Below are 132030 nucleotides of genomic sequence, written 5' to 3' on the forward strand. Positions count from 1 at the left end.
AATGATTCTCATTGTTTCACCTTTGATACAACATTTGAAGAGAAATAGTGAAGTGTAATAACATCAAAAAAACTAGTTCATCGTAAAGTTTAGAAAAATATAACTGAGTTTACGAAGTTTACCCTGAGTACCGACAAATTTGTGCACACGAAAAGAGATAAAGAAAGTGTGGAACAAACCAAAAACTTGACAATTGGGATTTTCGGATTTTCTCCTCAGCACGCCGTATTTAGGAGTAAGAGCAGATACATTGAGTCAAAATAATGTGATCAAACATACCTATATACAGTTACCATTTTTAAAACAAGCACGTTGAACATCTAACTCGTCGTGTCGGTCTAGTTTGTTCTCGTTCAAATATGCGTGTAATATATTTCCGTTTTGGATCTTTCAAATGAGTGTAGAATCGCATGGAAGGTGGTGCATTTATGGGTGAAGGCGTTTACCCTATCGAATCACCAAACTGGGCCTTGTGAAGGAGTTCATGCGATTCCCTCATTTATTGTTTGTCGATTTTGTATGTCTTCCTTCTCGATTTGTATTTTCCCTCTTTCAACCGTTCGTTTCGTCAACTTGCGATAACTCGCATAAAGATTACTTGAGTAGATCATTGTCAATGTTTTCACACTTTTAGATCATAAAAAAATCACGCGTACCGAGTTGTCGCGGTTATGTGATTTAACGTGAAAATGGAACAATGTCGATCAAATTTTGTGATATCTCAAATCTTGATGGTTTCCTTCATAGTTTGTAATTAAGAAAACAACTACTGAATCAAAAGAAATTGAATCCTCTCATGTCATTTCGTTGAGTTAACTTTTTCTATTTTGACCATGTATTATTTGAATAATTAGACAAGATGCTAGTGATTAACATATATAATATATCTTTCTAATATGATATAAATACTATTACTTTTGAAATTTTATTAAAAATGAAATATCTATATTAAACAATTTGATGATACATTGATCGTGACTTTTCTGTGCCCTAGAAAATCTGACATAACGTAGAAAGGGAGCAAAAGCCAAAACTTATAAATAAAAATTCTTTATTTTTTTTTCAGAAAAGTAGGTGAAGCTTTTATGATTGAACTGATAATTTCGCCAACGTGTACTTTAAGTTAAGAAGGAATTGAACAATGTGTCCCTGTTTTCACCTAAAACATTGCAGACAAACCTACGGAATTTCCACATTGTAGAAGGTCATGTGGTTGCCTATAGATGCTTACATACTTTCTTTGGCCTTTCTAACATTTTTTTATTCGAGCATCACGGATGGGTCTTTTGTAGACGAAACGCGCGTCTGGTTTAAATATAAAATGTCAATCCTGGTATTTATGATGATAGATATGGGACGATGTGGTATGAGTGCCAATGAGACAACTCTCCATCCAAGTCACAATTAATAAATGTAAACCATTATAGGTCAAGGTATGGTCTTCAACATGGAGCCTATGCTCACACCGAACAGCGAGCTATAAAGGGCCCAAAAAAATTACAAGAGTAAAACCATTCAACGGTAAAAATCAACGGTCTTAATCTATATAAAAAACAAGTTTATTTATATCCCATATCACATCTACTTATTTTCATATAATCACCTGAAGTTTATTTGACTCATGTTTACAAATTAGTCCACCTTTAATGATGTAGATATATATTGTTTTTCTATTATTCATATTTTTAGTTACATAGTGTGCTAATACGATATAAAAGGAGTAAGTAAATTACGTGTGGGCTGAGAGCAAAACTCGAATCTCTATATGAAAATAATGTACCCCATATATATCGTATAGGATCACTGGCACACTATGTAACTAATATCATCTTACATCTTATAGATTAATGGGAATATGGTTGGTTAAAGGACTACACTTGGCGCCAATATATATTTGATATATGGTGTATTATGGGGTAAGTAACCATATAGGTTTAGTTACCATATGGGGTTAATAAAGAATTACTTCCCTTTCGAAACAAGAAAGATTCCTTTATAAAAACAACACGGTGTTGAGGGAAAAACTGAAAGGTTTCAACAGAGAAGGAAATTAATGATGAAAGATTGAAATAAACTCATAAAACACATTTAAAGCTAACAAGTTGTATTGCTATCATTTGTTTTTGTATAGGCAAAAGGAACAAGGTTCTTAATACAAGGTATTGAAGACTTAATTCCTTTTATAGAAAACTATTCTTAATACCTCATCTTAAGGTTTATGACCCCTTCTGTAGCCATGCGAATTACAAAATTTCCAAACTGCAATAGTATCAAAACAGCAAAGATTATAAATAACGCAGTCCATTTAGTACATAGTCCAAGGGAAAACTTCGTGCAAAGCATTATTAATAATTATTCCATTGCATGTAATAGAAAAAAGGGGGTTTGTGGCTGATGAAACCAAGATTTTTGTAGAAAAACCACAAACGTTATTACAGAGTTTTTTGTTATAAAATTGTAAACAAAGATTACTCAATTGTTTTTCTGTGATGTGCTTGCGTGTACTGTGTACAAAAAGTCCTAAACAACGTTTAAAGTTCGTAAAACCTCATTAGTGATGCGTAACTAAAGTCGAGCGCACCCTAGAAAGTTTAATGTGAATTGGTCCTTATTTATATTTGTTTTAACCAATGTAGATTTATTAGATTGTTTTGATGAAATAATTGCTAGAACTGCGTGCAATAATCCTAAATCTATTCCGCAACGAATTGCAAAATATGAGAGTACAAGGGAAAAGGTCGTGGATTTTCTATAAAATGTCCTTATGTTTAGCATTGAAACAACACAAGGGTACATAATCCTTGAGATAGTCGGTAAGAAAAATCGTTACTCAGTGTGCTAGTGATCTAATACGATATACGTTGGGTCAGTAAGATAAGTTAACAACCAATACAATGCACTACAAACTGTTCCATGAGAACATGTCTCAAACATTATCTAAACTTAGATCGATCGTATTGTTGTCTCTTTGATATATTCCCCATTTCCATCCTCAATTTTATTAGTTAATTTAGTTTATAGTATCTCAACTTGTTTGGTTTGCATGTGTTTATAACAATGTATTTGGTTTTAACGGAAAAAAATCACTGAGCTATTGAAAAGATATTGCACCGGCCTTATCTATATCACAAACTTGTAAAAACTTTAAATTCTTTTATCGGTACAAGCACATTATTCGTAAATATAAATCAACATGCGAATAGTTATCAAAGGTACCAGGGTTATAATTTGATACGCCAGACGCGCGTTTCGTCTACATAAGACTGAGCAGCGACTGTGATCAAAATTGTTATAAAGCCAAACAAGTACAAAGTTGAAAACACAAAGGACCCGAAATTCCAAAAAAATGTACCAAATACGGCTAAGGTAATCTATGCCTGGGATAAAAAATCCTTCTTTTTTCGAAAAGTTTTGTAAACAGAAATTTTATAAAATGACCATATAATTGATATGCATTTCAACACAGAAGTGCTCTTATACGTTCAGGTATTTCCCCATCCAATCTTTCATAGTAAATTTCTATAATTAAACTTTCATCTGTAATTTTCTAATACTTAATCCACTACTGGAGGAATTGTGCTTGAACCATATGATGACAACATAATCTTTCGATCAGTTTAATTCGGATCTGGAACTGATATTTCAGAAGTCCTTTCTTACTTTATGTGTATCATTATCATTTTGCTTAATTTCTTCTGTTACCTATTCTAACATTTGAGTCGGACTTCTTTTAAATTGAGTCTTGCTGTATGTATTGCTATTCTACAACTTATATCCTAAAAATTTAGAGAGACAAATGTAAGTAAAGTTAATCTTCATGTAACCACTTATAAATACTTTCAAGGACGAGGACAGACTATTAAAAGTCTTAGTACGAACATTTTGTATATATTACACTCACAAAATAAAATATAATAAAATTACAAAAGAAGTACAGATGCTGAAATGTCTAGCCTGCTTTACATATCATTATAACATACCATATACACAATAAAATTGGTCTATTGTATTCATTTAGATAATGTAAACCATAGTAACCAAGAAACATACCTTATTGAAAATAAACATTTATTAAATTAATGATACATAAAATGGGGTTAAGATCAGATGAACTTAACCAGATAGACATTTTCACCTTTCAATCATTCAATACCCCAAATATAGTTGACCAATTTCTTAAAGTATCTGATAAAAGGACAAAACAATGAGTACTTAACATTGACCAATGAAAAAAGGAAATTGAGGTTAAGTTCAGATGAAACTTGCCAGTTGGACATGTACATATTGTCATCATTCAATAAACAAAATCGACTTGAGCACGAAAACTAAACACTGATCACTCATACAATGAGTTCGAGGTCAGAAAAGTCATGTTTGATGGATATGAACCATGAATAAAAGAGGTCAATGACAATCGAGATAAGACGGATGGAAACTTTAAACAAAAGGCATTTAACATCCAGGTCTTCTTCCTTCTGAAATATAAAGCCATACACTAATAGTATTTACCGACGCTGTCATTGGATGTTTCTGTAACTTTCGAAGACAAGCAAATAAGGGTATCATAATATTGATTAGTATACCTTCGATTTTAGAGACTAGTCATTTTACTTATTGAAATGACCTGGACGAAAACATTGGAATTTCTTTAGTTATTTTTTCCAGTGTCATATTGAAGGAAAATAAATTCAAGATACCTTTTCGATAGACCTGAATATGTCAACACTCCGCCCTGAAAATTTTCTTTACATACTTTAAATTCTTTAAAACCCAAAAAATATGTGCATAAAATTCCTTTTAATATTATTATTTTTATTGAAATATTGAGTCAATAACATGAAAAATGGAGTTTTTTGTGACTTCGAAGAACTTTATTTTGATATTCTGCTTATGGTCTCACTGAAATTACCCATTCTTTATTTAACTTCACATGTGTCCCTATCCTTTACCTAAGTTAGAAAAACTCACTTCAGAATTTAATCTGAATTATTAATTCAAATTTTAAAATAATTATTGAAATGCCTCATATGCCTATTTCTGTAAAATATTGAAAGTCGTGAAAATTGTAGTTTGTGAGAGATATTGAAATGAAACCAAATGAAATTCCAATACTTGTTAACATATCAGTCGATAGACTTCTTACCTGGCTGTTGTCATGTTTTTTTTAAACACGCTTCTGATGTTATTTTGATGGGAGATAATTTGCGTTTACAAAACAACATAAAAAAGTAAGAATGAGCCCCACCAAAAACTGGGGTCTCAATAAAAAGTGATTATTCACAGGTGAATAGAAAAGTATGTCACCTCACATTAATCGTTTTCGCAATTACTTGCATTAAATGAAAATTTACCCAATGAGATCAAGATATATTGATAAGCTATGAGTCTTCTGGAAGTCGAATTTGTTTTCAGTTAGCGTTTGGTGGTTATTTTTATTTTTAATAAGCTATCATGAAATTGTTTAATAATGATCATATATCATATCCTCGTACAGATAATACAGTAGTTACGGATTTAACAAGAATTACTGAATATGATTTTAGATACAATGCGATGTCATACAGTGACAGTATAAGTTCGTGAGACGGCAGTTATATACATAAACATGTAATTGTCCTGAGTATTTAGACATTGTTTTCCTTGCCATACACATTTAGATTAGATTCCTGCAAGCTACTTCATCACGACATATTTGCAAAAGTCCCAGTCTGACGTAAATTTTGAATTTCTGAATTCAAATTTTGCCCGCGTAATTATATTATGAGGCAAATAACACTTTCGGGGATCACACCAGTACACAAATATTCTTTCCTTGCTTTTCTTCAGATCAATGTTAAATTGTTGACTCTCTATTTGTTTCTTCGATTTGTTGTAATAAATAACTCCAATTTTGTTTGATGCTTCATACAAATTTTCTAAAATTCCAAGTTTACCACATACTTTAATAACTGATCCAATTGCCAGTTCACTCCATGTTTTTATCCAGTTCTCTTGAAACTGTTCCATGACCTTGCCTGAATGTGGAAAAACAACAAGATTTTCGGATATGTCAACATTGTTTGCTTTTGTTGGAGATTTTAAAACAAAAACGGATGGCTCTTGAATTATCTTACACCAAAAAACAAAGTCGGAAGACTTATTGTAAACAGAATTGAATCGCAATTCTCCTAATCTTGACTTCGCCCTCATAACTGAAATTTCTTTTGGGTAAGTATAGTATCCATCAAAACATTTTCTTTGTAGTTTTGTTTGTTTGACGTTAAATGATTTTGTTTCTACTACAATTTTCCGTGTTGCAAAAATATTTTCTAAGCCATAATGAACAAACGCTATGGTTCCCGTCGCTGACATCGTTTCTTCGTCAGTTTTTACATCGACCACGATTGCTTCGTGAGGCAGTCCCCAATATTTGTATATAAAAGCATCACCGGGTTCAAGATCTGGGAGTGATGTGATGAAAAGATCTTTTGTTTTTAAAACAGTTTTGGAAGCAAAATGGGATGCTCTATTGGTAAATATGCTGTATTTCGTCTCACCTACTTTAGCCTTCGCTCTTTTGATTATATCTTCCCTTCTGAAACTATGGATTGGATGGTGCTTATGAACTTCAATTGTGTCTTTATTCAAGTCAAATTTCATTTCTTCTTCCACTATGGTATAAGCATTTCCATAATGTATTATAGATAATTTCAACTCTGAAAACTTTTCCATATATATCACTTTGATACATATGGCTTTATGTGGTAATTTGTTATACTTGAATTCGATAAGATCACCTCCTTGAATTTCTTCTCTTGTTCTTGCTTGATAAGTGTCGATTTTACAGCTTGATAAAATTTTATCATTTCGATGGTCAGTAAAAACTACACGAGGATTTTCGCTTTCTTCTTTTTTAATAAAGGGCTCTTTGTATTGTATTTCATTCAAAGAACTATACATAATATCATCTTCAATAAATGATCTTTCATTCACCTTAGCCCAAAAGCAAAAATGTGGAGAACGGTTAAATAACGCATTGAACTTAATTTCCCCGATTCTTAATCTGGCACGTCGGATAACTTCATCTGGAGGGAAAACTACATATCCAGAGTAATCATGAACCAATACTTTTTCTACGGTTAGATCTATATCGTAATCTTCTTCTAGTATACGTCTTCGAGAAGTTAGAGAAGGTAAAGCAAAATGAATTACCTTTAGTTTCCCTTTCGTCATATTTCCTAGATTTGTCTTTTTTACTTCCATAGAAGACACAATGCAATCATGTTTCAGTTTCCAATGGTGAACTGTGATAATATCCCCTTCTTGAATTTCTTCAAGGCTTGATATTTCATTTTGTTTGCCTAAAAATGGACCTTTGAACAGACTCCATAGCTTTGGTGCAAGGTACATTGACGAAACGGAAAGAATGATTGAACCAGTAAAAATTAAACCTGAAACCCAATTTATTGTAGATAGAATAAGTAAAAGAAATCCTCCACTATTTGTAATTAAATAAGCACTAAACTCTAACCATAGTTCCCATTTCTTACGAGCGCAACAAGCTTTGCAAATATCACCCTTATCAAAATCTATGGATAGCTTATAATGCTTATAAATAGAGCAAAGAAGGAACCCTAAAATCATTCCTGCTAATGTGAAAAAAGACATATTGGATTTTGCAATTTCAACGACATCTTCCGGGATCAATTTTGCTATATCAAGAACCATTTCTAGACGCCGTAAAGACATAATAAGCCTAGCAATTCTTTTAGATATGCCATTTACTTCATTTGCCCATTTTATTATCTTTGAGTAAAGGTTTTCAACCTGCAGGCTTTTTGATGTGCCAATCAAACACCAGCGTACCATATGCTCGCAATTGTAAGTAAGTACAGAATATTTTTTGTGTTTACTTTCTTTAACTAATTGTTCCGCTCTTTCTATAACTATTTTTGGCGAATGAGTTTGATGTCGATACCTACATCTGTAAATTTCCTCATTATACAAATACTTAATTTCTTCTGTTTCCTGTATTTTTATAGATTTCGAAAAAGGTGTCCAATTGAAATGAATCAATGTAAGTATTGCCTCGGATCCATCATTCAATGGCTTAACACTCTTTACGATCGCATGATGCCTGTACAAAGCAAACTGGCGTTTGGATATGTTGCACTTGAAATTGTCTCCTGCCAAAGATATATGGTCCCCTTTTTTAAAATCATAGGAAGTCTGTACACGTTCGTTTGTACTGCAGTGTGCACAGCTTACATTTGTACCTTTTGCATGTTTTTCGTTCACGTGTGTGCCTTGTATGAATTTATTAATGTCTTGTTGCAGAAATGATTCTGTAGACTGTGTCCTTGGTGTGTCTCTGCTTTGTGGGTGAGAAAACATTGTTGAAATATGTCTATCTGAAATAGAATTAGCTTTGCATATATGATGTAATAATTAACAATTCGTTTTCAATAGTTTTTACATCTTCGTCTTTGTCATAGGTTTACGGTGGATATTACTTGCATTGGCAATCGTACCAAAATCTTATTTATTGGCATCGAGTGTTCCTGATGAAAGTAAATCAAGAAAAGGTCTCATATAATTTTCAAAGTTTATTTTCATTTTCCATCACTGAATGGGTAGATTGCGCTAGACTTTTGTTCCACAGGGATGTCAAAGGATTTATAACACACCTTTCTCCAATTTTTCTTTGATATATAAAGAAATTGACAGGAAACTAAGTTTGCAACTCTCTCAGGCATCGTTGACCATAGATTTATTATGCCTTTTAAGGTCCCTTTTGGTCAAATTGTTCTTTATATGTTTCGATACTCTATTTTATAGCTTTTAGCTTTTTGCATTCCTCGTGATGGTAAATATATAAAATTTGATTTTGACGATTAAAAAATAAATATAGTGATATTTCTATTTTATATTAGATTATTCACAATTTAGTTGGAAAGTTTTTGGTTTTTTTTATGTCATTTTGAAATATATAAATATATATTGCAGATGAAAATGCAGATTACCACAAAAATGCTTTCATAAAAAGTAGATATTTTCAAGTCCAAGAAAGCTAGAAAGTGAATGATTTTTTTAATAAATCTAGGTTTCAATGCTTAATTCAAAACATTTAAAAAATAGTGTGGCGTCAAAATCATTAGTTTTTAACAGATACCCAGCACCAAGACTATAGTAATCAAGTGGAAAGGAAACAACAGTCCTTAAACCACTAACATGTCAGCAATGCATACCCATAACTGAAAAGAATTATAATCAAGTGCTTTGAAATGGAAAATGGTTCCTGCTTCTAAAAGTGGCATCCGTCGGTGTTTCCCCTTTTGATTTGTAAATTAAAAATGGTTTAACAGCGGGAAAAGGAATTCGCCTCTTCATTATTTTACTTGTTTTGACAGTAATAAAACAATTACTTCCATGAAAACGAACTGATATAATGGCATGTGAAACCAGATTGTTACTATTACAGCTTAACTATTATCATTTTTGTCTTTTAATATTTCATGTATACCTATAGCTCCAGGTAAGTTATTTAGCATAAAAGGTCGACCCTTAAATCAAAATGAGTTTTAACCCCAATGGATTATTTGTGTGCATATATGTGACACTAAGAAATGTGTCCATACCTCTTAAACGTGGCAAATTCCCCAAACATGTATTTATGACGTAACTGAAATACCAAACATGTCTATTTTATAAAGGACACCTAAATTATCCTAAATATGTCCTTTTCTTGAACGCCTAAGCATATACAGGACCCTTAGACTCAAAATGCATAAAGAGAATATTCTCGTAAAAGTTGTTTATGATTGTAATTTGTAAAAGTGCTGTTTTTTTTTTTAACTTAGTATAGTGCAAACAACATCTGTATTGATAAACTTTAGATAAAAGTTTTTTTGTTTTTGATTCTATTGGAAATATCACTATTTTCAGCCTATTCAATGACGTCATATCCCGTTGATTTGTTGTTTTGTTTTTTCCCTAGTTTGTTTATGGTCTCATTTTTCACGTTTGCTAGTTTGGCTTTCTTTTTTATTGCTATTGAATATAAGAAGCTGTCAGTGTGGTACAGTTGTCATTAAAACTAGTATTCACGAGAGCCCAAATTATTATAGTAGATGTTAGCAACTGTATAAACTATAAAGGTATTGAGTGTTTGTTATCAAGTTAAAGAAGTTTAAGTTATTGAAATACAACTAGATCTTTCTTACCTCTTCATGGTATTAAACGTCCGAAAGAATTATTATAGTGGTATGAATATTAAGCTTTTATAACATTTCTGGAAACTTTCATAGAAAATTCCCGTTCTATCAATAGAGTTCAACAACGATACTGCGTACATTATTGACCTCGCCCGTTTAGATTAGATTTGTCTTGTATAAACAGTAGGGGTTCAACAATTAAGATAAATATATTAAATGGATGTGAAGTTAACAGCCGGCTCGTTATTCGATATTCGATATTCAATATCCAACCAGCTGCTAACAGTCGGTTCGATATTCAAAATTTAGTCTGAAAATCATAAAAAAAACCTTAATAACATTAAAAGCATGTTTAGAGGACTGATAAGATACGTAGGAAATCGTTTAATGACCTCTTCAAGCTGTCACAAATGCTCGTTGTCCGGGTATAAACCCTTTTCTAAGTTAAATATTTGTCTTTACGTAATATAGATTTTTATCAATAAAATGACTATAAATATGTACTTTTACATATGATATTTCTTAAAACAAAAACAAAAATCTATAACTCTAAAAACTATTAGAAATATAAATAGATTTTACGGAAAGCCCCAAAAATAAATATATAGCGAAAACCTACCCGAGACCGCTTAAATGAGGGCGAGACCCCCCCCCCGGTCTTTCAATGTCCCTAAAATTCGACTAAATGATAGACTCTGTATATATAAAGATTGTATCGAAAGGATTTCCCAGAATAATGTCATCTTCGATATCTACGGAGGGCGTAGATTGTCACTTTTCAGCTAAAAATTGTCAAAATTTCAGGACAAAGGGCACAGGGTAATGGTGAGAGCCCCCTGATCTCTCAATCTTTCTAATATTATGCAGTCATTTAGTTAAAAGGTAGATACAAACGTGACAAGAATGAATTTGGGTACACCGCCTGTCTTTCATGTTTACGGAGCACCCAAAGTGCCAGTAGGATATTCAAAATATATAGCGACAACCTACCTGAGACCGCTTAAATGAGGACGAGACCCCCCCCCCCCTGGTCTTTCAATGTCCATAAAATTATATTAAAACATAGACTCTGTATATATAAAGATTGTATTAGAAGGATTTCCCAGAAAAGTCATCTTCGAAATCTACGGAGGGCTTCGATTGTCACTTTTCATGTGAAGGAACACCAAACTAAGCTACAACACAGAATAAAGAGTAATACCCCAGGGTCTTCCGAGAGGGGGAGGATGAGAGACCCATCGAGCAGGACAAAACGGTAACAACTAGGCTAATCCAAAGGACTTTGACTGGAACAACGGCAGAAACCAAGTGTCATTGTGGTAAGATTTGCAAGAACTTAAAAGGTTTAAAGATACACCAGGCAAGAACTAAGTGTTGATCTAGGAAGCAGCAAAAGGAACGCACAGTTAACACTGATGAGACGACGGAGTACCACAGCCAGGAAGCACACCACAGTGCTGAGGACCTCTTACCATATGAAGCTACTCAGATCAACATTGAAGAGGAGCAAGGAAATTAAAACCAGCAGAAAACAGCGAAAATACCATCAACACTCAGGAAAGAAAAAATACATGGCCACCAACAGATGATAGATGAGAGATCTTTGATGAAGACCTTGACAAGATCTTAGATAACACACTAACTGGAGATGTACAGAGAAAGACATCACCATTGTCAAAAGTTGTATATGCAGTAGGACAAGAACGATTTGGAGGTAGTAACATCAAAACAAGAGAGGGCACTTAGGGTAACACCAAACTTAACCGACGTCAATAGGAAATACAAAAACTCGAAATAAATGATGTCACAAAACAGTATAAAAGAGCAAATGAGGAGGAAAAAGAATGATTGAATGAGTTAAGATCAATTCTGAGGGGAACAAGAAACAATCTACAGAGAGCAGAAAAAATCAGAAAAGCAAGGAGAGAAAGAGGGAAGAGAGCAATGTTTGTTGCTAACCCATACAAGTTTACCAATGCCACCCTGGACGGAACAAAGGCGGGATTAGTAAAAAGCACAAAAGAGGAAGTAGAAAAACATCTATCAGAGACACACAGCGACTAAAGGCAGTGGAAACATCTAGGAAACTGCGAAAGGATAGAAAAGGTACTAAAACCAGAAATACCAATGAATATTAAGGAACCATCATGGAAAGAAGTATAAGATGTAGTGAAGAAAGCCAGGTCTGCATCATCACCAGGACCAAATGGCATCCCGTATAAGGTATATAAGAAGTATCCAAAGATTTTGAAACACTTGTGGAGGCTACTGAAAGGGAAGATACCATCGTGTTGGCAGAAAGCAGAGGGGTGTTTTATTTCAAAAGAAGAAAAATCAGAAGACATCACACAATTTAGAACTATCTCTCTCCTAAATGTAGAAGGAAAGGTATTTTTTTTTCTATCATGGCTAGAAGGATGACATCATATATGACAGATAACAACTATGTAGACACTTCAGTACAGAAGGGCAGAGTACTAGGATTATCAGGATGCATTGAACATACAACAATGATTTCACAACTAATTCAAGAGGCCAAAGTGAACAAGAAAGATCTAACAGTAGTATGGTTAGATTTGGTCAACGCCTATGGTACAATTCTTCACATGCTGATACAGGAGTCACTAGATCATTACCATATTCCAGACCACTTTAAGAGAGTAATAAGAAGTAATATCAGTGGGATTGAGCTACGGTTTACAACAAGCACATTTACAAAAACATGGCAGAAATTACAAAAAGGGATAGTTACTGGATGTACCACCTCAGTGATCTTGTTTGTCATGGGAATGAACATGATAAATAAATCTGGAGAGAGAGAAACTAGAGGCCCAAAAACATCAACTGACATTAGGCAACCACAGAATAGAGGGTTCATGGACGATTTAATCATCATTACAGATAAACATGCGCAGGCTAGATATGTGTTAAAGGCCTTGGAAGAGACAGTAACATGGGCAAGGATGGCATTCAATCCAAAGAAGTCTAGAGCTCTAATAATAAGGAAATAAACTCATCATAGATACCAGGACTAAATTTTGTTTATACGCCAGATGCGCGTTTCGTCTACAAAAGACTCATCAGTGACGCTCGAATCCAAAAAAGTTAAAAAGGCCAATTAACGTACGAAGTTGAAAAAGAAGAGCACACACCAAGTCGAACAGAAGGTGCAAGGAGATGTCATTCCATCAATAATTGACAATCCCATCAAGTGGTTAGGAAAGTGGTATGATGACTCTTTAAGTGACAAGAACATTATCAGAAGATTCGAACAACAGGTTTCAGGGGGAATGAGGAACATCGATAAGACAGGTTTACCAGGGAAATTAAAGGTATGGATATACCAACATGGACTCCTGCCAAGGATATCATGGCCAATTATGCTGTACGAAATCCCATTGACAACAGTTGAGAAGCTTGAAAGAACCATCAACAGACATCTAAGAAAATGGTTAGGTGTCCCTCCAAGTTTTACAACTATAGGACTGTACAGCAGGACCGCAAAGTTGCAGCTACTATTTTAAAACGTCTATAGTGGAAGAATTAAGTCAGTAAGCAAAACTCGCCTTGTAATAACATTGAAAGAATCTAGAGACGAAAAAGTAAGAACAGCAGGTGTCCAAGTAAGAATAGGACGAAAGTGGTCTGCCTCAAAAGCAGTTTCAGAGGCATAGAGTAGATTAAGGCATAAAGACATCGTAGGAACAGTGGCAGTAGGAAGACAGGGCCTTGGAACATCGAAAAGTTACTACTGAAACAATGCTAACACCCAAGAGAGAAGAAATCTAGTTCAAAGAGAGATAAAATCTAGAAAAGAAGACAAGCAAAGGCAGTAGAATTAGGGAGCCAAGGTGCATGGTTGAAATGGAAATTAGAACAACGATCCCTTACATGGTCAGAAATATGGCGATATCCTCAATACCAACTACAGTGTATGGTGTATTACCAACACCTACAACTCTGCAGAGGTAGATACTTTCAGAAACACCAGATTGTCCCTTGTGCGGAAACAGAGGAACACTACAACATGTACTATCAGGATGCAATTTCGCTCTTACACAAGGGAGATATACATGGCGACACAACTAAGTACTTCGGGAACTGGATGATGTGATAGAGAAGCAGGGGAAGGATACAAAACACACTAGAAACAAACCTATCAAGATCCAGTTTGTGAAGGAGGGGGAACTATAGGTCAGAAAAATAAACAGAACACAATGACAGCAGGAATGTTAAATCAGGCGAGAGTCTAGTAGTTAGAAGTAGATCTAGGGAAAAGGCTACAATTTCCGGACATTGTACCAACTAATGGGCAATGGTGAGAGCCCCCTATCGCATAATCTGCCTAATATTAAGCAGACATTTAGTCGTACATACATTACATGGGTCTCACTAATAAGGGACAAGAAGCGACAAGAAGCTATTTAGCGACAAGAAAACATTTTTTTTATTAAATATAAAAAAATATGCATTTAGTCTTTTCTAATGTACGGGCAATTAATTGATAATTTTATTATTATATTGATATATGAAGAAATTAAACATTTATGAGGAAGGGATTGTGTAGTTTTTATTATTATATTGATAGATGAAGAAATTAAACATTTGTGAGGAAGGGATTGTGTAGTTTTTATTCAATATTCAATCAATATGCATAAACATGATAAATATCGTTAATTGAGGCAATACACTATATAAAATGATGAAAAAGATCACATTTTAATTATGTTTTCCTCTTGCTTGATTTCAGTTCTTTTGTATTTCACAATTTGTGCATGTATTTTGTGGACAATGATGCACACACATAATGCTTTTTGCAAGTTTATTATATATTGTACAAAGATAGTTTTAAAAACAAATTATAAGATAAATATATTATTGTTCTAAAACACATGTAAAAGTAATATCATAATACGACAGGGTAAACCTAATACTTGCTGTTATACATAATAAAATATCATGTAAATAAATGTAGCAACTGAATTAGATCTATGTTTCATTTTTTTTTTCTATCAAAATTAACTTTCTTGTCATTAAAATTGTTTTCTTTTGCATATTCTTTTAATATTTATTTAGAATAAATAATTTTAATAAAAAAAAATTGTTTTGTTGCTAAATAGTTTCTTGTCGCTTCTTGTCGCTAATTAGTGAGACCCCATGGTGTCCCCATGCATGGTCCTGTACAATTAAATGAGGTAAAATCATTTATTCTCGATCATAGTCATCAAGTACAATTAACCAAAAAACAATATGATTAATATAAATTACTGGCTTTATTTTTTATTATAAATATGTACAATGTATTCAATGTGCATGTAATTATTTAACTATTTCGTTTAAAGCATCTACAACAGAAGGGCCTTCATATTCTTCAGGATCACACCAGAAATCACTTGGCTGACTAATTGGTGTGAACCATATTAGGGGTTTTCCAAGGTGTTTGATTTCTTCATTTTGTCCTTTAATTTCTTCATAATACTGACATATTCTGGCACCTGAAGCATGATCATATGATGGTGCAAGAATGTCTAAAAATGCAACAGGGCCATTTACTGCTACAAGTTCGTGATATGTCCCATGATTAGGTGTAACAACACAGCAATTGTCGTCTGAACTGAAAATGGATTCTTCCTCAAGAATAACTGGTTTAATTGACTGTCTCAGGTAAGGTCTGATTTTACTGGCAATGTTTTCAGGTGGGTTACCTACGAAATTTTGAGGATCACTGAACGATTTCATTCGAGCACTTCCATGAATAACTTTACAAAATCCATACATCCCTGGATGATCGTGAAGTGGTATCTTACAACCATCGCGGATAATAAATATTGCCATTGTCATTACTGGATCTTCGTAAATGTCAATATAAGAAACTGGGGTCTCAGATTCTAATGAGATCTTCGACATGTCAAAATTGACATCTTTGTCTTTAATAGTATTCATCATCGACGTGAGAAGTCCGACATTCTGACTGCTTAACAGTACATCAGAATTACCACATATCCTTGAAAATAAACGATAAGCAGTTTGTGCAACCTTCTGAATATTTGATACCATTTTTATCAGGTAGACGCTTCTAGTCTGATTAAACTGTAAATCAATAAACGGGTATAACCCTATCAAATTCCGGAATATGATGGAATTATCATCATGCGTATGTAATAACAATGATACATATGTGAACAAGAAGTAATGATCTTTTATGAATAAACAAATTTAAAACACTTATTTTAAATTCAGTGTTGTCCGAATTTCGCACGAAGACCAAAGCTATTATAATGTAATAACATGTGTTTTATCAGTGACACCTTTAACAATGAGCTATTTGCCTCCATGTCGAAAAAAATCACGCATATATTGGCATTCAAGCTATTTTTCACCTAGTCAATTCAAATATGTAATGAAAAAAAATATACCTTCATTTGCTACTTTTAGAAATAATATAGGTCAAAATTGTAGGCATTTGCGGTTTCTCAGTTTAACATTTCTTTCCTTTGGAAAGATATTCAGTAACCTTTTTTGTTTCAAAAGATAAGCACATTCGTATATTGTAAAAGCATCTGGATTATCTTCTCTACATAAGTGTAATTTGAATTTGTGTAACAATTTTTTGATAATTATTCATTTTTATCACATCGTCATATAAAATAATTTAAGTCAACAATCGGATTTTTTTTTGCTGTATATTTATCTAATTAAAAGAAGTTCATTGGTTTTTTTTTCATAAATTTGGCACAAATATAATTTTCGTACATAATCAAGCCAAATGTCATTTTTAAAAAGAGTGGTAAATGACCTCGTTTTCAGGTTAAATCGGTCTGAATGATAAAAATCAGTCGAAAATGCATCGTTTCTCGATATGTACCCATTTACTGGTTTTAAGGGGGTATCATTTAATGACTATATATAAACAGTTACGCCGAGAAACTTTACAATATTTACATTATGCAGTACTTACTTTCCGACCTCTGGGTTTTTACATAGCGGGCACTTAGGTGCAGGACATTTTTAAGTCCCCCCTTTTTTCCCCTAAAATCCGTTATTTTTTGTTTTGTTTTCTATTAATTTAATTTTTCGCGCTTTTCTGTATAATATGAACATAAATATATTACAAATAACTTGTATTTGCCATTTACTATCAATTCCAAGTTTACTATCCACAGCGGTCACTGATATCTCTCTATATAAAAAGTAAACCTTTGGCAAAACCGAACCGTTCAGATGAAAATTCAAAACGGAAAGTCACTTAAATCAAATAGCAAAATCAATAGCTTAAACACATCAAACTCCATTTTCTACCAAAAAAAAATGCCTGAACAAAGTAAGGAATATGATATATGTACGTTATCCATTCGTTTGATGGAGTATTAAACATTGTTTTATAGCTAGATAAACCTCTCACTTCGGTATGACAGTCGAATACAATTCCATTATATTGACAACGATACAGTACAATAATACTCCCATGGGAGGCCTGTGTGTACTCTAAAGGAAGAGGAAGAAGAAGAAACAAAACAAAACAAACGGACAAACATGATAGATAAAACTATGGGTACAGCAGTCAACATTGTGTCATAATCTTAATCACTATAAAAAACAAACAAATAAGCCAACATAGAAAAAAAAAGTATATAGACAAAGCACATTAGCAAACACGAAAGACATTGAAGAATATAGAATTCACCATAGCACAATAACCATGCAGGTACCACAATGAGTCGACGACGCAATTTGTGCTAGACATATCAGTTTCAGCAAAAACAAAACGGAACTGAGAGACAAATAAAGCTACTAATAATATATCAGGGTGACAGCAGTGGATAATTTTTATTTGTAAATCCTATTTGACATTTACTTATGATATATATCTCTAGTCTACAGTTATAGTGTGTGGTAACAATTTGTGAGGGAATTCGATCTTTGCTATATACCACTGCTTATTTCAACGCATTTTATTACTATAACACTATACTGATCAGAATTATTTTTTTGGCAGTGTTTCAAGAAATGATTTTACTTTGTAGTCACGTATTATTTATTATTATAATGTTCACTTTTGAAGCCTAAACGTTCTCAGATTGCCATAAATACACTTTAAATTATAGCAAACTTTTGGATGGCAAATTCTTATTCCGACCTGTTATTGCAAAAAAAAAAAATGAACGTAAACTATTTGACAATTGTTCCCAATTGTTCTCCAATTAATAAATAAGTCATATTTCAAACAGAAATGCCGAAATACATTTTAGACACGGATACGCCAGATAGAATTATTGTTTTAATTATCTTAACAAGGATTTGTATAATATACTAATACTTTATCTTAACAAAAAGAAAAACATCAATTACTAAAAGCAAACTAAAATAATCATTCAAATAAGTCAAAATATGATCTGCTTATTTTGGAAACATCAAAAGTGAATACGACCGCTTTAAAGTTGATTTCGCTACCTCACAAAATCTTGTTAGACACTAGAAATCAATTACACCCCGTAATTCAAGTATAACTATCACCTGCTTTGTTTTTTACTTTACTCTTTAGAGATCATATGAGCGTTTACTTTGCACCAGGCAAAGGAAACATCCTTCTCATCGTAAGTTTGGTCATTCGGATTATGTTCAGTCGTTTATGTAGCATTCAATTCTATGATAAAAACCAGAGAAACTCCGATTAACTTCCTTCTTTCATAAACACATGTAACACGTCCCCTGCATGATAACTCCCAATCTGTTGATGAGTGTTGTTATTTTGAAATTTTTACATACTGTTAGAAATAAAGTTGTAAACTGTGATTTAAGATATATAATGAGAAAACAATGAGCTGGTAAGTTTGTTATTATCCAAATATAAAATAATACATGTAATATGAGGCAGGCATTACCTGTAAATGGGGACGAAGTCTGTGTGAATTATTTTTTTGTAACTTAAATATTTGTTTAAAAAAAAAGAAACGGAAATACTGTAACGTTTCCGATTTTGGTTCTGTTGTTAGGGATTTAGTTGTGACGTTATTTAAATTATGACGTCATATGCAATGTAAACAAAGAAACGCTATCATCAGGTAACGTTTTTTCATATAAAGGAATTATTAAAAATGAAATTGGTATTGCGCGTTCCTTCCTATTTTATTCTAGACTGATAAATATATATTTTACTCAAAGTTTCATACAAACGAGACCGGAAAAAGGAAGTACATTGTACATTTCTGCGCAGGTCTGGGATTTCAAAACACGACCAAAAAAAATTGAACGTTTTTGAGTTCATTAGTACAAAGAAAAATTCGGGAAATTTTCCCGTATTTTTTTTTTTATTGAATTTTCTACTGTTATTGGGGACTCCGTCCCCATATTATGTCTAATGGATTATCATACACTGTCCAAGCCACACCAGAGGGCCCAGGCAGCCTGCAGGAACTGTCTTGTGCCTAGTCCAAATAATTTATAAAAGACAACTTTCGAGTTCGATGCATTTGCGTCAAAAACTTTGGTTTTAGTGGATATCATTCTGGGGTTAAGGGGCATTGTCAATTCCGTTCCAATGTTGTCGTTGAGTAAATGGTGATTAACAGTGGCGGATCCAGAACTTTTCCTAAGGGGGGGGGGCCGCTGACTGACCTAAGGGGGGGGGGCATGCTCCAGTCATGCTTCAGTTATTCCCTATATAAGCAACCAAATTTTTCCCACGAAAGGATGGCCCGGGCCCCCCATGGATCCGCCAATGATTTAAGTACTTACTGAACAAAAATTATTTCTAGTTTATCCTGCACAATGAAAATCACTAAGACGCTTGATGACCATTATAATAGTGCAGGGATACAGGCGATCCCTAGTCCTATAACATATGACCTCGGGGGGCATTATTTACTATTTCTATTTACTGTTCTGATTTTTTTTTAACTATCAATGTGCCACCCGCATTCAATAAAAATTAAAAATGAAAATATCAGTATAAAAATGTTAAAAATTGAATAAGAATGCAAAGTTATATGTTATAGGACTAAGCCGATCCCCTCTATCTGGTAAATGATGTCATGAAGGCGCGCATAATTGACAATTTTTTTTGGTGAAGGACAAACTCGAAAGTGGTCTATAATGATATCTTGCAAGGCTATTTTGAAAGGTGGTCCAGAATTTTTTTTTAAAATAGCCTAACAAGACGTCATTATTATTTGGACTACAATGTATCTTATACCAAGTCTTATTTTTGGTCTTAGACCATCTACATAATTTGTCACAAATGATCGTCCACATTCCCTTTACTGTTTTGTCACTTTGCAGGCAGCTGTGTTATATATATATATATATATTACTGATATACAAATGTAGGCTAATTAATAGATCCCAAAGTGACTGAAACAGACTTCAGACTGATCTTGATGCAGTAGCAAAATGGGAACAGGGCTAGTTGATGGCTTTTATCCTGACTCGAAAAAAAAGTAAATAAACAAGATGGAGGAAAATAAATCGTTATATATATTTCTGTCGCCAAATTCTTTCGCCAATGACTAATTATAATCGCCACAATTATTATTTTTTCGCAAATTGCGAAAATGGCGACCTTCAGCGGAAACCCTGCCACAGTCCTACATTTGTACATGTGACTTTCAAACAGAAAAACAACCAATAAAACAGAATTCCAACCTTTCCAATCACAAATTATAATCTATCATCTGCTTATATAATTGATAGTGTTACCTTCAACCTTGCAATTTTGTATTACACTTTAAGTACATCTAAAACAGGACTAATCTAATCATCAATGATATAACATCTAAAAGTAACGAGACTCTTAGCCTCCTACAACTAAACATCAAACCATCATATCAATAGTAATGTAAACCATGCAAGTACTAAACGTATGCTCAGTTTGGGACCCTGATACAGCAGAATCAATATACAAATACAAGGTAAAATGGAGCTTAACTCAGTATGTCTTTAATAGTAACCATTGATATGAGTAACTCTGACATGCTGAACACACTCAGTTTAATTTTGTTACCACTATTACCCATTGTAATAATGTATAAGATCTCACTTCATTTAGTCGAAATACCATCAGACACCATTTTTATAGAATCCAGGTCCCTTCACCCTGATTCACGTTCGCCCTAGTACCTGTATCCCTGATACCTGTACATGTCCGCCCAAAATCCATTCGCCCTGATTTTAATTTTTTTTCTAATTGTTGTCTAGTGGCATAATTTTAAGTATTTGAACAAAATATGTTAAAGTTTGATGAAAAATTGACAGAATATTTATATTGCCGCAATCAATTTATCATTTTCCCTTTGATTTGCAGAGTATAATACTGGAATACAATGTATTTATCTTTATTGATATTGGTTAACAAAATAATTGTAATAAGTCAATCACGAATGCATGCAGTATAACTGAGGCTAGTCTCAGAGTATAATAATAAATGAACTTATTGTTTTTATTAATTTCAAGCTGAATATTTTATCAAAACAAAACGCTTGTTTTATTATATTAATCCATCAAAAGACAAGTATCACAATAATCAGTGATCCGAATTATTATGGTCATTTAACAATTATGTATATAATTAATGATCCTAAACAAGCCATAAACCTTTAAATATTTCCATGTTTCCATAAATTTCAAGAATATATGTAACACTCATAAACGTGTCCTTCCCCCCAAACGTGTCCGATTCCCCCAAACGTGTCCACATCGACGTCACTGAACTGCAAAACATATATGGGCGCCCAAACGTGTCCATTTTTCAACTAACCCCTAAACGTGTCCAATCTCCCAAACGTGTCCATATCAAGCGTTATTTGGCTATTGCTATTTCATTTTAAAATGATAATAATTTTACCATTTCATTAAAAATAAAGATAAAGTCGTAAGGTCTTTTTTAAACCGGCAGTACAAGCTGGGTAAAAGTGGGGGCGTCATTTCGTCTATGTCGTATGTAAATTATAAGCAAACATGTTTATATTAACTCTACATATACCTGGTCAAAATGTCCCTTTCTCTGCCCATTAGAACATTTATTTTCTCTCTAAATATGCATGAAACAATTGGACAATACGCAACCAACAGTCTTAAGTTAATTTATACACTAGAAATGTAAAATCATTAAAACTTGTATGTTCTCTCTAAATATGCATGACATACTTGCAACTGGACAATACGCAATCAACAGTTTAAAGTTAATTTATACACTACAACTGTAAAAACATTAAAACATTAAAACTTGTATGTTCTCTCTAAATATGCATGAAATACTTGCAACTCGAAATACGCAATCAACAGTCTAAAGTTAATAGATACAGTACAAATTAAATTTGCAATTAGTAAAAATACATTTTTATTGTGCCATTCTCATTTAGTGTCTGTTTATTTGAAAACAGAAGTCTGTTATATCATCTTATAAAATGTGCCTCGTCTAGGACACTTATCTATTTGTATTACTACTCCTCTTTGCTAGAAACCGCTACTAAAACAGCAGTCCCTTTGTTCATAGCAGGATTGTTTATGTAATCAACAATATCTTCTTTATTGTAATATGTGTAGCTGGTCATATCGTCCAGGGAGTTTTACTAAACAATTCCGCAGAATACATTTGTTCACTATCAAAGTACTGCGTGATACCAGTGTTGACAAATGTAGACTGTCTCCCGGTATGATAATACAGTTGTATAGAACCTATCTAAATTTTTAACATGATGTCATTCAAATAATGCATGAAATATTTGGCACTGGACGTTATGATTAATCGTGTCTAAAGTGATGCTCGAAACCTAAAATTTATTAAAAATAACTGAATAACAGTTTATGATTTGATGAGCTTTTAAAATATCAGAAATGTTGAATAATTGGAAGTAAATAATGCTGAACGATCGCCGTCGGATTGATATAAAAGACATCACCGGAGTTTATAATAAACAAATAATTTACACAGTAAACAATTAATTCAACTACCTTTAATTTTTTGTATGTTCGCTATTAATGAGCATGAAATACTTGCAACTGGACAATAAGCAATTTCAGTCAAAATTTAATTTATATGATACAGATTAAATTTGCCATTATGATAATCATTAACAACCGGCATTGAACAAACTAATGCTAATAAATGGCTACCTCATCAATTGCTTCCCTCTTAATAGAATTGCCGTAAACGTTATCGATTTCATTTAGGACATACATGTATTAACGCTAAAAGACGTGAGACGTTCTGGCGTGTAATAGTGGACACGTTTTGGGGAAAAAACAATTATTGGACACGTTTGGGGGTTCTGAAATTGGACACGTTTGGGGATTATTGAATATTACGGACACGTTTGGGGAGAATAGACACGTTTGGGGGAATCGGACACGTTTGGGGGGAAGGACACATTTGGGAGTGTTACATATATACCATAGAAATATCTGAATAAGTTTATTCAACTTCAATGCCCTGAATATTAATATTTTCTAGAAGGGCGAACAGACTCTATGGGCGAACGAACTCAGGGCGAACGTACCCAGGGCAAACATGTTATTAGGGCGAACAAACCCGATACCATTCTTATACTTGCAAATCTAAAATCCAAAAAATTCTAACAACTCACCTTCTATGTCTTTATCATGTTTATACACATGCATCTAAAGCCAATACATACTGGAAAACAGGCACTATATATTTTTTACTGTTCAATAGAACACATTAACAATTTCTATTTGTTCAGTCTCTCACAACAAATCACACAATATTGAGGCTACATTTAAACAATGTTTAAAAGAATGTCTGTTTCCCCTCCCCAAGGTCTTTCCTTTGTAAACCAGACCAGGACATTGCAGGAAGGCAGGTTCTTTTTTTTAACTGGATGTCATAGCATGGTCACATGAATGGTTTAACTTGCAGTCCAGTCGAGGCCACTTATCATTTGTTTGTGTTCAATTTTTGCTTTCAAGCTCTTCAAATTGGAAAAAAATTATTTGGAATAAAAATAATTTTATTTTTTTGTGGAATATAATTTTATGACCTGGGTGGGGGAGGAGAAACAAAGTTTAACAAACATATTTTTTATTTTGGCCTAACTTACATTGGTTTTTAACAAATTGTGACTTGGATGGAGAGTTGTCTCATTGGCACTCATACCACATTTGCTTATGCATACATTGTACATGTATGTACTCATAAGAATGTATGTTACATAAATTTTGTACCAAAAATTAAAAACCTTGAGGAATTTAAAAAAAATAATATTTCCTTTTTGAGATAAGATTTTTTATGAGATAAAAATGGTTTATATTGTGCAAAATATTGTTGTGGAAAACATCTTAAAGATTATAGTTTCTCATCATTATGAAACACTTCAAAGATAAAAGGCTTGAAATAACATCCAAGTATCTCGATTTATTTGCATGATAACTTTAATTCTCGTGTACATTGTATCTATGAAGCTAAAATAGACATTACTTTACAGTACAGTAAATTTAGGAAAACTAGTAATTTCATATATTTGTTTCCTTTTTTGTGTCCAATCAAAGATCCATGTTGGAGAAAACTAGAACTAATGGAAAATAATTTACAGAATTTTGTTTTTGAATTAAATTCAACAAAATATCATCAAATAACTAGATCAAATAGAATTTCATCAAGTTAATAAATTCAATATTATGACTACTTTTTAGGAATCCATTCAACCGACATACAGCTCCAAAAAAGAGTGTGATATCTAGAACTGTAAGTTGATTTTCGTTTTAAAATTTCAAAGTAAAGTTCTTATTTACTTTACCATGTTTACATAATACTTATATATTCTTTCACATAATGACATAATGACCATTTTAATTATTTATGGAATTTTCTTAACATTTTACTCATGAACTTCAAATCAGATATTCTTGAAATTCGTGTAAACATGCTACACTGTGTGATAAGTTTTCGCTCATCACTCATCAACTCCCTGTTTACAGAATACTTATAGCTGAAAGGTTTATTATTAATAAGTATAAATAAAGGCATTTATTTGTAGTCTAAAGTTAACTTTTTTGCCACAGGTTTGCTCCAGCTACTCCTCTTACCTCTAGCTCAATTTTTTATTTTATAATTTAAAATTTGAGAAACATTTCTATTGTTATTTTCATCTATTTTATTTTATCTTTATTATAGGAAGAAAGAGAACTTGTTAAAGAAATAAAAAAGCTAGATCAGTAAGTCTGAAAAGTATTTGGTCTCAATGCAATTATATCATATAGAAAAAATGAAATAAGCATGATGTGTTATTCTAGTTATTTTTGTTAAAATATAAGTCTGAATTTATACTGTTGTTAAAATATAAATTCTGAAACTATACTGTTGTTAAAATGTAAGTCTGAAACTATACTGTTGTTAAAATATAAGTCTGAAACTATACTGTTGTTAAAATATAAGTCTGAAACTATACTGTTGTTAAAATATAAGTCTCAATTTATACTGTTGTTAAAATATAAGTCTGAAACTATACTGTTGTTAAAACATAAGTCTGAAACTATACTGTTGTTAAAATATAAGTCTGAAACTAAACTGTTGTTAAAATATAAGTCTGAAATTATTTTAGAAAAAGGATGAATGTTTATCTCAAGTACATATGAATGTAACATTAAGGATCTAATAGGCATGTAGTATTTTGGTCAGTTAGTCCATTAATTGGTCTAGATCTGTGTGTTGACTGAACAATCTTTTTAGTCTTTTGTCCAACTTTGTATTTAACATAAGCATGATAAAGGAAAATACAGGAATTTATTCTGCATGAATATTTCCTAAATTATAGATAATTATTCATAAAGAAATCTACATTATCATGTCTATCATTACTGTAAAAATATATATTTAGCGGAATGTATGTTCAGGACTAACAGCAAGTAGAAGCAGGTGATATTTTCCTATACTGCATTCAATTCTAGTTTATTACTGGCCCAAAGTAATCATTTATAGAAATTTTTATTTTTTGTAGACATGGTGAGACCAGTAAAAAGTTACAAAAAGATGCCAAACGATGGGTTGAAGCAAACAATGGTAATAATTCTTTTGGTATACCATGTTTACTGTGGATTCATTATTATTCGTTGGATACCAATTTTCATGGTTTTCGTTGGTACAGGTAAACCACGATTTTAAATGTTCAACGAATCACAAATTTGTTATTGGGTTGCATACAAACTCTGATAAAACTACGAAATCAAAGATCCACAAAATTGCAAGATTTCTTTAATCCACGAAAATCGGTACCCACGAAAATAAATGAATCCACATAAATCATATAAAGATTAGTTTATTCTGTACATATATTATAAAATAAGATGCTGTGGTATTATTTTCAATGAGACACTAACCAACAGAGTCCAAATAATGTGGCTTTAAGGAACTCTAGGTCATCATATGGCCTTCAAACATGAGTAAAACTCATACCTTATAATCTGCTATAAAAGGTCCTTACATACTGTGGATTCATTATTATTCGTTGGATACCAGTTTTCGTGGGTTTCGTGGGTAGAGGTGAACCAGGGTTTCGTGGGTAGAGGTGAACCACGAATTAAAATGTTCAACGAATAACATATTTGCAATAGGCTTTGTATACAGAGATTGGAAAAACCATGACATCAAATATCCACGAAAATGCAAGTTTTCAGCAATCCACGAAAATTGATACCCACGAATATAAATGAATACACAGTAACAAAACGAAAAAAAATGAAACATTTATAAAAAATAAATGGCCTGATTTGTTACATAGCAAGACATTAGAACAGATATAACAGGTCGCAACAGATGACAACTGAATTACAGACTTCTAACATGGCACAGGCACATACAAATGTATAGAATGTGGTACAATGGTGTAACAGTACAAAATTAAAACAAACTGTAAAAATCTGATGAAAATGACTTGACACTGACAAATAGTATGGTCTTACTGATTCTTTCCTTGTATACATTGTATAGGTATAGCTATGAAGGCTATAAATCCAAAAGAAATAATGTATGGAAATGATGAATTGCTGCATGATATACTATTTATAATAGCATAATGGTTGTGAAACTGTTTCAGCTGTTGCAGGGAGTGAACACAAAATAACTCAAGATCTACTGTCATGTCAACTCTGTCAGTCTGAACCAGAGTTCTATAAACAGATAGAAGAATGGAACAAAACAGTAGAAAAACAAGCTCAATCTACAAGAGAGTTGGTTAGTGTTCAAATGCATTATCTGCCTCTAATTGGCACATTCGAAAAATCTAGTTTGAATAATTGCATGTAACCAGGAACATTCTTAATCATATTTCTTTTGACTAGTTATTGGTATTTAAGATCTTTAGGAATACTGAATTTACATAATTTCATTTTGGTCAATTTCAATGGTGGAGAAATAGGCTCAATGTTGATGTGATAAATTAAAGAAAGAGTATAGATCACTTCATATTTTAAGGCCTTATCCAGGCTAGGATTTGGCATAAAACATCTTAGTAATTTGCAAATGCAAATGCATTGATTGGCCCAAAAAAAAGGGGGGGGGGTGTTCCAACTGGATCCGCCAATGTACTTACACAAGATATATAAACTTAAATTCTTCAATGTGTATGCAGGCCTCTACAATAACTTTTTTTTCAACTTGTCCAGTAGGACAAGTACATACCAAAACTTACTTGTTCGAATGAAATTGTAACTTGTCCAAATTTTTTTTTATTAAAAATAACCTTTTCAAATCTGAAGTTGATAAAAGGAACAAAATGAATTTAAACAATAGAACAGAATTTGATTTATTTCTTTTGAAATACTTTTCAAAAATATGAGTCAAGTACAACTGAATTTTTCATTTGGTCCTGTCATTCGGTCCTGTCATTCAGTCCAGTCATTAGTGTAACCCCTTTTTACCTTTTAAAAAGTACCTGACAAAGAACCAGTTAAAAATCATCGATTGCAAGTATACATGTTGAAGAAAAAGGTTTTGCATTTGAATAAACAAGAGACATATAATACATGTATTACCATGATGAGAACAAATTTTAAAACAGTTAATACAAGGTTCTGCAAGTGGGAATTTGTGGGGTTAGACTACCATTGGAAAATTATGTTGGAGAGAGGCAGAATTTTTCCTTACAACAGGCCACATACAGACCACACTTAGTTGTTGCAGGGTTCTTTAAGTTACATAGTGTTGCACTCTTCCTAAACAGGCATTAGATTGATAGTCTTGATTCTGACATTGCAGTCTATGTGTTTGTAGTTAAGAAGCTGATTTAGATTAATTGTGTTGAGATGTGTTCAGGTGAAATTCATAATGAGAAGACTATTACCGGTAAAATTAGATCCACTACATAATATAATAATAAAATTTGGTTTGGCTATAACAAAATATTTTTGATTTCTCATGACTGTGCACATTTCTTTCCAGAATGGAACAGTACAGAAAACAGTTATTGAGCCAGTGAAAAAGTATGATAAATTATGCATTTCATAGAAAATTTATTGCTTATTCAATTGTACAGTAGGTTGATACATGTGAAATCTAATATTTCTCACTGCAAAACATTTATTTTGATGCTTGTCAGATAAATTATTTATGTTTTTTGATAATATAATTGGCTAACCCCCTCTCAGTATAAAGAAAACATTATGTGTACCAATGTTCAAGTACCAGATTTACAAGGCCTGTATAGGCAGTCAATGTCGTTAATCTACACAATTAATGTCTATGGAATTATCTACTATAAAAGTAATTAGATTTATGCTTCAACTTCACTTTGTAACAAACATTTTTTAAAGGTTAAATGGAGTGTACCCAAGTATTGATACTGCAATAAAGAAAAGGGAACAAAGTTTACAGGTAAAAACATTATATAAGCCTAGATTAAAACATTATTTTAGGTATTGCTCCTGGGGGAAAAAATATATGAAATTACAAATATTTATAAATACATCTTTATTCAAAGAGGTAATATGATGGGACCCTTTGCAAAATATTGACTCAACACAGTGGTGGTCTCCAATAAAATCAATTGTTAATTTTAATTTTAGAAGCAAAAAAAAAACCATTAAAACTATTATTTAAAGAGATCTTAATACATTTAATATAATGTTGAATGTTAAATATTGTATACTTGTTGACTGGGTATGAGTTGAATAGTATGTTTATTGTCCCTGAGGTGCAACTATTGCCCTGAGGCATAGCCGAGGGCAATAGTTGTATCCAACGGGGCAATAAACTTACTATTCCACGAATATACAGTCAGTGAGTGTTTTATTATACCAAAAGAGACAACAGACAATAAATTTCAGGACCAAACCACCTATCATAATATAAAAAGCAGAAACACAACCATACTGTTTCGCGTTCATAAATATTCTAAATTCTTAGGCTACGTCCCGCACTGACGTGAATCCTAGATACAATAGGTAAAACGTGACGTTGTAAATCCAGCGGTATTCTCAACCTTATCCAATCCCGTTACTGCATTTGAAATTCTTCAACATATAATGATGCTTGCGGTCAAATAGTTTCAGCGATGTCCAATAGTTGGAAATGCTTGAAATTTGAAAAATAGTGAAAATATTGTGTACTTATTTTATATAGAAAATGATAACTGAGGTATGATAAAAGTAGTTATTCTGTTTATTTCAGGAATATATGAAAAGTCAAGCCAAACTAGAGAAATATCAGGAAAGAGAGAGAACAGGACAGAATATAGTTAAACTCGAAACTGTAAGTGTACTTAGACATATTCATATATCAAGTCAGGATTAAAAAAAGTACATTCAAAAAGGAAAAATAATACTATTTCCCTTAAATTTGTCAGTTTTGTTTTTCACATCATTTCCAGGAGTACATATTATTTTGATGTCTGGAAATTATACATTTACTGATATATTATCATCATGAACATATGATATTTCAATTTCAGTAGACAAGGAATAGTTTTGTGGAATAGACACCAAGTATGCCTTGAACAGATTTGACAAAAATAAAATAATACATAGAATATTTTGGATAGGGTCAAAATTGAAAAGGCCTAAACATGATAACAAAATAAATGTCAGCTCTGTTATGTGTAGGTAGATGAAACTCATAGAAAGTTATAATAAGAAATGAGGCATACTTATATATATAAAAGTAATCAAAATACAATTATATCACATTATTGGTTCATGTATATGATGTTGTCATCTATTCATCAAAAGACTTTGAATTAGTTATTTTCTGCTCTCCTAATCACGCTGCATTAAGGAGTAAGAGAAAAGACTGGTCTGCTAGGAGTCAGAATAATGTGTCGGGGTCAGGTGATATATTTATACTGTTTCCTTGTGAACTAGCATGTTTAAAATCCAACTCAGCGTGTCAGTCTAATACAAAGCAGTGTTAATATTAATATTTTATTTACATGTTCTGGTCCTTATTATTCATATTAATTTGCCAAAGGACGTTAAGCAGCCATCCATCATTATCATCTATTCATTGGCACCTTTGATTTCATAGATCATACACAACATTTATTCTAAATGTTCTATTACATTCCAGAGTAAGAAGTCATTAATATCAGCTAAAGAAGATTTTACAAGTCAAAATAATGCCTTAAAGGAAGATATACCCAAGTTTATAGACATGAGAACGGAATATATACAGCCTTCTCTTGAATCCTTGATTAAATCTCAGGTATGTTTTACTTTACCACTCATACTGCAACATAGTGAAGCTCTGGTTTATAAAATGATCTTTGTTTCCAATAGGGAGCCTTGGTTACCAACTGGTATAAGTAGTTCATCCCAAGATTGTTAGTTTTCCAGTCAATGGACACTCATTCTCTCTGGGCAATCTGGTTTCCTTCACCAACAAAAACTGACCGCCATGATATAGCCTATAGTGATCAAAGTGGTGTTAAACACAGATGATCAACTAATCATCCATTTAATCACACATATTTTTTTTTAATGCATTTTTTAAGCACAATTAAATAAAAATGTTTATGTTTTTTTAAAATTATTTGGGGATGAGGCAATGAATTTGTATGCTCATATCAAATTTTATTTTGTTTCTTTTATATACATTGTACAATCAGTACTGATTAATAGATGGATTTATTATTATATAACATGCAGAAAACCTTGTTACAACTTTCTTTATTTCAGATGTAGACTATTTAAGGTTAACTATATTGCCTTATCATTGCCAATAAAATAGACTATCTGAAGGCAAGCAAATGTTTTGCAAAAGTCTCTTTCTTAAGTAATTCTTGGTCTTAGATCAAATTCCTAAGTGATCAATGAAAAACAGATTTAAATGTTTGCAATGTAAGAATTATAAAGTCACCTTAGCAAGATTGACACCATGCCTCATCGTCATTGTATTTTACAGTGTGCAGTGAACTGAATAATCTGGGTCAAATAATGACCTTATCAAAATCCTTGCCTGATAATTACCCTTTTAAGTGACGACTGGGAAATATGACCATTTCCAAACCTTTGCCTAAGACTGTGATTTAATGAGTTTCTTAACATTTGACAATTTATTTTTTACTTAATTTTTGTTTGAAGGTTGCCTTGAATGCAGAATCTGTCAGATTGTACACAGAACTATCGGAACATATGGGAAGCAAGGAGGATACTTCCATACACCAGACATTAACAGAGATAAAAGCACTGTCAATAACAGTGGACTGATATGTCTCATTCAATGTTTTTGTTTCTCATGTAGATAATTTCACTGGATTGGAATGTATAAGTTGGATGATGATTTCTTTCGTGCAGAATAATTTCTGTTGCTGATTTTTTTATAAGCTTTTTAAAACTAATTACTGTATACATGCATGTTTCTGATTCTTCAGTTTATTTAAAAAATAACAGTAAATTTGCACCACCAACCAGTAATTATAAGGCCTAAAGGTAGATTTTTTTTCGATTATAATGTTGAAAATTTGGTCCAAACAGGTAATTGTAACTGGAACTGTAGACACATATTTTTTTTCAGTTTTTAGAAACAGAAAAAAATATATGATTTATTCTCTGCAACATTTCCCTTTCAAATGCATTAATGAAATACACTATATCATGTATTTGTGTTACCACCTTTTTTTTTAGTTCATAACTTTTCCGGTGTCCAAGTAATAAATTTATGTGTGTGTTTTTATATTTATGAGTGTTTGTATGATAAGATTTTCATTTTATGTCTTCCATTACTGTGCAATATATTGATTGTTTAATGATTATGACTGAAATATTTTAAGTAAATAAATATTTTGATATCTTTGTATGATGATTTGTAAATATATATAAATAGTGTTAAATGAATTTTATTTTTAAAGCAATGTCCTTTGTCTGAAGCGTTCTTCTGGATCTACTTTCATAGGGAATGCTCTATAAACCTTATGAATTACAAAATTGCCAGAGCAGCCAACATCCCCCATTGATAAACTAAATTTTTTATTTCCCATTTATGGGCATTATGTTTTCTGGTCTGTGCGTCCGTTCGTCCGTCTGTCCCATTTCAAGTTAAAGTTTTTGGTCGAGGTAGTTTTTGGTGAAGTTGAAGTCCAATCAACTTGAAACTTAGTACACATGTTCCCTATGACATGGTCTTTCTAATTTTTATGACAAGTTAGAGATTTTACTCCATTTTAACAGTCCACTGAACATAGAAAATGATAGTGCAGATGGGGCATCCATTTACTATGGACACATTCTTGTTTATTTCTCATTTCCACTATGCCTTTTTCAAATAAAAGTATCTTGGTTTGTGCTAATCTTTAAATTCATTTGAGAGTGATCTGTAAATAATTGATAATCAGTTTCATCTCGAAAAGCATCACAATCAGGATTTTGTTCCTGCCAGCCAAATGCAATTTCTGACCATCAAAAGGCTCTGAAAACGTCTGATCTTGGTGATCTGGGGTACAAAAAGATGTGGGATAAGTGTTAATAATTCAGTATTTCCAAATAATGAAGAGCATTGTTTAAATACTTTTTAGTAAAGGTAGTTTAACTTCATTATTATCTTCTTCCATTCAGTCAAATATTTCAATTCATAAGCAAACAAAAATTTAGCACCAATCTTTTGGTGACCACGCAGTCAGCGGTCTTAGGTTCATGAATTGCTTTTCTTTTTTTAAGAAAGTAACTTTGTTTCTATATAAAATGCTATATGACAGTTATCCATATCCAGAATAATGATATTGAACACATCCCGTATCACAGAGAGCTGTCTTACATACATTCATTTCCAAAATCTCTCTTTCCCCTTACCCCCAATAGTTGTCTTTCGTGTATCATTCTTTTCATGTCTTAAACTGGAACTTTGACACTTCTGTCAAACATGTTTTCACATTCTATTTTGTTGCACTTTGTGTTGCTCAATCAATAGTTTTATATTTAGCTTGCAACTTCTGCTAGACAAAGAGCTAACTGACTACTTTTAAAAAGCTTACTATTTCAGAAGGTAGAAGGTTGCTTCATACTTTGCTTTTAGATGCCTCCTGTTACAAAGTTTCAATTTGTCATATGTCCATTGTCCTTGACCGCACTTTCATGGCTCGAGTGACCACTTGAAAGAATAGCTTTTGTAACCTTCAACTATATTTAATATGTTTGTTATTTGTAGGGTTGTAATGTCTGTCAGACAGTTTTTATGCGACCTCAAACTTATTTCAATCATCAGTGAACAAGGTTGAGTATTTCTTGGTCAAGTCCATCTCAGAAAATATAAGCAATAGGTTTACTATATTTGTTGTATGAAATGATTGTAAGTTGTTCATCTAACAGGCGTCATCTGACTTTGACCTCATTTACATGGTTCAGTGGATAAAGTTGTTTTTGTGTTTTGGTCTATTTTTCTGATACTGTATGCAATACTTCAACTATATTTGGTGTATGGAAATATTTAACAATAAACATGCCAGTCTTGCAGAATCTATTTAACCTTGACTTTGTTTTGTGGTTCATTGCTCAATGTAAAGTTTTGGTGTTGTTCTTGATCTAGAAGCAATTGCTCGACTACATTCTGTGTATGCAATTAAGTCCAGGAATGATTGTAAGATGTATGTCTGTCTGGCAGATATCATCTGAATTACCTCATTTTCATGGTTGAATTGTCAATATTAATTTGTCCTGGATAAGTAGTTTCTTTCTAAGATGCTATGTGCAATAGGTTCACTATATTTAGAGTTTGGTATGATTGTGAGGTGTACATGTAGGTCTTGCAGGGTTTAACTGACCTTGACACCATTTTCCTGGTTCATTGTACAATATGAGTTTTCATGGTTAGGTCCGATACTTATATACTATAAGCAATAGGTCATCTATATTTGGTACATGGAATGATTAAAAGGTGTACATATACATCTGGCTTGGTTTATCTGACTTTGAACTCATTTTCTTTGATCATGCTATGTTTATGTGATAATATCAATGGTCAATAAAGTAGGTGAGACATTTTAGTGTTTCCACTCTTGTCTTTATATTGTTGTGTTTGACTGTTTTTAAGATTGTGGCAATACACCAGTTTAAAGTTTACGAGAAGGTTGTCTTCCATTAATGTTTAACCATGCTACATTTGGTGTTCCAAGTCAGGGGACCTGTAACTCAGTAGTTATTGTTTGTTGATTTTAACATCAGGGTCATTTATAGCTTGCTGTGATGAATTGGTTTTGCTCATAGTTGAAGGAGGTACAGTGTCTTATAGTTGCTTACTTCCACATCATTTTGTCTTTGGTGAAGTTGTCTATCTCAATCATACCACATCTTATGGTTATGATGTCTTTTAGTGATTATCCTTTGGCCATTGTGTTGTGTTTTCAATCAATGAAGTTTTGATTGGCCCTTGTGTTGTCTGTTTTCAATTGACAGAGTTTTTGATTGGCCATTGTGTTGTCTGTTTTCAATTGACAGAGTTTTTGATTGGCCATTGTGTCATCTGTTTTCAATTGACAGAGTTTTTGATTGGCCATTGTGTTGTCTGTTATCAATTGAGAGTTTTTGATTGGCCATTGTGTTGTCGGTTTTCAATTGACAGAGTTTTTGATTGGCCATTGTGTTGTCTTTTATCAATTGACAAGGAATTTGATTGTCCTCTTGGTATCTCTGTCTTCTTTTTTTTTTACCAAAAAAGTAAAAGGCATTAATAAAACGCTTTTTTAATGGAAAATAAAGATAAAAAATTGTTACATCTGATCCATCATTGCATCTTACACAGACAATTAGCACCATATATAAAACACAGAAAGGTATAAACAACAAAAATGGAAAATCGTGATGCCTTTTAATTCACATATTTACACAAAATAATGCTGACTAGTACTTTTTAAACAATAAAATTGAAAAGAATAATATTAAACTTTCCTTTCTTGTTTTATGAGGTTTGTTAACTTTCTTTTCAATTTTGATTTTAACATTATAACAAGCTATCCTTCCATTTCATCTATATAAACACATCCAACATACCTCTTTTATTTGTTCGATGTATCCAATAAATTGGCCTTAAATAACAATACTGATTAAGTAGAAAACTATCAGTTATAAAACACCATTTCATACGCCATTTTTGCTCAGAAAAGAAAAATACTAACCATGATTGTTGGACAAGACCCATATAAAAAATGTATATGTAAATCCATAAAACATTTGACACATTGCTATTAGCACTGATAATGTATCTGTGTAAGAAAAATAAGACATCTTGTGTAATGATACCATATCTTGGCAGTGAGGTCAAATAAAAACATCAAATAAAAAACCTTAAAAACAAAACAATAATATCAAATGCAATGGTAATAAGACTTACCAAACATAATATTTACACTCCCCAGGTATATCCATTAAACAGTGCTGGTTTAATATTCACCCTTATAGTCTAAATGCAAACTATTATCACAGTTTCATTGTAAGTAAAATACTGGATTCTATTACCTTAATAAAACTATCTTGATTAATTCTACTTTGTATTTTAAAAAATGAAAAGTATTCAGCTCGAATAGTCTACACAGCAAAATAAAACAATGGTATAGACAAATATATAAAATACCTTAACTTGTTGCTTTTTAAAACTTATTAGTAATCTTGTCAAATCTCTATAACTTATCAAGCTCAAAATTAACAATTTAATATCAAGACCAATCAAAATACAAATTCGTGAATGTTTCAGTTTTCACAAAAAATCAAAACATTATTGAATATTTTTACTAGAATGGTACATGCATTAAATTAAAGTTCATAGGAGATAACTACTATCTACCTTTGAATGTACCTTTTTTTGGCATGATTACAAACAACATTAGAATATTATAGTAACTTGATGTACAGTTATCTCCCATTTGACAATATACAATTATCTCCCTTTAGACATGCCCTTTAACAAAGTAGCATATTTGTTAGAAAAAAAATATTGACACAAACCGTGCAAAATTTAAAAGTCACAATATACCAATGTTTAAATATGTTAAAACTGTAATATTGTTATGTTTGTTTAAGATACATTCATTGAAGCTTCTATTTATAAAATTCTACGCTTTCAATATTCATTTTTGTTTTCTTCAGTTGAATTGTGTAGAATTATTGATTATTAACTTCATCTGGAAGGTGAATCTATATTATCTATTTTAAAATTATCTGGTCTGAAAAATGCTCGACCAATTGATTAGGGTCAAAGTATTATGATCAAAATTTTTTATAAAATGCACATTTTTGGATAAATACATCTTTATAGTAACTAATATATGCTATTAAACATGTTTTAGAGCAAAATCAATGAACAAAAAAAGAAAAATTTGAACAAATTATAACACATTTTTTATTTATCATGTATCACAAATATAAAATTTAACAAATGAAACGTAACACATATTTGCAGGCATGCTAAATAATTCATTTGGAAACAGGAAGTTCATATTACCAACATTTTGAGGAAGCAGCACATTTACTTATATTTTGAGTATTTAGCACATTAACAATTATTTGTAGTAAATAGCACCTAATGTCTTGGGAGTTTTCAGAAATAAGACAAATTTATCATGATCTTTTCAACTCTCAAAACAAATGCAACACACATGTACAATATCAAGGATTTTGATTTTTATTATTCGTCTTTAACCCTTTACATCTAGCATTCACATATGATAATCTGTGCTATCATGAAAGTTCTAGGCAGATTGAAAATTATATCATGTTCTCCGATGTTAATTTTATACATTTTCAGAAAATAAGTTGGTCTATATAGGCAGTTTTCTCTGTTTGACTGACATATTAATTATTTACATATAAATATGATAAACAATATGGTCACAGGTCATGTCATTTTTTCATGATTGTAACATTATCACCATTTCACAATTCCAATGGTTTTTGCTACCAGTTAATGGTTTTCTTTCCTTGGGCTTTCATTTATTCATATACTGTAAGTCATAGGTATATCTTGATTCAATTTAATTCCTGATCATTTTAAGGGTGGTCTATTGTAGGCTCCACGCATTCTAAATCCTTGACGTCTCCCTAAAAAAGAAGTACAAGATCTTTACAATATGTCATTTTACTATAATATATTAGTTAAAGTTCAATTTGTAAAACACATTTACAAAGATATGAAAAAGACAACTGCTGACAAAACTTTGCAAGATAAAACTTTTTTGATATGCATTCCAAAATATTTGTGACACAATAATTGAATTGAAGTTTAAATATAATCTTTCAAAAAAAGTCTGATAAGCCAAAAAGGTATATTTGAGGGACAATTTCTTAATTTGTTGAAACTATATTGGTAGTAAATAAACCTACTAAGAACTTATAGACAGACTGACATACAGACTAGAAAACATAATACTGCCCTACTTTTGTAGGTGGAGCATAAAATGCTAAATAAGTATTACAGTCTCAGGCTGTTGATAAATGTTTTCAACAAAACTCATTTCTCTCAATGCATCAGCACAATTTTAAAATGATTTTTAAAATGAACTATATAGGCCTACCCTGTGCATCTAACTTTTCCAAGCATTTCCTCACATGATCCCACAAGATGTAGATATAATACTTCTGATTTTCATATTCTATCCTTCCACCCAATCCAAACTCTTCTAAGAACAAGCTCAATACCATGTTATTAGCAGCCATTTCTGTTCTTGGCACACGACACAGGTATGGCATTTTGTATGCCACTGGATCACTTATCCACTCTAATTGTACACGAATGAAGAAATGTTTGACCTCCAAAACCTTACCCTCCATCTGAATGTCACACAAATGACGATAAACCCACTCTAAATACGACTCTACTTCTAATTTAATTTCAACATAGGTCATAACAGAAGTAAGATGAATTGTCCGTGGAGCTTCAATACTTTGTATTGGGTATGCTGATTTAGCCTTGCAAATCTTGTAAAGTTCTTTGGCTTCTACGAGATAATTATTTTCCCCACAAGCAGTCAGTAATGCCCTTATCGTCCTCCTGTCTAGATCTCGGGATACATTTGCCTGGGAATGAACTTTAAATGTCCAACAACCAGCGTGAAAATCTCCACATTCTAAAGCTCCTATAATAAGTCTGTTCAGGTCTTCTATGAAATCTGGAAGACAAAAAATATAAATTCTCATGATTTATTAGCAATTCTTTTCTCTCTTCCTCTTCTTATAAACTTTAATGCCATGTTTCGTCCCATTTTGAAGTAGTTATTGGTGAAATCTTTAATTGAAAGTAAACTGCCATGCAAATTATCTTTGTATTTCTATGAAGTATAAATCTGTTTGTTTCATATGAATGACATTGTCTGGTCTTTTAAAACCTTATGTTTGTCTGATTTGAAAATGACAGTTTTATCTAATATGGCATTATTTTATCTTGTGTCTGAGTTGAATATGGCATTATTTTATCTTGTGTCAGAGTTGAAAATGGCATTACTTTCTCTTGTGTTCGAGTTGAAAATGGCTATTTTTTTCTTGTGTCAGAGTTGAATATGACATCACCTTGTTTCACTAGCATTTTTTTATAACGCTTTTTGGAGAAAAGAAAAAAGAACTCCTTAATCTTGTTTATACATAGTACTAAAATAACCTACTTACCAAAATGTTCATTCAACTCTGGATCTGTAAAATATAAAATATCAATTTAATTCTTCTATTTAGTATTTTAAATGTAATTCTTTCAAGTATCAATTTGAACCACTGTTATACAACTGTGGAACATTATCCTACCTTCATGGACATTTTAATCAACTAATCTAAACAAAACAAATACTTCTGTATATTATCTCTGAAAAGTTTGTCTCATTTTGTTCTGCCTATACTATTTCTGTAGATTCAGTTTTTTAGTGGGTACCAATTTTCACAGATTGAGGAAAACTTATGATGTTAAAATTTAACAGGAACCTTTGTGTTGTCCAGTAATCGCTGACAAATAGCCATAAAGTGTAAAGCGTATGCCTCTCTAGTTATCTATATCATAAATAAACAATGTAAACAAGTACTTACTGTTTTCAATGATATCAAAACAACTGCTCAACACTTTTAAGGCTTCTCTTGGTTTAGTGCTCGTCAAGAGCTGGTCAAACAGATCATGTAAAATGGATATTTCTTGCTTCAACTGCTGAAGACCCATCTTGGCCTGTGCCTCCCAACCAAAATCTAAAAATTCAATCCCATTATTATTTTGTACAATTGCTTTATTCATACTTCAGTGAAGGAATTTTGCTCATGTATTGTCAATACTATGCATAAAATAGTATTGTGTTGACCTTAACTTATCAGTTATGCAACAAGCTGTGTTAGATAGAAGTTGACCTAACCAAGTGCACATATACATGTATATGTACAAGCCATAAGCCTTTGATTGATTTTTGAGCATTTAAATATGATATAAAAGATAATTTTTTTTGTCTATTTTGTAGGGTTCTTATAACAACTCAATTTCAATCAGTTGCAGACTTTCCATAGAGATTTTTTTGCAAACCGAAATGGGTTGATATATGTATATTGGTATTCATGTGGGCAAGATCGCTTTCTATCCAACATAGCTCAAATAGTTAAGAGAACAGGTCAACTTTACATAGTCAAAAAATCTATTTGTTATTAAGTACTGAGGAGAAAAAAAATATCCTCTGATAGAATTGTATTTTTAATAGTGTTGTCAAATAGCACAGTTTTGCCTAACCGGTTACTCGGATAATCGTTTGACCGATGAACCGGTTAACCGGTAGTTAAAGTCGATGTTTGAAGGTCTTATTCATAGTGCCCTACAAATGTACATTTTATGATACGATGAATTGAGGTTTGTCCTTTGGCTTTATAAGGCTTGTCGAAGATGGCGTTTAAAAGAGCTTCATATTGAAAAAAAAAAAAAAAACTTTTGATCTTGTCGAATTGAAAATGTTTCGGATACAATGATTCTTTCATTTTTTCTTAATGAAATCATGTCTCAGAGAATAATGTGGAGTGTTTCAGTTTGATATGATTAAGCCTGTTACTCGTATCATCAAATATACATAAAGTTACATACACATTGATTTGCATTTTACAATTTTTGAGTCGCCATTTCATTTAAAGTAATAGTATGACAAATTAAGCCTTGAACGATGGAGGTTGCACATTCAGATGTAGGTATACGCAATATTAGATTAAAAATAAAATAATGAAGTAAATCGTAAATTTTAGTTGGATAACTGATTTAAAGTTAATGTTTTGTTATACTAATTATGTTTACTTAAGATCTTGCCTTGAGCTTTGGATAAACAATAGAAATCAGTATACTATACAATTGATCTGTCAAATAAACTACCTTTACGATAATTTTTAAATAGAACAAAATTATTCAATTATTCAATGATTTCAATATACATTTATATCAAATCTGTTAAAATTGAAAAAAGTCTGGTTAACCGGTTAGTGTTTTTGGTATTCAATATTCGGTCCATCCTACAGTTAACCGTTGACAACACTAATTTTTAAACTGTTTCTGAGCTTAGAGTAAATATTTTTCTGAATTGAAATATCAAGAACTTGATAAACACAGAGTTTTTAATTAACCACATTATGAAAACAATGTTCTGACTCAGGTATAGAGTTTTCATCCATGCATGTTAAAGTACATCAAAGTAAAAAGTGGCGTTAAAAGTGCAAGTGTTAGTAAATTTGTGTCAAGATATCAAACAAAGTGTTAAAATCTCATATAGAAAAGGTGTCTTTGTGATAACAATAGGAACATGTGTAGTATGAAAAACACCTTCAAAGTGGAAAAACTGTGGATTCATATTTTTCCTAGTTATCAATTTTCGTGGATTGAGGCTAACTTTCCTGGTATTGTCAAAGTCTGTATACAACCTCATAGAAAAAATTATAATTTGTTGAACATTTAAAAATTTTTGATTCACATGTTCCCATTAAAATTAGTATCCCAACGAATAATAATGAATCCATAGTCTAAAACTTGAAGTGCAATTTGTTGAAGCACAAACATTAACATTATCCTTCATTTTATTATATACCTTTCTCAGAACCGAACTCCAAATCAAACTTACGAAGATGTATGTTATATGCAGTTCCAAGATCTTTTACTTTCAGACAAATATTAATGGCTGTTATACAAGATAATGGTTTCCCAGATTCTGAATATTGATAAAATGGTACAGAATATTGAATAAGAATTTTCATGATCTTATGTCCATCCATCCACCATTTCTTGTCTTCACAAAAGTACAACAGTCGGTTACCAATATAAGATATTGACCGTCCATCAAACTTGGCCAGAACATCATCATGTGATTCTGAAATATATTGGATCATTTAAATAGAAAATCTTGTTGTTATTGTAAGCAATATTCATTATGTGAATAATGACTGCTTGATGTTTAATGCCAGCACTATTGTGTTATTTTGTAGCGGTCAGTTTTTATTGAGGGAGTACAAAGAGCTCAGAGAGGACCACCTCCCTTTGGTAGGAAAGTGAAACCAGTTTTGTTAAAGTTTCCATAAATTTTTACTACTAATGAGATTGTTTATCCTTTGGAAACTGCAGTGACCCTGTACTTTATTGATGATATGAGAAAAATGTTTAACATAAAGCGGCAAATCAAAGTACAATCCTTAGGATGAGAACACGATAATATGATACAAGTATGACGTAGCATTGTTCTAGTACAACATAAGGAGCTGGATTATTTCCCTTACTTTTGAACCTTATTTGACTGTCAAATTAAATTACCAATTAAAGTGAAATGAGACCTGCTGAATACGTACACACAAGTTATTTACATTTGAGGAAAATTTGTATGCACAGAATCTTCTAAGCACTTCGTCCAAATATCAAAACATATTTTTTGTTTGTTTCTGACTGGGAAATCTTTTCAAAATTAAACACTACAAAGTTATGACCAGTAGGTCACTCTCTAAAAAAGTTTTAAATTGGTATTTAATAAATGGATCAACTTCAAAGACAGTTTGGTTTACAAGTTTTCAAGTTTATTCCTATAACCATAGTTAATAACAATGGTATACAGAGAGCAATATCAAACAAGAATGTGTCCATAGTACACGGATGCCCCACTCGCACTACTATTTTCTGTGTTTAGTGGACCATGAAATTGGGGTAAAAACTCTAATTTGGCATTTAAATTAGAAAGATCATATTACAGGGAACATGTATATTAAGTTTCAGGTTGATTGGACTTCAACTTCATCAAAAACTACCTTTACCAAAAACTTTAACCTGAAATTTGCACTATCATTTTCTATGTTCAATGAGGCATGAAATTGGGGTCAAAACACTAATTTGGCATTAAAATTAGAAAGAACATATCATAGGGCACACGTGTACTGAGTTTCAAGTTTCAAGTTCAACTTCATCAAAAACTACCTTGACCAAAAACTTTAACCTGAAGTGGAAGGAACAGACGGAAGGACAGACGGACGAACGAACGAACGGACGCACAGACCAGAAAACATAATGCCCCTCGACTATCGTAGGTGGGTCACAACAATGGTGAAACTTAAGGTTTACATACAATAAATGCAGCATGAAATAGCTTTACCTTGTTGGTATTGTCTTAATAAGTGAAGCATAAATTTATTGAAAGCTTCCACCAATAGAGCTGAATTTTTCACATTTGTAAGGAACACCACACCATAGGCATCAATGTAGTAGGAGTTATCTAACTCTCCCTGCTGACACAGCTCTACAAAGGTTTCTCCTAATAAGGTCCAATTCTTTGTGTGGTAACAACTCTACAAAAATAAAATATTTTCAATCATACATTTTTCTTCTGACACTATGAATGTTTAAAATTTGTAAATGTGCTTGATTGAAATCTCCCTAAGATAGATTTTGCAGAAAATTTCTGTATTTTGAATGTACCTTGTTCTTTTTAACAGAATGTTCAGTATTTGAAAAGCTAGAGTAATTTCTTCATTATCAAAACACTTTACCATAGGGAAAACATCACACACTACAAATGAAAATTTTTAACACAAATATAAATTCTACATCTGCAAAGAGTGATACAAATTTTAACAGCTGAGTGTGGAGAAACACGGTCTTTTTATGACGCTGTGAATTTTTAAACAAGATGAAGGCACTTTTTTTCACTGATTTACCAAAAAACAATTCATTTAGATCCATCAAATGTTTCCCAGGGTTGGACAGATAAACGGTCAACAGGATGACTATATGATCCGGTATTTGTTTATCTCAAAGATATCATTCAAAATGCCTACTGCTCATCACTACTCCACTGAGCCTGTCTATAACATACAGGTTAAACAACTCCTTTGACCAAGACATTAAAACTACTGGTTAGTCTATTGTTTCCCGTTTTTATCTTTTATAAAAACTATTTTTTACCTGTATTTTATGATATAATGCTTTATAATTGTCAGTTGTTTTGATGCTGTCTTTTAATACTACTTCTCCCTCTTCTATCAGTCTTGAAGTATCAAATGAGTCATCCACTTTTTGTTGGAACTGAAAGAAAACAATTTAGCAATGAATTAATGCCTTATAGACAGTGCTTTGCAAGAGTACTCATATTTATCAGAAATTTATGGTCGATGAGGTGAAAAAATAATCAAACATGCTCACCTACTTTGCTAAGAGAATAAACGGGGTTTTAACTTTTTTGTCCTTTTTCAATACAGTCAAATTTTATAAATTCATTCAAGTTGTAAAAATTCAGTAATGTATTTTACAATGTAAATAAATGACAAGTCACACATATTGTTGCTTCTATAATATTGTATAAGTATAAGAGGCTCTCAAGATCCTGACTAGCTTGCAAAGTTATACCTTCATGGCTGAAGAAAGTATAAGTGTCGGAAAAAATGAATTTTTTTTTTTTCCATATCAGATTTTTTATTAGGAGCAAAGTAATTAATAAAACATACTACATACCTGGTAAAGACCTATCCTGTTGGGGTATCAGTTGATCTGTTACTGAAAGTGAGTCATAAGAATGCCCTCACTCAGTGGTTAAATGGTTGCCGTTTGTTGCAGTACATCATATTTGTTTTTTGTTCATTGGTTTGTACATGAATCATGCTGTTAGTTTTCTCTTTTGAATTATTTTACACTGTTACTTTGGGTCTTTTTATGGCTGACTATGTGGTATGGTGTTTGCTAATTGCTGAAGGCTGTACAGTGACCTAAAGTTGTTAATTTCTGTGTCATTTAGTCTCTGGTTGAGACTTGTCCCATTGGCAATCATACCACATCTTATTTTCAAACACACAGACATGTTTTGACTGCTCAAATGATGATTGAATTTCACAATTGTATTCTTTAATATTTCCTCCTAAATAAAGGTGCAATTGAACACATCCAAGGTGCAAGATATACTGTGTGCCTTCACCAAGTGAGGGCCCTCATGGGGTTTTTGATTATGTGATTACTTGGCCGTTTTTTTAATGATTATTTGATTATTAAGCCAAATATTTCATGATTATTTGATTACCTAGGACTGTATTTTTAGTTTATGATTATTTGATTAATAAAGATAAGCAAATATTTAATGATTATGTGATTATATTGGCAAAAAAATGGTGATTATGTGATTACTAGGACCCCCCATGAGGGGCCTCCCAAGTATTGCTATTTGGACCAGGTGTTGTTTACTGTTTTGTCTTTATTTGAACTTTGGTCTTTTTTTTTTAGTAGTAGGGTGCTGCTGATCAGTGTCTTTTGTCTTAGCAATATTATTTGGTGCACTTTTAGTACATTAATAAATGCATAGAACCTTAAATTATGCATGGCATACACAATGACAAAAAGAAAACAAACATCATTATAAGTTTGGATATTTATTTTGAGTGAAAATAAAATATAAATATATGTTTTAATACTGATATATAATAACAGTTTTAACAGTAAACCTGGAAAACAACCTTAGAATAGATTCCAAAATTTTACAGGAACGACACAATCTGAAGATGCCATTTCTTACATTAGTACATGTATTACAGACGCTACATGTTGCAAAATAAATCTGATCACTTGATAAAAGTGGATAATAACTCAAGTTGTGGGGGAATGACTTTGTTTCCTACACAGAAATTCATTTTTGTTTACATTTTATATTTCTATCTTAAATTTAACCCTTCTTGTAAAGAAAGCTTAACTTTTTGGCAACTATGAGGATTGTCAGATATACTTGATTTCCATCACAGCTTATGTTAACCTAAATGACTGTGCATCACACAGATCTGTGAACAAGCGTTTTATATAAAGTTATCGAGAGGAGGCTTATGCCCTGAAAACCTTTACTTTTGTAGATTTCTTACTTCAGAATGAGTGACCTACAGTTAATCTGTTTTGTGATGCAGGAAAGCATGAGTGATTTTCATTTAACCATTTTGTGATGCAGGAAAGCATGAGTGATTTTCATTTAACCATTTTGTGATGCAGGAAAGCATGAGTGACCTTCATTAAGCTAGAACATAAATTTCTGAAGTGCAACAAGTTTTAATACGTGTGGACTACATTCAACCTGCAAATATTTACCTGCTAAACATTTGAAATATTCAGTGACTGATTGTACAATTCCTTTTCTGTGACCTCAACATTATGTTTCTGTTGAGTTAAATTTCATTGATAGCCTTAATGAGGACAGGTTAGAGTTTCTTCGTAAAATCTACTTTTTTTCCAAAATTCACAAATTGAGCATAAGTATTTTCGTCTTCTTAGTTTTAAGAATAATGGGCACTAACACAAAATTGTGTAGATATGTAATATTTATGCTCAGCTAGAAACAGGATAAAAATGCTAGGCGACTTACATATTTGTGATTGTTTTTTAGCCTTGCACAACGATATGTATAACATTTCACAATAATGTATCAATTATTACAACCAGGTGCTTCGCAGGGCGCAGCTTTATACGACCACAGAGGTCGACACTGAACAGTTGGGGCAAGTATGGACACATCATTCAAGCTTGATACAACTCAGAACTTGGAATGTGATCAAATTTTTGACATAATAAAGGTTTTTGACACAAAATAAATGTGGTCCAAGATTTTACAAATCTATTGCTAAATACTGTGCAATTGAAGATTTCTTGAAACTTTTCAAAAATTGAAATTTAAAAAATTTGAAAAAAATTTATGAATCTCTTTAAAAAATTGTAGTAAACAAAAAAATCTCCCAACCCCAAAACTCATTGAAACCACCTTGGAGCAATAACCCCAAAACTTAATCCCAGCCTTTCCTTTGTAGTATGGAACCTTGTAGTACAATTTCAGAGATATCCATACACTTAAACACAAGTTATTGTCTGGAAACTAGCAACATGCTTCTTTTTGGCCCTTTTTTCCTACATGTTCTGGGCTAATAACCTTAAACTCAATCCCAGCCTCCCCTTTGTTATATGGAACATTGTTGTACAATTTCAGTGAGATCCATACAATTAAACACAAGTTATTGTCTGGAAACTAGAACAAGAGGCTCTCAAGAGCCTGAATCGCTCACCTTCATTTTTTTTGTTTAAATCATTCATCAATGATTATTTTTGCTTTTCAGTGTGTGCTAAAATATGCCATTCAAACATTCTTTGTATCTGTCATATTTTCTTCACAGGCAAAAATAATGCATTTTACCCCTAGCAACATTGGCTATTTTTCTTGAAGTAAAAGGAAATGAAAGAACATTTAAAATTAATAATAATTAGAGTTATCTCTCTTTGCATATTTTAAGTCAGTGTGTAGAAACCAAAAAAATAACTAAACCTATATAAATTAAGTTAATTATCTCCCTTCAAATATTTCAGACCAAGAATATCTTCCTTTATGCACATTCTCTGGTCATGTACTGGATCTGTGTAAAGTTTAATTAATATTGGTACAGTCATTTAGGAGGAGTTGTGCTTATCTCCCTTGAAAAAAATCTTACCAGAAATATCTTACTTCATGCACATCTACAGGTTGTGTACAAAAACTGTGTAAAGTTTCATCAATATTGATTAATCTGTTTAGGAGTAGTTGCGCTTACAGACTTGTTGCCATTTATAGCTATATTTAACTAAGTAAAATCAATTATCTCCCTTAAAATAATTCCGACCAGAAATATTTTCCTTTATGCACATCCTCAGGTTGTGTACTACAACTGTGTGAAGTTTCATTAATATTGGTCCATCCATTAAGGAGGAGTTGCGTTTACGAGACATATGGACAGACTGACGGACGGACAGGGTGATTCCTATATACTTCCCCAAAACTTTGTTTTTTGGGGGGGGTATAAAAAACACAAATTAATACAAGTTACCCTAAGGATTGTTAAGTTTTAAGTTAAAGTGAAATTGGTTCAGTAGTTTAAGAGAAAAAGATTTTTTTAAGTTAGCAAACAATGAAAAATTGTGTAAAATTATCATTAAAGGGCAATAACTCCTTAAGGGGTCAACTGGCATTTTTAGTCATTAAACTAATTTGTAGATCTTACTTTGATAAACATTTTTGTTGTTTACAGTTTATCTCTATCTATAATAATATTCAAGATAATAACCAACAAGAGGCTGTCACAACGACAGCAAACCGGATTTATTAATATTTATTTGTGTCCTGGCAATATCACAAGAACCATTACTGATGAATGGTGAAAGTGAAAATCGTCAATATCAAATTTGACCTCCATTTTGTCATCAGTATCAACATCTTAAAATTTGAAAAGCTTATAATATTAGATTGAATGGTTCATGAGTAAATGCAACAACGTGAATGGAAACGCCATTTCACAATCTTTCAAGAACCATAACTCCTGAACGGTAAAAGTCAAAATCGACATTATTGAACTTGACCTCTAATTTGCCATCAGTAACAACATATAAAAATTTAAAAAGCTTTGGTTGAATGGTTCATGAGAAAATGCAAGGACACGACTGGAAACACCATTTTTCAATCTTTCAAGAACCATAACTCCTGAACGGTAAAAGTCAAAATCGTCATTATTGAACTTGACCTCTATTTTGTCATCAGTAACAACATATTAAAATTTGGGAAGCTTTGGTAAAACAGTTCATGCGTAAATGCACGGACACGACTGGAAACTCCATTTTTCAATCTTTCAAGAACCATAACTCCTAAACGGTAAAAGTCAAAATCGCCATTATTGAACTTGACCTCCATTTTGTCATCAGTAACAACATATTAAAATTTGGGAAGCTTAGGTAGAACAGTTCATGCGTCAATGCACGGACACGACTGGAAACTCCATTTTTCAATCTTTCAAGAACCATAACTCCTAAACGGTAAAAGTCAAAATCGCCATTATTGAACTTGACCTCCATTTTGTCATCAGTAAAAACATATTAAAATTTGGAAAGCTTAGGTAGAACAGTTCATGCGTCAATGCACGGACACGACTGGAAACTCCATTTTTCAATCTTTCAAGAACCATAACTCCTGAACTGTCAGTAGCAACATAGTAAAATTTTAAAAGCTTTGGTTGAACGGTTTATGAGTTAATGCACGGACAACATTTGATTGCCGCCCAGGCGCCCGCCTGCCCGCCGTACATCCCCAAATCAATAACCGACATTTTTGTCACAAAAATCCGGTTAAAAACTGCAAAATTTGCTTAAAATTACCAATTAAGTGGCAACAACCCCACAATGAGTATCGATTTGTCTGAAAATTTCAGGGCTGATAGATCTTGACCTAATAAACACTTAAACTCCTCAACATATTTGCTCTAAATGCTTTAGTTTTTGAAATACAAGCCAAAAACTGCATTTTAACCTATGTTCTATTTTTAGCCATGGCAGCCATGTTTTTTACAAAACACAAACTTTATACAAGATACCCTTAGAATCATTTAGCATAAGTTTACCTGCAATTGGTTCAGTACTTTCAGAGAAGAAGATTTTTTTAAAGTTAACAAATATGATGAACAAATTGTGTAAAATTATCTTTAAAGGCCAATAACTCCTTAAGGGGTCAATTTACAATTTTGGTCATTATATCTTATTTGTAGATCTTCCTTTGCTGAACATTTTTGCTGTTTACAGTTTATCTTTATTTATAATAATATTCAAGATAATGACCAAAAACTGCAAAATTTCCTTAAAATTACCAATTAAGTGGCAGCAACCCAACAATGGGCTGTTTGATTCATCTGAAAATTTCAGGGCTGATAGATCTTGACCTAATGAACATTTTTACCCCTGTCAGATTTGCTCTAAATGCTTTCGTTTTTGAGATATAAGCCAAAAACTGCATTTGACCCTATGTTCTATTTTTAGCAATGGCGACCATGTTTGTTGATAGATCAAAACTTTGGATACAATTTATAAACTAGATACCCTAAGGAACATTCAGTTAAAGTTTGGAAGTATTAGGCCTAGTAGTTTCAGAGGAGAAGATTCTTGAAATAGTTTACGACGACGGACGACGATGGACGCCAAGTGATGGCATAAGCTCACTTCGCCCTTTGGGCCAGGTGAGCTAAAAATGCTAGTTTTTGGCCCCTTTTTTGCTCTTAAATCCTAAACTCTTCGCCCCATAACCCCTAAAATGAATCCTAACCTTCCACTTATGGTTTTAAACATTGTGGTACAATTTTGAGAAATTGAAATACTTATACACAAGTTTTTATCCTGAAACTAGAAAAATACTGTTTTTGGGCCCCTTTTGGGCCCCTAGTTCCTAAACAGTTAGCACCATCATCCCCAAAATCAATCCCAATCTTCCTGTTGTGGTACTGAACCTTCTGATAAAATTTCATAAAGATCTATTCACTTAAACTAAAGTTATTGTCTGGAAATCATTGTGTCTTCAGACGACGCAGATGACATACCATTATACGATCCACAAAATTTTTTTGCAGCCGTATAAAGAATATAAGATTTCACACACCATGCTACAAACACATAAAATAAAGAGTAAACTGACTAGTAAAAAATAAAGCAATTCAGCCATCCCAGGAGGAATGAATAAAAGAGCAAATACTCAATAAAATTATTTTGTATTGTGGCCAATTGACTTATTTGGGTCAAATCAAGCTCATTAATTTACAAACTGTGAATTCATTTTTTTTGTGGATACTCATTTTTTAGTGGATTGAGGAAAAATAAAATTTCCATGGAGAATTTATTTTTGGTTTTGACATGCTCCATACAAGCCTATAGAAAATGTGTATACTTCTTTGAAAATGGTTGAAATTGTCGTTAACTTATACCAGCAACAATTTGTACCCCATTAACTAATGAATCCACAGTAACAGAATGCAGAAGGTCAAGTTTGAGTTGCTGAATTACTTTTCATGTTGAGAGAGTGATATCTTTAAAGGAAACTCTTCCTGGAATGGCAGAATAAGCAAAAATGAACACAACTAATTCATCCAAATAAACCTAAAGTAGATTTTCATCAATCTGTATTTAGAAAATTAAACCATTATGACATGACTCATATATGATGATATTAAATCTACTATTACTTTTATTTGGTATAAACTTAATAACAAGATTTCTTAGTAGAACACAATGGCTTGCAGAAAAAAGCGAAAACATAAGAAATTTAGAAATACTAATAGAACATTGGTCTGCTCACATTTGCATATCTCAAAGATTCCTCTAGTTTCTTCAGGCAACATTGCTGTCTTCGCACTTGGAACAGATGGATTAAACTTTTCCTCAACTGAAATATATATTTGTTTAAAAATTACAGTATGATAAATGACAGTAACTGTTTGCACAGAACTTTAATAAGAGTCTGACATGAAAGAAGATACATGTAGATTAAAATTGACAGATCTGTCACACTTATTACTCCTTTGTGCTTTTAATGGATTTTTCTTTTTTTCAAACTGTATAGGAACCTTATGACAAAATAAATGCAGATATCTTTTGAATTAAACAAATTAGCATATTGTTGTATTGTGCATTCATAAAACAATAACTGCATTTATCATTTTTCTCAGATTTAAAAGCTTCTGAATGAAACTTTTTTTTATCTTTGCCTCATTCTTTTTGCGACAAAAGGTTGAAACAAGATAAGTAAATTAGGATAAATTTAGAATGAACATCATTTTAATTGAAAAATTCATTTAAATTTTTTTTTGTAGTTCTCCTATTCTAAATATACACAAGTAGCAAAGATTCTTGACAATAAATGAATAAATCAAATTTTGAATTAACGTGGTCTCCTTTCATCCATGTCAATCTGAACGTGTCGTTTGTTGATGTGGTTCATACAGGTTTCTTGTTTCTTGCTTTTTATATATAGATTAGACTGTTGGTTTCCCTGTTTGAATGGTTTTTACATTAGTCAGTTTTTTGGGCCCTTTATGGCTTGGATGGAGAGTTGTCTCATTGGCAATCATACCACATCTTCTTATGTCTCTTTATTTGTACTTACATTTTCATCCAACTGTTGAAGTAGGTGTGGTTCACACAACTGTACCCATTTGTCTATATACTGATAATACATATTTATATTCTGCATTGACCTATGTAATAACATGAACTGCAACTCGTGAGCAGCTGTAGGAAAATTTGCTGACTTGGCATAGATCACAACCTGCCACAAATACCTCAAATCTTCCTGACTTGAAAATGACCTGCAGAATATAATTCGAAAGTTGTCAAATTTAAAATTTATTATAAACTTTCAAATAAAACTCTTATTGAACAGGCCAATAATAAAATAAGACCCAGTTTATTCCTCTCCATTTTTATTTAATTAAACCATTGTTTTAAAAGTGGTTTCCCATTTGATTATTTTATTTCAAAAACAAGAATGTGTCCCAAGTACACAGATGCCCTATCCGCACTATCATTTTCTATGTTCAGTGGACTGTGAAAATGGGATAAAATTTCTAATTTGGCATTAAAATTAGAAAGATCATATTATAGAGAACATGTTTACTGAGTTTGAAGTTGATTGGACTTCAACTTCATCAAAAACTACCTCGACCAAAAACTTTAACCTGAAGCGGGACAGACGAACGGACGAACGGTTTATGAGTAATTCATATATATCCATGATAAATCATTGAAATCACAGAAGTGTGCATTTTTCCAAATAAAAATCTTGTCAATCTGAATTTTTACATTATATTTTACCTGAGTAATACACCAATAGAATCTGGTGTTAGTAAATCTCTTTGTGTCTTATTAATCATGTCAAATAGCCTCCATAAATACTCCCAGTAATACTCCACTTTCTTTCCAACTAGGCGAAACAGGACGTCACAAACTCTACAAAATCACAATTCATATCAATAAGTGTAATTCATCAATTAAACAGATTAAATATGTGCAAATTGAATTTGTGAAATTATTAATAAATTTGTTTGTGTAAATGTATCAGATAGCAGCGATTATAATGGAAATCTCTGGCCCTATCCAACAGATGTTATATTTTCCAGTGACAGTCCAAATTTTCTAGCTGTTATTACTGTGAAACTTTCTTGCAGAGCTCACCTATTGTATTAATTACAAAATTTGTCTTGTCCTGGACATGCATGAAATATTATCCTAAAAGAGTTTGTCATCTCCCACTGCATGAATAGGATAAACTGACATTTCTGTTCTCCAGGCTAACTACACAGTAGCTAATCTTTTAGGTTACGCTTGCATAGATAACATAGAATTCTAATTCTATGGTTTTTTTAAAGTTTGCTAGGAAGTCTATTTAAAGCAGCTCAAAGCAGGATAGAAAATTGCAAACAAATATTGAACTCAGAAAATTGCAAACAAATATTGAACTCAGGATAGAAAATTGCAAACCAATATTGAACTCACTCTTTTGTTATCATGTTCTGTGAATTCATCTCATCTAACAAGCTAAAAGCTAACTCCACTTTGTAATTGTCCTCTGCTACTTTCAACAACTTCATCAGTGTATCACTAGGGGTCAGGCCTACTTTGGTATTAATCAAACAGTGGTATACATCAAAAGCCCTGTAAATATATATAAAAAAGATTATCATGTTAATATAGGTGTCAAGTATGGTTGCGTTTTAAGTCAACAGTGAGACAACTTTAATGAAAGTAGAAATATCAAGGACAAAAGATTTTCTACCTCAGGAAAGGGTTACTGTAACTGCATCTGGCAAAATCTTTAAAAATTTCAACCTCAATGTTCTCAAGTTCATATTTTATTAAGCATTTAATAACTTTTTTTATTCAAGCATCACTGATGTCGTTTGTAAACGAAACACATATCTGGAGTACAAAATGTTAAGCCTTGTATGTTAGGATGGATTCATTTAAAACTTTTACCTGTATAAATTATTTTAACTGTATAAATAAAGATTCACAACAAAACTCTGTTTTCCATTTATCAACATTGTTTCACATTTTAGAAATTTGTGCAAAGGGAGACAACACACTGGAAAGTTTCAACAAGTTTTGAAACACAGACATATCCCTGCATGCTGTTCAGAAAAGCTTTCAAAAAACATAGAAACTGCATTTTTTATAATGTTTTTTTTTATCCTCTAGTATTGTTCTAAATGGCAGATTGCTTTCTAGACAAGAGGCTGTCACAACGACAGCAAACCGGATTTATTAATATTTATTTGTGTCCTGGCAATATCACAAGAACCATTACTGATGAATGGTGAAAGTGAAAATTGTCAATATCAAATTTGACCTCCATTTTGTCATCAGTATCAACATCTTAAAATTTGAAAAGCTTAGATTGAATGGTTCATGAGTAAATGCAACAACGAGAATGGAAATGCCATTTCACAATCTTTCAAGAACCATAACTCCTGAACAGTAAAAGTCAAAATCGTCATTATTGAACTTGACCTCTATTTTGTCATCAGTAACAACATATAAAAATTTCAAAAGCTTTGGTTGAATGGTTCATGAGAAAATGCACGGACACGACTGGAAACACCATTTTTCAATCTTTCAAGAACCATAACTCCTGAACGGTAAAAGTCAAAATCGTTATTATTGAACTTGACCTCCATTTTGTCATCAGTAACAACATATTAAAATTTGGGAAGCTTAGGTAGAACAGTTCATACGTAAATGCACGGACACGACTGGAAACTCCATTTTTCAATCTTTCAAGAACCATAACTCCTAAACGGTAAAAGTCAAAATCGCCATTATTGAACTTGACCTCCATTTTGTCATCAGTAACAACATATTAAAATTTGGGAAGCTTAGGTAGAACAGTTCATGCATAAATGCATGGACACGACTGGAAACTCCATTTTTCAATCTTTCAAGAACCATAACTCCAGAACGGTAAAAGTCAAAATCGCCATTTTTAAACTTGACCTTCATTTAATTGTCAGTAACAACATATTAAAATTTTAAAAGCTTTGGTTGAACGGTTCATGAGTTAATGCACGAACAACATTTGATTGCCCCCCGCCCGCCGTACATCCCCAAATCAATAACCGACATCTTTGTCACAAAAATCCGGTTAAAAAGGTCCTATCAAAATATATTAAAAGAAGTATGAATCACTTGATCTGAATCAGAGCATGTTACATACCTTTCTTCATTACCTTCTGTTTGAGGTATTGAAATTTCTTGTGTAAAATTTCAAAGAGATCCATTCACTTATCACTTTAACGAAAGTTATTGTCCGGAAACCAAATGTGTCTTCGGATGACAATAACGAGGACGACATCATAGCATTATACTACACCCCCCCCCCCCCAAAAAAAAAATTCCTTTAGAGTCAATAAGCACCAAGAGATAAAAAGAAAGCTGTACACATTTGCATTTGCCTTATATGCATAATGACCTATTATTCTGATGTAAATCATGAAATTCGACCTTACCTTTTTGCATCATGATTCTGGTATGCTTTATGTATTTCCTTTACACAAGCATTGTAAGTGTCAATCTATAATGAAAACAGACAAAATGATAATATTTAGATTTATTTGCTAAAGACCCCACACCAATGATATATTATCAAAACAAACTTTCATTTTGATTTTTTTATTTGGTGATTTTGTTAAATGTATTTAATTATTTGGCACAAGAAATCATATATATTTATAGCAATTTTTAAATTGACATAATGATCTTTACAGAATTTTTAAATAGATTCCACCCATACATTCTCTTTTGAGAAATAACTGACATTTTCTTTTTCAGCTGAAACATCAAACTACAAAACCAGGAATAATTATGGCTAAGTATTTCAATTTGTCTAAATGGTTAAAGGGAAGATTTCAAAAATAAATGATGATATTGTCTGAGAACATGAATGACCCCGCTCATGCTTTGTAATTTTCCAAGTAAAAAAAGGGGCATAACTCAACAGTAAATAACTCACTGCCAAATTTGAACTCGGTCTGCGTCTTGTGATTAAAGTTTCATAAAATTGGGATAAAAGTACCTGACAGACTGGAACCAAAATGGGACAGACTGACAGAAGGATGGTCAAGAGTAACGCTTAGTGTCCCTATTGCATAGCTACAGAGGGGGCAAAAAATATATGTCCACTAAAGTTGAGTGGACAGTAGATATCACACTAACCCTATAAGCAAGGGTCTGGAAACGGTCATATATGCCAGTCATGACTGATTTAGAAACTCAAAAGTCCTAAATGAATTGTTGGGATTTCGGTCTTTTTTTTTTTTTTTTTTTTAAGAAATAATATCAGTAATTTCGTTGAGATCGTTTTCTCAATCTCCGTTTTGAACTTATTTTTTGTTTTGTTATCCCTTTCCTGTAATAAAACTCCCACTCCAGTATACTGTTATAATCCTGATGGCTCTTCAAATAACTTTTGTTTATATGCCTCAGGGGAATATTGGCTAATGATTGCTAATCTCTTTACCTGTGTTTTTAATTCACACCTGACTTTTGATCACAAGCTCAGAACTAAATTGTAAATAAATTAAAATTCCATAACAACTGTCTTCATTATTTAATTATTTTTCAGCTAAGACAATGTCAATTCTGATTTAAAACTAAATTAAAACTTGATTTAATTTACGTTGAAAAAAAGTATTTTTTCACTACTAACACACATGCTTTTTACTATGTAATACGCATGCTTGAAATTCTCTTCTTCCGCAGATTAGACACTAAATCATAAATTTAAAATGATTTCATGCTAAATAAAGCAGGTGCAACTATTCTCATTAATATTATTACACTATTTAAGGCAACATAATAACTAGAGGCTCTAAAGAGCCTGTGTCGCTCACCTTGGTCTATGTGCATATCAAACAAAGGACACAGATGGATTCATGACAAAATTGTGTTTTGCTGATAGTGATGTGTTTGTAGATCTTACTTTACTGAACATTCTTGGTACTTAGAATTTTCTCTATCTATAATAAACTTGGACCTTTAGATACAGTGAAAAATATTTTGTAAAAATTTACAAAAATTTACCAAATTAGTGAAAATTGTTAAAAATTGAATAAAATGGGCAACAACTCCTTAAGGGGTCAACTGACGATTTTGGTCATGTTGACTTATTTCTAGATCTTATTTAGCTGAACATTATTGCTGTTTACAAGTTATCTCTATCTATAACAATATTCAAGATAATAACCAAAAACAGAAAAATTTCCTTAAAATTACTAATTCAGGGGCAGCAACCCAACAACAGGTTATCCGATTTATCTGAAAATTTCAAGGCAGATAGATCTTGACCTGTTACACAATTTTACCCCTTGTCAGATTTGCTCTAAATGCTTTGGTTTTTGAGTTATAAGCCAAAAACTGCATTTTACCCCTATGTTCTATTTTTAGCCATGGCGGCCATCTTGGATGGTTGGCCGGGTCACCGGACATATTTTTTAAACAAGATACCCCAATGATGATTTTGGCCAAGTTTGGTGTAATTTGGCCAAGTAGTTTCAGAGGAGAAGATGTAAAAGATTACTAAGATTTACGAAAAATGGTTAAAAATTGCATATTAAGGGCAATAACTCCTAAAGGGGTCAACTGACCATTTCGGTCATGTTGACTTATTTGTAAATCTTTTTTTACTGAACATTATTGCTGTTTACAGTTTGTCTCTATCTATAATAATATTCAAGATAATAACCAAAAACAGCAAAATTCCATTAAAATTACTTATTCTGGGGCAGCAACCCAAAACCGGGTTGTCCAATTCATCTGAAAATTTCAGGGCAGGTAGATCTTGACCTGATAAACAAATTAACCTCATGTCAGATTTACTCTAAATGCTTTGGTTTTTGAGTTATAAGCCAAAAACTGCATTTTACCCAAGGTTCTATTTTTAGCCATGGCGGCCATCTTGATTGGATGGCTGGGTCACTGGACACATTTTTCAAACTACATACCCCAAAGATGGTTGTGGCCAAGTTTGGATTGATTTGGCCAAGTAGTTTCAGAGGAGAAGATTTTTGTAAAAGATTACTAAGATTTACGAAAAATGGTTAAAAATTGACTATAAAGGGCAATAACTCCTAAAGGGGTCAACTGACCATTTCGGTCATGTTGACTTATTTGTAAATATTACTTTGCTGAACATTATTGCTGTTTACAGTTTATCTCTATCTATAATAATATTCAAGATAATAACCAAACACAGCAAAATTTCCTTAAAATTACTAATTCAAGGGCAGCAACCCAACAACAGGTTATCCGATTTATCTGAAAATTTCAGGGCAGATAGATCTTAACCTGTTACACAAGTTTAACCCTTGTCAGATTTGCTCTAAATGCTTTGGTTTTTGAGTTATAAGCCAAAAACTGCATTTTACCCCTATGTTCTATTTTTAGCCATGGCGGCCATCTTGGATGGTTGGCCAGGTCACCGGACACATTTTTTAAACTAGATACCCCAATGATGATTTTGGTCAAGTTTGGTGTAATTTGGCCCAGTAGTTTCAGAGAAGAAGATTTTTGTAAAAGTTAACGACGCCGGACGACGACGGACGACGGACGACAGACGACGGACGACAGACGACGGACGACGGACGACGGACGCCAAGTGATGGGAAAAGCTCACTTGGCCCTTTGGGCCAGGTGAGCTAAAAAGCCGATGATTTCCTGTGAATTTGATAAACAAAACTAAGGCCTAAAATAAAATTTCATTTGTTTGGCATTGCCGCCCGACCCACTGAAAAACTTGCCGCCCAAATAATTTTATTTGCGTTTCAGAAATTATTTTTTTTTTATTTAAAAAAAATCGAAATTGTGCCGGAATTTGATCGTATCCGCCGAGTTTGTTCCTGACTTTACTTATTTCAAATCACGATCTTAAAAGCGCTTGCCTTACACTGTATTGGGAGCAAACATTTAAATGACATGGAATAGAAAAAGTCTGCCAAAAGTAATGTCAAAGAGGCCGGCAGGGGAAAGCATCTCCCTATGCTGCAATGCATTGGTTAATGGAGATGGATTTTATAAAAAATCAAATTTTCAGCTATTCTTTGAAAGAAACGTTCTAAGAGACCTTGAAGAGGACTTAAATTCTATCTTTTGTAAAGCAGAAACAGATGATTTCTGCTTAACTTTGTCGCTTCATGAGATAGAAGTTTTTCTCCGGGACATCACAGAACAAACATGCGTGGCTCTTACATTTGTTGAACTTATTAAATATTTGAAATTTATTATTGACAAATTTTCCCTTGAACCAGAGAACAAAGTATCTACTATAGTCAGAACCACAATGATGCATTCAAGATAATTATGGCTGTAAGCACCAAAGCTTAAAGACCAAAATGGTCCCAGATTTACAGGTTTATAGTAGTTTTGTACCAGTAGATGCTAGCCTGGTACAAAACATACATATTTTAAAGACTAGCATCTTCTGTCAATTGAAGTACTTCCCCCTTTTCTTGCCTTTCTTCTTAACATGAAGAAGATAATTCTTAAAACATAAAAGATACTGACAGAAACATATTTATAAATGTATCTAGTGTACTAGTGATGAATAAAATCCCCTCCTTTTCCACAATTCTAAGGGCTCATTAATTTATCTGTATTCATGTAATGCATGTCCAGATTTCTGTTAATCAAACAGGCATTACAACCCATAATTTATTTATCTGCAAAAATTGTCTGTCCTGCAGCATATTTCCATTTTGAATTTATCATACGTTTTAAACTTAGCCCTGAAAAACCTTGCACTTGTATTATCACCATGTCTATTTGTGTCAACCTTCCAAATTTTTAATATTTTGCTATCCTAATTTGGTACAGGTCCTTTATCCTCAAAACTTATCAGGGGCAGTAGGCGTGTTTGTATGGTAGTTCGTCACATCTTGCATGTATGATTACTAGTCTCTAGGTATTGGTTTGAGCCCTAGTTGGGCAGTTGCAAAATTAAGGTTTGATTTTCATGTCATAAGTGATAAGGTTAGTCAGTTTCCTCCCGCAGGTTGGCGTTTTCCTTCAAGTACTACGGTTTAGTACACCACTAAAACTGACTGCCATGAAATTATTCATATGGTGTAGAAAGTGATGTTTATAAAACCAAAGCAAACAATCAAAGTTTTAAATCTTTGTCCATTTGTACAAGGAGCCGTAGTGGTTGAGCCATTTAACTTATAGTAATTTTACCAAACTGTGACCACAACTTCAAGATGTGACATGTACATCAGGCCTCTGTTCAATGGGCAGTCCCACAATAAAACTTCAATTTTCACGTCATACATTTTATATGGTTAATTTGTCAGTTTCCTGCCTCAGTTCTGTGTTTTTTTCTGTGTACTTTGGTTAACTCTGCCAATAAAACTTACTGTCTTACATGAAATTATCCATATGATGTAGAATGTGACATTGACTGTTGACCCCTTTCAAATAAACCACCAGCATGTACACACAACAATGCTGCAATGCTTTATACAACATTGATCTAGATACTTCATGATTTACATGTATAAAGCTTTTAAATGTAAAAAAAAAAAAAAAAAAATCCCTACCTACCTACCCACCTGCTGATAGTGTGGGTCGGCAATGCCAAACAAACAATTTTTTAAGGGTGGCCTAATCCCGGAAATGAGTCCGGAATTGTTCGTTTTAGTATTGTTGCATTACATCCGGTTTGAATTTCAACTTCAGAATCGAAAGAAACTAAGTGATAGATGACCAGTCTGATGACTGGGAAAATTATCTTTTTGAGTCATTAAAATCATTTCAATTTTAAACTGTTAACTTCCCTTAATTAATTGCTCTTCGTCGATTTTAGGAAAATGGAAAGATAAATCATGAAGTAATTGCAATAAAACAGTGAAACAAGTTCGTTGATGCTACGAGTATGATGCAGTATTGAGATTTTGACAAATCTTTTTTTGAAAAGGGTCACCAACTTTTGAAAATGACCGAAATTAAGTGAAAAAATTTCCGGATCCTTGCCTATAAGCCATATGTGTTCAAATATATGTAGATGCAAGGTCTTTTCATTTACTTACTGGTAAAGGCACATGATGTTTGAACTGACACTTCCTGTTGACACAAATACCCCCTCCCAGGAAAACAAAACAATATCCTGACGGGTATACCAAACTCTTTGGTACTCGTTCTGCTGGACTTTTGTCTGCTTCAGGAGATTTCTGTGGGAAAATATGCAAAATGATGTTGATGACTATATATTTTAGACATTATTTTTTTTTTAAAACAGTATTGGATTTTTGTTTCAAAATGAAGCTTCAGATACATGTCTAAATGAGTAGGAGAACAATTCTTTTATAAAGTTATAATTATATACTTTAAGGCAGCTTTCAGAGACAGAGAACATCTGAAACGTCTGATGGCTGCAAGTTATCCATTATAATGTTGATTTTGCATATCATATAGTCTGTTGTTAAGACTGATGTTTCCCTCTAGATAATAATAATAGGTTCATTTTTTAATCGGATAATTGTCTCATTGACATATAACCAACATCTCATTTAAATCATATCCAAAATATTTTTTCTTGAAGGGTAATTCATCCATTTTTCTAGTTTTTCATACTAAATAACTTTATGGATTTTTTTTTTTCTCACAATTTTAACCATGTTGAAATTTTTCACTACATACAGAATGTTTTTTAACTATCAAAAGGATACCTTTGTTTTAACCTTGTAGTTGTACAATCTAGTTGATATTGCTTTCAATTTATTATGTCTGATGTTAGGCCAAAATAAAAATATCTTTGTTTCCCCTCCCCTGACTGAGGTTGTCAGGGAGTGGTAGGTAGGTAGGTAGGTAGGTAGGTAGGTAGGTAGGTAGGTAGGCAAATTATTTTATTTTATTTCTTGATATAATTTTTCTATATTGAATTTGTACAAAATTCAACAGGTAAGGCCCAAGTCAAGAAAAGTGGGGTATTCCCTGTATTCAGTGTACACTCCAGTTTTCTGGTGTTAAAAACAGCATACTATGATGAGTTTATTTATATACAGGGACCTCCTTTTTTCCTATTCATTTTATGGTATGAAATCTACAAAATAGCACATTCTACATGTGATAACAATGTTTAGTGATAGCAAGTGTTTTATTCGTTAAAAATCAAGTCTAATTTGATGCATAACTCACAACAAAACAATTCCTTTGTTCACCAATTCATACCTTGATCATCAATTATGAGATGACAAAAAGATATATTAATCACTTGGGAATTAAAATTCAATGAATAAAAATTTTCAAAAGAAGTGAACATAATTCAATTATGTTCAGTTACACCTGGGTCATGCGCTTTGGTCAATTGATTCCTAAACAAAAGATTTGTATGTTTTTTCGAGTTCTAGAAAAAACAAGGCTTCACTTATTCATGTTTTGTTGTTCCTAGAATACTTTCAGTATTTAAAAATTCAACTGATGCAGTTACAACGTTAAAACATGCCCTTTTGTAAATTTCATGCCATAAATTGAAAAATAAAAACATATTTAAACTGGTTTTTTTTTTTTTCACCCGAAATCAGGGAGGTTCCCTGAAAGCAGGGAGTACACGTATCCCGCATTTCCTGACTTGTGCCCAACCTGTATGAAGACAAAGTAGATTGATTTCAAAGCACGATTCAGAACATTTTTACTCAAAGATTTTATCCTTTAAATAGGAACAGAGGTTAAAGACAAAGCCAATCAAGGTGCACTCAGTGGGTTGAAAGATGCTTCAGATTTTTTATTTTTAAAGATCACCCTTGCACACAACATAAATCGTGGGGCAAGGCATTATGTTTGTTTTCCTTGATTCCGAATCATATAGACACTTCAATGCAAAAATGCCTTGATTTAAAACGCTTGTTGACTACAGCATGAGAAAGGTATCACAAAAAACCAATGCTTGTTGACTACAGCATCGTAAAGATATCACCAAAAACCAACATAGCAAAAAAATAATTTTGGACAAGAATGGCAAATAAAAATTTACAAATCGCGATGATTTTACCGGGTAGGTTGGGGGAGGGGAAACAAACAATATTTTATTTTTGGCCTTACAATGATACCTGTGAAAGAATGTTGTCTATCGCAAATTATTCGACTTTGTTGGTCAAGTCTTAATCCTTTTACAAAAAGATAAAGCAAAATTTTACTCATTGCTTATATAAAAAAAAAAGAGTTTAAGAAATTAAACAATTATATTTTGAACAATTTCTTATTTTATTAGCTTTGATAAATTTGCTACTTGTACCTGTGTGGCAGCAGTTAATAGAGCCAATTCCTTCTCCTGACTGTCACATTTTTCTGTCTGGTTTAGTTCTCTATCTACTTCTGTCATTCTGAAAAAAAAACAAACATTTCAAGTGTAATTCTCTTCATAACTGGTATTTATTAACTAGAGACTGTGTCACTCACCTTAATCTACTGTGGTTTTGGAAATCATGTAAAATAAGGTTATAAATCATAATTAATAATATAGACACCCTAATAATGATAGAGGCCAAGTTTGGTTAATTTGGCCCAGTAATTAAATTAAAAGCAGTTCATTCAATTGCAGTCTAACAATAGCTACTGAAGACCCCTTATTTTTATTTAAAGTATCTCAAGTTGGGACCATTTGAAATTGTTTTTTACAATTTTCCCAGACTTTTATAGTAAACCCCTATGTTCTATTTTTAGCCATGGCGGCCACGTTTACATTTTTTAATTAAGCTACATACACTATTGAAACTAGAGGCTCTAAAGAGCCTGTGTCGCTCAACTTGGTCTATGTGAATATTAAACAATGGACACAGATGGATTCATGACAAAATTGTGTTTTGGTGATGGTGATGTGTTTGTAGATCTTACTTTACTAAACATTCTTGCTGCTTACAATTATCTCTATCTATAACAGTACTTTCTGTGGAAAATGTTATTGAAAATCTTCAAATTTTAAGAAAATTGTTAAAAATTGACTATGAAGGGCAATAACTCCTTAGTGGGTCAATTGACTATTTTGGTCATTCTGACTTATTTTTAGTTCTTACTTTGCTGTACATTATTGCTGTTTACAGTTTATCTCTATCTATAATAATATTCAAGATAATAACAAAAAAACAGCAAAATGTCCTCAAAATTACCAATTCAGGGGCAGCAACCTAACAACCGATTATCCGATTCATCTGAAAATTCCAGGGCAGATAGATCATGACCTGATCAACAATTTTACTTCCTCTCACATTTGCTCTAAATGCTTTGGTTTTTGAGTTATAAGCCAAAAACTGCATTTTACCCCCATGTTCTATTTTTAGCCATGGCGGCCATCTTGGTTTGTTGGCCGAGTTACCGGACACATTTTTTTAACTAGATACCCCAATGATGATTATGGCTAAGTTTGGTTAAATTTGGCCCAGTAGTTTCAGAGGAGAAGATTTTTCTAAAAGATTACTAAGATTTACGAAAAATGGTTAAAAATTGACTATAAAGGGCAATAACTCCTAAAGTGGTCAACTGACCATTTTGGTCATGTTGACTTATTTGTAGATCTTACTTTGCTGAACATTATTGCTGTTTACAGTTTATCTCTATCTATAATAATATTCAAGATAATAACCAAAAACAGCAAAATTTCTTTAAAATTACCATTTCAGGGGTAGCAACCCAACAACGGAATGTCCGATTCATCTGAAAATTTCAGGGCAGATAAATCTTGACCTGATGAACAATTTTACCCCCATGTCAGATTTGCTCTAAATGCTTTGGTTTTTGGGTTATAAGCCAAAAACTGCATTTTACCCCTATGTTCTATTTTTAGCCATGGCGGCCATCTTGGTTGGTTGGGCGGGGCATCGGACACATTTTTTTAACTAGATACCCCAATGATGATTATGGCCAAGTTTGGTTATATTTGGCCCAGTAGTTTCAGAGGAGAAGATTTTTCTAAAAGATTACTAAGATTTACGAAAAAATGGTTAAAAATTGACTATAAAGGGCAATAACTCCTAAAGTAGTCAACTGACCATTTTGGTCATGTTGACTTATTTGTAGATCTTACTTTGCTTAACATTATTGCTGTTTACAGTTTATCTCTATCTATAATAATATTCAAGATAATAACCAACCAGGTGCTCCGCAGGGCGCAGCTTTATACGACCGCAGAGGTCGAACCCTGAACAGTTGGGGCAAGTATGGAAAAAACATTCAAGCGTGATACAGCCTCTGAATTTGGATTGTGATCAAATTTTTGACATTACATGGTTTTTTTTACACAAAACAAATGTCAAGATTTTACAAATCAATTAAAGATTTCTTCTTCAAACTCATTTAAATCTAAAATTAAATAGTTGACACAGCATAGGTTTCTGACACAGAATGAATGTGTGGTCTAATGAACTTAAAATTTTTTTGCCTTTGAGCAATTCACTATGCTGTTGAATATTAATCCTCTAAAAAAATGTTTGAAGAAATTTTCTTTTTATTTATGAAATCTAAAATGAGAAAAATTTAACCCCCAACCCCCATTTTTTTTTTCACATCCTCGTTTCCCTTTTTCCAAAACTGATATCAATTCAAATTTCTAATGGAGTTTGCAACAATAACTACTCTTTTAAATACATCATAAAATATTAAAATGTAAAATAAAGTGCTTGTTATCACTGAATGGTAAAGATTGGTTGGTAGTAAAAGTGAATATACATTGTTTATTGTATAAAACAATAAAAAAAACTTCATCAGCAACATTTAATATTGGCAAATTTCCAATGAAGTTATTTACATAAAGTTATTGGCAAATAAAAATAGAAAATGACATCATAGTCATGTCTGGCAAATGTCCAACATACATTATCTAAAAACATTTTAGATAAGATAAGGAAAAAGAGCTTCATCAGCCACATTTTATATTGGCAAATTTCCAATGAAGTTATTTACATAAAGTTATTGGCAAATAAAAATAGAAAATGACATCATAGTCATGTCTGGCAAATTTCCAACATATATTATCAACTACTATTCTATACAAAGAAAGATAACTCCAATTGAAAATTAATTGCTATTGCACAATATTGTGCAATTAGATATTTCTTGCTATTGTGCAATACTGTGCAATTGAAAATTTCTTGCTATTGCACAATACTTGATATGGAATCCTGATTTGGACCAACTTGAAAACTGGGCCCATAATCAAAAATCAAAGTACATGTTTAGATAAAGCATATCAAATAAGCCCAAGAATTTAATTTTTGTTAAAATCAAACTTAGTTTAATTTTGGACCCTTTGGACCTTAATGTAGACCAATTTGAAAACTGGACCAAAAATTAAGAATCTACATACACAGTTAGATTTGGTATATCAAAGAACCCATTTATTCAATTTTTGATGAAATCAAACAAAGTTTAATTTTGGACCCCCATTTGGACAAACTTGAAAACTAGGCCAATAATTAAAAATCTAAGTACATTTTTAAATTCAGCATATCAAAGAACCCCAAAGATTCAATTTTTGTTAAAATCAAACTAAGTTTAATTTTGGACCCTTTGGACCTTAATGTAGACCAATTTGAAAACGGGACCAAAAATTAAGAATACACATACATAGTTAGATTCGGCATATCAAAGAACCCCAATTATTCAATGTTTGATGAAATCACACAAAGTTCAATTTTGGACCCTTTGGGCCCCTTATTCCTAAACTGTTGGGACCAAAACTCCCAAAATCAAACCCAACCTTCCTTTTATGGTCATAAACATGGTGTTTAAATTTCATAGATTTCTATTTACTTATACTAAAGTTATGGTGCAAAAACCAAGAATAATGCTTATTTGTTAATTCCTAAACTGTTGGAACCAAAACTCCCAAAATCAATCCCAACCGTCCTTTTGTGGTCATAAACCTTGTGTTTAAATTTCATTGATTTCTATTTACTTATACTAAAGTTATTGTGCGAAAACCAAGAATAATGCTTATTTGGGCCCTTTTTTGGCCCTTAATTCCTAAACTGTTGGAACCAAAACTCCCAAAATCAATCCCAACCGTCCTTTTGTGGTCATAAACCTTGTGTCAAAATTTCATAGATTTCTATTCACTTAAACTAAAGTTATAGTGCGAAAACCAAGAAAATGCTTATTTGGGTCCTTTTTGGCCCCTAATTCCTAAAATATTGGGACAATAACTCCCAAACGACGACGCAGACGACGACACCAACGTGATAGCAATATACGACCAAAAAATTAAAATTTTTGCGGTCGTATAAAAACAGCAAAATTTCCTTAAAATTACCATTTCAGGGGCAGCAACCCAACAACGAAATATCCGATTCATCTGAAAATTTCAGGGCAGATAGATCTTGACCTGATGAACAATAATACCCCATGTCAGATTTGCTCTAAATGCTTTGGTTTTTGAGTTATAAGCCAAAAACTGCATTTTACCCCTATGTTCTATTTTTAGCCATGGCAGCCATCTTGGTTGGTTGGCCGGGTCACCGGACACATTTATTAAACTAGATACCCCAATGATGATTGTGGCCAAGTTTGGTTAAATTTGGCCCAGTAGTTTCAGAGGAGAAGATTTTTGTAAAAGTTAACGCAGGACGACGACGACGGACGACGACGGACGCCGGACGCCAAGTGATGAGAAAAGCTCACTTGGCCTTTCGGCCAGGTGAGCTAAAAATGGGCTAAGTTTAATTCTATTTGGCCCAGTAGATTAAGTGGAGAATATTTTTGTAAAAGATTACAAAAATTTAAGAAAAATCATTTAAAATTGACCATTAAGGGATAAATTGATAATTTGGGTCATATTGACACGTAATTTGCTGCACATTGTTGCTGTTTACAGCTTATCTCTATCTACTATAATATCTAAGATATTAATACAAATGAAAACAAGAATGTGTCCATAGTACACAGATGCCCCATCTGCACTATCATTTTCTATGTTCAATGGACCATGAAAATGGCGGAATATCTCTAATTTTGGCATTAAAATTAGAAAGATCATATCATAAGGAACAAGTGTACTAAGTTTCAAGTTGATTGGACTTCAACTTTATCAATCAAAGCACCAAAGGGTGCTATAGGCAGTTAATCAAAACCCATTTAGGCAAACTTGGCCAAGTTCAGATGATTAGTGTAAAGAATTAGTCAAAATATTTATCTCAGGCATTGTTCTCAGCTATTTCTTAAGTATCAAATAACATGAATAATGCTTGTACAGTAATATTTATGTTATGCAATCCTGCCACTTTCAAAAGTTATTTCCAATTTATATTTATAAAGATTTAATTTCTGAGATTATACACATACACTGTCCTATGTTAGGGGAGAGTTTTGTGCCAGTTAAGATGTTTAAGCCGCCACATTCTGTATGCACCTGTCCATAGTGAGGACCCACTAATGTGATGAGTGTTGCTGTATATCATATCAATTTTTCATAATTGTTTTGTACATTTTTTTTTAATTTTAATTTCTTGTGTATACTTCTGATTTTAGTGTATGTCCAAGTCATTGTAAATGCTCTTTTGTTCCAACGTTGGAAAGTTCCGGGTGGAAAGAACTTACTAGCCGAAAAGTTCCAGAGGAACTTATTATTATGTGTTACTTTGTTCTTCCTCTGATTTAAAAGTTCCACCGGACAAAGTGACTAGTTGAAATAGTCTACATTTTCGTTATTATGTAAAGGGGCCAGCAAAAGCAATCCTTTGGGTGTAGGAGTTTCTCCCTGCATTAAAGATCCATTGGTAACCTTCGACTGTTGTCTGCTCTTAGATCAGGTTATTGTCTATATGACACATTCCCCATTTTCATTCTCAATTTTATTAGGCACTGGCTACGGTTACATGGAAATGTAACAACAATAAAAATATTATTGTTACACTGGAGACTAATTGCCGGAATGCAAAGTTGGGCGAGGAACTGATTTATTACGAATGTAACAATAATAACTGAGGCTACGGTTACATTACGCTGAGATTAATAGTAATCTCATGAAAATGTACATGAAAAACAGCAATGTACGCTAGATTTATTAAACTTAAATCTTCTATAGTTGTATTGCTTAATTCTTTCATACATTTTGTATATACTAAACAATACTTGTATAATACTCATTGGCAGATCCAGGGGGGGGGGGGGGTGTTTGCCGATCAATGCATTTGAATGGGAGCATATAGTTGGATCCCCCTTTATCAAATGGCTGGATCCACCCCTGATACTGATAAAAAAATAAATATTATTATTCAACAAATGCTGCATAACTCGAATAGTTTTACGTATTAATGGTTTTATGTTCCTAAAGATACTACTCAAGATTAGGAGTGCCAAAGGCGAAAAATATAGTTCAATGGTTTCACTTTTTTAAAGTATAAAACTGCACAAATTCTCTTATTACTGTCATTATACTTTGAACCAATTTGTTTAGATTGAGAAACGTTAAAACTTGGGATGCGTTTTAAAGGAAACTAAAACAATATCAGGACATAAATTTCATACAGCTATACAATTTGACGCAAATTGATACATCAAAAGCAAAGTTTGCTAACTGTCACTTAAATACTAAGAACTTCTGTATGTACACGTATCAGTGGAGGACGTAATTTCGTTCATCAAAAATGTGTCGGACTTTAAAAAACACTTACTGGATTTGTAGAAATTGTCATTGTAAATAAAAAATTACAGTAAATAAATTGTATGTAATAAATGTATGTATTGTAAATATAAAATAAATGTCTTCAACTTTTATTATTAGTACATATTTCTAGTCACATCGTATATTACTGTTTTTCATGTAACAATAACGCAAATGTATAGCCTCCATAATTATTGTTACATTCGTAATTAAACAGGGTCTGACCCAACCATGCATTCCGGCATTTAGTATCCAATGTAACAATAAATTTCCATGTAACCGTAGCCAGATTAAAGTCTCAAGTTATAACTGAATTAAAATATCTTGATTACGGTTTAACTGTCTTCCATTACTAATACCATAATAAGAACAAAACATTTATTTAAACTTTAAATAACTGTAATAGTAGGAATTAAGAAAAAAACTTGTTTGTAACTTCAACTTTCTCGAGCCTCGTTAGTCGTTACCTTTTTATCGTATCATGCGATTTCTTTTCACATTATTTTCATGGGGAAATCGTTAACCATCATAAAGTTGCTGAAGGAACCGCATAGAATTGATTCAAGAACACTTAACGAGTGTTTAAATGTGAAAATTTTTAAAAAGAAACATTATAACAAAAGAGTCGTATTTTTATTTTTCTGTACCATAAATTGAAAAGTCCTTGTAAATCAAAAACAATTACGGTGTGATATGCGTCACAGATTCGGACTTAATATTTTACAGAATATGCGACTTTGGAAGTTGAATAATGCCGTCCTTTAGAAAACAGTTGTCAAAGTTTTAATCTCAATATTTATTGAAGCACATTGAGCTAAATCAAAGCACGTGTAGCATTATGTTACATTGTAACACCAAAGCGAAACAATCTTTAAATGACCTTGACATCGACCAATCAGAAAACTACAATAACAACAACTTTATTTGACAAGCATATGAAGGAAGTCATTTGCGAGACAACAGAATAATATTAACAAGCGTGCAAATGAGCATACATTTAAGATTACCGAATTTAGATGATTTAAATAATCTCAATCATTTCAAACAAAAAAACGAATAAAATGATTAATAATAAATTACCTATGTATCATCAGAATCCTCCCAATTTAAAAGGTACGTAAATTTCGTCTTCTATGTAATTTGAAATTGCCGCCACTTATATCAGCTGATTAATAGACTACTGACGTATGTAATATGTATCGATGACAAACAATATTCCTACGACTTTTGCCATTTGGGAAATGTAAACGACTCATCTTTATAGATTTTCGGTGATCAAAATATTTCATACAATTGTTCTTTGACATCTTAACCAACAGCACAGGGAATAATAAACTATAGAAGGATTTCTATCGAGCACTACTTCCTATGTGCAACTTCAAAACTTTTGGGAAAATCGACATCCATTTAACATTTTTATGGTAATATTTTTTATATTCCAAAATAAAAAGTATGAAAAAAGTGTCCAATTAGTTATAAATAACATGATAGCCAGCCAGATAATAAAAGTGGCACATATTTCAGCATTTATTGGGTAGAACATAAACCTAGGGTGCTCGCACAAAGCAGCTTAACTGCTTAAAAACTACCTTGATCAAAAACTTTAACCTGAAGCCAGATGAACGAACAAAAAACATAATGCCCATAAATTGGGCATAATAAATGGGGCATAAAAAACTTCAAAATTTTTACTGGATGAACAACCCTTCTTTAGTTTTGCTCTGAATGCTTTAGTTTCAGAGATAGAAGCCAAAGACTGCATTTTACCCCTATGTTTTATTTTTAACCATGACAGCAATGCTTTTTGACAAAACAGAGAATAAAACACAAACTTTATTCTAGATACCTGAAAGATCATTTACCTTAAATTTGGTTGGAAATAATTCACTAGTTAAAGAGGAGAAGATGTTTGAAATAGTGTATGCCTGATGGACTACGACAATGGACAGACGCCAAGTAAAGGCAAAAGCTCACATTTCCTTTGGAAAGATGAGCTTAAAATAGCCAAGGAGTAATCTATAATAGGCATTAGATTCAGACTAGTTTACCATTTGAAAATCATTTTGTTATTTAAATTTAATTATTTCTATTCACCCTTTACTAACATAAAATAATACTAAACACATTTCATAGTAGACCGTTAAATTACAAAATTGATATCATTATTTATAGCTAACAAATATGACAATATGATTCAATTTTACAGGTCAAAGGAGATAACTCTCAAACAATAACTGCAGCAACATTGAAAATGAAAGTTGATCAGCAATCTTAGTATACGTAGTATAGTAAGTAGTATTTTGTTACAAAATCTGACATGGGACTCGGACTTCTAATGAACTGACTTTTACTGTGCGTATTGTTGTGTGTTTGTTTTTTCTGCATTAATTAAAGATATAGGGGAAGGGTTGAGATCTCAAAAAGCATGTTTAACCCCACCTTTTTTTTTCGTCTGTCCCAAGTCAGGAGCCTCTGGTCTTTGTTAGTCTTGTATGATTTTTAATTTTAGTTTCTGGTGTATATTCATGATATTTCGGAGTTATTATGACATCTATTATCACTGAACCAATATACAGTTTTGTTAAGGGGACAGCTGAAGCACACCTCCGGATGTGGGAGTTTCTAGCTGCATTGAAGACCCATTGGTGGCGTTTGGCTGTTGTCTGCTCTCTTGTCGGGTTGTTGTCCCTTTGACTCATTACCCATTGCCATTTTCAATTTTATGTTGCAAAAATATAAAAACTTAGTAGGAAACATTTTTAACCACTTTGTAATAATAGATGTCTTCTTATTACAAGAAGGAGCATATCTCAAGCATTGAACTTGACCTTGTGGTTTTAGTAGGTAGATAAAACTCCTGAAATACACTATACCTTTCCTCCTCTTCCTCCTGTGGTGCTATCAGGAACGAGGCTGTCTCACAATCATAATCAATAATAGATATAGCGTCATCTTCAACATTATAGTCTCTAATGGAACCTGCACTCTCTTTCTGAGTGTTAGTACTAAACATATCTTCTTCTTCTGCTTAAATGAAAGATTTATTGAAATATTTAACAGGTTTTCATGGCTTGTTTAGGTTTCAAAGAAATGTGTAAACACCAATCTCGTTTTTTATGAACAATTTACACCAGTTGACCACGAGGTCATTCGGTGCAAACAAGACTACTGAACAATCGTTTTTTTTTTTAACTGTGACGTAATAACATCAGAACTTTACGAGAAAGTATACAAATTTGAAAGTTGTCTGTCGAAGACAACACCAAGACTGAAAAAGATTATTTTCATCTGACAGCTATTGAGATACTTCAGCTATTTCATTTTATTAACATTTTTTTTTAAATGTGGGGTTCCTGCAGATACTAATTCATTTTATATTTTGTCCCCTTATAGTATAAATGATTATTCTAATGCAATTTGTAAGTAACAATTTTTTTCATTGGCTAAAAGTTGCCGTCAAATCCAGTTGACAAGGCGCAACTAAGGAGGGACCCACCATTTTGAATTAATGAATCAATAAATGTTTGAATACTGCTATATAATCGAAAATAAAACAACACCTACCTCGAATTCGCTGTTTTAATGTTAATTTATCCAAATTTGAATCGTACAAGTAACGTAATAACCTCCAGTTTGCAAGTTTTCATTTGTATGACGTCACGTTTACCAATGACGTCTTTGCGGCAAAATCATTAATAAAGTTTCGCGGATTTTTTTTTTATTGTCAAATTTAGACATTTTATTAAGTTTAATCGCATTATTTCTTTTTGTAATGCATTAGAATCGGAATAACAGTACTGTAGTTAAAGAGTTACCACCGTCAATTGTACACATCGCCAGTAAAACTGCATTTGCGACCGTCAAATCTATAATTGATGGTGGCAACTCTTCAACTACAGTACTGTTATTCCTTAATTTCCATTTGTTAACAATGTCTATTTTGAAGGAATTTAAAATTTTGTGGTTTTGCCTTAAATCTTCTCTTCTTTAAATTTTACATCAATTTTTCCAAATCTTTAGTGTTTAATTACATTATTCTAGTTAACTTTTTTTCTACATTTTAAAGACCTACCTTCTGATTTTTCCTCTCCACTATCATTACTATCCTCATCAGAACTGACTTCACTATCACTGCTTTCACGGTCTTTATCACTGTCACTTTCATCACTCTGGCTCTTATTGTCACTATCACTATCACTCTTAAAGTTTTGATTTTTGCTTTCTCTTTGTTCCCCTCTTTCATCGTCCCTTGTTTCTTTGCTATCATCATCATCATCACTGTTCAAGACTGTGTCAAAATCTCCAGTATTCACCGAACTAATAGGGGACAAATTCCCTTCCAACTCATCAGGTCGGTCTTCGTTCTCTCTTTCTTTATTGACTTTCATCAGGGGAAAATTGCCTTCTAACTCATCAGGTCGGTCTAAGTCATTGTTGATTTCTGTGTTTAAATCTAAAATCTCATCAACCATTGTCTTTCGAATAATATTGGGACATTCATTAGATACTATTTTTTCTGGTTCCAATTCTGACATCAAATTTTCATTCTGTCCTTCACCATACAGACCTAAGGAATCCTGTTCATCTACAGTACCTAAATCCATACCATTGCCATCCTGTTCTGTTTCCATTTCCTCTATACTATTAGCTGTAAAACATTTAAATAATTAATGAAAGTACAAAATGTACTGTTTTTCTGCAATAATCCATTATCATAGTTATAACATAAACAAATTGGTTGAAACATGAAGCTGGAATATACTAAAAAGATGTTATGAATGTCATGCTTCTGACGCCCTTTTCTGTTTTACTTCTATCAGGAACACTCAATTTAAGCCAATCATTTGATAACCAAGGATGATGTTTTGGATTTTAATGAACATAATCTACGAATTACTGGAAAATTATTAAGTCAGGGATTTCATTAGCACAAACGACTTAAAACCTTTAGGGCTGTTCCAAAAATGAGTGTATTGGGGGAGTCAGAAGGCACTTTTTTTTTACCCAACCATGCATAAATTCAAGGTGGATATTTCCTTTAAATGTTTTCTTAAAACAAGCATTCTGTGAGCATTGCATGGCAATACATGGCAATACAATACTTGTTAAAAATTCATTGTAATGGAACAAAATTTTAACTTGATCTACAAATTGTCATGATGTAAACTACATAAAATAACAAACAAACCTACCACAAAATTGTAAAACTTATGGATTCTTTAAATAAACTTTTCTAAAAGGTTCCCAAATCAACACTGTAAGGATATCTCATTGTTGAAGGCATTAGGGTTGTCTTATTTAATTGCTTACATCCACTTTATTTGAACTTGGGGGGGATAGCTGTCTCCTTGGTAATCTTACCACATCTTTTTTTGAAGTATTCACTGAACCATAAAGATGAGGTCAAGGACAATTGTCATATATGACAGACGAAAACTTAATTACATAATACATCTATATAAAAATTATGAAACGTTCAGGTCTTCTTCCTACTGAAATATTAAGCTTTTAAGTAATTAGTTAACGCTGCCACTTGATCACTAACCCTATGTCTGGCTTCTGCGACAGAAGTATCAGAAGAGACATTAAACCATTACAATAAGAATTATTTACCTGTTTTGAAGCTAAGCTGATCTGGTTGTGATTCTTCCAATCTAGCTGACTGTAACAGATCATTAGCAACTGCACTGTCAGACTCTGTATCAAACGGCAATTCTTCTTCAGCTCTGAACTGATGCTCTTTAATAGGTAACCTTGAAAGTTTTGTTCTCTTTCTTGGTGTATTTTCTGATTCAATTGATGGACGCTTTCTCCTAAAAGAATGATCAGTACTGTTTGAATGTTTTGATGAAATTGACCCTTCTCCCGGCCTTTTAGAATTATCGGAAGCAACACTTTCATTATCATCTTGCATATTCATGTCCTCTGACAACAGAGTTCTATTCTCACTCACTATCTTGTTGTCATCCATTTTCTCTACCTCTGAACTTTCTGTCAGCTTGAGTTTTATTGTGATGTTAGCCATGTTAGATGATGAATGTGACAATGAAATACTTCTCGTCTCAGATTTTTTGGAGCACGCCGATATGTCTGATTTTGCTGATACATCATCTAAAACATTTGATTTTGGTAGATTTGCTGACAATGTGTTTTCGTTTGTTTTAGAGCGAGATGACAAATTAGATTTTTCTGACATATCATCAGACAATTTGGATTTTTGTAAGACTTCTGTTGATAAAAACACCATTCCAGAGTTGTCTTTCTTTAATATTGGTTTTACAAGAGATGAAGAATCATTGAATAATCCTTGATGAGGACTTGGTAAATTGTCATTATCTCTCTGTTTATCTATTATAACAGTTCTATATGATTGACTATCAGAAAATACACCAGTATCCTTGGGAGAGGTCAAAGAAATGTCACCATGTAATGACTTTCCAGATGGACAGTCCATTCCTCTCAACATGCTCAGTAAATGTTTCTTCTTACTAACAGGTGTTTTTTCATCAGCAGCTATCAGCACTCTTTGTTTCAGATCAGAAACGGGTCGGTTACCAAATTTAACATTGACAGTCCTGTTGATTGATTCTAATGGGGATTTTATACTCATGTTATGGTCTTTTTCATGCTCATGTCCTGGCTGTTTTCTGAACTTTTTGTCAAATTTTACTGGACAACTACCAAACATAGATTTCATCACTTGTTCTGAGCTCATACTTTTAAAGTTCTTAACGGCTGTATCAGAAGTTTCCAATTCAGTGCTTTTGTCTTGGTCTGAGTTGTTGAAAGCACCAAATCTTTCTGATAAACTTTTCTGTTTCAGTTTTGAAGCTGCTTTATCGTCTAAGGGAGTTGATGTTGCATTAACAGTGAATGAACTCATACTTGAAATATCCTGTAAAGAAGTGTCCGAATCCATTACCTCCCTTGCCACAGACGCTATATCTGAACCATCATTCATATCACTGGCAAAATGGATATCTGATGTCTCACACACGGCTTCCATTTTGTTTTCAGACTTCTTTTTCTTTTTCACAGGACTTTTCTTGCCACTATTCTTTTTATCCTTTGAAGCTAAAACAGTTTCAAATGGTTCAATGTCCTCTATTGTACAAGGTTTGATTGGCAAGCGTTCTTCTTCAGACTCTTTTGCCCTTTTTTTCAGAATTGACTGAGCTATTTTTGAAGTCATGAAATAATTTTCATTTTGACAAATACTTCCACGTTCACTTGCTCTCTTGAAAAACTCTATACCATCACGACTATTGGAATCTTCTTTAGAGGGTGTTCTTTCTAACTTTCTTTTCTTTATCAAGATTTCCTTTGGTTTAGAAATTGCTTTTTCAAAGTCTGTTAGACTTAGACTTTTCTTAGGACTAGATTGTAGACTTTTGACTTGAGGTTTCTTTTCTTTTATCTGACTAGGCTTTGTCGGAACGGTCTCTTTTTTCAAATTTTTATCAGAGTTGTAATCCAATTGACTATTAAAGTTAGTAACATTATCATCTGCTTTACTGTATGCCATTGGGTAATCTATTTCATAAGTCGGAAAATTGACATCAAAATCATTTGTCTGAATGACTTGAGTATTAGTATCACTTTCAGTGTTAGCTTCACTTTCTGCAGTAGGAAGTATAGAATCTCCACATGAAATTTTCCATCGATTCTTTCCCGTTTTTTTAAGCATTAAATTTCCCACATGTAAAATGTCATCCTCTATGTAAATTCTCTCCAAACAAATATCAAATTCCTTAAAGGTATATGGAAATTGTCTTTTCATTTCACTGAAAGTCATTATATGGGACATTGACGTTGGTTCCTCATTGGTGAACTGAAGTGTCCTTCTAGGAGAACCACCCTCAACGTGTTCGTCATACCGATTTTGATCTGGTGTCATCTGTTCTTCTACATTCCCTGTAATTTCCTCATTCTCTTCATCATCTTCTTCACTTGGATAAACTTCCATAGAATTGTTAACATTCTGATAGCTGTTGTCAGTTAATTGTTCATGACCTACTGATTCATTAAAATCACTTTGTACTAATGTTGTATCTGGTTCCAAGTCAGAAACTGGTTCTGCTATGTATTGGATCATGTCAATATAACTAGAATTATTTAATTCCCAGTTATCAATTGTCAGAAATGATGACGGTTCTTCCCCTTCCGTGACTGAAGAATTCTGAACGTCCGATATGTCATCAGAGGCCAATTTTTCAATTAAGTTCTTTTCTTTGGAGATTGTATTATTCAAATTCTGGATTTTTTTCTTCAATTTGCTCACATTGTCAATTTGTTTCGAGGAAAAATTGTGTACCTTGTTTTTTTCACTCCCAGGTTTATGACTTTCCTCTTCATTTGCATGTCGTGTTTTCTTGTGACGAGCAAGACTTTTCTTTAATTTGTAACGTAGACCACAGAGGTCACATACAAATTGTTTTGAAAGGTCGATATCATTATCTAATACTGAATCAGTAATCAAATGACTTAATGGTGGTTTTGAGTAAGATGTATCAGCTTTTGGAAAATGAGCAGCACAATTCCCATTTTCTTTATGATCTAAGAATTTTAATTGGCCGTTAAAGATTTCCTCGCACAGTTCACATACATAATTCTTCCAATTTCTTCCACCTAAACACTGTTTCAAAGCAAGAAAATCTGAAGAAATATCTTTAAGGCCATAATCAAACTCGAAACAATCCTCAGATATTTCATTTACTACAATATCTTCAAAAGCATTTAGATCATTTGAGCCATTTCCATTTTTCTTCATCAAAGCCAACATATCTGGAAATATGTCATCCCACTTAAGAGGTGATGGTGTAACAAATCCATTTTCTTTCTCTGATACGTCAGTTTTTTTCTCCGATAAGTCAATTTTATCATTTACGTAACGAATAATTTTGGGAAATTCAGAAGAAAGCTCTTCTTCTTTATTATCTATTTGCTCTTCAGCTTTTACTACAGGAACAAGTTTTTTGTCGGAGAAAAATGGGTTCTTATTTAATCTGAGTATTTTAAAACTAAGTTTAGACTCATCACAATCAGATGCCTTAGTTACATATTGTGAACTATATTCACAATTTTTAGTTAAAACAGCCGATTCACTAAGTCTTTCAGATTCATACTTCGGGTTTAACTCGTTATCCTTTGTAATCAAATGATCTTCCTGTGGAATGAGATTATTACCCGTTGAAACCACTGATTCATCTTGAGTGTTTAATTCATTATTCTTAGAAATTGATTGTTCTTCTCGTTGAAGGGATTCATCATCCTTTGTAACTGTGCATTCACCTTGAGAAAGAGCCTCATGACCTTCAATAACCACTTGTTCCTTTTGTGTAACAGATTCAATGTCCTTGTTAAAGTGGTTTTCAACAGGTGTCACAAATTCTACATAATTAGTATTGGTACATAGATCTTTGTTGTCATCATTTTCTTGATGTTCCACAGTCTCAGTTGAATGTTCACTGATATCACTGTTGTGATCCACACAATATACTACAGTGTTGTCACTAGGATGTCGTATCTTTTGTGAGGATGCCTCTGCATCGTCTTTTCTAATATTGCTCCTTTCTGGAGACTGTGCTGGTAGTGTTTCATTGACACCAGTAAGAAAGCTTTCAACAGTTCCAAAAGTTGGCATTACGTTCTGATTGCCATCCAGTAATAAATCCAAGTTAGAATTGACAATTAAATTTCTCTTCCTCATAGATAGCATTGTTGGATGCTTCTGCTTAACACGAGATGGTAGATTTCTTAAATGACGTTTTTCTCTTTTAACTGTCTTTGATTTTCCTTTTTTGTTTGGTTTTGAAAATATATCAACCACATCTACTTGTGCATGTTGTGGTTGACAAGATAGTTCTATTTCATCAGGTTCTAACGGAGCTTCCAGCTGATTGTCTTCCTCATCTATCTGGCTTGAGGCTTCACCAATTTCTTCCTCATTCTTATCCTGTTCCAAACTTACTAGTTTGGTCTCTTCACTAACATCCAAGGACACCTGAGGCCTCTCTACACTTTTATTTCCTTTTTTCTTGCTCTGTAAAACAACCTCTACAGATATAGCACTATCAACCTCATCTGTTTTCTCTTCACTAACAAGTATGTCATCTCTTCCATATGACCTTTGCGTCTCTTTCCCTAATTGGTGGAGTTCTTTTCCTTTGTACTCAGCACCATCCTGATCATCTGCATTCTTTTGTCCTTTATTTTCTGATGCAGATGATTGTTCGATTTCAACTTTCAAAACATTTTCTGGTAGATTTTGCATAACACTCTCCTTAATTTCATCTTGTTGAATAACATTATCAAGTTCATTTTGATTTTCTACATTTTTCTGCACTTCACTTTGTTTCTTCTTTGTCCATTTAACTTTTAATGGAATACCAGTTTTAGCGATTTCCCCTTTCCCTTGATTTTCTTTCTTGTCTACAATTTTCTCCAGAGATAAGGATTCAGGACTTGTGAGTTTATCTTCACTTACTCTGTCAGTGTCAACATATTTTCTTTTACGTCCTCTTTTCTTTTTCTCCTTACCACTTCCTTCTTTCAATTTGTTCACTGAATCATTCACAGACAGATCAATTGATTTCCTGGCATCAGAACAGTTCTTAGTACTTGAAATCTCATCTGGTAGTTTTGTTTGACATATGGACTGCTCTTCTCCAATAGACTTCCTCACTAAATGCTGATCAAAGTGAATTTCTGATTGCAAATTCGAACCACTACCACCTTCCTCCAATACATTTTGTCCTTCTTGATTACTTATTTTTTCAGTCAATTCACAGTCCTCATCGTGCTTTTCTGATTTAGATTCCGTAATGATTGCTTGTTTCCTATTTTTAGTTTCTAAGATATCTTTTCTTTTACCAAACATTGTTGAGGTATCATTTTCTTCAACTTGTTCTTCTTCATTTTTTGATAAATCTTTTGATTTGTCTGTTTTTTCAATAGGAATCATATTTTCATTTTGCAACTTTGAACTCTCTTCTTTGGTACCACCAAACCTTCTACTCCTTCTTGAAAGGACTATTTCCCTCAAGTCAGCGATCTGCTGTGCTACAATTGCTGCCTTTTCTTCATCATATTCTTCGTCCTCACTGATTTCTCCCTCCATGCAACTTGCTTTGACATCAAATAATGGATCTAAATTACTACCAGAGGCACACATGCTCTCAGTTTCATAGACTTTAGTATACCGATCTTTCAACAGTGGTATGTTACTAATATTGATAGTCTGTTCAGATTCATTCATTGAAAGTTTTTCTAATATAATTTTTGGTGACCTTCGCTTCGATTTATTGTACAGTTGTCTTGCATCTTCCTGAAAGTAGTCAACTTTCTGTGACACAGTGATTTGTTCTAGTTCTCGTTGTTCATCAACATCTGAATTATCGTGTGTTTGTTTGTCAATGTCTTGGTGCATATGTGTACGTTCAAATCTTCTCGTCAAAGACACTCTAGAAATTTTTGATTTTTTACCAACTGCTTTTAAATTGTCAAGATTTTTATTGTTTGAAGTTTTTGACTGTTCTTGTTGTTCACGTAAAGCCTTAGGGGAATTTATACTAATGCAAGTTTTTCCTAAAAGTTGTACAGGTTCAACTTCAGACCGTTTAGTTCCCAATGGTTCCATAATATGACTCTCTAATCTTGATCGCTTGCTGGTTTTAATTTTTGAGGTGGCAGAGTTTGAAGAATTATCACTCAAACGTTGTTCAGTACATACTGTACTTTTAGTTTTAGGCTCTTTTTCATTTTGATCAATTGGACAAATTTGGTTTTCAGTCTCATTCTCAGTATCAGCCTCTAACAGACCTTTATCTTGAATGATATTGTTTTCTATAGTTTTATCACTTCCATCAAGACCTTTTACTTCAGATTTATTTACAACACTAGATTTATTTGCACTCATTACAGTTCTACACTCACTTCTAGTTTGCAACGTTATCTTAAAATTCACAAAATCATTCTGATTTTTCACGACTTTTTGACTTTTCTCTAATTCTGTCGTTTCTAGATTTTCTTCATTAATTATAATCCTACCTCCTTCACCCGAGGAAGGTAATGTAATCTTTAAACCTTTATACTTATTATCTTTCCTTTCTTGCTGACTTTTCTCAATAAATGGAATCAAGAGTCTTTCATGAAGACTGTCCTTGTGTGTTCCGCTCAATAGCAATGACATGTTTCCCAGAGTTGTTTCCCTTTCTTCCTCATCTATTTTATCCTTGTTGCTATCTATCAAGTTGAAGGCATTATCAGATATTTTATGATTTTTTCCTATTAATTTGGGTAATTCGCCTTTTTTCCGAATTTGATCAGAATCATCGGAACCCTGATCAGAATCATCGGAACTCGTTTGATTTTGCCTTGCAGATTTGTCAGTGACAGGAGGTAACGGGACAAATTTCTTGACCAGGATTTTAACATCCTTTAACATGAAGTTTTCCTTTAAACTATTCTGAGGTGTTCTCTCAGTATGTTCTAGTTTTGTTTCTGACAGTGGTTTTGATTTGCTGTCTAATGATTCAGACAATGTTTCTGTTATGCCTTCCAATGGGTCCTTTGGTGACCTGCTTTCTCCTTTTAGTTCAACCTCGGACAACAGTTTGTTTCTTAGCTCATATTTTGACATGACTGTCAATTGCTTGTGATTTTGTAAGTTTTTTAATTTATCCTTTTTCAGTTTTTTGCTTTTAAGTATGCCTTTCTTAGTATTTGTTTTGACTGACAAAACTTTCTGAACAGATTTCAGTTTCTTAGTTCTCACTTGACTATGAGCTGATGCTTCAGTAGTAGATGTTGAAATTAATCCTGTTGTTTTGTTACACATAACTTCTGTCTCCATGCTTTCATGTTCTTTATCATTACTTTTGTGTGTCTTAAGTTTAAGTATTGATTTCGTAATGACTTTTTGTGGCATTTCTCTCGGTAAAATTTTCTTAAGAGAAAATTTTGTATTAATACATTTACCTTGAACATCATCACATTGCTTTGGATTTTTAGATAACATCACATTAGTATTTGCATGTTGTTTTTCCTGTTCATTTTCTTCAACTTTCGTCCAATTATCTGATAAGTTTTTACCTTCATGCACTGAAATGCAATGTTGGCGTAAGCAAGCTATCAGTAGGTACTGTTTACCACAAAGATTACATTCATAATCTCTATCTTGTCCGAAATGTTTCTTTTCTTTATGTTTGGTCAAGCTATCTTTAGACAGGAACCTTGCACCACATAGCATACATTGAAAAAAATATTTTTTGCTCCGTTTCTTTAATCTGTTTTTTATGCCTGAAATAAAAACAAAAAAGAACAATGATACTTTTTTCAAACCATGTCTTTAGAAGTAGAATTCTCTCTAAACATTGCTTGAAGTTTGAAAGAAAGAGCTTTATCTTTTTTTTTTAATTTTTGATGTTTGGAACTAGACCTTAAAGTTTTAAACTTGACCTATTAGTTTTAATATCAACTAGATATCATTGAGATGGGAGCCATCTCTGTGGGCCCCGCTGTCAATAACGTGGGGTAAATAAGTTGTATGGATAATCTGATATGAAGCATTATTTGAAGTTATTACATAGTCTCATGTGTGATTTTGATCTAAGATTTTAAGTTAAAACTGATAAATATTCTCATCTTACTTTCATAATAGTGATATGACTGCATGATGTGAACTCATTGTTTACAACTCTAAGGTGACTTCTGGATATATGGATTGATGTTTGAACAATATGTTTAAAGGTGCTGCCCAATTGATTTTTGTCACATATTTTTAGAATTATGCCTTCAATATATTATGACCCACCAAGTATAAAGTATGAAATATTAATGGTTCTCGAGAGGTAGAGCGGACACAATTTGTTAAGAACAACGAACGGATGGACAGACCGACAGACTGATCTTAGACCTAGGATGCATACATTATGACACATTCTCTTGTGTTGGTTAATATATATGTTAAGTTGAAAATGTTTGTCAGGTATAAAGTATGAAATAATAACAGCTGTCCTCTCAAAATATAATGTGGATCAAATTTGTTAGCGATGGACAGACCAACAGACAGACAGACCTTTGACCTAGGAAGTGGTACATACATCATGACACACCCTCTGGTGTTGGTTAAAATGGATGTCAAGTATAATATTTGAAATCATAACGGTTCTCAAGATATAGAGCGGACACAATCTTCACCACAGGACACAGGGTTGTCAACTGAAACCAAAGTTTTTTTGACGTTGACCTTTGACCTAGGAAGTTGTACATACATCATGACACGCCCTCTGGTGGTGGTTAAAATGTATGACAAGTATATACTTTGAAATCATAACGATTATCTAGATATGGAGCGGACACAATCTTCACCACAGGACACAGGATTGTCAACTCGAAACCAAAGTTTTTGACCTTGACCTTTGACCTAGGAAGTTGTACATACATCATGACACACCCTCTGGTGGTTGTTAAAATGGATGTCAAGTATAAACTTTGAAATCATAATGGTTATCTAGATATGGAGCGGACACGATCTTCACCACAGGACACGGGGTTGTCAACTGAAACCAGTTTTTGACCTTGACCTTTGACCTAGGAAGTTGTACATACAACATGACACACCCTCTGGTGTTGGTTAATAATCATGTTAAGTATTAAGTATGAAATCATAACGGTTCTCTAGATATGGAGCGGACACGAAAGTGTTACGGACGGACGGACGGACGGACAGACGGACGGACGGACGGACAGACTGATCACTATAGGGCGACCCGCCGTCGGCGGGGCCCTAATCAATCACACAAGTTTTAAGCAATGAGGAAAAAGTAGCTCCCTAAATTACATTTCATGTTTCTAGTACAAGCTACCATAAATTAATTAATTGATTGATTGTTCGTTGTTTATCATTCAGTGGCAATCATTTCATGCATGTTCAGGACAATAATAATGATTGAAGTGTTTCCTTAATTTGGTTTTCTAGCTTAGTCTCTTTATGTATGTTGCGTCCAACATTTTTCTCAGATCATTCTAATGAAGAGTATTCCAGAAACACATCAAAACTATTGGACAGCAAGGTACCATCAACCTAGTTGCTAAAACTTTAACATTGGCATAATTCATATGATACATTAAACTTAATTTCTATTAATAAATTATATAGCTAATTGTACTTGAACTTTATGTGCAATAAGCTCTTTCAAAATTGACCTAAAAATAAATCTGTACCCGGTAGATTTTGACCAGAGACTTATAATTAATTATATATGTTTCTGATGTAGACATACTATTTTGACTTCAGGGAGGAGTGGGGATCTATATATGATGTTTTTCATGTGACACCTGTAAATTTTCAGAATGCAATAGTATCAAAATAGCAAAGATAATGAATAAAAGAGATGGGTCATTTTGTACATATACCAAGGAGAAACTTCGTGGAAAAGGAAATCTGACATTGCTAGCACTGCAAGCACCAATCTTCTATCTATCAAGCACCGATTGCCAAATATGAAAGTAGAAGGGGAAAGTCTGTGGATTTTCTATAAAAGTTTCCATATGTTTAGCACTGAAAAAACACAAAGTTACATAACCCTAATAAGGATATACAAACATTTGCAGTTTCACTTTGTTCCCCAGACCGTATAAATTATTATCAATTTAAATGGAACTTCACAGCTGTTTATCAGATTGAAATTGTTTGCTGGCTATAAATTACCATATACAATGGTCATTAATTTAGGGATTTTCCATATTTTCCCGCCAAAAAGCACATGGCTCACAACAAATGTAAAGATATAAAGTTTACATGTGACCATGATTTGTTTGCAGGATTACTGCTTTTATTTGTTTAATTTGGATATACTGTGGATTCATTTATTTTCGTGGGTACCAATTTTTGTGGAATAAGGAAAACTTACAAGTTCGTGGATATTTAATTTCGTGGTTTTGTCATAGTGTGTATACAATAAAATTGAGAATGGAAATGGGGAATGTGTCATAAAAAACAACAGCAGAGGTGTCACCAAGCCTATATAGGAAATTTGTAATTCGTTGACAATTTGATTACGTGGTTCATCTGTACCCATGAAATACACGAAAATTGGTATCCAACGAAAATAATAATGAATCCACAGTAGATATTCAATTTGTTGTACAGTCAAGCATTTGCATATATAAAATAATTTGATTTGTATACAACTTTTCATTTTCAACTTGAAGAAACTTGGTCATTCCATGCGTGACAATGTAAATTAAAGAACCTTTGTGAACACGCTCACATACCCCACACCTCCACATTGTCACTGGACAAACAAAATCTCACCAAATTCTTAAGTTCAAATAGTAATAACTCTACAAAAGTCAACTGATAAAAATTTTCTTATGGATATGCACATTAACATATTATGTCCTCATGAACTTCAAAGTTTCATGAAATTCTGTTGTGTGTTTTCAGAGGAGTTGGGATGACAAACTGTTGCAATAGTATATTGAGGCAAATAAGTTTAAAAGGGATATAACTCTAAGAAAAAAAAATTGACTCATAATTTCCTGTCCATATGCACATCTAAATAGTATGTCCTTTAAATATTGTCTACAAAGTTTGATGAAATTCTGTTGTGTGGTTTTAGAGGAGTTGCAATGACAAGAAAAGGACTTACGAACTGACATTACGACAGAAGTCAGACGGACTGACAGACAGGTCAACAAGAGTGCACATGCTGAAATGTCTCGCCTTCTTTACTAATCATTGATATTTATATGTTGATAGTCCTAACAAGTGAAACTGCGAGCTACTGCTCACTGATGATACCCCCATCGAAAGTGGATAATTTTAATAGTGTAAAAATATGCAAGTGTTCAGTAAATAGGAAGTTGTTGAGTAATGAATCTGAAAACACATCACACAGTATAGCAGACTTATATAAACCTTGAAACCAAATTTCAGAAATCCTTGTATTGTAGTTCCTGAGAAAAATGTGAAGAAAATTTTCAACTTGGCTATCATGTGTAAAATCATACAAGTGTTAGGTATGCAGGAAGTTGTCAAGTGATGAATCTGAAAATGCATCATACGGTATAGCTGACTTATATAAACCTTGAAATCAAATTTCAGAAATCCTTGTATTGTAGTTCCTGAGAAAAATGTGACGAAAATTTTCAACTTGGCTATCATGTGTAAAATCATACAAGTGTTCGGTAAACAGGAACTGGTCTAGTGATGAATCTGAAAACGCATCACATGGTATAGCTGACTTATATAAACCTTGAAACCAAATTTCAGAAATCCTTGTATTGTAGTTCCTGAGAAAAATGTGACGAAAATTTTCAACTTGGCTATCATGTGTAAAATCATACAAGTGTTCTGTAAACAGGAAGTTGTCAAGTGATGAATCTGAAAACGCATCATACGGTATAGCTGACTTATGTAAAGACTGAAACCAAATTTCAGAAATCCTTGTATTGTAGTTCCTCAGAAAAATGTGACGAAAAATATTCATGGAATGGACGGACTGACGGAGTGATGGACTGACGGACAGACAGAGGTCAAACAGTATACCCCCCTTTTTCAAAGCGGGGGTATAAATATAAAGCTTTAATACACTGTCACATAAACCTAAAGTTAATCAAGAAAACTAAACATTGACCAATGAACCATGAAAATGAGGTAAGCGCATATGAACCATGCCAGGCAGACATGTACAGCTATCAATTCTTCCATACAACAAATATAGTTGACCTATTGCTTATAGTTTAACAAAAACAGACCAAAACACAAAAACTTAACACTGAGCAATGAACCGTGTAAAATGAGGTCAAGGTAAAAAAAAAACTACGAGACTGAGATATGTACATCATAAAGTATTTCCATACACCAAATATAGTTGACTTATTGACTATAGTATTAGAAAAAAAGGCAAAAACTCAAAAAACTTAACTTTGACCACTGAACCATGAAAATGAGGACAAGGTCAGATGACACCTGCCAGTTGGACATGTACACCTTAAAATCTTTCCATAAACCAAATGTACTAGAAATATTGCTTAAAGCATCTGAGATATATGGACTTGACCACCAAAACTTAACCTTGTTCACTGATTCATGAAATGAGGTCGATGTCAAGTGAAAAATGTACGACGGGCATTAGGACCTTGCAAGGTACGCACTTACCAAATATAGTTATCCTATAACTCGTAATAATAAAGAAATTAACATTACAAAATTTTTTAACTTTTTTTAAATAGTTATTGAACCATGAAAATGAGGTCAAGGACATAAGGCATAAAGTATGAAGCATCCAGGTCTTACATCTTCTAAAATATGAAGCTTTTAAGAAGTTGGTTAACCCTGCCTCTGCCTGATCACTATCCCTATGTTGAACTTTCTGCAACTAAAGACTGGAAAAAAATGTGCATTGGCACCGCCCGATCAGCATCCATATTTGTCTTGTATTTTGTCACTATCGTCCAAGGTGAGACAGTAAAACAAAACAAAACAACAACAAAAAAAAAAAAAAAAAAAAAAAACTAAACAAAAATTTCCATTCCAAGATGAGACAGTAAAACATGCAACAAGTTAAAAAAGAAAAAAAAGTAACAGACCTAGCTAGATAATAAAACAAAGTAACAAAATAAAAAAAGTAACAAAAAAAGTTTCAAGGTTCAAATATTCTGAAGACTTGTAAATATAGATCTTTTTTCATGATTAGAGATTATTTTTTATTAATTTCATGAAATTATTAATTCTTCTTTAAAGCCATATGAAACCAGTGTCTTGAAATTCCAAGTTATTCAAATTTTGATCAAATGCACACATACTCAAATTCATCTTGCATGCCTGTTTTTTTTAATATTTATTACACATCCATAAGGTATTATCAACAAATAATATTTCAATCAGTGGTTGTTGATCAAAGCCAATTAACTCAAGAGTTTTTTGCAGAAGTTTACTGGATCATGACATCATTAAACAATAAAACAGAGCAAGTGGAAAACGTGAAAGGTATAAGTATAAAATAGAAAGAGCCTTATTATTTGTTTTTATATTTCCCATGCGCTTCAGATTTGTTAATTCAACTATTCCTTGGCTTAACATTTGTTGCAAAAAATTTGTTCTTCAAGAATCTGGTATGTTTGTTTACATTCTTTCATCATAGTTTTCCCCTCACAACTGCACTGTGTGGTGGCAGAAGCCATAACGAGGGTCACATAGTTATTGTTATAGCATACCGAAAAAAGTATTGGTGAATTAATGTCTGGGAAGTCAATAATTCAATATCTGTACATTTGTGAAGATTTTGATAAAGCACAGGATTTTCGTTTTAAAAATTACATTCACTTCTTTTAGAAAAAAAACCTTAGCCTTTCAAATATATAAAAATATTCAATTATTTTTTAATTTGAAGTTTCATATGACTCTAAATCTGTATTGCAAAAAATTGTTTACATATAATTTGAATCCTTGAATCAACGCTTTGAAAAACATGACTAATAAAGAACTTAATGAGACATGTTTGGCCTGCTTTACAATAGCAAATTGCCGAAAGTATATGATTCCTTTTTATAATATTGGTTTACTTAATAAAATTATAAATGACATTGATTAAGGAAAATAAATTCAGTAACTTCATTGCAGGCCAGACAAACATCTCAGTTTCAGGATTGAAAATTTGTACCTAAATGCATTCGTTTTATATGACGCTCCTTATTGTACCAACATCCTTTCCCAGTAAAAAACTGTTGACAAATAGGGCATTGGCAACTTTTCACAAACTTCTTGTATTTCTTTGGATCTTTTGCTCTGTGTGCCCGTCGGACTGAAATTTATCTTATTTTAAAGTAAAACCAATTGATCTCTCTTAGACGATCAATCAAATCAACTAAATTCTAAATCAGCTTAATATCTAAATACCTCGAGCATTGAATTTCCAATGAATATTAGATAATTGTTTCCATAACATATAGCAGATAATATTTCATATTCAAGATAAATAACCAAAAATATTGTAGTGCAAGATCTATAACTTGCGGTCATACTCCTACTCTTTTCATAATTTTATTCTTTCATTTTTGTTTCTAGTCGGGTAGGAAGAGGGGAGGCCTTTTTAAAAGGTTAAAGGAATGACCCTACTCATATTGTTCCTTTCAGCTCTGGCTTCTACTTATCATTGATAATTTATGAGAATTCTAAAAAGACATTTCATTTTATTGGGATGTTGTCACGTTCGAAAATCCATTTTTGACTTATTCTGTTTACATAAAATATCTTTTTATAAGACCTCTTATAGAATTTTTTTTATGAGAAACAAGTGAAACTGCAAGCTATTACTCATTAATGATACCCACACCCAAATATTTCAGTTAACAGGCAGTTGTTGAGTGATGAGCCTGAAAACCCATCACACGGTATAGCTGACTTATAATAACCCTGAAACCAAATTTCAGAATACTTGTATTTAGTTCCTAAGAAAGATTCGACTAAAATATTCATGGGAGACTGATTTAGGGATGGACTGACGGACAGACAGACAGGTATAACAGTATAACCATATTTTTTGTAAAGCAGTGGATTATTTTTTAAGCAGGGGTATAATTAAGATAAAGGTCCTTGCATACATCACTAGAAAATTAATTTTGGTATTAAACGGCTATTTTGATCTTAATATCATCTGAAAAGTCGGAACAACAAATTATGAAGACATGATCTGTCTTCGTCAAGTGTAGCATAAAATACAGTACTGTTGAGACAATTAGCTTGCAATCAATTCTGTACTTTTCCAAAGATTTTCACATAGTTCAGCATGATGCTTGTGTGAACAGGTAAATAAAAACTATTGAACATAGACCATACAAATCTAATTGGTTGCATGTTAACTGAATAAACAGTACTAATTTTTCTGACATTTATTCTTCAATTAAAATTTTATAAAAATTCCATATGAAATGAAGATTAAGAGCACTTTCATTGCTATTTTCATTTTAACATTATCCGAAAATAAATTACAACCACTTAGAGAATGAAAGCTTCTATCATGCAAATATTTCAGATATCCCATTTGAAGTTTTGTTTTTATCTATTAGTAGGACAGAGATAGATTATTATTGATTTCTGTACATATGCAAGATCATTTGTCTATTTTATGCCCTTATATTTATACCTGAATGAATTTGCCTGTTATGACGGTTTTTACTTTGGCTAGCATAAGGACCAATGAATGTTCTACTACAAAAATCACACTTCAAGAAGTCTGACCCTGGCTCTGAAATATAAAAATATATACCATAAATCAAGAATTTGAATTAAAAATTTATCTTTTTATTGAGCTATTTGTTTTAATGCTTTTCATAATCAATTAACACAAGCAATATACAGAAATGGGAATGAATTTTGGTACGAAAATGAAAAACAAAAAGATTAAAGCAATCATGACTTTTCAGATGATGTTCAGATTGAAATGATTGTGATGTATCCAAAGGACTTTTATTTAGACAAGAGCCTGTATCGTTCACCTAGTAATAATTTTGCTGCAGTATTTGGTTTACCTTTACTGCAATAAGTTATGGTTATCTATATATAGACTATATTTAGAATGGTTATTTATAGATTATATCTAGTATGGTTATTTATAGATCATATTTAGTATGGTTATTTATAGATTATATTTAGTATGGTTATTTATAGATTATATTTAGTATGGTTATTTATAGATTATATTTAGTATGGTTATTTATAGATTATATTTTGTGGCTGATAATTTTTGCTACATAAAGTTTCCACTTCAGTTCCAGTAAAAAAAAGAACCCACCATAACTGGCTAAAATTTTCTTTCAAGGGCAATAACCCCTTGTAAGAAGTTGATTGAATATTGTAGGTCTAACTTTGCTCAACATTTTTGCCATTTAAAGTTTCTCTCCATCAATCTCTATTTGCAGATATTAACTAGCTGTTTTTCAAGTTCTCTATCTATAATCACTGTGTATTATCAGTACAGTGGATAAAGGTACTAACTAAGTGAGGTGTGATCCATTTTTACCTGACACAGTAATACAACCTTTGTTTTGTTTTATCTACATTCAATGTACATTTCTCAATATCTGAAAATCCTGCTGCCAAATAATTTTTGAATTGATTTTTTCCTAGATATAAGACAACTTTTATATTCTACTAAGAATAATAAACTATTACATAAGTCAACTTTCAAATTCGGTACAGTTGTAGAGCCATTTGCATGTTTTATTTGAATGAAAGCTAATTAATACAGGGCAAAAGTAATAGTAACCAATCATAAACCTACCTCTGATAAACCCATTGCATGAAACATTTTGGGTAATATATAAGTGGGAAAATAGAGCTTTTGTGAACGGTGTACATTCACTTAACTATGCACCTTACAGATGGATTTCTGTGATCAGCTATACTTGGTACACAACTCTTCCTTTCAGAATGAAATATCGAAAAGTAACATATATGTATGAAGGATTTCAATGCCAATTATTTGAAGAGCTATACTTATTACGCACACACAATGGCCTTCTATCTGAAAGAGAGTTGCAATGAATATAGAATCATATCGGACGAGACAAGCGCCAACTTCTTTGACAAATATTTGCACTTTATTTTAGTAAGCGCTCTTATTTTGGGAAAATAATGAGACATCTATAATCCTTGTTTTCAAAATTCCAATAGGGAACTTCTTTAATCATCAACCTACGACCAAAACAAAACAACAATTATGTTTAGATTGAAGTACACATTGGTATAAAGTAAACAAAACAAAGATTTTCGTTACCGTGTCATGTCAAAATCGATCACTGGTTGTATTGATGATACACGGTGATAATTATCTTCAAATTAATAACCAAAAATTTTGTAAAGGGGCAATTAATCACAGTAAGGTTGTTTGTTTTGCCTTACTTACTTTAGTTTTCGAGATATAAGCCAAAAACTGCACTTCTTGTTTCAGCCATGAGGGCCATGTTTTATGGACAAAATAAAAAACACAAAATGTATACTAGGTACCCTACCCTATGAATCATTGTCCAAAATTTTAAATTAATCTAAGTGGTTCAGAGAAGATGTTTGAAATAGTTTACACAGTCAAAGGACACCAAGGGATTGCAATAGCTCATATTGATTTAAGGACAGGTGAGCTAATAAGCTATTGGATAATTAAAAATTTCACTTGATGAAAACCAATTTTTCTGTAAAGGTACAACCTTTCCTGAACTGAAGTGCAAAAGTTCAAAAACAACCTACCTGCAGTTGTTCTGAGATGTCCTTGTTTTGACATGCCAACTGCCAGACACTTTTGAAGTCTACAGTAATCGCAAGTATGTCTTGTGTTTCTGTAAATAATGCATTTTTTTTCAAAAAAACACTGAAGACTGTTGCCAAAATTCTTCTTGTTATTCTTCTTATAAAAGAAATCCTGTAAACAAGATAAAATAGGTATTAAAATGATAAGCAATGTACGTACCTTTTGAAGAAAACTGTGGATTCATTAATATTAGTGGGATATCATTTTGTTTAGGAAATTGAGAAGGTACAGGCCTAGGGAACCATGAATTTCAATATTCAACATATTATAATTTTTTTTTATCAGGTTGTATAGTCATATCTGGAATTTGATCAGTGTTTTTTATTGGGTACATGACATGGCAATGCCTGCAATTTTATGTATAATGGTATGGTGATACCATCGTTTTTTCGCAGACATGTGGTTCTCAGACAATTACTTGAAATAGGTGTATTGATTCAATCATTTTCTTGGGTACGAATCGTTTACATTGAGGAAATCATGCATTTTTGTGAATATTTGATTTTGTGGGGTTTTTTTTCCAGATCATTGACTCCACAAGTTCATCAAGTTTATGTTTGCTTATTTAACTGAAGCTTTATAACCATTCAGTTTAAAAGATGTGCTGTTTAATCTAACTTTATCACAATTATAATTAATGCAAATAAGTTTTCCACAGAATTAATTTTGCATAGTTAGCTTACCACACTTCTTTTAAAATTACATATTCTTTGTTAGAAATGTTGGCTAGCTTGAATGTATTTTTTACTTACATTGCAAGAACGACAACTTTCTACACCATAATGTTTCCCTGAAGAAACACCTCCACATACTGTACATACTCCTGGTATTGCTATAATAAAAATATCAATTGGAATACAATTATGGTTAAAATTTAACTCAAGGCTAACAAGATCCTTAATCACACATCTGGAAAAAATGAAATATACAACATTTAAACCTTTTTCAGCAACGGAAGCCAGCTTGTTTGATCCAGATCCACTTTGAGCTGTCGAATAAACAGCAATAGAAATTTTAGTGTTTTTATGACATCTAAATAACTTCCTGTAATATATGTTCTCACAGGAATTCAACATAAAAAGCAATTTTCCCAAATCTTGTCTCACTGATAATTTTTGCTCTTGAAAGATAATAGCCAAAACTGCACAAAAAAGGTAAAAATTGACTTAGGAAATTAACCCCTATATGGAGTTGTTCCACAGTTTTGGTCAAAACAGACTGTGGTAGCTCTTTATGTTCTGTACATTAGTGCCTTTACATGATTTTCTATGTAATGGTCAATATTTACCATTAACCCCATGTTCTATATATACCTAACATTGGTCATGTTGTGGTAGCTCTTGATGTTCTGTACATTAGTGCCTTTACATGATTTTCTATGTAATGGTCAATATTTACCATTAACCCCATGTTCTATATATACCTAACATTGGTCATGTTGATGATCACTAGGGTTCTTTGACCTGACATCTAGTTTCCCCAACAACACTTTGTGATCTAGTTTGGTTCTCATTAACCTAGTAATTTAGGGGAAAGAAGATATTTGTAAAAGATACCCGAAGAAAGAGATATGATTTGCCTTAATGCAATTTTGATAGTAAAATGTTGAAATTAAAATGGCAACTACTTTTAAATATGCAAAACATATGCATTCAGTCAGCAATTTCAATCGATCAGCTCTGTAGTCTCATGGCTGAAGCACCTCCTTCCTTTTCCAAAGGTTGTCAGACTTTAAAGCAATTTGACTTGATGAATACATGTCATAAAATTGAGAATGGAAATGGGGAATGTGCCAAAGAGACAACAACCCGACCATAGAAAAAACAACAGCAGAAGGTCACCAACAGGTCTTCAATGTAGCATGCATGTGTTCTCATTAAAGTTGACATGCTGAGCTGTGGTGATTTGATGATGATAACTGTGGTTATATTACCAGTATTTGAAATCTAACAAACTAATATTTGAAGTTGTAACTATGCTAATTATTGTTTTAAGCGTGTCTACTATTATCTTACGTATTTTTCTTCTTCTGCCCGACTTTGATACTGAATACTCTTGTTTAATAGCTGGACTTTGTTTTATCTCTACTTTCTCATTCATAGAATCATCTACAAGACAATAAAACAAATTGCTCTTTTCCCAAAGACATTGACAAATAAAACAAACAAGAGATTTCAGAATCTTGCAAACAAAAACAAGATTTAGAGCCTGTGTGGCTCACCTTGGCATATGTGCATATATATCAAACAATTTCAAACATTGTACATGAGAATAGACTTCATGACTAAATCCTGAAGTCTGGCACACTCCTGACACTTGTTTTCATTTCTAAAAGCACATTTTTTTTTATCTAATTATTTTATATTTTAAATGTTTTCTTTGATTTTTTAAGAAAAAAGGAGCCAGGCCACAATTAAAAATATTTCAGTTTGCCCAAACACGACCCATGATGACTGGGTGTGGGTAGGTAGGTAGGCAAATTCTTTTTTTTTTTTTTTTTTTTATCCGAATTTGCATGAAAATATTAAAAGATCTTAAAACAGTATATCTTTTTTTTCTCTGTCAAACCTTTGTAGAGACAACCAAAAGCCATAAATTTAAAACCTCTAACGTGACAGTACCCAAATTGCACCTATTTTGACAGTTTTTTCACCTACGTTTTTTTATGATCAAGAAAAAAATGTCCATACTGTGTTTATTTTGTAGCCCTGTCCTTCTTCATTGTATAGGTACACCAATTTAATTTTGAATCCATATAGAGTCATAAAAAAAATGGGTTTGAATCAACCTCCAAACTATCCATGATTCTGTAATGAGGAGTACCCAAATTGCATCCATGCTTAAATTCACATTGTCAAAAGTCTAATAACCGAGCTTTTGTTTAATTTCTTCAAATATTTTGAACAATATGATATAAGTCCATGCTTACTCTTCATATTTTACAAAATGGATACTTATAATATATTGTATTTGCTAATTTTAAAAAGATGACGTTTTGATGACGTCGCATGGTGACGTTTTCGTACATTTTTCTTTTTCAGTAAACAGTCCATCTGTTGATAAATACTGTGAACGTTTTGTGTATATCTAAATATGTTTACCATGTTGAAAGACGTACATAGTATCAAATCATAAAAATACAAATTGTTTAGTCTCTAGGAAATCTTTGAATCCTAGAGATTGCTATTTTTTCTAAATAGGTGCAATTTGGGTACTCTGTGCAATTTGGGTACCCTTACGTTATAAATAAATTAGTCTACTATATGATTTGTATCCTGAGATGTTTATTACCCTGACAATTGCTAACTGTGTGAAAGGGCTGTTGGATTTGTGAAGTGATTTTCAACAGTTCCATCAACACGATGTTTGTGTAAAAAAAATATCAGCTGATTATGTAATGATTAAATTTGTTTGCAGTTTTTAAATCCTATTTCTATTAAAATAGATTAAATGTCCTAAAATATTTATATGAATTATTATCTTCCATCCTTAGTTTGTGTCTTTTTTATGTTTTGAAAACAAATTTATATTTTACATTATCACACAGGTAAACTAATTTGGCTATAAATAGATCAAAGCATGTTCTGTAGAATCTCCAAACTAAAAACGTATTTGTTATAATTTTATTTCTTTAAATAATCAAGTTTAAATTTTTGAAAATAATCATTATTGATAAAATATAATTGCAGAAAGTTAACGTTTTCTGAAGACTTTATTTTTAGGTCATGGTTCTAGAGGCTTCCTCACAAATTGTATAAAAATCCAATATGGCGTCCATAACATGTTTTTACTTTTGCACATGTGAAAAAATATTTCTGACAAAAGTCAGATTTCTCTTGTCAAAAGGGATTTATATTTATATTGCAATAAATTATTCACAAGGAGTTACATTCAGTTAAGATTATATTTCTGATTCTGTGAGTAATTATAAGTTTTATCAAATTCTCCCAAACAGCAACCATACTGACTGTCTAATGAGACACATTAAATTTGAACTATTTGAATAAAAGGGCATCTAATTTACATGACAAAGGAAGATTATAATTAAAGACAACAATTTATCAAGAACTAATTCCTTTTTATTCAGTAAAAACAAAATCTTCTTGCAAGATTGTAAATTCGCAACTTCCAGATCCATTTCCTGTCAGAATAACATTGAAAATATTCGATTGCACATGGTTTTGAACAAATCTACCTGAATATTCTTGTCAGATATTCGATAACACAATGAAATTAACATTGAGCATAAAGGTAAGGGTTTGGTAGTACAAACAACTACAGCGTAAAAAAACTGTGCTACTTCACATGTTTTACTTCTTTACGTTCGTTAAATCAGAAGATAAAAACAGAGAACATCGAATATCGATTAACTGCGTCTCTTATACGCTTTCTTTTAATCTTATTCACAGTTACTTTCAAACGCAAAGACGACAAACATTAAGTTTTGTACGATGACAAAGCGGACCCAAAATAAATCCGGAAAAAAAATTCTTTCAAGACGTCAAAAAAAGAATTTGAGTCGGCGGGTTTATTTTGGGTCGGTCGCGTTTGGGCAAACATACAATCTTTTTATTTTGGCCCCAGATACGGTTACACTGTGACTGTGTTTGCAGATTGGAAGACAGTGTACTTATGTAAATACCTTTGATTGTTTTAAATATGCTCAATTACACATTACATTGAATTACTTTCACAATTATAATTGCTTACAAATTTATCAGTTCACAATTACATTTATAATTACCCCAGGTCTGATTTGTATTGCTCAAAGTTATGTGACTAAATTATCTGAAGGAAATTAGACAAAAACTTGAGTATTGATTTCACCAAAAAAATTGCCAACCCTTATTTTCATTACACAAATAATCAGGAACCTGATGTTCAGTAGTTGTCATTTGTTGATGTGGTTCATATAATTGTGATGTCTTGTTTTTGTCTAGCCTTCGATTTTTGTTGAAAAAGCCAGACATAGGAATCCTACATTCCTTCATCAGCATCAGCAGCGACATCCACAAATATTCACTCTGTGGTTAAAGTTTTTGAAATTCCTGTTTTCCCGTATTAATCTTATAAATGGACTTAGTTTTAGTGCCAGGAAACATTATCAGATTATCTTCACTCTGTGGTTAAAGTTTTTGAAATTCTGATATATTTCTTAAACTATCCTGGATTTGTACCAAACTTGGACAGAAGCTTGTTTGTGATCCTAAGATAGTATCCAGAAGTAAAAATTTAAAAAAAATATTTTAAAAATTAAAAAAATTTCTGAATTTTACTTATAATTGGAATTAGTTTTTTTGCCAGGAAACTTTACATTCACTCTGTGGTTTGAGTTTTTAAAATTCAACTATCCTGGATGTGTACCAAACTTGGACAGAAGCTTGTTTATCATGTTTAAGATCATTAGATTATAATATCCAGCAGTAAATTTGTTAAAAAAAAAATTTCATTTTTTTCCAAATTTTACTTATAAATGAACTTAGTTTTTCTTTCTGCCAGTTAACATTACATTCACTGTACATGCTCTATGGTTAAAGTTCTTAAGAAAAATTCCTTCATTTTTATTGAACCTACATTTAACAGCAAAAGTAGGCAAGACACTGTGTTACAATGTTTTTATATAGATAAGACTGTTGTTTTTCCCGTTTAAATGGTTTAAAGGGGCCCTTAATACATTTTATAACATGCTGTTTGGTGTGAGCCAAGGCTCTGTGTTGAAGACCATGCTTTGACCTATAATGGTTTTTCTTTAACAAATTGTGAGTTGGTTGGATAGTTGTCTCATTGGCACTCATACAACATGTTATATCTATGAACATGATAAAGTTAAAACAGTGAAAAAGAATAAGTCATACATTGTAATTAATATAAAGAAAAGGTGAGCTAATATTAAATACAACTTGATACTCACCTAGATTTGCATCAATTTTATGAGATCTTTTGCAATGCTGTTTGTAGCCCATCCTTGTTGTAAATGACTTGGGACATAATTTACAACTGAATGTCATTTTTGATACAGAAGGAGTCGATACTTCTACTTTTGGTTTGATAGTTTTCTTTTTAGGAGACGTTATATCATCATTTTGTTCAGAAAATTTTTTTTCTGTTTCTTTTTTGCCTGGTGATGTTTTGATATCTTGTTTCCCTGTCTTTTTAGTAATCACTGCCTTTACTGGAGACAAGATATTTTGCTTAGCAGTCTCTTTTTTGCCAGGAGATATTTTTCTATCACCACCTTCGTCCACACAAATTGATATTTTAGAATTTGATATAGCACTATCACTTGCAGGACTGGCATGTGATGTCATTTTATTTCTGGTTGAAGCACTGTTTTCTGTAGTTGGAGTTATTACTTTTGAATTAGCACTAAAATTTCTTGAAACAGAAGGCGTCTCATTTTTTGAGGTAGTACTTTTTGATCGATTACTTTTTTCTCCGGACGGTGTTTTACTTCTAGATCGAACATGTTTGTCACCATCACATTTATCTAATAATTGCTGTGGTCGTCCCCCAGATAAAGAGCGACTTCTTGAATGAACTTTTTTAGTTGATGTTAAAATACACTTTTCATCGAACTGGACTTTACTTGCACTTTTACCAGGTTCAAGTTTAATTTTCAAATGAATATTGTCAACTGGTAAACATTTATTTGTGACCTTTAAACCCTTATCCAACTGTATTTTACTCTTTTGACTAGAACATTTTGTAGGCGATAAACTTCTTGCTCTTGGAGAAGGATTTTTCTTGTCAGACTTTTGCGTCATACTTTCACTTTGTTTCTTTTTTATGTTTGTCACACCAACTTTCTCTTCTTTCTTTATTGAACTTTTAGTACAGCTTACTCCTGGTACAGATCCTTTTTTAGACTTTTTAGTCGACTCCTTTTTTTGACTAGATACTTTTGTTTTAGATTTCGCACACCCAGAATCAGCAGATAGTGAACGTCCATGTATTGAGGATATTTTACATGGTTTTGATGATGGAGATGGTTTTTCTGTTACTTCACCACCTGAAATAATATAATTCAAAAACATATATGTGATAATATTAGGAGTTCATATGACACCATGCCCTTCTCATATTAACCCATTTCCATGTTCAGTGTCAGAACTGTGAAATCTGGGTAAAAATTTGTCTTAAAATTAAAAAAATTTAAATCATAAAAATCATGGGTTCTATATATATATATATGCAAAATATGTATGAAGCAAAGTGAATAATCTGATTTTAATCAGTTTTTAAAATGTTTATGAGTGATTTTAGAGAATCAGTGCACAACAAGTCAACAACAAAAATATTCATCAGAAATTGTAAATAACAAAATTCTGTGCAACTTGGCAGTTATCCTGTATTTAAAAGATATTAATTATATTTTACTGATATTTTTTTCCTGTATTACTGCCTAGCACCTTGAATTTTGAGATGATGCATACTGAAGGTATTGTACAAAATCACAACAAATCATGTGTACGCCAAGATGTATTTCAGAGAAAAGACGGCATAAAGGACAACTAGGTTATGGTTCCACTCTTGTAAGTTCCAAAGGTAGATATTTTAAGTCAATAGTATTATGTATAAAAAGACTGTTCTCATAAAAAGACAGTCAATGTATCCTTTAATTTTGTTATAAAAACTAGAGGCTCTAAAGAGCCTGTATCGCTCACCTGACTCTACTTGAGTTTTAGAAATCATATAAAAAAGGATAAAATTTGGCTACAAAGTAACAACACTTGGCCAGCACCTCATTAGGAAAGAACCATTTATGCTGTTTGGTTTCACTCAATTCAGTGGTTCTCTAGAAGAGGACTTTTGTATGCATTTCCCTTGGGTCCTATGTTAAACTAAGCCAAGACGCCCGCTGGCACCCATCTTGGATGATGGATCCACTACAAAGTAACAACACTTGGTCAACACCTCATAAGGAACATTCATGCCATGTTGGTTTATTCCATTCAGTGGTTCTTTAAAAGAAGTCATTTGTATGCATTTCCCATAGGGACCTATGTTAAACTAAGTCCCCCGAAACGCCCATCTTGGATGATGGATAAGCTACAAAGAAACAACACTTGGTCAGAACCTTATAAGAAACATTCATTATGTAAAAAGTTAACGCCGACGACGGATGACGGATGCCAAGTGTACTGTTGTATTTTTTAGAATACTGAATTGATACATGTGATATGGAATAGATATATCAGCTTGAATGAGAGTTTTTTTTTTGTTACTTTTTTGTCTGAAGAGACAATCCCATTATAAAATATACATGATATAAGTACAGATAAAATCTATGTTCCTATAAAAAGTTATGCTAAGAAATATATATAGACACTCACCATGTTTGATTATATGGTGCCTCTTCATATTATCAGCTCGTGAGAAAGATTTTTCACAATCAGGACAACTGAATGGAGCTACAATTAATGTTAAAATAAAAATTGGACACAACAATGATGATACATGAATGCTATGTTCTCATCATAATCATAAGAATTTATTGGAGAAATATACCATTAACAGTCATTTCACTCGCAAAGTACACTAAGTGGAACAGAAGAATCTGTTTTGATAGCCTATCATTTTGACACATAAACATGTAACTACAAAAATGTAACTTATTTCATAAATGGAATATCAATGAATATATTCAGCAGAGAGACTTTTCCAAATCAAAGTGATCTAAAATAGCTATTGGAAAGATTAGAAAAATTGTGTGTATAATTTTAATTCATATTTTACACTTCCCGTGAACCCTGATCATGATCTAACAAATAGGGTACACATGTTACATGGCAACTCAGTTCAACACGATCTGCTAAGATCTTCCAAAGCACCTGAGAATAGATCACCCCTAGTTTTTGGTGGAGTTTATGTTGCTTAGTCTTTAGTTTTCAATGTTGTTTATTTTGTACTATTATTTGTCTGTTTGTGTTTTTCTTTTTTAGCCATGGCTTTGCCATTTTATTTTCTATCTATGAGTTTGAATGTCCCTCCGGTATCTTTGCCACTCTTATATATTTCTGCAAAAGGATCATAACAACTTTTCTTACCAAAGCTTCAGATCTTTTATTACATAAATAATTTTCACAATTTTATTGATTTATTCTTCTTCAAATATTCCATGTTGCATGTGAAAGGCAATTAGCAAAATTGTGTAACAACAGGAGATTTCAAAATAAGAACCAACTAGAGGCTCTAAAGAGCCTGTGTTGCTCACCTTAGTCTATGTGTGTATCAGACAAAGGACATAGATGGATTCCTGACAAAATTGTGTTTTGGTGATGGTCATGTGTTGGTAGATCTTACTTTACTGAACATTCTTGCTGCTTACAATTATCTGTATCTATAATGAACTTGGCCCAGTAGTTTCAGAGGAAAAACTTTTGTGAAAATTTACAAAAATTTACAAAGTTTATGAAAATTGTTAAAAATTTACTATAAAGGGCAATAACTCCTTAAGGTTCAATTAACCATTTTGGTCATTTGACTTATTTTTAGGTCTTACTTTATTGTACATTATTGCTGTTTACAGTTTATCTCTATCTATAACAATATTCAAGTTATAAACCAAAAACAGCAAAATTTCCTTAAAATTACCAATTCAGGGCCAGCAATCTAACAACGGGTTGTTCAATTCATGTGAAAATTTCAGGGCAGATAGATCTTGACCTAATAAACAATTTTACTCCATGACAGATTTGCTCTAAATGCTTTGGTTTCAGAGATATAAGTAAAAATTTACATTTTACCCCTAAGTTCGATTTTTAGCCATGCCGCTATCTTGGTTGGTTGACACGGTCATCAGACACATTTTTTAAACTAGATAACCTAATGATGATTGTGGCCAAGGCCAAGTTGTTTCAGAGGAGAAGATTTTTGCAAAAGTTTACAGATGACGAACGCCAAATGATGAGAAAAGCTGACTTGGCCCTTTGGGCCAGGTTAGCTAAATGCAGCAAACATAGAAATAAATGAAAGCAGCGCTCACTGGTCTTTTCTGACCGTGATTTTGTAATGAACACATTTTATATTATACTTTCTGTACTGCCTTGCATCAAGTTCATGAAGTTTAAGGCCACAAGAGATTCAATAAAAATCAAATAATAACTGACCTTTACCACACCGCAGTTCATGCTTTTTCAGTTGTTTATAGCTGACAAACATTTCTTGACAATAACTGCAGACCCTTCTTTCAACATTTACGATCACTTGACTGTCTTCCATGCTGGAAATAGGACGTATTTCTGAAAGACACAAGTTTGTTATAGAATCTAGATAACCTAAAAATGATTCAGCTTATATTTGGTTTAATTTGGTTTAGTGCTTTCAGAGGAGAAGATTTTTTAAAAGTTAAAATACATGATAAACAAATTGTTTAAAATGTCCTTAAAGGACATGGGGTCCATTGACCATTTTAGTCAAAACTTTTTTTTTTAAATACATTTTTTGTAGCATATACTACATGTATTTTCTAGCCAGGCCATAACCTTTTTGTAACTACACAAGTTTGTCTGTACTACCTTATTACTTTGATGTATGTGTAAGAAAAAATTTCATGGTGTAAAACAGAAGCCATATACAAAGTTTTAATCGATTCTGAAGGAACAAAAATCTTGATTCTTATTTTTATCTCCTTCAGATGTATTGAATGATACTATTTGTGTAAGGCTTAAATTAAAATATTGTTTGTTTGCAGTTTACCGACCGACCCTTGAAAATCCTCCCGACTGTGAAAATTTTATTGCTTTAAATTTAAAGAAATTTTTTTTAATACTTCTATTGACGCGATCCGGAACTTTGGGTCCTTTCCGGAAATGATTTAAAGTCTGGGTCAATTACGCATTTCAAGTTCGGTTTTTCTTAGCTTCCCGTCAAGCGTTCATGTGACCATTTAATGATAAAGCACATGGAAATTGTTTACAGGTATCCACGAAGTCACGGAGGAGTACTTTACGCTGTCGTCTCGTGTCAATTTTAAGACAAATAACAAACAAAAAAGTTTATTAGTAAACTGTTTATACAGATTCAGGCACATGTAAAGATGTGTGATGATGTCATTGTAGGTGATGCAGCGGATATTAACTTCGATATTTTTTTGGTAGGGGTGTGCCATTTTTGCCTCAAAAACGTACCCATTTTAATATAACATTCACTGAAATTCAGTACCTATAGTTATATAAATATTTAAGAAAGAATGACCTATACTTATATACAATATTTAAAATATGACCCATTGCTTATATAAGCACTAACTCAGCATCACTCATAATTCATAAATATACCACAGGGGCGGATGCAGGAATTTTCGAAAAGGGGGGTGCTAACCCAGGCCCTGGAGGGCAAAGGGGGGGTGCAAAACATATGTCCAGATACAAATGCATTGATCGGCAAAAATAAAGGGGGGGTGCGCACCCGGAACCCCCCCCTGGATCCGCCACTGTACCAGCTAACCTTAAGTTTTTATACGACCGCAAATTTTGAAAAAATTTTCGTCGTATATTGCTATCACATTGGCGTCGGCGTCGTCGTCGTCGTCGTCCGGCGTCCGAATACTTTTAGTTTTCGCACTCTAACTGTAGTAAAAGTGAATAGAAATCTATGAAATTTTAACACAAGGTTTATGACCATAAAAGGAAGGTTGGTATTGATTTTGGGAGTTTTGGTCACAACATTTTAGGAATTAGGGGCCAAAAAGGGCCCAAATAAGCATTTTCTTGGTTTTCGCACCATAACTTTAGTTTAAGTTAATAGAAATCTATGAAATTTTGACACAAGGTTTATGACCACAAAAGAAAGATTGGGATTGATTTTGGGAGTTTTGGTTTCAATAGTTTAGGAATAAGGGGCCAATAAAGGGCCCAAATAAGCATTTTTCTTGGTTTTTGCACAATAACCTTAGGTTAAGTAAATAGAAATCTATGAAATTTAAACACAATGTTTATGACCACAAAAGGAAGGTTGGTATTGATTTTGGGAGTTTTGGACCCAACAGTTTAGGAATTAGGGGCCAAAAAGGGACCCAAATAAGCATTTTTCTTGGTTTTCGCACCATAACGTTAGTATAAGTAAATACAAATCTATGAAATTTAAACACAAGGCTTATGACCATAAAAGGAAGGTTGGTATTGATTTTGGGAGTTTTGGTCCCAACAGTTTAGGAAAAAGGGGCCCAAAGGGTCCAAAATTAAACTTTGTTTGATTTCATCAAAATTGAATAATTGGGGTTCTTTGATATGCCGAATCTAACTGTATATGTAGATTCTCAACTTTTGGTCCCGTTTTCAAATTGGTCTACATTAAGGTCCAAAGGGTCCAAAATTAAACTTTGTTTGATTTCATCAAAAATTGAATCCTTGGGGTTCTTTGATATGCCAAATCTAACTGTGTATGTAGATTCTTCATTTTTGGTCCTGTTTTCAAATTTCAAATTCTACATTAAAGTCCAAAGGGTCCAAAATTAAACTAAGTTTGATTTTAACAAAAATTGAATTCTTGGGCCTCTTTGATATGCTGAATCTAAACATGTACTTAGATTTTTGATTATGGGCCCAGTTTTCAAGTTGGTCCAAATCAGGATCTAAAATTATTATATTAAGTATTGTGCAATAGCAAGTCTTTTCAATTGCACAGTATTGTGCAATGGCAAGAAATATCTAATTGCACAATATTGTGAAATAGCAAATTTTTTTTAATTAGAGTTATCTTTCTTTGTCCAGAATAGTAAGCAAGAAATATCCTATTGCACAATATTGTGCAATAGCAAGAATTTTTTTTAATTGGAGTTATCTTTCTTTGTCCAGAATCAACTTAAATCTTTGTTATATACAATATACAATGTATATACACTTTTTACTACCAACTGATAAATTTAAATAATCTTTACCATTGAGTGATAACAAGCAGTTTTTTTACATCTTAATATTTTATGATGTATTTAAATGAGTAGTTATTGTTGCAAACTCCATTAGAAATTTGAATTGATATCAGTTTTGAAAAAGGGAAACGGGGATGTGAAAAAAAAGGGGGGGGGGGTTAAATTTTTCTCATTTCAGATTTCATAAATAAAAAGAAAATTTCTTCAAACATTTTTTTGAGAGGATTAATATTCAACAGCATAGTGAATTGCTCAAAGGCAAAAAAAAACCTTTTAAGTTCATTAGACCACATTCATTCTGTGTCAGAAACCTATGCTGTGTCAACTATTTAATTTTAGATTTAAAAAGTTTGAAGAAGAAATCTTTAATTGATTTGTAAAATCTTGGCATTTGTTTTGTGTAAAAAAAAACCATGTAATGTCAAAAATTTGATCACAATCCAAATTCAGAGCTGTATCATGCTTGAATGTTTTGTCCATACTTGCCCCAACTGTTCAGGGTTCGACCTCTGCGGTCGTATAAAGCTGCGCCCTGCGGAGCACCTGGTTATATATGAATACAGAATCTGTGGAGCCTGACTTTATGGAACCAATTTCAGTGGTTAAATAATTCGACAGCAGCTTGAAGTATGGCATATTTTCTACAAATCGTTGTGAAGATGACAAAGATGAAACCACTCCTCCGTGACTTAAATCTTCATAGATATCTGTAAACACGCCTGTACGGAGGAAGGGCTCATTTGAAATGTTAATGGATATAGATCATGCCAAATCAATAAGAAGCAACCCTAACTACACAAAGATGTAGAGAAAATGAATGGTTAGCTTGAAAAATAAATATACTCTCTCTATATTAAATCTATCTTCGATTGCAATGAGTATGCTCCTTTAGGATAAGGGGGGCTGCCCCACTCATTGCAATTATTCTCTTTCTTACAATATTAAATATACCCAAACTGTGTGGCCTGTGTGAATTCAATTAAAACATGTCCTTAGGAGCTATGCTGCCAATTTTTTTTTATGCATTAAAAACATTTCAGTACAGACCATTTACTTTTAATGGGGTGCTATGGATTTCGTCCCAAACTTTAGATTTCTTTGGTTTTCATTAAAGCCTGGCAAAAATATAACCTTATCACATATAATTAAATATTGTTAGAAATATGAAAACAGTCGAATGTCTTATAAATACTTTTTTTTCAAGTTGCCTTTTTTTCAATTGAGGAAGATTCAATGGTTATTTTTTTTTATTATTAAAAATACACTCTTTAATACATTGTCTTATAAATCTTTAATATCTACATTTTTCTGATGAAAATACTCTACTCATGAAAACATTCTAGTCAAGAAGCATACATGTCTGAATATATTTCTTTAAAACAGTTCTAGTCATAATGAAATTCCTTGTTTATAAGTGTTCCCGTATTTAATAATTATACCATATTTTATGTTATAAATTGGATAATGACACTATGTTAAAGTTTCAGTTTTGGTTAAAAAGTTTTTATCTGAAAATGCCTGTTCATTTGATGTTGGTTTTCAGCATGTCCAGTGTTTGTTGTTTTAAAATGTTTTTTTTTTCTTCACAAGAAACTTGGTTAAGTGTAACTGCTTGTTTAAACTGTATTTTGGCTGATAAAATAAAATATTTTCCCTACCTACCGACCCTTCAGTCTGAAGGTACAGTCGGAAAACTGCAAACAAACATATTTTTAAGGTTGGCCTAAAATCCCTTGTTGCAGTTGTGGAAGACCACCATAGATGGTTAAGGAGGCTCCAGGGTATAAAAATTTCAGAAAAAAAAATAAACATTTGTTTTTCATTACAAATTTTATTTATTACCTTTAGTAGTTCTTACTTTATCATATGGTACAAAAATCATTTAAAATGTATATATTGAAAGTTTCAAATTATCTCCCTTTGGTGGAAAAATGCCATTTATGGCATTTAAATTGAAATATCTTTTTAAATTTATCAGTGACCTAGCCTATATGTTTTATATAATTTCCAAATGAGCTGTACTTAAAACTATAAACTATTGTAAAACTTGAGTGATTTCTGTAATAAATTTCTTTTTTTTTTCAATATTACATTTTATTTCTCCTATTAGTTCAGAAAAAAAGTACCTTTACAAAAATGTATGCTTCTTTCGAAGGCAGATTGTGAGCGCAATCGAACGGTGACCCCATTTTTTAAAATTTTATTTTTCTATTTATAACTATAAGATAAATATGGAGAAATCTTACATCAAATAAAAAAATTGATTTAGACTCATGGCCGCTTAAATCATTTTTTTAACGCAATTCCTTCCTAGTTATGTGTTTAAGACTATTATTTTTCCACAAGTAAAAAAATTAAACCTAACAGGAGTCTTATCTAGTGAGAAGTTATTATGTTTTAACTTTATACCAATATTATACTTATCCAGCAAAAAGTTATCTTATAATGTTAACGTTTTAAAATATTTCCAAAGGTGACGACACATTTACCCAGCTTCTGGGGGAGGCAAATATATTTGTTGAGATATTTAACTCCCAAACAAATCAGTAACAGATTATGTGAAGTGTTTATTACTGGGCAATTATTTTAAAACACATCAATCCATGCCCCAGCTGGGTTCATTATCTTTAATGATTTATTTTAATAATAGGTTTAAACACTGTTAAATTTAATCATTGAATTGATAAATTTCAACTTTCCAGAGGCAAGTTTTCTACAAAGGTGAACTATAATTTTTCATAATAAGAATCATGCATTTATATACCTACCGATTGTATCTAAAATGGAATAAGCTGCTACAATTTTCATGAATGGACATTAATCTCACCCATTTCAACAATCATTACTAATGACCTTTACATGCAAAATTGTCCTTATATACCTTAAAACATCTAAAACTATATGAAGTCAGACAAATTTATACCTATTGAACAATCCGTGGTACAAGTTTATAACATATAAAAACAAAACATGCAAATGCATTTACAAGCAAAAGTGTGGGAAGTCCCTAGATTAATATCATTAAAGTTAGATGACAGATATCTGCACAGGAACAGGGTTTGGTCTACTATCAACAAAAGTTTTCTAAATTAAGGATGTCTGCTTGTCATGTTTTGGATTTTTTGTCAGATTTTCAGAATCATCTGGTTTTATCCATTTGAATGCCTTAAAAAAATTCACCATGAACCCCCATTTTTCTTTTTATAAATCTTTTACATGTATAATCATAAGTCATTTGTAAAAGTCTTATAAAATTTTATTTATTTTTTAATAGTATTTGAGAACTTTAACTGGTCAATGATAAAGCAGTGAAAAATCAAGAGAGAACATTTTCCCACCAAAATTCCAATGGCTAATATCTCGAAAACAAGCACATTGACCCCTATATTTTTTTTGCTTTTTTTATTCTCAATTTATTCCCCATCATTACATACTAGTTTTATGAAAAGTTATTTATTTTGATACTGAGCAGCGAACATCCTTAAAGTGTTATGTCGCTGCATATACCAGTTAGCACCATTGAAGGTTACATTCCTTCAACTATAAAGTTTAATCGTTTCTGTAATTCTGTAATGATAACATCGAAAAGTTCTGTCAAAGGCTAAGGGTAAGCCCAAGTATAAAACTATAAATCAGACATATTAGTCAGTATAGTTTTTATTTCATAACAGTTGGCAGGCATGTACTAAAAGGTGGAGTGGAGTGTAGGAGTGGAGTCATGGAGTGAAATATACTTATTGAGTTAACATATCCAAGTTAAAAATCATTTATAAATGTTTGTTTTTTTAAATTGCAGCACACAATGATTTTATATTATTTCATTTGACATATATGATTATTCATCAAAGTTGGATAATGTTCTGGGTAGCATTTTATGACAGCTAATTAGATAATGTTGTTTATCAAGTAATTTATTTTACTGTCCTGAATTGTAGTGTATATCTAAAAAGAAGGGGGATGCAAAGGCCCAGTAACCTATGCAGATCAAATTAATTTTGGAGCAGCTACATGTAACAATTTCAAAACTTTTAAATTACACATAGTGCTTTTTGTCCCTTCGGAGGTTTCTAGTGAAAGAAAATGCTCAACTAATAATATTTGCTTTATTTCACTATGGATTAAAACATCTTTGAATTCAAACTGAGGATCCTTTTTTCTTGCAGTCATCATGAAAATATGTGTTTTGTAGAGAAACAGACTGTTTCAAGATTTTAGATCTTTAACTTAAATACATTCTATGATCATATCTTTCTGTTTATCTGTAAATGATTGTCTACAGCTGTATCATTTTCTTTTTATTCCAGCTATGAAAGCAAGATGGAATTGTTATTTAGTTAAATCATTTCTTTGAACTTCAGTGTCTTGTCTTTAAAATTATTTACACCAGAATTTTGTTAACTATGGTAAAATCGCTGAATTAAAGGAATCTATCATTTAACATTGATCTTATTTTATTTGTTTTAATATTGTTTGGAGATATAACTTTAAAAAATGCCCATCACACATCGAAGATGAATTATATTACTATAATGAACATGAATGCAGTTGGATGCTGTTGAAACATTTATTCTATGATTTTTATAGCTACACATGTATACAAAAATATCTTGTAAACTCCATGCATTAACTCTGAGACTCCACTCAAAAACTTCAACACTCCAATACACCTTTTAGTACATGCCCAGTTGGCAGGTATTAATTATCTCTAAGTCTTATCTTATGGAAATAAATAAAATCACTAAAGTAAATACTGTCAAATTTTCAGTCCTAACAATGACAAAGTTTTATGGTAACACTGCATCTGAGGAAATCTTAAGGTGTCAGTTGGGAAAGGTCAGGTGGTCCTCCCTGTGAAATCAATCAAACTGGTATATGTACATGGTCAATGCTAGAGAGATCTGTATTCAAACTTCCAATTAAAAGACGGTGATCACATATCATGTGGGTTATTATAATACTTAACACTGTCTTGAGATCTTTATTCGAGTCATTCAGCAATTATGGAAACCCACAATAAAGAACAGAGCCCATAACTACAATATTTATAATATGTAAGCATAATCATAAACTGTGAGATACAGTTCAATTACTATAATCTGCATAGTGATTTTAGAATATTTTTATGAATGAACAAGAGCCTCTTCACCTCTCAAAATTAATCAAAGAGCTGAATAATCTGAGGGGAAAGACAGCCCTTGTTTTGATTTTTTTTTTTTTTTTTTGGGGGGGGGGGAGGGGGGGTTATCTTTTAATAGTCTTCATAAAAAGAATGAAAAAAGAACAGCTAGAACATGTAGAAAGGTTGACAATATTGAAATCAATTGTTGTTTAATGTAATTTTGTTTCCTTAGTTTAGGATTCAATTTGGTCCATGGAGAGATCTGCATCTTCTAAATCTAAACATTCAATTAAAGTTGATAGTAAATTATCTAAAATTCAACTGAATTCTGTCATTAAAAAACAACTACACTATTTTTTGAAATCTTAAATTTGTACCACTGAACTGCAGGCTATGGTCATTTTCCATTTTTTGTGACAGTACTGTAAGATTTTTAAATTTTTTTCTAAAGAAAGTTAGGACTGAAAAATCTATTCAGTTTTAATTTTCTATTGATAAAGTTCCCAGTTTCAACTCTCATCACAGGGATACAGGTCTTAATAAAAAACAATATAATCCTACATTTTGAAATATTTGTAAATTTCACGAATATATAGGTTTAAACTACAAAATGCAACATTTTTAATTTAATTTTTTTTTTTTAACCATTACAATGATTATGTTGGTACTCAAAATTAAGTTTTAATGGAACACTACTTATCATATACTAAATGTTGCATTTCAAGTGTTCAGATACTTTAACTTTCATTTTAGTGGATAATTACTCATCAATTAAGGTGCTCCTGAATTGGAGGAAGATTCTCAAAACAGAATTATACAGAAACAATGAATAAATTCGTTTCTCTCCTGCCCCAATCTCATGTATCCCCACGATTTTTGTTTATTTTGAAAGTTGTTGACCTACAAATTAAAGTATTGCCTGTTTAAATCATCAACAGCAAACATAATTATGTTTAAATTTAACAAATAGTAATTTTTAATTTGTGCACTATCTCTGAGAATGATTTAAATAACCAGTGAAGGATTATGGATATCCCTGCTTCTGCGTAGTGTGGCATTCCCACAATGACGTCACTATTAAATATAATGTAGGTTGGATATATTTAGAATATCTTGACATACTGATTTTTCCGGATTATAAAAGAAACGTAAATAGTGTAAAGGAGAGCTCAAGATACGATAATTTCGCGAGAAACAGTAGGGAAATGTGTAAAAAAGTGTTTAAACTCAATCTATTCATTTGTGTGTCTGTCTCATTCTCACCAATTTCAGTAAGATTTGTTGGGGGTTTTCCACACTATACAAACAAAATGAATGACGTGAGGGAATGTCACTCTGGTCCACCCCATAGGGGATTGACGGCTTGAAGCCGTCTTTCCCCAAAAAAATCAAATTTAACATTTAACCGTATGTGGTATAATTTAGTCAAATTTTCAACAAGTCCACAACTGACATGCATAATATGATTCAATATTTTGATGAAATGCCTTAAAACAAAATCACAGGTATAAAAATACACCTTTTCACTCAAACTTCCATATTCTTTGATAAGTCAGATGGTTGTCCCCTTAATCATGTTAATTACAAAAATACATGGACAAGAACATGTTGAAACTTCACAAACCAACTGTTGCTTTTCAACAGTTTTAATTTATTTTTTTCATTAGAAATCATATAAAGGATTTTTAGAATGACAAACAAGGAATCAGTTATATACCATCACATGAAAGCCATTGCTTTATCAAAAACTCCTAGAAAAGAGTTTAGGGGAATTGATAACAAGATGGGGACAAGTAATAAGGTTAATAACTTTTTACAAACTCAAAATAATATTATGAATAAGGCCAAAATTAAATAAAATTCTTCACTTCGTGAAACCTTTGTACGACTGCAAAGGTCAAACAATGAACAGATGGGGCAAGTTTGGACACAAATGCAATATCCAATCTTGGTAATGTCTGATTTGTTTTGGATTGTGATCAAATTTTTGACAAAATAAAGGTTTCCGACACAAAATAAATATGGTCAAAGATCTGAAAAATCTATTGTCTAAAACTGTACAATTGAAGATTTCATCATTTGTTCATCTTGAAATTAAAAAAAAAGTGAAATTTCAAAAATTAAAATTCAATAAAATATGAATCCCCTTCAAAAAAATTATAACCTCCTCCCCCCCCCCCCCCCTTATTAAAGTAGTTACTCTCAAACTCAATCTCAGCCTTCCCTTTACGGTATTAGATCCTTGTAGTATAATTTTAGAGAGGTCCATACACTTGAACACAAGTTATCGTCTGGAAAAATGCTTGTTTTGGCTCCTCTAAGGCAATATTCCGGCGTGTTTGGGGCAATTACCCCCGAACTTAATCCCAGCCTTTCCTTTGTGATATGGAACCTTGTGGTACAATTTTGGAGGGATCCATACACACAAATTATTGATGGGAAACAACAGAAATGCAAATTTTTTGCCCCTTTTTGGCCCATAATTCCTACACAAAAAGTTTTCCGACAGACCAGCAATGATGCTGCCAACAACAACATGATACATTTGTAGCTTTATACAAACCAAAAAAATGTTTGTCGTCATATAAAAACAGTTGCATTGGGATTCCTGATGCCCAATCTGAACTACTCAGCAATTTCACAAAAATATCAAAGAAGGCCCAGTTGTTCATACTGATCTGTGTCAATGGCTGAGAAAATTACTGAGGCTTTCTTTTTGTACAGGCAGAGCTCTAGATAAGAATTCACAAATTGGGTTTTTTACCCACCATTTTTTTTTACGTAATTGGGTGATAAAGATTTTTAATTGCATTATCAATTTCAGTTCACCCCCCAAGCAAATCTCAAATTGGGTTTTTAACCACTAAGCTCAGAGGCAGATTTAGGGGGCCCGGGCCCCCTCTTTTTGGGAAAAAATTTGGTTGCTTACATGTATATTGGGAATCATTGAAACGTGACTGGATCAGTCAGTGGGCCCCCACTTCTGAAAATTTCTGGATCCGCCACTGAAGCTCCTTTATGTATTGGGTTTTTTCATCAACACAATATTGAATATTCAGGCATGTTATAATCACATTATATCAACCTTAGATGTTTTTCCATGTAATTAAATATGTGCTAGCTGTTTTATATAGTTTATTCACTGATGAGCAATTGTACATTTTATTTATGTCCCGTTTTAAATGTTCTTCTTGTTTTTTATTTTCTCACAACTTATATAAACTGCAGCTGGTGTCACTAGTTGGACAGTAACTAATTACCTTTCTAAATCCCAAATGATCACCCTACAGTTTAGTCAGGTTAGGCGTGGGCCGGCTAAGTGTTTAGATTTTTATGTGAAATTTAGGCCACACTAATTTAATTTCTTGTTCTACGGATTTTTGGACTCCAAAATTTGGGGCGAGCGAGCGATTTGAAAATTTTAATAAAAAAATATTTAATTTACAAATTTTTGAGGCGACGCTTGAAAAGTAAAGGCGAGCGATTATATTTTTTTTTTGTAAACATAAAATAGTAGGTTTTGACAATATTAAAGCTTGATTTATCACTTGTACTTTGACATTTCTTTAATTTCTGAAGTATTTTTTCCCTGTTCACCAAGAAATAATTAAATCTGGTATATGTATGTGTGACTGACAATGAGACAATTCTCCATCCAAGTCAAAATCAGTTTGGGGACAACCCCTTAATGTTATAAATATCCCTTTTACATATTTTATGAGGGATCAATATAAGTTATAATATATTTGTTTGTACAAAAGGGCTCATATTTTCTCGAAGAACTATATATCTATCTTGTATTAAATGGTCAAAACATGTCCAAGAATTTTGTAATATTCCTGGACTTTAACCATGTTAATACATTTACTTTATCATTTTAATATTATTCAAAAAAAGTGGACCCCTCTTTTAGAAAAACTTGTTTAAAATATGATGTAACTCTCCTCTTTTTGAGTACAAAATTCTAAGTTTTCAAAGGTTTTGTATAGAAGAACTATACAAATCCTTGGTATTTCTATTTTCTTTTCTACATCAGTAAAATGACCCCTTGTCTGAGGGAGGGTTGTTCTCAACCTGAAAACAAACACAGGTCAAAGTACGGCCTTTTACACAGGGCTTTGATACAGACCAAACAGCAGGCTATAAAGGACCCCAAAGTTATTAGCGTACACAATTCGAACGATGTAATTTATATATCATGTATATCCAAACCGGAAAATACCAATGAACAAACGATAAAGTGCTAAACGACAGGCCCCTCAATCAATCAGGACAGGTGCATAAACATGCAGCGGCTATGGATAGTTTTGTTTCGCCAGCATACAATATAATTGCAATTGAAGGCAAATCCTTCAGAAGTTCTTTGTACTTTATTCTAAGGTTCTAACAGTCAACATTTTTTCATAGGGAATATTAGTAAGAGGGAAAGTAACCAATTTTTTGTTCTTTACAGGTATTTCCACTGAACATTATAAATTCATTTCGGAGCACTCTCGCTTTGGATAAATAGGTTTCATGCTGAAACAAATATTCTCACAGATATTTACAAAGTGTGGTGGGGTGCTTTTATGTTTAAAATCGTTATATACAGATTAGACTGTGATTTTAAAAACAAATGTTGATATCTTTTTATAATATTTACAACTAAAAAAACGGTGCGGGAAATGGAAATGATTACATTTCCGGATGCGGGAAGCGGGAAAATAAAAAAAATAAAAAAATTCTGTTTTGAAAAAAATAGGTGCGGGCGGGTCCGTCGAACAAGGATTCAAATTGGTGTGGCCTTAGATACTATTAGAAAGTTTTGCCAGTACTTTCACCTATTTGCCAGACCTACTTTTAAAAAAAAAATAATAAGTAGTTCCCAGATTTGAGATATACCTTTCATTTTTCCAACTGATTTCATTTTTGACGTAACCCCATGTTTATCTTAAGCTTTCTAGCAATGTTCTCGTTAAGGTATGCAAACACGCACGTGCGTTTGATTGATGCTTCATAAAAACACTAGCTGAGTTTTGTTATTATCATAACTTTCCCTAAGCTATCAAGAAGAAAGAAGATGAAAACATGCGGACATTAACTTTCGTTTTAAATTATTGTATGCTATGATAAGTCCCGAGCAATTCGAAAAAAAATGACAACATGACACACGCTAATTGGATAAATGCAGAGAAGATCGAAATGTTTTCGTATTTACGTGTACCTGTTGAGCAATGAAAATTCCAACAGGGACCCATTTCATCTACTTGATGCAGGGCTCTATTTTTAGAACGATAGGACATTTCCAATTATAAATATTCTAAAATAGACCGTAATCAGATAAGGGTAAATAACGCAAACGATAGCGAGTAAAAGCATTAAGAACTCATGGTTTTGGCATATAATTGGGTTTTCCTTTGAATTCATGGGTTATTGAACCCTGCAATGGGCAATTGCATATTGGGTTTTTAGTTATTTTTATTGCGTGATCACGCAAATATGCAGCTTATCTGGAGCTCTGTAATAGTCAGTTATACTGCATAAATAGACTGAATAGAATAAGAAATATCATTTGTTAACAGATACATGTATCAATAAAAATTTAACACATTTCATGTCATTATATTCTCTCTTTGATTTTCAAAGAGAGAATATAAGTAATTGGTTGTGGCAATACAAATATTTTGCAAATTTTTCAACAAACTTAAACAAACCCACTTAAACAAATTCTGTTCAAATGATAAACATTATGCAACTAGACAACGAATAAAAATAAAAAATCAGGGTAAATTGACCTAGGGCAAACATGCACGAGGGCAACCAGGGACTGGGGTGAATGCGAATCAGGGCGAACACGAATCAGGGCAAACGACTTGGGACGATTCAACTTGGTCTTGGGGCCAGATCGACATGACTGGCCAAGTAGTTCCAACAGGTCAGGAATAACCACCAATTGGTGGATTATACCTCAATTGACGTATAATCCACCAATTGACGTATAATGGTATAGACCAATTGGTGTATAATTCTTTGTTTTTCAAAAGAAATTATTCTATCAAAATGGAGCATTGTTTTCTTAAAACCATATCATGGTATGAAAACTTGTCAAACATTCCTAGTTTAGTATAGTGACATAACATATTGCATTTAATCAATAATTGTATTTGCAGTTTCTTCTATTGTTATCTTGTCAATTCTTGATTGGCAAATTTATCTGTAATCATCTGTCAATGGACATCATTACTGTTTGCAGTCATGCGATCATGAGTACAACTCCACAGGTGAATGGAGCTCTTTGTTAATACTTGACTTTCATTATTAAAAGTCAATCATGGTCAATAGTACAAATGTTTCAACAAAAGAATTGCTGTACACATGCATTCTCAAGAGATGCAGCAGGCTTTGACAAAACTGAAACTTTCAGAGGACTCAATAAGGGTCATAAAATAGGTTGCAAGTTGCAAAATCATGCTCCTATCGCACACTAGCATTTTATTACAAAAAAATTGCATTATACGTCAATTGGTCTATACCAATATACCTCAATTGGTGGATTATACGTCAATTGAGGTATAATCCATCAATTGGTGGTTATTCCTGACCTGTCCAACCTGGTGCATATAAATGCAATAGTGCAAATTAAGCGATGTTTGTCAGTTCTCAAGCGTAGGGTTGTTGACTGATTGCGTGAATAATATTTTGCTGCACTTACTGTCAGTGACAGTCACAGTGTCACTTTTTTTATCGTAGTTAGGAAAATTGAGTGCCAGTTGCAGAAGAGCTTCGTCAATTTTACGATATTCCCATGGTCTGAAACTAGTTCGTGCGCTCATTATACCTAAATCATAAATGCATATATTTTCTTCCTTGACGCAGCTTCGTCGTCTTTTCACTGACTTGGATTTGTTTATCGAACATTGTGTCAAAAGTTTACGTTTTCGCCATATGCTAAAGCATGGAACTCTGGGTATTTCCCGCGAAAATAACTGTTTCTTTTTACAATCAGCAATGGGAGTAAACGTAAAACAGAAACCAGGAACCGTTCACTAGTAAAACGTAATCCTAAAAGGATTTGTACTGATTCCGGGATTAGCCTATAGTGCTATTCAAATCCTTTTTTAAATAACGTGTGAATCAATGTTTTGGTAGACTGACACTCTTTCAAAATAAAACTAGACTGTTATATATATAGACCCTATATTGATTTTAAAATAAAAAATAAAGATACACCATGGTCATATCAAGGATTTTTATAGTAAAAATAAAATCATGCTATCATCTAAAATAGGACATATCTATTGGTCCCCAAATATGATACTTTGGTGTAAAATATAAAAGTCAAAGTTTATCACATAAATATTTCCAGGAACATATATATTGATTAGATTAACAAGAGACATATAATACAATTTCTTATGCATTATATTTCTCTGGATATACTGTTTCCAGATAATAGAACTTGAACGAATAAAACACATGATGTATATAGTTGTCTAACTATACTGTGACAAATCCTTGCACAAACTCTCATGACGCCTGATACTTTGTTAGAGTTGGCAAAACTGTTAAACAGGTGGTCTGAGTTGATTTTAAAACAGTACATACAAAAAAAACCAGATAAAACAAATTCAACATAGACTTTTTTTTAATTTTTAACAAAGTTTTATATAACTTAAATTGACGAAGCAATGATAAGTACAAAAAATTTGAATTCACCGTGACAATACATAGTATTATGATCATGATAAAAAGAGTAAAAATACTATTTTTTTGTAAATTGACTGACTGATTTCTTATAATCAAATTAAACAACTTTGACTGGTCTGGTTCAGGTAATTTGTAGAAAATTGTAGCATTGAGATACGTGACCAAAGAGGTAAACACACAAGGTCTTAGTTTAAACGTATTTATTTATAGTGGATTGGGAAACAAGTTATTGTAACTTATATTATTCCCTTTCCACTTTGCGGGTCACGGCAAGTGCTGCCTTGTAGCGGCACTCGTGATTAGCTTGCTCTTTGTCGAACTTCTATACAAGGGTTTCTTTAACGTGCAAGAGGTATGGCTCTCTCTTAACTTGGGTCAGCCATGTATAGTCCCCTTCCGCCGGGCTATCAGCGTTTCCTTTTAAGACCATACTCGCAAATGGTGTCAAGGTTAGGGCCGAAAATTCAGTCCCTAAAATTTTCATCACGGAACGGGAATCAACCAGGAACCTTTGTGTTAGTAGTCCGATGTACTAACCACAAAACCACGGCTCTCTATTTCTTGAAATACAAGAAGTAGTTGGTTCTGTATAACTAAGTTTATTCTTCAGATACCAGAAGGGAAAGTGTTCATGTTTCTTATTAGTTGTCCCAATAAAAGTATGCTCATCTTTTCACCGTGACAACACCTTGTTCTTACAATAGAACAAAATTTACAATAAAAAAAGGTAATCTAGATTCAAAACAAAAGTGAGTTATATGGAGCAAAGACAGCTATGAATAGTTTGATTGGTTGATTTTGGTTAGTTTTACTTGACATAGAGTTCGTGCATTTAGATTACTGAATTAGTTTGATGTTTGCTTAACTTCCAGTGACAAATATTTCATGTATGTTGTGACGAAATCAATTTAAAAATAAATCCAATCATGCTGAGCTAAGACATGTAAAAGATTGACCTGAATGAAAGAAATGAATGTTGACTTTCACTAGAAAAGAGGGTACATTTGACAGACACAGAACAGGCATCCGTTGGACCCTTGAAAGATCGATCTCCCTACACGAGGCATCACATCCAATGGCCCAATATAGAAAGGATAGTCATTTATATATCGCACACAGCCAACAGATTCTCGTATACACTTAGGGTTTTTCTGTCGAATGTGCGAAGTCAATATTTCTATACACTAGTTAGCCCTTAGATTAGAATATTTTTAACAGAATTCACGGGTATTAAAAAATCACCATATTATACTAGGCAGTGTTTATGAAAAGATCACAATATATTTTAAGGCCGTATATATTAACAGATTATCATACAATTCAGTCAGTATATTAACAAATCGCCATATATACATATGGTAGTGCATATCAATAGATAAACATGCAAGGCTATGTATAATGTATATTGACAGCATATCATACAAGGCAGTGTATTATATATATATATATAAACAGATTACCATACACATGATATAATACAGTATATTCAAAACAGATTACCATACAAGGCAGTGTATATTAACAGATTACCATACAATCAGTGTATATTATACCATATAAGACAATGTATATTAACACATTACTCTACAATGCAGTGTATATTAACAGATTACCATACAAGGCAGTGTATAATGTATACTAACAGATTACCATACAAGGCAGTGTATATTAACATATTACCATACAAGGCAGTGTATAATGTATAATAACAGATAACCATACAATGCAGACCTCAATGCAGTGTATATCAACAGAAGGCAATACAATGCAGTGTATAATGTATACTAACAGATTACCATACAAGGCAGTGTATATTAACATATTACCATACAAGGCAGTGTATAATGTATAATAACAGATAACCATACAATGCAGACCTCAATGCAGTGTATATCAACAGAAGGCAATACAATGCAGTGTATAATGTATATTAACAGATAACCATACAATGCAGTGTATATTAACAGAAGGCAATACAATGCAGTGCATAATGTATATTAACAGATAACCATACAAGGCAGTGTATACTAACAGATTACCATAAAAGACAGTGTATGGTTGTGAAACAAAGATAAGTCTATCATCATCTTCACTGCGTAAGGAGATAATTGTGTTTTTACCATCCGATAGATTATAAAAACATTATGATATTCAGTCAAAAGATGTAAATTAACCTATGCATACTTCTGTTAATTGGACATAATTCAGTATATAGAAGTATATTTTACTTGTTAAAACTCTAAACTTTTATGTTGTTGAGTTCATTTATAATCATAAAATTATTTGCTCTGTTATTCAAAATACTTTCAGTGGCTCAGTTTTTACGATAATTTCAGTAATGGTATATCTTATTCTATGTACTATGTCATAAATTCAGGCATTCTGGAAACTGTCTCCTTTCAATATATCAAGGTATTGTGTTAAATCAGGAACATATATAGATATACTGTTCCCAGGTTAAATGCCTCAAAAGAATTAGTCAGTTTATATAAAATGTCTGAATCTTACAGGGTATTTCGAAAATGACTTAACCTTTTTTTTTTATATCATCGTGCTTATAAAAGCATCTGCTTACTTTCACGGTCGTGTGTGTGGTCACGTTAAGTTATAGCGCTTCATTGTGTATTGTTGGAACTTAATTATTGCATGCTTGTTTCGTATTGTATTGATAAGTGATTAAATTCATAAATTCATTTTTAGCCTATATATCTAACACGAACATCTCGTTACTCTTATTGGCAGCGTTTTACAGTGACTTGACTTAGTGTTGCTCTCCACCAATTGCAACTTATTCAAAATTCTGACCAAATTGCAATTTGTTTTATTAAACCAAATTTTTCAACTGGACAGAGTATTGAACAAATTATTTAGTCAAAATGTGATAAAATAAAACATACTTACAATCCTATCTCCTATAAGACTATAACTGAGGGGGAGGACAGGGGTAAGGTAGACAGGGAGAAAGGGTGTAGGAGAAAGGAGAAAGGGGGTGGGAGAAAGGAGAAAGGGGGTAGGAGAAAGGAGAGGAAGTTTGGAGAAAGGAGAAAAAGTTGGAAAAAGGAGAAAAAATAAAATATCTCTCCTTTTAAAAAAATTTCTAATATTTCAAGACAAAATATGTCAAAAGCAGATGTTTTATTTTAATGGGAGAAAGGAGAACGGGGGTAGGAGAAAGGAGAAGAGGGGTGGGAGAAGGGAGAAGGGTAACCCCCTGTCCTCCCCCTCATAACTCCACTTTAATGAAGTTGTGACAAAAGTAGTCTATCAGTTTGTATAGCTATATTATAGTCATTTCCATGCTGAAGGAACTGTTATTATTTTGAATTGCTATAAAAATGTCCAATATATGTTTCATATAGTTTTTCTTTCTAAAAGAATTCTATATTCATAAGAATCAGATATCATTTTAAATAAAACATCATATATTCAGTAAAATATGTGTGAAATGAACAATATGTCATTGATAAGATTCCATGGGGAGATAACCTAAAATATTATTCTTTGAAGACTTTTGAAAGAAAAATGATTATCTCCCCATGGAAACTTCCTACAAACATATTTTACTGAATATGATTTTTTTTAATTCACATAATGTCTGATTCTTATGAATATAGAATACTTTTAGAAAGAAAAACTATATGAAAGCTTAGTTCGGACATTTTTATAGATATTCAAAATAATAACAGTCCCTTCAGCATGGAAATGAGGCTATAATAAACCTATACAAACTGATAGATTGATTGTGTCCCAACATCATTAAAGTGGAGTTAAAGTCTTATGAGATTGTAAGTATGTTTTATTTTTTCACCTTACACTTTCATGACTTGGCTGTAGTTTTCTACAGCAGTTAGTTCAAATTTCTGACCAGTTGAACAATTTTATTTTGTAAAACAAATTGCAGTTTGGTCAGAATTTTGAATAAGTTGCAATTGCTGGAGAGCAACACTAACAGTCAAGTCACTGTAAGAGTGATAAACTTGTAACGTAACAAACTGTTTGAGCTGGCTAGATATATATGACAGTGCTAATTTGTGTTTTATTTCTGCTCAAATCTATCCACCACCCACCCACTGGCTTCATTTTCCATATTTTAAAACATATTTCGTACGGTAGTTAGTTTCTGTTTTAAACCATTTTCCGTTTGCTTTCGAAGTTAAAGTTCTTTTGCACTTTACTGTGAGGAATGATATGGCACATAATTTTAACATGAAACGTCACGAAATGACGGTTTCACTAAAATTGTAGTCTAATGCGAAAATGGTTTTTATTGGATTAGTAAAGGAATTTCGCTACACTCCTTTTCATATTCCGTTGTATTGTTTCATGTTTTTTTTCAATACAATTAATAAAGATTGAAATGATTTAAGATATTTTGTTTTTTAAATTTTCTTTTAAAAGTAATCATTAACCATGGTACACAAAAAAGAGGTATACATTACAAAGTACTGAGCTATCATTGGATGCACACATTATGTTAGGTGTGAATCACTTCAAATTCTTTGTTTTATCTAATTGACCATCTTTACAGTTATTTACAAAGCTAGTTTTCGAAAATATTAATCATTTTTTCGTCATTATTAAAATACCGTTTTTCTATTTCCATTTCATGAAAGTAACATAAAAATTTGCAAATCATCTAAGCAAACAATTGATACTCTTACAGATTTCATAAAATGATGATGAAGAACAACGCTGTTAAGACACTTTCGTTCGGACGTCCCGTTCTTTAATTTCAAATGTTGCAATACTGACCGTTTGGAATATCCGCTTTCGTAGGAAGTCACAGATTTCTATTTGCATTCAATTTGGACCATGGATATTTTCAGGAGAATGAAAGTAAGACTGCATGGTACAAATGACCAAAGCTTTATTTTCAATAAATAATGGAAATTGCCAGATTTGTCATATTCATGGAAAATCTAAGCTGTATTGCTTTAAAAGGAGATCTCTTTAGTAAGGTACGCAATAATTATATTATATACTTCGAGAAAATCTAATCATGATTTATAGAGGTTTGTTTAATTCTGGGGCGAAAATTAGTTATATTTGCTCAAAATTTAGTTTACTGTCCGATGGGATTATTTCCAGATATATTCCTTATAATAAGTGTATTTACTATGGGCATGACTACTACAAATTCGAACCTCTTTTAACGCAAAATAGAAAAAGTGCAAACAAAGTACTGTTTTATAGCCAATCATTTCATTTTCTAATGTTTACCGAATTCAACTTCTGCATATTTTTTTTTATCCACTTAGTGATCTCTGGACACATTTCTTCGATATTTTTTTAAATGTTAATCACATTTTTTTCAATCTTTTTGGCGGATATTTATTCCCTTTCCTATAGAAGTTTTATTTGTGTAAATGCAATATTTTCTGTTGCTCTTTTTTTGAAAGATTTTGAATTTCAGGTTACAAATTTTGCATTTACTGAAAGAGCACTGATACATGGGGTAACCAAAATATAGTCTACGAATGAATAAAGTCCGAGATTGAAAAAGAAGTAAAATGACAGGGATGGGGGATGTTGAAAAAAATCAAAAAGAGAAAAACTTATCCAAAATAAAAAGGTACTAAGAAAGCAGTATGAAACAAGAATGTGTCCTCAGTACACGAATGCCCCACTCGCACTATCATTTTCTATGCTCAGTGGACCGTGAAATTGGGGTAAAATCTCTAATTTGGCATTAAAATTAGAAAGATCATATCATAGGGAACATGTGTACCAAGTTTGAAGTCGATTGGACTTCAACTTCATCAAAAACTACCTCGACCAAAAACTTTAACCTGAAACGGGACAGACGGACGAACGAACGAACGGACGAACGAACGAACGAACGGACGCACAGACCAGAAAACATAATGCCCCTCTACTATCGTAGGTGGGGCATAAAAAATCACCAAATGTTGCTAACTTCTCGTCTCTCTCTCCATTGTCTTCATTGATATATATTGTTAACCAATTTGTTAAGTAATTGCACATATAGGCGTTTTTAACGGTGTCGTATAAAACATGCAGGCGCGGATTCTTATAATGTAGAAACAGAAAGACAACATGAGGTACTAGTATGTTATTAAGTTCTTTGAGTTTCCTGCTGTATCTAAACTTGTTCCTTGGTTTTTGGCTACGTGTTTTCAATCATATCGGTATCATCTGAAGTTTCATGTTTATAGAAATTTGCGTGTTATCCCTAAGTGTTTTTACGTCCAGTAATATTTGTTTTATAATCGAGCCATTTTCTTCCGGTCGTTTGAGGTAAGGAGCGTCCCAAAATAATTTATCAATTGTATATTTATATCACATCATGCATGTATATAAATTATTTATCTATTTATCTTTTACTTATTCCATTGTAGTTGTAGTAGTGTTTATAATTTACTGTGATTCGTTTTCTTATGGAAACTTCTGCCATCAATCTCGACAACATATCAGGCTGGGAACAAATTTTTGTGAATGGACTTGCCAAATCGAAAGAGATCAGTATATCGAAGATAGTTTGAAACAAAATTTACACCAATTAGTATCAGAAACAGAGAGTGAAAAAAGAAACATTTTATCTGTAAGTACTGTAAGATTTAAGGTATTAATAACAAAAGATCGCATGTTCAAGAGGTATCACAAAAAGAACTATTTTAGATATATGCTTGTAAATATACTCCAAAAATGCAAAAGTTTAACTATCTTCCAAAAGAGCAAATATTAATAAAATAAAAACCCCAGCAAATATTAATGAAATAAAACCCTGAACAATTGCACACTTTCAGTGTATGTACAAACAGCCACCAAAGTGAAAAATCACTAGCGTTCAAACTGTAGGAGGCGTTATCTGGAAACGCGTTGCACCTCTTATACAAGTAAATACTCTAAAAATGACAAAGATCAACTGTCTCCAAAAAAAGCAAAAATCAATAAAATTCTTAAACCCTAACAACATGCACATCTTCAATATATGTACAAACAACCAGCAAAGTGGAAACTTCCTAACATTTAAACTGTAGGAGAAGTTATCTTGAATAACTATATTATCACAATTGGACGGACGGAGGAACGGAAAGACAGACCGAGGACGGCCGGGCAGATGGGGATAAAATGATATGCGGCCACTCCAACTTTAAGCTGCAGGGGCATAAAAATTGTAAACAAATTCCGTGGAATGATTTAAAAAGAAACCATGAAATATCTGTCACCAAAGTCTACTTTATAAAATAAAACTCATAAGATAGGAAACAACTGAAGCAGTTCCAGACTTGAATATGTGTCGGACCAAACTATTAGTTTAAGCACTCGATCTCGGTGTATATATGTATGAGGAATTGACAACACACATTTATCGATATAGGAAGATATGGTATGAGTGCCAATGAGACAACTCTCCATCCATTAACAATTTAAAAAAGTAAAACCATTATAGGTCAAGGTACGGCCTTCCGTGAACACGGAACTTTTGCTCACACCGAACAGCAAGTTATAAAGGGCCCCAATATATCCATTGGAGGAACCGAAAAATTCCAAACAGTTTTACATGACATCGAGCCCAAAAACAATACTCTTATGGTTGGATAATAATAATTTTGAAATAAGTATTTTGTAAAAAGATGTTTTTAAAGCAAAGAACTGACTGTTCGAATTCATATTTTGTCAGTTCTGAACGGCCTAAATCATGAAAATCTGACCTGCAGTTTTTGTCTTCTCAACAAAAAAAAATTTTATTGATTAAAGGGTTTTCTACACTTTGAAGTTAAATGAAAAGATGCTGGATATGTCTGAAGGCTGTAACACTAAACTATCTTATAATTTTTTTCGCAGGTTTTAGGTGGAGATTTGTCTCCAGTTTCCAATTTTAAAAAAGAAGATATGCCAACTGTTCCAAGAAATCACACTCAACGCTCATCACTAGTAAGTAGAATAAACAGAAATTGTAGCTAGTGTGTGGTTTCGTTTCTGACAATTTTGCTCTAAATATTAAAAAATCATATGGCAACAACCTCAATAACATGATCTTGTTTGTTCACATAAGTTTATTTATATGCCAGTATTCAATTATATTTGTCTGTTTGTTAAATTAGCCATAAACCCTATATCTATTGGAACCGGATCGGTACAAAAAGAATAGATAAAAAAAACGTCGTGTAAGGATAAACACAGCATAAACAAGTACCAGAACTGCTGTAAATAATACAACATTACTGTCCGAATAAAAATATGTTTAAGAAGATTTAAAGATTTAGACTTGCAACTGATATAAACTAGCAAATTAGATGCATTTAAAGGAATTTAGAATTGCGACTTTTACAAAAAAGAATTTAAAGATTTTAGACTAAAATTATAATAATGAGATATAGGAAGATGTGGTGTGAGTGCCAATGAGACAACTCTCCATCCAAATAACAATTTAAAAAAAGGGTAAACCATTATAGGTCAATGTACGGCCTTGAACACGGAGCCTTGGTTCACACCGAACAACAAGCTATAAAGGGCCCCAAAATTACTAGTGTAAAACCATTCAAACGGGAATACCAACGGTCTAATCTATATAAAATAGAGAAACGAGAAATACGTATAAATTACATAAACAAACGACAACTACTGTACATCAGATTCCTGACTTAGGAAAGGTGTAAACTTTGCAGCGGGATTAAACGTTTTAATGGATCCAAACCTTCTCCCTTTTTCTGAAACAATAGCATAATATCACAACATAGAAAAACACACGGTAAAATATCATTTGGCAGGCTTAACTCAATCAAAAAACGTACAATTAATACACTATAAACGAATACATTTGATCTGCGATATCTGAATGCAACTGCACGGTTAATGAAATATTAGGGACAAACATTCAAGGCAAAAAAGCAAACAAACAAGTTCAAACAAAGCCATGGCAAGTCACCACTGCGAAATATTTAACCCTTCGAAAATATTCACTTTAGAATAAAAACGGTTTGAAAAAATTACAGGTAAATCTTGAAGTTTATACAAATGAAGTACGAAGAATATATTCCAAATAATCAAAGCTGGTATATAGACAAGATCCATATAAATATATAATAACAAAAAAGCATTATGAACAGTATCAACAGGTCGAATTAACAAGAAAATACGATTTGAGAGTACTCGCAGTTACTGACAGCTAGTCAAAAGCCAAAAACAATTACAGTGACTTGACTGTAAGTGTTGCTATCCAGCAATTGCAACTCATTCAAAATTCTGACCAAACTGCAATTTGTATTATTAAACCAAATTGTTCAACTGGTCAGATTATTGAACAAATGGTTCAGCCATAATGTAAAAGTGCAAGTTGATATAAAATAAAACATACTTACAATTTTTTAAGACTTTAACTCCACTATTATGTTGTTGTGACAAAATTAGTCTATCAGTTTGTATAGGTATATTATAGTCAATTCCATGCTGAAGGAACTGAATATAGAATACTTTCACAAAGAAAAACTATATGAAAGCTTAGTTTGGACATTTTTATAGCAATTCAAAATAATAACAGTTCCTTAGCATGGAAATGACTATAATATACCTATGCAAACTGTTAGACTGATTTTGACACAACATCATTAAAGTGGAGTTAAAGTCTTATAGGATTGTAAGTATGTTTTATTCTATCACCTTGCACTTTCCCTACTTGACTGTGGTTTTCTACAGCAGTTAGTTCAAATTTCTGACCAGTTGAACAATTTGGTTTTATGAAACTGATTGCAATTTTGTCCGAATTTTGAATAAGTTGCAATTGGTGAATAGCAACACTAACAGTCAAATCATTGTAATAATAAAAAAAATCATGCATCAGAGACTAAAATCTACTAAAACACATCCCAGAGATTTAGTCTTTTAACGTCATGAACAGTCAGAGAAGACATAACTTGTGCAATGCCAAAATAAATGTATCGACAGGTAGTAGGATAGTGAGGAGCGACTTCTATAGTGATAACAAATAACGTGTCTGTGTCTCTATATATCCCGCCTCAAAAGAAGATACAATTTAGTTATGTTTTAATTTGCTAATGACAGAATCGATATCAGTGCCAATGTAAACTATATTCAGAGATCTAATTACAATATTGGTACGATAACCTTTACTTATAAGTTTGTTGAAAGGTTCGATGCACATAGTGATTTCCTCGCTTTTAGTACAATATTACCATAAAATTTAGGATGTGAAATACCATTTTTTAATAAGTTTTCTACAGGTATAGCCAAATTTACTAATCAAATCATTGTATCTATGAAAGAATTTAGTAAAAGTTTGAAGTAATTTATGGTATCGAAATCCCTGACACAGCAATTTTCCAGTGATGCATTGATTACGTTCGTTAAAATCTATAACATCCGAACACACACGGGAAAACCGAACGAATTGGGATATATAAACACCGTATGATGGAGCCAAAGGCACATCGCCGTCTAAAAAAGGAAAATTAACAATAGGAAATGAAAAATCGTCTCTTTTGTCGTAAATTTTAGTATGAAGTTTCCCGTTCGAAATTGAAATGTCTAAATCTAGAAAAGGACAACTGCTGCTGTTTATGTTAGATTTAGTTAAAGTAAGTTCTTTTGGGTAAATTTCTGAAGTATACTAGTATTTAGAGAACTCTGGATTATTCAACGAAAAATGATTCATTTTTACTCTACAGGTATCAAATTGGACGATAGCATACAATAAACTGACAGAAATAGCTCTTTATCGACAGTTTGGAACAACTTATTATGCAGAGCAAAACGATTTACATGTGAATTGGGATAATAATGAAGCGAAGACATTGCTATGTATAATGAAGCATCAAGCAAGTAATTTTGGACACAGTATACCCAACTACATTTGCAATAAAAGAATTACCCTGTCAAGGCATCCAATTAACAAAGCAGAATTTGCAAAATGGATGTATGTTATATTGGAAGATAACAAGAAGGATTTTTGTGAAATTCATAAACTAGTTCTGCCTCACGATAGTCATCTGATTTCTCGATGCTAGTCAACAATTTTAAATTATTTTAATTCTGATCTCATTTCAAATATTCGAACACATTCATTTAGTGCATACGTAGATCAATAGCTTGTAGAAAGGAGGAATATATGTTGACTTTTGGGAAAGAGAAGTGGGTTCCCAAACTTTATTTTCGCATAATTGTGCATGATTAAAAAGTATCGATGGGGAAGACTTTAAACATTTTTGAACATTTGGGATGGACGACAATAAATTTAGATGCTATGGTAACTTTTATTTTAATGGAAAGTAGAAATAATTAGTTTGGGAAAGGAGGATACATGTATGTTTGTTTAAAATCGCATACTTTGATTTCATATATACTTATCTATTCATTTATTATATTTTTTGTTTTTGTTTAACTATATGATTATCTAAAATATTCATGCTCTACAATAAAATATTTCAAAATACATATGTAAAGTGAAGTTGTAAAACATACATATATTTTTCTCGTTTGAATTGTTAAAATACATTGTCATTTTGGGGTCTTTTATAGCTGACTATGCGGGCTTTGATTATTGTCGAAGGCCGTACGGTGACGTATAGTGTCATTTTGGTCTCTTGTGGAGAGTTGTCTCATTGGTAATAATACACATCTTCTTTTTTATATATATAGTAGTGCCTTTTTGCATAATCATCCGATATTGAATAAGTGTTAGTCTCTTCGTATAAAACATAGGAAAGCTATAAACCTTTAGCATCAGTAATTCCTGGTTATAAGAGAAATGGAAACTATAATGTATATATGTTTTCATGACATAGTTGATGGTATAAATATTCTATCAAGTCCAAGAAGTAGTTGTTTAAGTTGTTTTGTAGTGACCAATAACCTATACTTTCAACAATCCGCTAGTTGCAAGGAGCATTCGACTCCGATCTTTCCGTAACGAATTATTACATGGCATTCCGGCGATACTCGGCAGACTACTACTGTGTTATAGTAGTCTCAGCCAGGAATTACTGATGCTAAAGGTTTATAACTTTCCTATGTTTTATACGAAGAGACTATCCAAATATTTTTTGTACCCTACTTTGTAATGTTTTTCACTGAAAAATTACCTTTGAGGGGTATCTTCCGGAATTTGCCGAGTATCGCCGGAATGCCATGTAATAACGTTACGGAAAGATCGGAGTCGAATGCTCCTTGCAACTAGCGGATTGTTGATAGTATAGGTTATTGGTCACTACAAAACAACTTAAACAACTACTTCTTGGACTTGATAGAATATTTATACCATCAACTATGTCATGAAAACATATATACATTTTAGTCTCCATTTCTCGTATAACCAGGCACTGAGACTACTACTGTGTTATAGTAGTCTCAGCCAGGAATTACTGATGCTAATGGTTTATAGCTTTCCTATGTTTTATATTATTGTCCACTTGTATTTTTGTCCTTCTGATGAGTTAAGCCTTTTTCAACTGATTTTCATAGTTCGTTCTTATGTTGTACTGTTATACCACTGTCCCAGGTTAGGGGGAGGGTTGGGATCCCGCTAACATGTTTAACCCCGCCACATTATTTATGTATGTGCCTGTCCCAAGTCAGGAGCCTGTATTTCAGTGGTTGTCGTTTGTTTATGTGTTACATATTTGTTTTTCGTTCATTTTTTTTTACATAAATAAGGCCGTTAGTTTTCTCGTTTGAATTGTTTTACATTGTCTTATCGGGGCCTTTTATAGCTGACTATGCGGTATGGGCTTTGCTCATTGTTGAAGGCCGTACGGTGACCTATAGTTGTTAGTTTCTGTGTCATTTTGGTCTTTTGTGGATAGTTGTCTCATTGGCAATCATACCACATCTTCTTTTTATATGTGATAATAATCGAAGCATGTGATAAATTTTTCATATCAGCCCACTAAACACTATTTCGGAAAAATATGGAATTTACGTTAATTTAATGCTACTATCATACTGTAAAAATCATATGTTATTTTCTCTAAGTATATGATAAATGTACTTATCATATACTTAGACTAAATAACATATGATTTTTACCGTATGATAATAGCATTAAATTAAAGTATTTTCCATATTTTCCGAATTGGTGCTTAGCGGGCTGATATGAAAAGTTTATCACATGCTTCGATTGTTATCACATGCCTTTCCGTAACGTTATCACATGGCATTCCGGTGATACTCGGCAAATTCCGGAAAATACACCTCAATGCTACGTTTTCAGTGAAAAACATTACAAAGTAGTGTACAAAACAATTATTTGAAAAGTGGAAAATATATTGTGTAAAATGATTAAATTAAATTAAAAAAAAAAAAAATATTAAATAAATGCAGATTTTAAGTTTTTCTGAAACATAATTTAGAAAGTTACTTTAAAAAAGTTGACTTTTCCAAACAATGTTCATTATGTATGCTGTTGAATTATTTTTTGTCGATTCGTCAATATTTAAATGATTTTTTTTCCTCAGTTGAGGCATATGATAGAAAGATTTCATATTGAATGTATCAAATTTTGGGTCCAACGTCCGTGAACTTTTTACTCTTTCAACTTCTTTTCGGGAACCACGTAGAA

General features: G+C 32.4%; 3 protein-coding genes and 2 long non-coding RNA genes across 12 annotated transcripts; 2 read left to right on the forward strand and 3 right to left on the reverse strand.

Moving 5' to 3' along the window:
• Positions 1-5418: 5418 nt before the first annotated feature.
• Positions 5419-10419, reverse strand: LOC143073298 (uncharacterized). Its single transcript, XR_012977473.1, has 2 exons — positions 10203-10419; positions 5419-8390 (listed from the first exon to the last, which is right to left on the reverse strand). It is a non-coding gene; the product is annotated as an uncharacterized LOC143073298 (long non-coding RNA).
• A 5028-nt stretch (positions 10420-15447) lies between these two features.
• LOC143073299 (2-aminoethanethiol dioxygenase-like) lies at positions 15448-16265 on the reverse strand. The gene has a single exon (XM_076248720.1). The coding sequence runs from the start codon at positions 16248-16250 to the stop codon at positions 15513-15515; it is 738 nt and encodes a 245-aa protein (XP_076104835.1). The 5' UTR covers positions 16251-16265; the 3' UTR covers positions 15448-15512.
• A 2618-nt stretch (positions 16266-18883) lies between these two features.
• LOC143073301 (bridging integrator 3-like) lies at positions 18884-32430 on the forward strand. The gene is made up of 10 exons (XM_076248729.1): positions 18884-19018; positions 24840-24891; positions 25321-25361; positions 26144-26205; positions 27239-27375; positions 28582-28622; positions 28953-29013; positions 29809-29889; positions 30703-30837; positions 31716-32430. The coding sequence occupies exons 1-10, from the start codon at positions 19011-19013 to the stop codon at positions 31839-31841; spliced, it is 744 nt and encodes a 247-aa protein (XP_076104844.1). The 5' UTR covers positions 18884-19010; the 3' UTR covers positions 31842-32430.
• Positions 32431-35289: 2859 nt separating this feature from the next.
• LOC143073300 (uncharacterized) lies at positions 35290-117767 on the reverse strand. Of its 8 annotated transcripts, none has more exons than XM_076248726.1 (26): positions 117625-117767; positions 102927-103058; positions 101151-101228; positions 98729-99826; positions 94833-94925; positions 93570-93649; positions 92757-92928; positions 90658-90759; positions 89176-89316; positions 75119-82804; positions 73578-74153; positions 72379-72532; positions 63149-63236; positions 60945-61085; positions 55374-55438; positions 53365-53523; positions 52684-52818; positions 51977-52178; positions 51170-51256; positions 43984-44103; positions 43175-43367; positions 41633-41911; positions 39624-39776; positions 39216-39239; positions 38123-38722; positions 35290-37649 (listed from the first exon to the last, which is right to left on the reverse strand). In XM_076248726.1, the coding sequence occupies exons 2-26, from the start codon at positions 103036-103038 to the stop codon at positions 37600-37602; spliced, it is 12588 nt and encodes a 4195-aa protein (XP_076104841.1). In that variant the 5' UTR covers positions 103039-103058; positions 117625-117767; the 3' UTR covers positions 35290-37599. The 8 variants fall into 8 exon arrangements, with proteins under 8 accessions (XP_076104841.1, XP_076104838.1, XP_076104839.1 ...); XM_076248723.1 differs by having other exon boundaries at positions 72379-72529; positions 117499-117767; XM_076248724.1 differs by having other exon boundaries at positions 41666-41911; positions 117499-117767.
• A 5344-nt stretch (positions 117768-123111) lies between these two features.
• Positions 123112-130120, forward strand: LOC143070820 (uncharacterized). The gene is made up of 4 exons (XR_012976722.1): positions 123112-123451; positions 124853-125055; positions 126303-126392; positions 129143-130120. It is a non-coding gene; the product is annotated as an uncharacterized LOC143070820 (long non-coding RNA).
• The last annotated feature ends 1910 nt before the right edge of the window (positions 130121-132030 follow it).

Source organism: Mytilus galloprovincialis, chromosome 4 (genome assembly GCF_965363235.1).
Source record: "Mytilus galloprovincialis chromosome 4, xbMytGall1.hap1.1, whole genome shotgun sequence".
Classification (NCBI taxonomy): domain Eukaryota; kingdom Metazoa; phylum Mollusca; class Bivalvia; order Mytilida; family Mytilidae; genus Mytilus; species Mytilus galloprovincialis.

Bases quoted from the DNA above. Each gene is read 5' to 3' on its own strand.
- LOC143073300 (XM_076248722.1), bottom strand. From the start codon at position 117,619: ATGAGCGCACGAACTAGTTTCAGACCATGGGAATATCGTAAAATTGAC. The intron at 94,926-98,728 runs GTGAGTATCAAG...ATTGTCTTGTAG, and splicing joins TAAAATTGATGCAAATCTAG to ATGATTCTATGAATGAGAAA. The intron at 43,368-43,983 runs GTAAAAAATAGT...TTATTTTTGTAG, and splicing joins CATTATATCATAAAATACAG to AGTTGTTACCACACAAAGAA.
- LOC143073299 (XM_076248720.1), bottom strand. From the start codon at position 16,250: ATGGTATCAAATATTCAGAAGGTTGCACAAACTGCTTATCGTTTATTT.
- LOC143073301 (XM_076248729.1), top strand. The intron at 25,362-26,143 runs GTAAGTCTGAAA...TATTTTTTGTAG, and splicing joins GAAATAAAAAAGCTAGATCA to ACATGGTGAGACCAGTAAAA. The intron at 29,014-29,808 runs GTAAAAACATTA...TGTTTATTTCAG, and splicing joins AAAGGGAACAAAGTTTACAG to GAATATATGAAAAGTCAAGC.